This window comes from Podarcis raffonei, chromosome 5 (genome assembly GCF_027172205.1).
Source record: "Podarcis raffonei isolate rPodRaf1 chromosome 5, rPodRaf1.pri, whole genome shotgun sequence".
Taxonomy (NCBI): Eukaryota; Metazoa; Chordata; class Lepidosauria; order Squamata; family Lacertidae; genus Podarcis; species Podarcis raffonei.
The window spans coordinates 101994633-102136023 of record NC_070606.1 but is presented as its reverse complement, the minus strand read 5'-3'; the positions used below and the strand labels follow the sequence as shown (position 1 = coordinate 102136023).

The following is a 141391-nucleotide window of genomic DNA, read 5'->3' as shown; positions in this document are numbered from 1 at the left end:
CATGTCAGCTGGCCCATCTTGGCTTGGAGGTTTCTCACATTAGCATATAAACACATATTTCCACGTCCGTCTCCAAATGTCTTGGGCGCGAGCATTTTAGCCCAAGAAGCTTTGGCCTCTCTGAATTGCTATCAGTGTCCCTGCACTCTAAATGCCTCATTCTAGCCCTCCCCTATTTAAATCATCATGGATCTTTTCTCGCCTTCATCCTTATTACAGGAGAGGGGGAGATATGTTCCGAACCAGATCCTCCTTAGTTTCTTTTGGCTTTCCCTGCAAAAAATTGCTCTGCCACCTTTTAAGTGCCAACAGTCTGGTTCCACACTGGTTCAAGTGAAGCCCATCCCGCTTGTCCCAAAATGTTCCCTGGTGCCTAGAGTTAATCCAGACTTTTCCTCTCCACACCCATGTCTCATCCACGCATTGAAGCTCCACAGATGTGTCTTTCTAGCTGGCCCTGTACATGGACCTGGTAGCATTTCAGAGAAAAGTCACACATATAGCCAAAGTGCCTGTGGTCAGTGGCGTATTGGGGTCCCTAGAAGGCAGAGGCAGACGGAGGCCCTAGGACACACAGCTATGAGACAAGATGGCTATATTTTTGGCTGGAACAGAACAGAAGATGTTGGAAACTGAGAAGCAGGAACTGGGATGGATGGCATTTGGGGCACTTGGAAGTTGAAGAAAGGAAATGGGTTGCTTGGGGGGACACAGGACTGTGACACAGTGTTTGGTGGGTGAGGTGTATTGGGAGATTTCTACCAGCAAATGGGAGCTACAAAATGCACCTGGTCTATATAGGGCTGAGAATAACTAGGGTTGTTGTGGACTGCATGTTTGTGCGCCAAATGTTCTTTAGCTTCTTTGCTTAGCTCACCTTGATGCTAGATGCTCTTTTTATTTCTCTCCAGATACAGGATATGCAGTCCTAACTGGCTTCTCCACTTTTCACTAAGGAGAAAGGACATTTGTGGTGGGTCTTCCATCGTCAGATGTGGAAATATTACTGTCTCCTTCTTGACCAGTAACGGACATTGCTCTATTATGGTTCTGACGGTGCCTGGGATGATAACCAGCACCTGGCAAGTCATTTCCTTGCCCAGTTCTCTATTGACACAGGCAGGACCATTCACTATGGATCCCAGGATCTGGCAAAGGAAGCCTTTCTCGGCCCCAGCCATGTCGACAAGCTCCACCAGCGTGTTGCTCTTGTTAACATTAAGCAGAAACCTGGGAGGCATGTAGGTCCGAGCAAAGAGTAGTGTGTAGTGTGTGCGATGGCTCAGGGACTCTGGGGAATGGGTGAGCTGCTCCAAGTGGAAGAGGCAAGGGACTATGCCTCCCTGGTGGAAGCAGCCAAAGAAAAGGGCACCACAGAGATTGAACACAAGGTTGATGGATTTCCACTGCTGGGCCTGTCTATGCTGCGTGACCAAAAGGACCAGAGGCAAGATGAGAGGGATGAGGAAGCGAGGTTCTTGATGGCTGAATAAAGAAAGAAGTGCCAGAGGGATAAAATAGAAAGCCAGCAGTGCCAGCCTGCCTTCTGGGCATGTGATGGCTGAATGTGAGCTCCTCTTCAAGGCCTTCAACCACATAAATTGGCTGACGTGCACTTTCAGGAGCTTGATGCCATTGCTAACAGCTTCTACATGAAGGATCCCAAAAAGCAGGACCCCGTTAACTGCAAAATGTGTAAGATGTGGGTGAGTCCCGTGTTGTGCAAGGTTATCAGGGTTGAGGTTATAGGTGAGGAAGTTCAAGGGGGTCACAACGACACTCTGGCGCAGCCTGGCAAGGATGCTCAGTGGGCTGGCCTCATAAAAGCTATGCAGGCTAAGTCCTGACAGGGGAGAAGTGAAATACCAGGTGTCAGCAGCTATGAAGAAAACAGCAGTGAAGGCGGCACTTGGGGCAAGACAAAGAACATGGTGTATTGTTCTTCTAACGCTTTGCTGGCATGTAGCACCTGCACATACCCAATGCAACAGCGGCACCAAAGCAAATGCCAGAAACGTTGGCCTGTTAAAAAATCCAGCAACTATGATCATCCCAATAAGTCTGTGATTTAGAGGATTCTGCCACCGATAGGCTGAGGCCGAGGTTTTGCTGGCTGCTTTTGAAGACACTAGTAGAAGCAGCAAGGCAAAGAGAAGTCCTTCCACAGTGTTAGCAAAAGTCCTCGTGTAAAACACAAGTGTGACGTAGGAGCCAGCAAGCAGAGCCAGAGAGTTCCACGGATCCGCTCCCCACAGAGGAGCCAGCTGGTAAACACTGTAGTCAAGGATGAATGAAAAGATGGTGAGGAGAAGGCGGGGTGAGACGAGGAGGGTGTAGCTGGTGATGCAGCTGGTCGAGAGGCCCAGGTGCTGAAGGGCTTTGATGGCCCAGAAAGCAGCTCCAGATGTGATCAAGGGAAACACTACAGTCCTGCAAGGAGACTTGGGGAGGAATTCCCAGGGGTGATAAACCTTTAAGTCCAATATGCTGCCTGAGGAGGAGTGGGGAAAGGTTAACACAGTTAGCAGCTGGAGCCCTGTCAGCTAGAAACCTGCCCCCCACCCCAGTGACTTGCAATGTAAGATTAGAAAAGTTAAAAATAATTGAAGTCTTTGACTCACTAAAATAAAAACAAAGAAAGAATCTAATTAAAAGCAGAACCAACTGCAGAAGATCAATAATTCAGCAGCCTCAGAATTGCTCTTGTTGCTCTTTATAAACCAGGCTGCCTATATGTGGCCTGTTTGGAACAATGGAGGAAATGGAAAGCAGCTCACCTGCCATATGGTGGGGGCCCTAGAATTTAACTCGTCACCGACCCCCCCTGCTCCCAAAGACCTTTTTGAAACCAGGTACAAAGCACTGTCCACACTGGAGCTATCACAAAGACTAGGTTTTGTAAAAACACAAAACCTTTTCATACCACATACATAAGATGTCAACTTTACCTGCCATGACCTCTGGAGACTGGAAAAACTCATCTGGGTGCAGGTAGCCAGTCTGAGGAAGAAGACACCAGCCAACTCTAAGCATGCAAAGAACTCTCCAAAAGGTTTTGGGTGAAGCCATCACAGTTTCACCAGACCTGCCTGGATTGGAAGGTTGTCCACTGGAAACAGCAGCAGTCCTAGTTGTCAAAAGCCAGCCCTGAAAAGGACAAAATACTTAAAGCACAAAACCCGATTGAGCATTGCTGGTGACAGAAATAATGCCTAGTTAGACAAATATTGATACCTTTTTCAAGCCTCACCCCTTAAGATAAAAAGTAAAGGTCCAACAATAATTTACAGTCTTTCCTCTTCCCTCCCCTCTCAAGAGCAAAGAAGAAAAAAGCAAGTTATAACCGTATATCCTTTAAAATGTAGAAGAAGTGGCTACAGACAGTAAATCACCGGGGGGGGGGGGCATCTTAAAGATCAGTCACTTAAGCTTCTCAATTTGACAACCCCCTTCCTTTATTTCTGATGGCAGACTTTTTATTTGTACCTTTATGTTTTCCAACAGCTTATTCCCATGCAAGGCAGCAACCATTTCTGGAGTAGACTCCCTTTTCGTTTTCCAGTCAATACAACAAATAGTTCCAATAGGCTAAATAATTCACAATTAATCCTTTTGTTCCTTTGGTTAAAATTTTGGAAACTGACCACTCCTGAGACGGGGCAGCCTGCTGCTGGACTGTGTCAGAGCCCAGCAACCACGGCTCCACCACCGGGACGACCTGGCTCCTCGTGGGACCAAGCAGCCCCATTGGGAGCTTGTTTGGTCACCACAGGACGCCTCAACATCCTGGTCACCCCAGGACCTTCTTCAGGGTTCTTGTTGCCTCCGGGCTACTCCAAAACTCAAAAAAAGCAGCAGCTTCTTTAAAAGAGGCCTTACCATCTGAAATAACTCTGCTGGTTGGCTCCTAGAGGATGCCATGCAAGCTGCAAACTGAGCCTTCTTCGCAGCCCACACTACCACATGGTACACCTGATTATGTGCTTTGTTCAGTTGGCTTCAGAGCACGACTTGAATCATTTGCACACTAATCTTTGTCCAGCTTGTTTCATAGTCCAGAGTTCTCCAGGATGCCAAGGGGCCACTTGAGTTTTACTAAGCTGGACAGGATACTTGGGGGTAATTGTGTCATCGCATTGCATAGTGAGACCGGGGCTTTGACAGGATCACAGCTTTCCAAAACATATCAGTTCCATTAGCCTCTGAGGGCAGGCCATCTAAACAGGCCCACCAACATTTCAGCAGGGAGTTGACACTGGCATTCCAAGCTTTATTGGGCAATGATCCAACTATGAAAAGGGAGTGCATTTCACCCCAGCCCATCCTTTGTCCATTCCACATATCACTTTGGGCAAAGACTACAGCTCCTTGATGTAGACCAATGGCCACTTGAGAGAGTCGCATGAGCTGGCCTAGTGGGAGCCAACATAAGGATATTGAAGTCACCCAGAACTATCATCCTAGAGTCATCCATCAGTACCCCAGATATCACCTTGGCCAGCTCCATCAGAGAAGCTGCTGGGCAACAAGGTGGTCAGCAGACCATCAGCATTCCCAGTCTGTCTCTTTGGACCAATGCCAGGCGGAGATTCTCTGAACCTGTCTAAAATCAAGAGTGGCTTTTTGGTAAAGGAGATGGTGCTTTATCACAATAGCTACACACACACCCCTCAACCCTCCCCCATCGAGCCTTGTGCTGTACCAAGTACCCATATGGTCACAGCTGGGTATGGTCAAGCCCTCCCAGCTCACTCACCTAAGTCTCAGTAATGCAAGCCATGCCAGTCTCTTCATATATGATAAAGTTGTAGGTGATCATGGCCTTACTTTGCACCACTCTGAACAAGAAGAAGGAACACGTTGGCTAATAATATATCGACAATATTTTTATGACACTATACTGTTTCAAAGTATGCTCATGATGACAATTCCCCCTCCTTTATCAGCTGGCTTTATGATAATGTTAGTATCATTTGATAAGTCATTAAGGCAGGCATGTTGGGACTTGGTTAAATTGTCCTGGGTCCTAGGGCTCCTCTTTTCAAGTTTATCCAAATCGCAGATCACCAATTGATGAAACAAAGTGATGGAAGGATTAAAACTGGGCGGGATAAAAGTTGATGTAGGTCTAAATTGCTGTTGCTGTTGATCTCTGATACCAAACATGTCACGTAACTTAATCTTACACACAAATTTATGTAAATCTACCCTGGTGCAAAAAGCATTATAGTGAGGCTTAGGAGCAAAATCAAGTCCCAATTATAGGACCTGCTTTTCTTCTGTTGTTAAGGAATGTGAAGAACTGCTTATATTAGTATTTTGTTTCATCAATTGGTGATCCAACCTCCAATGACAATGGGTAGATCACTGCCAGGTGTTGTTGTTGTTTTTTACTGTGAGTAGATTGCAGTCTCTTGGAAGTTGGACGTGCCTGACATATCCCATATATATTTCATGCATTCACCTGTGGAGCCAAGCTGAGGAGCTTCATAGTCACATACATAGTAGAATTATATAGCTGATAAATCTCTTACTGATAAATTGTAGGGAAAACTAAGGGCACTCAAAATTAAAATCATTAAATCGTAGAGTTGGAAGGGTTCCCAAGGATCATTCAAGGATCATCCCAGGAAATTCAACTAAAGCATCCATGACAGATGGTTAAAAACTTCCAAGAAAGGAAAGTCCACCACCTCCCATTTCACTGTTGATCAGCTCTCACTATCAGAAATTTCTTCCCCTTGTTTAGTTGGAATCTCCTTTCCTGTAACTTGAAGTCACTGGTACCACTACTCCCCTCTGGAGTAGGAGAAATCAAGCTTGCTCCATCTTCCATGTGACAGCCATTAGATATTATTATATCTCCTCTCATTCCCATCTTTTCCAGGCCAAACATACCCTGTTAACATATTCAACCATTTCTCAAACGGCTTGGTTTCCAGACCCTTGACCATCTTGGTTGTCCTCATCTGCACATGCTCCAGCTTGTCAACATCCTCCTTAAACTGTGGAGCCCAGAACCAGACATGAGATTCCAGGTTTGGTCTGAACAAGGCAGACCACTTACTTCCTCACTCTGGATACTATACTTCTGTTGATATAGGAATATGGGTGGTGCTGTGGTCTAAACCACTGAGCCTCTTGGGCTTGCCAATCAGAAGATTGGTGGTTCAAATCCGTGCAACAGGGTGAGCTCCCATTGCTCTGTCCTAGCTCCTGCCAACCTAGCAGTTCGAAAGCACACCAGAGCAAGTAGATGAATAGTACTGCTGCAGTGGGAAGGTAAACGGCATTTCCATGCGCTCTGACTTCCATCACAGTGTCCTGTTGTGCCAGATGCAGTTTAGTCATGCTCGCCACATGGCTTGGTAAGCTGTCTGTGGACAAATACTGGCTCTCTCGACCTGAAGCAAGATGAGCGCCGCAGCCCCATAGTCGTCTTTGACTGGATTTAATCATCCCAAGATCTTTTACCTTTACCTTTTTTTACTTCTGTTGATGCAGCCTAGAATAGTAGTACCTTTTCTTGCTGCTGCATCACACTGTTGACTCATCATCATCATCATAATTTATTTCTACCCCGCCTCTCTGGCGGCTCCCAAGAGAATATTATTATTAATAATAAAGCAACAAAACATCAAACGTGGAAAACTTCCCTAAACAGGGCTGCCTTCAGATGTCTTCTAAAAGTCAGGTAGTGGTTTATTTCTTGACATCTGATGGGAGGGCATTCCACAGGGTGGGCGCCACTACTGAGAAAGCTCTCTGTCTGGTTCCCTGTTAAGCTTGTGGTCTACTAATATCCCTAGATCCTATTCACATGCATTACTGGTAAGCCCAGTGTCCCCCATTTTATATTTGTGCAGCTGGTTCTTCCTGCCTAAATGTGGAACCATACATTTGTCCCTATTGAAATTCACTTTGTTAGCTTGGACCCAGCTCTCAAATCTGTTAAAGTCATTAATGAACACATTAATGAACACTCTTGGTCAACTAGCTACAATCTACCTAAAAGTTACGTCATCCAGCCCCCACTTTACCCGCTTCTCCTCAAGAATACCATGGTGGCCTTTGTCAAAAACCTTACTGAAATCAAGATACACTATATCCACAGCATTCCCCTGATCCACCAAGCTTGTAACTCAATTTTTTTAAAAATGAGATTTATCTGGCACCATTTTTTTTAAAAAAAACCATGCTGGGTCTTAGTAATCACAGCATCCTTTCCTAAGTGCTCACAGACCTACTGTTGAATTATCTGTTCTACGAGCTTTTCTGGTATCGATGTCAAGCTCACCGGGTGGCAGTTACCTGGCTCTTCTTTCTTCCTCTTTTTGAAGATGGGGACATTTGCCCTCCTCCAGCCTGCAGGGACCTCACCCATTCTCCAAGAATTCTCAAAGATTTTAGACAGAGATTGCATTCGCAAGCTCCTTTAGTACCCTTTAGTACCAAGCTTGTTTCCTGCTGCTCCTTATCATAAGACTCAAACCAATGGAAGAGTCCCACTAAACATGTGAAGAACTTTCTAACAGTGAGCACAGTGGAATGGACTCCCTTGGAAGGTGGTGGTCTCTCCTTCATTGAGGATTTTTCAACAGAGGTTGGGTGGCCATCTATCAGGGATTCTTCAGCTGTGATTCCAGCATTGCAGGGAGTTGCAATTACATTTGTGGCTCTTTTCCAACTCTTCTATTTTAAGAGTTTATTGGTCTATGATGAAGGCTTTATACATCCAGCATCTTTCAGTGGGTATGGTGCATCCCACACATACATGTCTTCTGCCTTGGTGGTACCTGCATCCAACTGTCATTTAATTGAGATTTCCCTGATCCATAGATACTGCAGTAAGGTGGGGGAAATCTAACATAAAACCAAATGTTACCAAATGGTGAGCATATTGAAGTGCATTGTGTGGGCATGTATTTTTACCCCTGTGATGTGATGGTTTGCTAGGTGCCATTTGTCCCCACACCCCCTCTTTCTGTTGGTGAGATGCTTTAGGTGAGTTGCTGGTGGCAGCAGTCATGACACACCCTTAAAAAAACCAGTCTACTGTTTTGTGCATATTGGAAAACTTTGTATTTCCAAAATAAAGTTTTAAAAATGACTGCCAGCACAGGTAGTCAAATGCCCTCTCAACAAAGCTCAGGGAGAGTGGGCTGGAACCCACACTTTTCACAGAAAATATGTTCAACACACTGTTCTGTCAGAAAACTCACATCTATTTTTTAAAAGAAATTGGCCATGTACAAAGGCAAACAAATACCTCCATGTGTGCCCACAATGGACCTCAGATTTCTGGCACTCAGGGAGTGTGGGAAGTCCTGAGTGAGGGGACAATAGCCTCCAGGCAAGCACAACCTACTAGTGTGCTGGGAAACATTGAGGAGTTCAAGTGAAAGTGCTCATGTCAACAAATGTGAACAGAAGCCCACATGGAAAACATGGGATCTGTGTGACCCATGTGCATGTTATCACTCTGGTGTATCCACAGCCTAACACAAACTCCTGGATAGAGTTCTTCTGGGGCAGAGCAGGAGGGAATGAAGCCAGACCCACAGAGATGTCTGGGGGAGGGTTTTACAAAGGAAGCTGATGGATGAAGGGATTTTCATAAGGACAGTTCTCAATGAAGAATCTCTGGGTGCAAGATGTGGTACTGCATCAAAAGATTAGATTTCCTTATCTGGTCTGGAACAGCAAGGCAAGGAACTGAGTGAGTCACCACTGGGAAGCAAAGAGCCAGGAGCCAATCACAAAAACACACCCTGTGTTGGAAGAAGATAGGGGGGAAGGCAAAGGTGGAGCAGAAAGGAAGAGAAGCTGGAGGAAGGAGTTGTGGAAGTACAGGAGCGTGTGGTGGAACAGCGTGGGATAACCAAGGGAGCATAGAAGAGGTGCAAGAGATCACTCCATCCATCTGCTGTGACAGGACCATCTCATCAGACCTCTTCTCCCTCCATTGTCACTTGGGGGCAGCCATTCCAGCAAACAGTCTTCATGGGAGACGTGGGAAACACAAGGCTCCTTGCATCCACTTGGCTGGTGGTCCAGTGCCATTAGGCACTTACTGCCTCTGAGCTGTGCCACTGGCCAATAGAAATTGGTGCCCCAGTTCTGATTTTCCTCTTTCCTCCTTGTCCCTTTGTGTGTTGTTTTTCTTCCATTGTAAGCCTGAGTGGGGAGCATCTTCTGCGATTTTATGTAAGCTGCTCTGAGAACATTTATAATCTGTTCTTCAAATTCTCTAAATAAATAAATAAATACATTAACAAAGCACCTGGGTTTAGACCCAGGAGACACTCCGAATGCTTTATTCTTTTGTGTATGTTACTCTATTAATCCTGTTACACCTACAGCTGAATAAAACTTTTAAACTATTGGACCACTGCCTGTTCAGATGGTGGGGAGGCATCAATGGACTCCAGGTTCAACCTTCAAGCAGGGCAGCCAACCGTTGGAGGGGGTTGGGGTCACATTATAATATATCTCACTGGAAGTTCTACTCTTCTGGAGGCTGCCTAAGGGGACCCACACATCCATGTTACTTTGGTCACTGGGACGCATGTAAAGTTCTAAACTTAGGCAGAAATAACCAGCTGCACAAATATAAAATGGGGGACACCTGGGTTGCCAGTAGTACATGTGAAAAGGATCTAGGGATCTTAGCAGACCACAAGTTTAGCATGAGTCAATAATGTGATGCAGCTGCAGCAGCAAAAAAAAAGGGGGGGGGAGATAATGCTATTCTAGGCTGCATCAACAGTAGTATCCAGATTGGGGGAAGTACTGCTCTATTCTGCCTTGCTCAGACCACACCTGAAGTCTTGTGTCTGGTTCTGGGTGCCACAATTTAAGGAGGATATTGACAAGCTGGAATGTGTGCAGATGAGGGCAACCAAGATGGTCAAGGGTCTGGAAACCAAGCCATATGAGAAATGGTTAGGGGAACTGGATATGTTTAGCCTGGAGAAAGGGAGACTAAGAGAAATGCTAGCCACCTTCAAATATCTAAAGGGTGTCACATGGAAGATGGAACAAGTTTGTTTTCTCCTGGTCCAGAGGGTAGGGGTCAAACCAATGGTTTCAAGTTACAAGAAAGGAGATTCCGACTCAACATCAGGAAGAACTTTCTGACAGTAAGAGCTGTTTGACAGTGGAACAGACTCCTTCGAAAGGTGGTGGACTCTCCTTCCTTGGAGGTTTGAAAGCAGAGACTGAGCGCCCATCTGTCCTGGCTGCTTTGAGATTCCTGCATTTCAGGGGGGGGGTTAAATGATCCTTGGCATTCCTTCCAACTCTAGACATTTCTTCCAACCTCTGGGCATTTTTTTTACCTGAGAACCTGGGCACCGATTGTGAACCCCCCTGGAAAGAGGAAAGAAGGTGACCAGATGAGAGCTGAGCAGTGGACTATCCCCTGGTGGAGACAGTGTTGGGGCCAGAGGACTGACAGTTGAGGTGAGGATCCCTGCAAGTGGAAGGATGAGGCAGCACAGCGCAGTCACTTTCTTTTGCTCTAACCCAGTGCTTGCTGCTCTGTAGTCCTGTCTGTGTTATATTGCTCCACTATAGCAGATACAATATAGCCATTAGGCATATTTAAAATCAGAAGGGATAATCAGGGAAGGGAAGAAGGTACTCCAATTGCCAGCCCTGGCCATGATGATTTGGTGGGCAGGCCAAGAAAGTTCTCAGACCTGTAATACAGTCCTCCCCCCCTTTAGCTTCTCTCCATTTTAAAGACCTCGTTGCCACATGAACGTACCCGTGAGCATTGAAGTACTGCTGTTAAATGCCAGTCCTGTGCATGGTCGAACAGCAGCTGTTGAGGACATGGAGGAGGTTGCTGACTTGTCTTGCACTGACAAGATCTGGCTGGACCAGGCAAGCTGGATTCTTGGGACAGCATCTTCCACCTAGACTCCCTGACCAGGAAGCCATTTTTCCTGGAAGAGGCTATTGTAATGCCAATCTCCTTTGCGTCTCTGTCAATGTATTGCCCATGCCGCTGCCAAGTTAGGAGTCTGCCTGAATTGGCAGAGGTGGCTTCAGATTTGGTGTTTCAGGCTGTCAGGCATTTGGCTCTTGGGGGCTTTCAGCAACACCAAGCACCCCCGCACCCCCGGCATTGCTCTAACAACCACAAGGCGATCCCAAAGCATTGTGATCCCTATGCGTGTGGCAGATCCCATTGGACTTGGGGTTCTCTGCTGGGCAAAATGATGGCAATCCAAGAATGGGTGAAGCAGCTGTCTGTGAGATTCCGAGCCCCGGCCTGCAGGTCCAGCTGCTTGGCTTGGCGAGGCTGTCCGATCCTGGCTCTCAGGGCACTTGTGGTCTTTGGCTTTCCTGCCGGCACAGCTGGGGATTCTACCGAAGCTCTGCTCCCGCTCTGGAACACAGAGGTTTCCTGGGCAGTCGGGGGCTGGGACTAGTCCGAGACCCCCACCCTCCCTGCAAAGCGGCGCATGGAGCCTCCCAAGGACCCTTCGGGGCCGTCCAGCTTAGGAACAGACTTGGGGCCCGGCGGCAGGAGGGTCCTTCGGGTCGGGCCTCCTGCTCGCCCAGGGGAAGCCCCCCAGCAGCGCGGCTCTCCCCGCTCGGCGCTCATTCGGCCGGAGCGAGCGCGACCCCCTCCCGACGCCCGGCCCTCCCCGCCTCCCGGAGGCCGCCCGCCGGTTGGGCCCCCGCTTTCTCTCCCGGCCACGGCCACCATTCACACGTTCTGGAGAGGGACGCGCATCTCCCGGGAGATGAGCCCAGCCTCCGGGCGCCGCCCTCCCTCCCTCCCTCCCTCCCTCCTCGGGCCCGGGCGAGGGGCGGGGCCGGGGGCGGGGAGGAGGCTTACCTGGGCGCCAATGGGCGGGCGCCATGCAAATAGCCTGCTCTCCGGGACGCCCGCGGGAGCGCGCCGAGCCGGGAGGTCCCCCAGGGCAGCCGAGAAGAGCGCGCTAGAGCGGCGGCAGAGCTCCGGAAAGCCTAGAGGGGACCGCTCGGTGCTCTGGCCGGGCCACTTCCGGAGGGTCGGGAAAGACGGCGCGGCCTCGGGGAGCCCGGGCGCGGGAAGGCCAGGCCCCCCTTCCCCGCCGGGCAGACGACCCCTGGCCGCCCCCCTCCGCGAGCGGAGCCGGACTTCCTCGGCATTGTTGTCAGTCCACCTGTTATTCCCTGTGCTTCGCGCCCCGGTGGTCCCAGGTGGCGAGAGTTTCAAATCCAGAATTACAAAGAGTCCCCGGAAGAGGGCAGAGTCCGAGGGAAGGGTTCGAGGCCTCCTCAGAACAAGCTCCAGCAGCAGAAGAGGCATCGCTCTTGGCCCAGAATTCACCAGCACGAGGCGGCTTTCCTTGTCTGAGGCTCAGAGAAAAAGGCTGCTGCAGAATGCCACCTGCTCCGGTGGTGCTTCAATATTGACACTGTGTTGGGCAGATTACACAATTTGCAAAGCAACAAAGACCATCCTCTGCCAAGATGGAAAAGTTCCCGCAGAGCAGCTCAGGGAATTGCATGAATGCTGGGGGAAAGTCAGCCATTCCTCAACTGTAAGGTGCTGAAATACTGACAGGCACTGGTCTCCTCTCTCAGTAACCCCTAGCCCTACACTCACACACACACTTGATGTGACATCAGATGATGCCATCTATTTCCTTTGCATTGAATGACGTGTCCAGTGGGGAGGCCAAGCCTTCCATTTCCACCCCTCAAAACATGCTGGAGCACAGGTGCAATGGAGGCCTGTGCTGATCAGTAGAGAGAAGAAATTGTGATACAGGTGCCTATTCCCATCACACGGAGATGTTGGGTTGTGCAATTAGAGTCTGTGGCAGAAGGACAACCCTCTTTGATCCAGATTATCTGCACCTGCCCCAGACTGGAGGTTATGCTTTATTTCAACCTTTTCAGAGTTGGCTTTTGACAACTAGGGATTGTCGTCATTTCCAGTGGACAACTGCCCAATCGAGGCAGGTCTGGTGAAGCTGAGATGGCTTCATCCAAAGCATTGGGGAGGGTTCTCTGCATGCTTAGTGTTGGCTGGTATATTCTTTCTCAGACTGTTCATCTGCAACCAGGTGAGTTTTTCCAGCCCCAGAAACCATGGCAGGTATGGCTGACATCTCATGTTACTAAGGTTTGCTGTTTTGTTGTGGCAAAATCCTGGAAACTGCAGTTACTTAACTTTGTCTCCCTTCCCAATAGCTACTGCAGGCATTTACTAAGAGGTTTTGCCCTTTTGTTGCTTATGGGAGGGCTCTTTGGCGTTGGATTTCTAGGTGCTGCAACATATAGCCAAGATAGGCAGGGCTGGAAAATGCCTTCCTTGCCACCACCTCTGTCTCCTGTTTATTCTGTTTATAGCCTGCTTTTTTATTCATAGCGGGACTCTCAAGGGAGTTAATAAATACAGTAATTGTGTTAGTCTAGTTAGTATAAAAAGATGGACACAGTGACGCTCTTCAAGCAATCAGCAGGCAGAAATGCAGCTCCTTGCCTCCTCCCAGCACACCTGAGCCCAGGGCCATAACTGCAGGCAGACAAGGGGAGGGGGGGAGGCATTTCTGGATCTCTGGATGCAGAGCCAAGCCTTCCAAAAGGGGCAGACAACACAAGGAAGCCTGGCTAGTCTTGGAGGGGAGGAGACAAGTCCCCCCCCACCCCGCCAGCTCACCTACTCCAAGCTTGTGAGGAGCAAACTGGAAGCTTTTGCTCCTTTTACTTAAGCACAGTTAAGGATGTGGCTATTTTAAAATTTGCTTTGTTGAAACAAGTCTGCTTCATAAGCCATCGCTTGGAGTTAACTTGTTTCAAACACATCTCGGTTATGAATAACCAGTTTGTCAGTTCTGAACGACATGATAATTAACCAAAATGGTAAGCAAAAGCTTCTGAGCCCCCCCTCAGGACTGTGCCAGAGAAGGAGAAAGGAAGGCTAGTGCAGGAGCCCTGGAGAGGCCAGGCTTGTTCCCACCACAATGGAAATCGTTTATGGTCTGAGGAAAAAGGAAGGCCCAGCATGCTCCACTTCTTCCAGATGGATCAGGCCAGCTGATTTGATTGGTTTGTTGACTTTGTGGTGGTGGTCCATGTTGCAGCTGCCTTTTGCCTCCTGGCATGCTGGCATTCAGCCAATGGATCACGGACAGCAGAATCCAGCAAGACCAAGACTTGTCATCAGCAGCAGGAGGAAGACATTCACTGACAAAGCTGGAATGTAACATATGGACATAAGGATATTAGAAGGGCCTGCAGGACCAACAACCTGCTCTCACATTGGCCAACTGGAAGCTAGTAGGAAGCCCAGAAGCAGGACCTGCATGTAACAGCACTAGTTGCATTTGGGATTCCCGACAGCTGAGATTCAGAGGCAAACTGCTTCCCACAGTGGAGGTAGAGCAGCGCCATCAGGGCAAGGAGCCACTGACCCTCCAGGAATTTGTCGAATCCTCTTTTAAAACCATCCAGGTTGGTGGCCATCACTGCCTCCAGTGGGAGGGAGTTCCAGAGTTTAACTAAGCTGTGTGAAGGATTTTCTTTGTCCTGAATCTTCCAACACTCAGTTTCATTGGATGTCCACAAGTTTCAGTGTTGGGAGAGAGGGGAAAAAGCTTTCCTCTATCTACCTTCCCCATGCCATGCATAAGTTTATAAACTTCCAAGTCAATTGATAAAGTAAGTTATGGTTTATGGTAAAATTTGTAAAGTTTTTTTTCTTTGTGAAAAATTAATTAAAAATATTTTAAAAGCAAACCAACTTCTATGCTACACGGAAGGCGTGAGGATCACTGTGTTCCACAGAACCTTTGAGGCCCAGATATATGCAGGGACAAGGATGCCTGTCCTCCCCTCACTCCTTCCCCAGATTGGTGAGGGGGGAGCAGTCTCTTTCCTCTCAGCTCAGTGCTAGGACTGGGATATGGATTGCTCCCTCTCCCCTCACAGCCCAGGATCAGGGATCCCTCCCCTCCAGGGACCCTCAGGAGTAGCCAGACACATTCATTCACAAAAATTCACATAGGCTTTTAAAAGGACATTGTTTCAATGGTGTTTTTGCACCCCAGGCTCCTTTGGGAGAAGGGGTGGGATATAAGTTGAATGAAAGTAATGATACTATACTTAGAAATGGCAGAAATGGACAAATCAACTGAACTGATTCAATGGAGAGCAGGGAGGCTGTGACATATTCACGGTGTTGAGAGAGACAGGCCAGTTTTGTCGATTATTGGAATGACAGAAATGGAACTCATATAATAAACTAGTATGCTGCTGTGGGGGGGACCCACACAAAGACACTGGGCATGCTGGATATAGTCCATGGGTCACTTCTCCCTGCTGCAGGGACAGGAGAGGGCAGGGGGGGAGTCCATGGGGCTCCTCAGACTCACCTGCACCAGAGCACTGGGAAGCCCTCAGGCCCTGCAGGGCCTCCACAAATGGCTCCCCCAGCCAGGAGATGGCCGTCCTCCTCGCCCCAACTGGCACAATGGCAACGGTGGAGTCCCTGAAGATCAAATCTTCCCCTTTGAAGGCTGTAGAGTTGAACATTTGGAATCCATTTTCATTGTGGTCGCCAAAGAAGTCCTGAAAGCCAAGCAGAGGTCCCTGGTTACACCCAGGAGCACCTCTCCTTTTGGGGGGGGGCTGAGGAGCTGCTGCCTGCCAGAGTTTGCAGAGAGCAGGCAGGGGGGTTCCCAGCACCTTGTGATTCCCAGCACCAGAGTGGGGAGAAGCAAGAAGTTCGCTACACTGGGTTGCCTTGTTTGGCTCACTATTAACTTAATTCCAAAAGGTGAATATGCTTAGAAATTATGCTTCACAAGTAGATGGAGTAGAAGAAATTGGGGGAGCTCTGACCTTAAGCAAACACTGGCTGATTGCTCTGTCACTGCCATTGTAGTGCTAGGCTTACACCATTTTAAAATGATACTGTTCTAAAAAATACTATGCTGCATTGCTTTAAGTTGTTTTGTTTTCCTCTAACTTCAAAATACCATTATCTTCTGAGAAGATAACGTGCTTTCAGTGAAGCTTTGTACACCAATAAATCGCTTTCTATTATAATCTTGAGTGTGGTTTTTATCACTGGCCGTTTAGGGAACTTTTTAATGTTTGATTTTTTTATGGGGAAACCCAGCTGGGTGGGCGGGGCATAAATAAATCCTCCTCCTCCTCCTCCCCCTCCCCCCCCCCCAGTGAAAATTTGTGCGCCAACCAGGAACTGCTCAGGTAAGCAACTAACACTTTTAGTGGATTACAGGTAGGTAGCCGTGTTGGTCTGCCATAGTCAAAAAAAAATTAAAAAAAATTCCTTCCAGTAGCACCTTAGAGACCAACTAAGTGTTACTGGTATGGCCTTCGTGTGCATGCAAACAAAAGCCATACCAATAACAAACTAGTTGGTCTCTAAGGTGCTACTGGAAGGAATTTTTATTTTGTTTCGACTTTTAGTGGGATTCCTTTTTGTGATCTTATCAAGTGTTGTGTTCATTCCTTTTTGTTGTCTGCATTTTAAACTCTTTTGAAATTAATTTCATGTAAAAAAAACCCAGAGAGGTTCAGATCATATTCTTGGGATCATATTTTTGAATGAGACAATTTATACTTTTCAAACATTCCATAAGTGCTGGAAATATAAATGGATAGTTTTGCTAGCGTTTTGCTTTGTAGCATCACAGATGAACCTAATCTGTACTCCTGAATCACAGATTATTCCTCACTCGCCTGGAGGCTCCTGGGCCACCTCCAGACCAAGAATCCTTCCCACTCACAGCCTGCAGTGCTGCTATAAATATTTACCCAAGGAGGAGGCTGAGTCTGCTGGGCTGCCAGGGATGGGTGACGCTGCAGTGCTGTGATTCCTTGGATTTTTCCATGAAAGTTTAAACATAACCAGCAACTCCGCTCTACACCTTTCTGCAACAACCTTTGCATTGTTCCCCCCCCCCATCATTCATCTGCCCCTTCTCCTCCATTACTGAAACCTTTTCCTGATTTTATTTTATTTTCATTTCATGCTGACGGCACCTAGATGCCCATTTACTATTTCCACGCTTGAAGCTTATAAAAAAAATCTTAGCAAAAGCCAAGCCTGGCTACTGAGAAATGCTGCTGCTCGGCTGTTCCACAATCCTGCTGTGACCATGTTGATCCTATTCTAATTTCTTGTTCACTTGCATCCAGAAGTTAAGCACAGACTGGGATGGCCTACCTAGCAGGGATGATGTAGTCTTGGATTTCCTGCACTGCCAGGTGGTTGGACTAGATAACCCTTGAGGTCCCTTCCAACTCTATGGTGCCAAGTGGGGTGGGAGGGGTGGAGAGTTTCCTATGAGGGTACATTGTTGGAAACGGTTGAGAAAGTGCATCAAAACCAAGCCCACAAATCTCAGGAGCAGGAAGTGTGGATGGTAGAAGGGGGCTTCATTTACACCCTGCCTTTTTGTTTGATCCAGACCCACAAGGGGAGTGAGCAGAAACAGAGCAGCTCAACACAGCGACAACAGTAAGGGCTTTAACACTCCGTGTTGGAGCATTTATTTTGCCTCAGAACTTTCCCCACGAAAACCCACTCTTTAGTGCTCAGTCAGAGCAAATGTCAGTTGGGGTTTCCTTTGGATTGCCATTTGCTCCAATTGAGCTTTAAAGAGTGCGGTTGGAGGGGGGAGGCTGTACAGCAAAAAGGGTGTGTGTGTTTGGACACAGAGCATTAAATTGTGGGCCATGCCTGCAAAGAGCGGAGGAAAGGGAAGTGTGGATAAGCCCCAAATTCAAATAAACCAGCAGCAGAATAAACTACCTAAACCATGTGAAAACCAAGCAGGGATCCAAGAGCTAGCAGGGACCTCCGCTGTCTGACCTTGCATCCCCACCAAGGGTCAGAGTGCCAAGGTGGTGTCAGGGCCCCTCCTGAGAGCACCAGGCTCCTTGCTGCCAGCCTGACCTCTGAGGGCAGAATCACCAGAGCAAATGCAGACAGAAGGAGTGCCCGGCAGTGCGGGATCAGGCCAAGGGGGCCCACCTCCCACTGGCCACCCTGGTGCCCAACAGGAAGCAGTGAGAGAAAAGAGCACCCTCAGGAGGATGGAGATGGCGATGGTGCCCTCTTGTGTTGTCTCTCTTCTAAGCCATAAACCGGTACCTGTGCAATGTTCAGAAGTCCAAAAACAGCCAAAGCATTTGTGTCTGGGTGGACCATGATGGCGTGGGCGGGCACCTGTCCCCAATGACAGTGGGCAAACTGGCTAACTTCTGCACGGGCACCATTTGGGCACAAGAGCTGGAAATCCCCCGAGCGCAGCTGGGAGGCCCAGGAGCCCGTGTTGTTCCCTGGAAGGACAAGAGTGCTCAGAGAGTGGTTTCAAGGAAAGGGAGGGAGGGAGGGATCATAAAAGACAGGAGTGGGCAACATACCATCTGTGTTTTCAAAGACTGTGGAGTGCTTGACAAAGGCCACATCGCCTTTACCCTCAGCTAAACACCTGCAAAGAACACCAAGAGTTTGACGGCAAGTGGGAAGCAGGTGGCAGAAGGACCTCCAGCAGCAGCAAAGCAAGGCATGCGGACCCCCCCCCCCCCGGTGGAATGGCCAGCGGCAGCCAGGAGCTTTGGCTGATGTGAACAACTTCCATGGTTGGTTCTGTGGTTGTGGGCTGAGAGGAACCAAGTACATCCCCCCTTTTTCTGTACTGAAAACACCCTTCCCTGCTGCAATCAGTGCCATCTGACTTGGACAACACATGTGCCGCTCTGTCTCAGGGAATGCCCCATGCTCACACCCCAAGAGTCTCTCCCCAGAGCCTTCCGGGTGGCAAGCAAGAGGAAAGACCCCCTCCTCTCTCCTGCCAGGCACATGAGGCTCAGGCCAGCTGGCACCCCCTGCCAGTCCCCGTTACCTGAAAGCTCCAGCGTGGCCATAGTAACGTTCTTGGCTGCTGGCACTGCACTTGTATTTGCCACTGAGGTCCCCAATGCAGAGCTCACACAGGCTGTCCAGGTAGCCATCTCCTGGGGCCCCAGGAACGCAGCTGCCAGAGAAGAAGGTGCTCACCGCTGGAACGAGAGGAGGAGGGTGAAGCCGGGCATGAGCCCATGAGGGTGTGGTTCAGCAAGGCCAGGAGAGCCCCAAGAACAGCTGGGCACTCGGAACGAGGGACTTGGAAGGGGCCCGGCTGCCTGGATGCATGAGGCTTCATCAGGTCCCGGATGAACCAGGATGAGGGCAGAGCTTTGGGCCAAACTCTGACTCACCTGAGAGGCTGGTGGGCCACAGCTCAAGGGCAGAGTCCCTGCTAGGCATGCAGAAGGTCCCCGGCGCAACCCCAGGCAGCGCCAGAGAAGACTCCCTGCCTGAGACCAGGAGTGGACTAGATGACCCCGGGGCTCCCTTCCAACTCTACGATGCTGTGAGACTCCCGAGGGCGAGTTCTGTTCAGCACAGGCAAGACTGAGGGGGTGGAGATCACTGGCCTGCTTCAGTACCAGGCGGCTTCCTCTGTTGGGCCAGAGGGTGCCTCAGCACCTGCCTTACCTGGCCTGGTGGTGGTGATCCCATGACCCCCTGGGGGGGGCAGCCACATGCAGGAGCTGGGAGAAAGGCAGGGGGAGAAGGGGGTCAAGGGCCCCTCCAGCCTTTGCTCCCCCTTCTCTCTCTCTCTCCAGCAGAGGTCTGTGTATGCCCTCCATGTCTCCTTTGGCCCCAAAGGGTCAACCCAGAGTCCCAAACAGCAGCCCCCTCCTGCCCCCTACCTTTGGGGATGTTGCAGTCCTGAGGACGGATGAACCCCTTCTTCAGCAAGAGGCCAATGGGCATCTTCCACCCAGCCATTGTCCCATAACCTGCGTGGCAGGACTTCCTTCCTTGCAGCTCGTAGATGGTGAAGGCGTCATCAGCCACCCGCCGCACGAGGGCCACTGCGTAGTAGGTGCTGGTGGTGTCCTCGTCTGGGAGGGCGGGAAGCACAAAAGAAACCCTGAGCCCCCTCTGCCCCCTCCTTTATCTGTTTAAAAGAGGATCTCTAAAAAAGAGCAGCATTTTGGACAAGAGCTTGAAATGAAGGGGTCAGGAAAGACAAGGGGCACCATAGAGGCACAGGGATCATTTCTGTTTACACAGTGGAGGGTCGCCCCCCCCCCAGACACACATGCTTCCCTCCTTGGGTCCTCCTTGTTCAATGACTGTTGTCTTAGGGGAAAGAAGAAGAGCTGAGCAAAGAGTGGCAGCCAAAGTGCCCCTCCAAGGCACAGTACGAGACTGGCAAGGCAAGCCCCTGCCCCAGTCGGGGTTACAGGTGGGCAACGTGTGCCCCCCCCAGCTCTTGAAGGACTCCTTTCTTGTCCTCCCTGGCCAAACCTTCTGGGGCCAGCGTGACCCAGGAACCTGACAGGTTGCCCACAACTGTCCTCAGGGGAGCCCAGCCCCAGGAAGCCCTCGGCTTGTGAGCCCCACGGGGCAAGAGAGCAAGGGGGAAAGGAGTGTGGTGGGTCTCCTGTCTCCTTGAAGATCAGCACCTGAGCACAGTCTGAGCCAGAAATCTGAGGCCTCCAGACTCTTTGCGTCTTTGCTGCCAATCACCAATTGCCCCACGGACCTTTGCGCTTGGGGGCTCCTCCTGGAGGCCTGGAAAGGTCCTTAGAGAATCCCTTGGTTCAGCTCTGTGGTGCCCAGCTGGGCGGTGTCCACGTTTGTGGGCACTGAGTCGCCAGCCGGCCGGCCACAAAGCAGCTTGCACACAAGAGGCCTTCAGTCCTGCCAGCCTCCTCACCTGCATAATGCTCGCCAGCAGCTGGCACCAGGCCATATGTCTCCCCGGCCGTGTAAATATCCTCTCCGGCCAGAGACACAACGTCAATGTCTCTGTTCTGAAAGGAAATCAAAACATCCTTTTAAGACCCGGCTGAGTCACGTTGGGGGGGGGGAGCGGAGGTGCCTGCCTGCCCCAATGCCTGTCCCCAAATGGCCCCCTTCTGCACTGTCCTGTCTTGCTCACAGGTCACAGAAGGAAATGGATGCAGAGGGGCAGGCTGAGACCCAAAGGGGGTGGCAAGGAGAAGCCAGTGCAGCCAGCCCTCCTGTGGCCTGGTGGCCTGTTCCCCACCAGATACGTGACACCCATCCTGCCCTCTAACCCATCTGGGCATGGCTGCCTGATAGCTTTGCTTCGGCTTAGTCCATGCCCAGATGCTCACATCCCTCTGCTTCACTCCACCTCCCTTGGGCTAAGGAGGGCTCCCTGAGCGCAAGCCATGAATTCCAGAGTCCCAGTCTGAAATCACATGGCACATGCTGGGAAGAGCTTCAAGAGGGTAAAGAGCCATTCAACGATGGACAGTGGACTTCCTCAGAAGGTGGTGTTTTGAGCAGAGGTTGGATGGCCATCAGTTGTGGATGCTTTGAGCTGAGATTCCTGCACTGAAGGGGGGGGACTAGAGGTCCCTCAGGGGTCCCTACAATTCTAGGATTCTCAGTGCCCAAAGGACCACCTCAGTGCCCATGCACCTCTGCCAGGCTGTGAAGGCAAGACTAGCCAAAGGCTCTTCTCTGGACGCCAATGACCCCCCCCCCAGACCTCCACCCTGGGATTCACTGATGGTGATGCTCTGGGCTTCACCTGCTGTTTTGACCCAAAGTCTTTTCTTGGTTCTGACAGGTGCAGGTTTTGTGATTTTTTTAACGTTGTTATTTGCCTGCTGGTCATTATTCTGAATGAATAAGGCAAAGGGCCAGCATGGCTTCCTTTAGTAGCTCTGGTGCTCCTGGTGAGGTGAGAGGCATTTGCACCTGGAGGGATGTGCTTGGGAGGCTGTGCGTCCAAATGGCGCCAAACCCCCAATGGAAGAGGAGTGGGGAGAAGAAGAAAGGCCCCCACTGCCCCAACTGGCGCCCGGTGCTTCAGGGCCGCTGCACTGATTCTGCTGTGTCCAGGCGCCGATTTGGATGTGGAGAACAGGAAGGAGCAGCTGCCAGGAGCTGGCTCCCCCTGCCTGCCCCCCACGGCCAGAACAAACCCTTGGGCTCCCATGGCCAGTTGCCCTGGTCCTGGGGGAGGGGAGTTAAGCCCCATCCATCACCAAGGCAGGAAGAGGGGGCCGTTGCAGCTCCCCTGCCCAGCCAGGGCCACAGGGAGGGAAGATTAGAAGGATCCTGGCAGAGGATCCTGGGCAGCTGCCTCCCCTTCCCAGCACTGTCTGCCCTGACTGGCAGACATGGCTCTCCTGGGATTTGGGGCGAGGCCCTCCCACAGCCCCACCTGGAGTTGCCCTCCGGGATGGAAGCTGCGTGCAGAGCCCTGAGCTGCTGCCCGTCCCCTTCTGACCATTTCCCAGCCCCCTGCACCCCCACTTCTGCCTTTTCTCTCCTTGGGGCAGTGCCTCTCTCTTTTATTCCATCTGTCTGTCTCTCCACCCCCCTTTCAGTTGCCCTGAGCTGCTTTGGGAGACAATATTTGCCTCGAAAGCAGAATGAAAATAGAAAAAAGAGACACAATAGAACACTACCACCCCATGCCAGGTATCCTCATGCAGCCTAGTCAAACAGCCTGCTGCCTGCCTGGCAAGGACCCCTCCCCTTCTCCCTGATGGCCACCTGAGGTCTGCCCAGCTGCCCCTGGGCCCTGCCAGCAGAGGGCAGCAGCAGCAGCCCCCAGGCTAACCCATCACGCTGGGCACCACACCTGGATGCGCTCCATGCACTGCTCGGGACTCTCTGCCGAAACACACTGCAGCTCCGGCTTCAGCTGCTTCTCCTTGAAGGCCGTGGCCATCTGGCTGCATTTCCAGATCTCCTCTGTAGACAAGACGCACCAGCGCAGGAAGGGAGGCAGCCCTGTAGCCCCAGAAAAAAGAGCGGCTGAGAACTTGGCAGGCCCACGGCAGGCCCAGCTCCCAGGCAAGCAAGCGATGGGTCAGCAAATCCCACGCTGAGGGCGGCATGACTGAGATCCTGGGGGTCCTTGTGCAAAGACACTGAGAAGAAACTCGGTGCCTGCCACGAGGGGGAAAAGAACACCAAGCTGCAAGTGCACTCTTCTCAGAAAGGCTGCCATCAGGCAGGTGAGATGTTGTGGGACTCTAACACTCATCAGAAACACCTGGAGGGCCACAGGTTAAGGAGAGCAGAATGTGGGGGGTCAGAGCATCTGGAAACAGATCAAGGCCCTGAAGCACATGGACCAGGTGACACCTGGCTTGAGAGCACTACATGTGAAAAGGATCTAGGAGTCTTGGTTGACCACAAACTTGACATGAGCCAACAGTGTGACGCGGCAGCTAAAAAAGCCAATGCAATTCTGGGCTGCATCAATAGGAGTATAGCATCTAGATCAAGGGAAGTAATAGTGCCACTGTATTCTGCTCTGGTCAGACCTCACCTGGAGTACTGTGTCCAGTTCTGGGCACCACAGTTCAAGAAGGACATTGACAAACTGGAACGTGTCCAGAGGAGGGCAACCAAAATGGTCAAAGGCCTGGAAACGATGCCTTATGAGGAACGGCTAAGGGAGCTGGGCATGTTTAGCCTGGAGAAGAGGAGGTTAAGGGGTGATATGATAGCCATGTTCAAATATATAAAAGGATGTCACATAGAGGAGGGAGAAAGGTTGTTTTCTGCTGCTCCAGAGAAGCGGACACGGAGCAATGGATCCAAACTACAAGAAAGAAGATTCCACCTAAACATTAGGAAGAACTTCCTGACAGTAAGAGCTGTTCGACAGTGGAATTTGCTGCCAAGGAGTGTGGTGGAGTCTCCTTCTTTGGAGGTCTTTAAGCAGAGGCTTGACAACCATATGTCAGGAGTGCTCTGATGGTGTTTCCTGCTTGGCAGGGGGTTGGACTCGATGGCCCTTGTGGTCTCTTCCAACTCTATGATTCTATGATTCTATGATTCTATGATTCTATGACCTTGGGCGGGAAAGGTTCAGGAAAGCACCACCAAAACGGTCAGGGGATGCCGCCCCTCCCTTACGAGGGAAGATTGCAGTGCTGGGGACTTCTCTTTAAACTAAAAAGTCCCAGAGGCAAGGAAGAGACAGCATGATAGAAGTTTATAAAATTCTGCCTGGCATTGAGAAAGTGGAGAGAGAGAAAGTTTCCTCCCTCTCTTCTAACTCTACAACTGGTGGACCCCGCCTGAAGCTGAACATTGGAAGGCAGATGAGAGGAAGCCCTTCTTCACACAGCACAGAATTCCCCTGTGGAACTCCCTCCCACAGGAGGCAGCTCTCACCACGAAGCCTTCTTGACCACAGACACCCAGGCTAGTTTGCCTGCCCTGCCCATTGCTGACCCTCTGCCCAGCCCTTGTGGCTCTTTCTCTCCCACCCAACTCCCAGGGCGTCCCCTCCACCCAGGGGCTGATTCTGAGATAAAGGAGCCACCACTCTTCCCTAGAGAGACAACCCCCAGATGCCCCATACTTGTAGGGTCACAGTCCAGTCCCCGCACGACATGCATGTACTCTTCCCCCAGCCAGGCCTGGTAGGACTGGCCCACAATAGGAACCAGCTCCATGGTGGAGTCTTTGAAGAGAAGATTCTTTCCATCATAGGCTGAAGAGTCAAACATCTGGAAATCAGCACCTTCGGTGTTAAACCTTTGCTGCAACAATGACAGAAAAGGAAGTCCCGGTTAGGAAACGTGGCTCTTCTTAACACCACAATCTCCCCCAAGTCTGCAATTGAGGGAGAAGAGCCCAGAGAAGCTCAGCATCCCGCCTTCCTCTCCATCTCTGCAGAGCAGGGGACACTGGGAGATGCAGCAGGCCGTGGGGTGGGGTGGGCACCCCTCATCTCCAGTCAGGCCAGCAGCTGAAGCAGAGGCCGGGGAGGGGGCCGGGGAGCCAGAGGGACCCACCTGCCCCTGGTTGAGCAGCTGGAAGATGAGGCTGGCATTCGCGTCCTCCCTGGCCACCACGGCGTGCGCAGGGACACGGGCCAAGTGGCAGGACCTCCACTCCGTCACGGCCGCTCTGCTGCCATCCCGGCAAAGGAGCTGGAAGTCCGTGGCCTGAAGCCCCGGCGGGATCCACGAGGGGGGAGCTTGGCCTGGAAGGCAGAGCAGAGCACAGGCAGTGACGAAGAAGAAGAGTTTGGATTTGATATCCCGCCTTTCACTCCCCTTCAGGAGTCTCCAAGCGGCTCACAATCTCCTTTCCCTTCCTCCCCCACAACAAACACTCTGTGAGGTGAGTGGGGCTGAGAGACTTCAAAGAAGTGTGACTGGCCCAAGGTCACCCAGCAGCTGCAGGTGGAGGAGCGGAGACACGAACCCGGTTCCCCAGATTACGTGACTACCGCTCTTAACCACTACACCACACTGGCTCTGACCCACATAGGCTGGGGACAGCTCCCCTTCCTGCAAACCAGGACTCCCATGGGCACCACTGAAAGGGAGACCACAGGGAACTGTGCCAAGCTGAGCAGTTTTGTCACTGTTCTTGCTTCATGCCTTTGCGTTGCATTTATTTCAAAAACTGCCCCAGGAGAACCATTAGCAGAAAGGCCCTTGTGCCTTCCCCAGGTGAGGTTTCCCTTCTCACCTAGAGAAGCAGAGGGAATAACTCCCTCCTGACCCATAAATCCAATGTTGTTGCATGAAGAATTCAACTCCTGGAAAGGGAGATAGTACCCCCTCTTCGGTCCCTCTCCCAGCACCTGCACATGCCTAAATCTTCACCCAAGAGGCCACCGGCTCCCCCTGGGAGAAGCTGACTCACCCTCGGTGGCTTCGGCGACTGTGCTGTGCTTCACAAAGGCCACCTCCCCTGCTCCGTCCACCAGGCACCTGAGGGGAAACCGAGGCACAGTCAAGGCCCCACAATGGCTGCAGAAGCACAGCGTGGTGAGAAGCTTTTGGCCGCTGCTCCCAGAGAAGGCTCCCACTACCGAGAAGGCCCTCTGCCTGGTTCCCTGTAACTTGGCTTCTCGCAATGAGGGAACCGCCAGAAGGCCCTCGGCACTGGACCTCAGCGTCCGGGCAGAAGGATGGGGGTGGAGACGCTCCTCAGGGTTCAAATTTCCTCTTTCAACCTACAGTGGTACCTCGGGTTACATACGCTTCAGGTTACAGACTCTGCTAACCCATAAATAGTGCTTCAGGTTAAGAACTTTGCTTCAGGATGAGAACAGAAATTGTGCTCTGGAGGCGCAGCAGCAGGAGGAGGCCCTATAAGCTAAAGTGGTGCTTCAGGTTAAGAACAGTTTCAGGTTAAGTACGGACCTCCGGAACGAATTAAGCACTTAACCCGAGGTATCACTGTATTGCGCTATAAACTTTGGTCTACAGCTATTTGCTCTGGTTGGTGGCTGGAATCCTTCCTTCATCCCGCAGGGACCTGCGAGCTCTGCCCGACCAGCTGGGGGACTGAGCAGCCTCACACCTAGATTTTTCCGTAACAACCTGAATGATTGCCACTTTAGCGCAGGGTGTTGTAGGGTTTGCTGCCTGCTTCAATTGTAGTGTTGCTGCCTGAAGAAGCAGCATTGATATATTCTGTTACTTTCATGTCATATAATAAACCAAGCTTTCTTTATTCCTCAGCATTCATGGATTTCCAGGGGAACGGGCCCCACTCTATTGTCCCCCAAAGGTACCTGAAGGCGCCCATATAGTCGTAATAATCCTCGTTGGGGCTCAGCTCACATTTCCCCCGGCCAGCCCCGTCTCCTCTGCAGAGCTCACAGAGGTTAGCTGGGTAGCCGTTTCCACTGGCTCCAGGGACGCAGCTAGCACTGAAATAGTTGCCCACGGCTGGAAGAGAAGGAAGAGTGAGGGGCTGGACCCACAAGCCAGGCCAGAGCAGCCCCTGCTGCCACCCCTGGCCCCAGGGGAGAAAGCAGCTGGAGAAGCAGCCTTGCTGGGCTCCAGTCAAGGCTGGAAGGAGATCTGAACACAAGGAGGGACAGCCCTCCCTCTGGTCAAGAGAGCCCCCCTGGCCCAGCTCAAGGGACACACCTGTGCAGCTCACAGCCAGCCAAGGAGCCACAAAGCCCCACATGCACACACAACCCCCGTTTCCCTTTATGCTGAGCACAAACCAATGCTGGGGAGTGAGAGTCTTCTTCTGTGTGTGCAACTGAGTACATCAGGACCCAGCATGTTCAGGGCTCTGCAGGTGATGCTGTGCGCCTTCCCCAACCCCAACACACACACACACACACACAAACTGTGGGGTGGGAAGAGAACCCTCTCTCTCTGGGACTTTTGCAAAGCAAAGCAAGGCTCTGGACTTGGCAATTGCAGAGAACATGGTCAAATTCTGCACACAAAAACCTCCTTTGGCAGGACACGGGGGTGTTTCTGTGCCAGCTGCAACCCAACCACAATCCCAGTCCAGAATATTACATAAATGTATGGACACCTGTGCAACTGATCAGAGGAGCAGTTTGACTCTCTGCAACTCAGAAGCTGGTGGCACGTCCTCAACCAGCCCTTTGCAGGCAGGCCTCACCTGCAGCTACCTCGCAGCCCATCACTGGCATCCGGCCGCTGTCACGAAGAAAGCCAATGGGGACGTTCCAACCGGCTGTCCTGTTGATGCCCGTGTGGCACGACTTGGTCCTCAGCAAGCTGTCGATAGTCAAGCTGGATTTTGCTCTCACAACAGCCACTGCGTAGTAGGACGTGCCAACATCTGCACAGGGATAGTGGGAAGGGGGCCTGTCAGTCTGAGGAAGACCTTGCGCCTCCAGGGCCTCAGCAGGATGGCACCGTGGATGCCACTGGAGCCCTGTCCAGTCAGCATGGGTTTTCATGCACACAGTCACTTGGCTGTTCTGCACATTTGAACCGTGCTCAGTGCTTGACTTGGCCTGCTGGAATCAATTGCTGCTGCAAGTGGGAAGAGCCGTTGCCCAGGTGGGCAGTGAGTGAACTGGATTTGGCTCAGAGAGATCCTGCCTCCCAGTGCTGGCCTTGCTGGACTGAACTGGCCAAGTCACTTTCTCCACTGAGTTCCTCCATACAAAATGAAAATACCAGTGCTTCTCTTTCCACGTGGGCGTTGTGAGGCTGGATGCAAGGAAGATGGCTGGGCATACAGATTATGTGGCACTGATCTTCCCCCCAGCACCCATGTGTTATCAGCAGAAAAGGCATTTGTGGCACACAAGTGGAGCAGCTGCTGGGTCCTGCCTGAACAGAGGGACGGATGCTGGCAACAACTCACTTACCTTGGCCATAGGCTTCTCCCACCACTGGCTTCAGGTTGTATTCCTTCCCAGCCTGATAAATGGTGCCGCCATCCACGGCTGCCACATCTGCCACACTTGCCTGTCAAGGAAACGGGAGGGCATTTTAGGTACCTGCTTGGCAGCCCCTTAGGAGGGAAGGGAGTTGCAGGCTCATGCCAAGAGATCCCTCTGCCCAGCCCAGCCTCCCTCCTTCAAGATTTTGGTAAGCGAGTCGCCATTTCCACCAGGCTTCCTCAAAGTCACCAGCCCCCAAGTTTCCCTGGGGTCTCACTGAAGCCTCTGAAGGTAGTGTGAAGGTAGAGAGAGTGTTAAAAATAAGCTGAGACCACACAGTGGTCATGAAACAAGAAAATAGTTTACTAAAGTGGAAAAAATATGGATTTTTAAGAAAAAGAGGTGCAGCGTGTTTCCCTTTGGAGACAAATAGCAAAAGAGAACCAATGAAAATGCCCCCCACTTTCCCTGGGCTAAACATTCCCTCAACTCAGCAGGCTCTCTGGGGAATCCTGCTCTCGAGTAGCAACACTTGGTCTGCCAATCCTGCAGCTCACTAAGGTTTTCCTTCTCTCTCATGCAGAGTTCCACCTTGAACTGCCCATCTGCCAGGATGACGACATCTGGATGCAACCCCCCACCCCCGTAATAATGCTGTCAGTCACAGGCTCAGCCCAGTGGGATACAGAAAGCCAGAGAGCCTCTCAAACAGGAGACTGACCTTTCCCACATCCACAATGGGGTTTCACCGCCTTGACCTATAACCCCCAAGGAACCACCAAGGAAGGTACGTCACAGGCAGCAAGATATGTCTGCCCATATCTCACCCATCTGCACAACAGCCCTGGCTAGCAAAGTTCAGTTCCTGGCCAGAAGGAGCTGCCTTCCTCCTGGTGGCTGATCCCAGATCCTGCCCACCTCATAGCCATTTAACAACAGGGTGAATGCCACAGGAATGTTTCAGCACAGCCAAGCCACCAGCCTAGCCTGGCCTTGCTGATGTGCCTGAGGGAGGGAAGGAGGTGACCAAGGGGGAGCAGAAGAAACAAGGATTCAAAACATGAGACTGGAGGAAGAAACAGAGGCAAAGGCATCACCCTGTGCTCTGCACACCTGCCTGCCTGGCAATTAAGGGAAGCAGCAGGGAGGAAGAAGCCCGCCGCTTGCCACTTTCTCCTTCACAACGGCTGGGCAAGCCAATCTCCCAACCTCCCTGTCTCTCTGACAGCATCAGCAAAGTGCAGCCCAGCTGGCATCAGGTTGTCGGAAGGGGAAGCAGGGGCAGCTGCTGAGTGCTCAGGACACAAGCCCAGCAACACCTCTTGCTGTGGTCCCCAGCAATTCCTAACACATCCATAGGATGGTACTGCCTGAGACGCGGGTGGCGCTATGGTCTAAACCACTGAGCCTCTTGGGCTTGCCGATCGGAAGGTCGGCAGTTCGAATCCCTGTGACAGGGTGAGCTCCCGTTGCTCTGTCCCACCTCCTGCCAACCTAGCAGTTCGAAAGCACGCCAGTGCAAGTAGATAAATAGGTACTGCTGTGGTGGGAAGGTAAATGGCATTTCTGTGTGCTCTGGTTTCCATCATGGTGTCCCGTTGTGCCAGAAGTGGTATAGTTCGGCTGGCCACATGACCTGGAAAGCTGTCTGTGGACAAACACCGGATCCCTTGGCCTGAAAGTAAGATGAGTGCCACAACCCCGGTCACCTTTGACTGGAGTTAACCGTCCAGGGGACCTTTACCTTTTTACTGCCTGAGAAAGAAGAGACTCTACACCCGAGGGGACAGGCAGGGCCAGAACTTCCATCCAGTCATAGCCAGAAATGTTGCCTCCCCTCCCCAACCCCAGACCCAAGCAAGTTAGACTTACATTGATCATCGATATGCAGTCGCTGGCTGAGACACCTCTCATACAAGTCAGCAGGGGTCGAATGTTGGCCCTGAAGAAGGCTTTGCTCATGTCGCTGCACTTGGCAAGCTCTTTGTCAGAGACTGTGCACCAATTCAGCTGGTCCAAGGCAAAGACTGAAAAGCACACACGTGCCAAGTGAGACAGGGAGGAACTGCTGGGGATGAGCATCTGATCAGGGCCTGTTTGTGTCCCTGGGGAGGGTCCCAAAGTCCTGTAGGACCTGAGCGAAAGGGCAGTGCTCCAATAATAATAATAATAATAATAATAATAATAATAATAATAATAATAATAATAATTTACTCCGCCCGTCTTGCTGGGTTTCCCCAGCCACTCTGGGCGGCTTCCAACAGAATATTAAAACAGGATAAAACATCAAATGTTAAAAACTTCCCTAAACAAGGCTGCCCTCCTCTTGCTGTCTTCAGCAGCTGACATCCAATGGCACAAGGCCTCCCACAGGGAAGAGAGAACACAGCCATCGGGGTCAGAAGCCACGGACAGCCTTCTCCTCCAGGAATGCGCTTCTCTGTCTCGAAGGGTGTCATTTCCACTTGTCCATCTAGCCACGAGGGGCTGTGCTGGGCCTCCCCAGAAGGGATCTTTTATCCCAGACACAGGGACCCCGTGAGACAGGAGCCAAGCAGGGCCTATTGTTCAGCTTGGCCCATGTCACCTGGAGGCAGAGGGGTGGAGCAGGACCCTCAGGGGCCGTATCCTCTGGAGGGCTTTGCTGCTGCCGCCCAGGGGCACAGACCCACTCCCACCCTTTGCTTCTGAAATGGCTTCCTCAGTCAATTTCATGTGGTGAATATGGGTGGCAATTTACCACCCAAGGTCACTTGCTAAGCCTCCAACTTTCCTCCTGATGTGGCAAATCCCAGGTGCCATCATGTGAGGTCGTATTCAGTTGTCCAGCAAGAGAAAATGACCAGCAACATTTCTTCAGGTTCTCTTGATTATGGTAAAAATGATGATAGGAACTCGGCCAAAGTGGTGTTTGCAGGTTGCTCTGTTTCTGTATCTTTCTGTCCCATCTTTGCAGAGAAGACAAAAGCTGAGGCCACCAGGTCCTTGCACAAATGGACCAAAGCTGAGCAAAGCCAAATCATTTAGTTTCTACATACATACTATCTCCTGGCTTTTTCCCTGGCAAGATTCAAAGTGGCTCATTTCTCCCAACTCAGCATTGTGTGGAGAACTACAGCTCAGACTGCCGCCATATTTCCACAAACAACATTCCCATCAGCAGTATTAAAACTGGGGCCCCAGAGTTGCTGGAGAAGAGCTGGGTGGCCTGGGGCCTTTCTGCCATGGATGGGCAAAGAGGGGACAGAACTTCTTGCCTTTTCCCCTCCTGAAATATCAGTTTTTGCTGCTGCCTTCAGCAGGATGGCTGAACGCATGGCACCTCCTGGTCTCTGTCTATGGCCCAGCAGCCTCAAGTGCTTCTGAAACTCAAAGCTTGTAGCAGAATCTTGTAGTTCAGTACAATTCCCCAAACCTACAATTTGCTCTTGCAAGACTCTGCTGAATGAGGGGATGGTCAATATGGGTGGCCTTATGGAGGACTGGAACAGAGAACTGCACACAAGGCAATGGCAATCCACCCTCCTTGGACCTCAGCCTGCGTCTTACCCTCCCTAAGCTTGTTTTCCAGGCATCCTGGACGCCAGCTGCCTCTGTCCAAAGTGCATGGCAGCTGCCCAGAGCGACCAGTAGGATCAGCACTAAACGCCCTGCCTGGCCTTGCCCCGCAGGTGCCCTGCCCCACATTAGCCTGATTCTAGAAACATTTCTGAAGTCTTCAGGGGTCCACGCTGCACCCATTGTACGCCACTGTCCTGGGATTTGCTAGAGGGACAGCGGAGCTGGACCTGCGTGGCTGGTTGGAGGCCAAGTGGCTGACCTGGCAGGACTGAGCAGCTGCCCCAATCACGCTTCTTGGCCAGAGGGCCTCTCTTCCCTGGACACCTAGGGAAGGGCTCCTTTTGTCCAGCAGCATACAGAAAACAAAATGTCTCAGATCTGGGACTCCTCTTTGGGACGGTTTGCGTGAACCGTCCGTGTGGGCTCTGCCAGAATCCACATCCCCTTTGGACGCCTTCTCTCTTCTTCTTCACTCCTTCTTCACTCTTTCCTTTGATTACATGTCTGATCTCCTTAATGGTATTATGAATTCAGCTGCTGCTATTTTGTTTCTTAGCTCTTAGTGTTTGGGTTCATTATATGTATTGTTACAAAAATTATTGAAAGATCAACCAACTGTGCATAAAGCAACAAGAACAGGTTCCTGTCGGCGGCTTTGCAGCTGTAGGACTGGCTGGAACTGCAAAGGGCCTGTGGGGGTTTCTGGCCATCTCTGCCCACCCCCACCCCACCCCCCGGCCTGCCAAGAAAACGGGTGATGTGGGACGACCATTTCCTGAGAGAGCTGGTTTTAAACGGACAAGCTCCTGGAAGCCAAAGTCTACCCCAAAGCAGGAAGAACAGCAGCCACTGCCCTAGCAGGTCCTTTGCTCTTTGGACAGGCCCCGCTCCGAGACTCCCACGGCTGAGCCAGAAGGGGAAAGTAAGGCTCTTGACCCCGACAGGGTGCTCTGCCAAGGAAGAGTGGGATCGGGGCCTTGCTCACGAGAGAGTGCATGAGTTGGTATTCCTCTTGGTATCCCTGCCAAATGAACACTTGGGTCATCCTGTTTGGATCTGTGCATCAGCCAGAAGGGCCTGTTCCCTCGCTGGGGTCTGATCCTGCTGGGCCAGAATCTCTGGGGCTGCTCCCTCCCAACTGCCCTGTCATGGCTAGGAATTGGGCCATGCTTAAGCTAGAGAGAGGCTGTGGAAACCCCAGGAGTGGCAACCAGCCCTAAAAAGCCACAGGGTGTCTAAACCCACCACGAAAGGGGGGGGGGTCTTCTGGCCCAGGCCCTTCCCCCCACCTTGAGAATTCCCAAGAAGAAACTTCCTTCTCCATGGAATCTGACCCTCATCAGAGAAGAGAGTTTCAGCCTACCAGCTTGAAAGCAGAGCAGAAGGGCAGAAGGACGGGCGACGCTCTTCATGGTGGAGGAAGGGAGCTCTCTGGAAGCTGCTGCTCAGCCTTCTCTCTTGGATTCCTCTCTGGAAAAGGAGGCAGGCGATGCCACCCTGCATGTCCCCACCTCCAGGGGGAGGGGGGAAGACTTTGGATCTGGCAAGGTGAATGACTGCCTTCAAGGAACGCCCCCCCCCCCGGCAGTCAGGGGACAACAGAGCTTACCATTGCTTCACTACCACCTAGTGGCTTAGCCGATTAAGAGCCCGTGCAAAGGCATATCCTGGAAGCTGCTGCAGCCTAATGGACTAGCAAGGGCAGGAGGGGCTCCTGGGACCCCTGGGCAGCCTCCTCTTCTGCAGCAGATGCAGACAGAAAAGCAGCAGGCAGGAGAGGCAGCAGCTACCAACCACCAGATGAGCACCGGGGGTCCCAGATGGAAAGCCAGCCTCTGCTTGGAGGAAATTAAGGCAGGTACAGCAGGTGGGAAAGTGCGCAGAACAAGAGAAGAGGAAGGAAGTTCAACAGATGGTAGCAGGAATCTCCTCTACCACAAGATCCCAGATAGGTGGGGGACCCCCCCACCTCACCTCTGCTGCTTAAAAGCCTCCAATGAAGAAGTCCATCACCTTCTCAGACAGAGTCTGCCTCACAGCTGGCACCAGCATGAAGGTCTTTGTGATGCCTAATTCTGTTCCTTGTGGTGTGAACCTGATGGCCCATATCCTGCCCTCTGGGCAAAAGGAAACAAGCCCTTTGGGTGGCTTTCCTGGTGCTCTTAACCATCAGCCCCCCCCCCAATTCATCATAGGACATTCTTCAGAGGACACTTCTTGCCACACCTTCCAGACTGTTGATACTCTTCTTAAACTTCTGCATTCAGAATTAGACAATCTAGGTGAGGTCTAATCAAAATGAACAAATGGCACCATATGCCTTCTTACAGTCAGGAGACTACACATCCATTAATGCAACCTGGAACTGCATCAGACTTTTTTGCTGCAGCATTGCACTGCTGGCTCTACTCCTGGGTTGCTCATGCTGGGTTTGTGAATCTCACTCTTCCCACCTAAAAAGTAGAACTTTGACTTTCATCCTTGCTTTTAGTATTTTACTCTGAATTTGAATTGCTTTTAATTTTGGGTGGTTGGCAACCTTGGGGGTTATTCTGAAAACTGGAATGTGTATGGGATATTCTTAAAAGGTAAATACAATAGCAGCAGTCAGGGTGGCAGGGACAGGATATGTCCTGGCGAGCGACACATTCTTCAACAGGTTTCGGGTGGGGATGAGACAAGGGGGTTGAGCCAAGAGTGTGTGTGTGTGTGTGTGTGTGTGTGTTACAGAAGGGGGTGCAGATGGAGCTCCTGGGGGGAGCACCAGGTATGAAGGCAACAGGCAGAGAGAGGGGGGGCAGAGGGCACACACTGGCTATGCTGGGATACAAGGGCAGGGAGATAAAAGAGTAAGTAGCTCAAAAGTCCTCTGGGCAAGATGTAACTTCTGGACTTTCAGAATCCTGCCTGAGGGAGCAGTTGCTGAAGGCCAGGAGGGACCCTAGTCTACACTCTGGCACTGGGACCAAGTCGCATGGGCCTTTGTTTTTGGGAAAACTGCTGTGGGGAAAAGTTGTATGGGCCACTGTGCCCTGTGCAAGGGAGCAACAGAAGCAGGAGAGGACTGTTGTCCTCATGTGCTGCTTTTGGGCTTCCAGAAAGTGCGATGGTGGCCTAGAGGGGCCCCTTTGGGCAGATCAGGCTACAGAGATCTTCTCTTCACACAAATTTGCAAGTGCAATCTTGAGGCTGGAAGGGATGGCGTCTCCAAATCACCCAAGGGGAAAAGAGCGACTGAAAGGTTTACTTACTCCTTCTCTTTCAAAACCAAGCAGCTGCTGTGCCCAATCTCCAGTTAAAGGCATGGCTTTTGACATCACGGAAGCAATTTGCCCGATGGGTTTGGAGGTCCAATTGGGACATTCTGTAGATGTGATGGGCGAGGAAACAGGAGGGGAGTTTCTTCCTCTTGACTGCACTGCACTGATGAAGTCCTGCTCTAACAGGAACTCCTGCGACTTAAAATGAATTTCAATAGGGACAAATATAAGGTTCTGCACTTAGGCAGAAAGAACCAGATGCACAAATATAGGATGGGGGAGACCTGGCTTACTTGCAGTACATGCGAAAAGGATCTAGGGGTCTTGGTGGACCCCAAGCTTCACATGAGTTAACAATCTGATGTAGCAGCAAAAAAGTGATGCTATTCTAGGCTGCATCCACAGAAGTCTAGTGTCCCGATCAAGGGAAGTAATAGTCCCTCTCTCTTCTGCCTTGGTCAGACCACACCTGGAACACTGTGTCCACTTCTGGGCACCACAATTTAAGAAGGGCAGTGACAAGCTGAAAATGTGCAGAGGAGGGAGACGATGATGATCAAGGGTCTAGAAGCAAAGCATTATGAAGAGTGGTTGAAGGAGCTGGGTATGTTTAGCCTGGAAAAAAGGAGACTGAGAGGAGATATGATAGCCATCTTCAAATATCTCAAGAAATGTCACTTGGAAGAGGGAACTAGCTTGCTTCCTCCTGCTCTGGAGTGCAGGACTCAAACCAAGGGCTTCAAGTTACAAGAAAGGAGATTCCGATTAAACAATAGGAAAAACTTTCTGACAGTAAGAGGTGTTTTGACAGTGGAACAGTCTCCCTCGGAAGGTGGTGGACTCTCCTTCCTTGGAGGTTTTTAAGCAGAGGTTGGATGGCCAAATGTCAGGGATGATCTAGTTGGGATTCCTGCATTGCCGGGGGTTGGACTAGATGACCCTTGGTGTCCCTTCCAACTCTATGATTCTATGACTCGGGCAACATATGCTGACCTTTGGAATATGCATGTCTCCTGCTGCCTTTTTAAAGGTTTATTAAGAAAATTTATGTTCCGCTTTAGTGTTCAATCGGTCAACAGAGGAAATTTAAAACCAAACTGAGGGATTACAGAATCACAGAACTGTAGCACTGGGAGCGACTCCATGGGTCAGTATCATTCAGTATCATTCCTAGTTTCTTGCTATCTCCAACCATCCACTAAAAAGCTCAGCTCCCTCTCTCTCTCTCGGAGGATTTGAACAGCAGCAGCAGATGATGGAAGCTCTTTACGAAGGACTCAGGCTGCCGGCTGGGGCAACGGAAGGAAGGGGGCCAGAGCTGCGCCTGGCGAGGGGGAGAGGAAAGCTCCTCTTGCTCCCACTTCCACTGAGAAGCGGAGCGCCAGCGCAGGGGAACTGCCAGCTCTTCCGGGGCGAAGATGCACGTCCTCCTAGGAGCAAAGAGGAAACTTGAGAGTCAGGAGCTCCTGGTCCAGAAGTGGGGAGGGGAGGGAGCTCGGCAGCTCACAGGTGCCATCACCTTGGGCTCTGCAAACCCCCTCAAACGCGACGCTAAAGCAGTTCTCTGAGGGATCCTGCAACCAGCTGCAAGCAAAGGGGTTCTGTGTACAGCAACAGAAAGAAATTCCCACAGTACAACTTTAGTTAAAGAAAGTTTAATATATATATATATATTTGTATGTATATAATATGTTTTATTATAACAAAATAGGCAGTTATTGTGGGTAAAATATTCATTAAAATCTGACTTCTAAGAACATATTTATATTTCAGACTCTGAATCGTCTCTTATGATAATCTTTCAGAATATTTTCAGAACAAAATTCATCATTCCTATATGAAGTACAAGCTTTTAAAGCACCTAAACTGTATTTGGATTCAAAAATGTAATGACCGTTACCCATTGATGATATCAGTAAGACACTCCAAATAGTCTTGTGTGTGCTAGTTTAAAAACAGGAGATATTCTTGCCCCCAACAACGGCATCAGCAAAAAATGAAAAAATAGACTATAAAGAATATTCTTATGAAATTATGAAAATGGGTTTTCCCTTGTGAAATAATGGCAACTCCATTTACATTATCTTGGACATTTGAACAAAAATCTCCTATTTAACTGCCTGTAAAATAAATGTGTTGCCAACAACAGAAAACTACAGAACTACGGCCTGCAGCCACCCCGTGAATCAAATCATGCAGGTCAAGTCACGCGTGCAAAACTGCTCACCATTTACATCATTAAGACCACTTTTCTTTTGTTAGGAAATATTTAAAAGGGTGTATATAAAGATTTGTTTTCTCAAAATCTCTGAAGGATACTTTCCCTTAAACATTAAGGAGTTTTACCACAAAATTCTCCGTTTCGTATCCACACAAGCGGATCGAGCCACTGCCCTTTGACCCTTGAGAAAATGGCCGCCCGCCAGCAGCTTGTGAGAATCCACACCATCGGAACAAAAGGGGGCACTGGGAAAATGCTACGGGAGCCACGGGGGCCCATGCAGGACAAGGGCTGCCCCCAGGTGGGAAGCACGGGAGGGGGGAGGCACAGCGGCCCCCGCTGGGCGGCCTTCAAAGCTTCTCCTTGGCGGGGACCCAGATGTAGGGGCCGGAGTGCTCCTCAATGACTTGCTTGACTTGGTTGTAGATTTCTTCCAATGTGTCTCCTTGCACAATAGCTGTAGAGGAGAGAAGGAGGAGGAGGAGGCTCTTGAGGGCCTTGACCAGCACAGCTCTTGCACCACTCCCCCCAGCACTGAAACCCCCCAGCCGCTGCCTTGAAAGGAACACAGCTGAGCAACCAACCTGTGAAATGTTCGGTAAATTCTTGCTCCAGCTTCATGGCTCTCTCAAAGGTCTTCCGAGCTTGCTCATCCGTCAGCCGCTTATTCATTTCCCTGAAATTGCAGCACAAATCAAACCAAGATACTGATGGCGAGGCTCAGCCATTCGGATGTGATGTTTAAAATGAAGCACCTTCTTGCAACCCCTGGAGGGCACCACGTTGGCGACTCCTGAGCTACCCTCAAGCAGCAGAGTTGCTCCGCTCTTCTCCAGAAGGCATAGCCAAAAAGCAGAAGAAGGAAGGACATACATTTTGCTTTTAAAGTTTGGCCCTGGCTTCCTCCTGCAGAGGATTGGACCTTTGCTGGCTGCTTTTTTTCTCCTGCTGAAAACAGCAGGATATTATGGGTTGTGGAATACACCCAGCCCCCAGGGAAAGCTCCCTTCCCGGAGTCCGTGGTTGAGGACCTTCCTGGAAGAGGAGGCCACATGCCGCAAGGAGGGTCACCAGAACACGCGCAGAGAGGAAAAGGTCAGAGGGGCAGAAGAAGGCCAGCTTTCACTCACATGATGTTCTCCACTGATTTGGGCTTGATGAAAACGGAGACTGGGTGCAATTGGGCGATTTGGAGTCTCTTGATTGCGTTTCCGGAGACATCGAGAATGCAGTGCTTCCCCTGAGGCACGAAGGGAAGAGGCATCTCAGAGCAGAACATCCAAGGCATCGCTGCTGGCAGACAGCTCAGCCAAGCCCGGCGGCTGAGACTGAGCACCCTTCCCCCTTAGTTTAGCTATTTGCAGACATTCCCTGGAAAGCCATTTTCTTGGGGTTGAGAGGAGGCCTGTTTGGCAAACCTATGGGGATTGTCTTAGGCAGCAACTCTAGGCCCACTTCCTCTGCAGTGTAGCGGCACATTCAGAAAGGAAGGGTCCCATCCTGGCAGCCACACCCCTTCCAGATGAGCCAATAAACAGAGCTCTCCCTGGCCTTGCCCAAGCTCCTCCCTGTCAGAATCACCCTGGCGCACACAGAGCGGGAGACCCTGGCCAGCTTTCTCTTTGGTTCCCTTTGGTGGAATGTAGCAGAGCTGCCTTGGGCCCCCCAAACCTTTCTTTGCTGAGCTTCCCTTTGTGACTGCCGTCCTAAGACTCACAGTAGCTGCATCTGGGCAGAGTTGAGTTGGAGGAGGAAACCTAAGCAGGGGAACTCCTGATCCAACCTCTCGTATTGGTTGCCACACACCCCCCCAATCTCGGCCAACATGCTTCAAAGGGAAATGCAAAAGCAACACAGATCTCTTTTGTGTGTGCTGACCTGCCCCTTTCCCAGAGGGACCTACAAGGCAATCCTCAGTGGCCAGCTCTGCTCCTTTCACTTGGATGGACTCCAGGCAGCACAACGGGCATGGAAACATTTTCTCAGGGCTTAAAAGCTCTGCTTCGAGGCTGACAGGGTGCTGGGGCCAGGAGGGACTTTGGAGTTATGGTGTGATGGGGGCAGACTCAAAAACCATACATATCCCTTTAAAAATCACAATATTTTGGGATTTCTAAAAAGACCCAGGCAGTGCTGGGCACTAGCTTTGCTGTATAAGATCTTCAGATATTTCCCATGGCACAACCGAGGCAATGGACTGAGGGCACTGACTTCATGACATTTAGTTAATAGAGATCTTTGGGCTCAGGAGGCTCCTGAAGTGCTGAAGGTTTAGCGGAGGTCCCACAGCAAGACGCCCTTTCCTCCTTGTGACGCAAGGAGACCCTGGGGCAGACCAGGACCACTCCTCATCTCTCCCAAGCAGACTTTGGAAAGAGAGGAGCTCCTTTACCTTCTCTGCCACCTCCCGCACGGACTGGACACTCGTTCCATACAGGTGGTTGTTGTACTGGCCGGCTTCAATGAACCTGTGATCCTGGATATCTTTCTCCATTTGTTCTCTGGACGTAACAAAGTGGTAATCCCGACCGTCCACCTCGTAGTCTCGCTTTGGCCGGGTCGTATCTTTGTGGAAAGAGACAGGCAGCTTTCAGACAGGCAGGCACAACACACAGAAACCTCAACATTGACGCCAAATATTGGCATCAAGCACCTTCCACTTACTGTGCACATGTGGGAGGAAGCAGATCCAAGGTGGGACCCTGGCACCCTACAAGTGCGTTGACCTTCAAGTGCTAGACCAGAGCCTGACCTTCACATCTGGGGCTGACTGAAGCTTCCAGGCGGCCTTCAAAGGCAGCCCCATGTGGAACGCAGGGCAGCAATCCTGTCTGGATACAGGAATGAACCCGGCCTGCCTTCTCTAGATTGGCCAAAGTGGAGAGAAGGCACTGCTTCAGCCGCCTCCAGAACAGGCTGAGCCCCCCTCACCCAGCAGCCAGCTACCTGCCTTGTGTGGACCAAGCCCTAGCTTGCAAAGCCCTCTCTCCTCCTGCACCGAGTCCATTCCATTGCCTTCCTGGATTGACAGGAGCGAGAAGCACTGCTGGGTGTCGTCTGCACACTGGTGACGCTCCAGCAGGTTTGGAAAGGAAGAACCCAGGGATGCCAGCAGGCAGGGGGAATGAAGGGGCAAATGGGGACAGGGCAGAACGAGGCCAGGGCTGGGGAATCTCATGGCCTCCATGGGCCAGATCTTGATCAAGATGGGCCACGTGGGCCAGATCTGACAGGCAGGCAGTGGGGTGTGTGGGTGTGCACACCTAGCAGTCAAACGCCCCGCGGCAGCTCTGCAAAGTGCCCTTTGAGGCAGCCTCTTCCTTCCATTCACACGGCACCTGGCACCAAGAGCCTGAGGCCATCTCCATGATTGAAGAGGCAAAGTGCCCTTTGAGCCAGCTCCCAACCCCCGCCCCAATTAAAGGACAGCCCTTTGCTCTGTTGCACCCTTAAAAGGGAAGGAAAAGGGCTACAATCTTTGCTTATCAGCTGATGAGCAGATTAAATCCTGCTGCCGAGGCTGCATGATCCTGTTCCCTGTGCAGGATCAAAATCCTGCCCTCTGAAGGTGCCAGGCTGGTGTGGTTTGGGCAAGGGTCTAAGGCAGTGGCTTTCAACCCTGGGGTGCCTTGGGCAACACTGGCCTCTGTTCCTCTTTCCTTCCCTCCTTCCTCGGATGCCCTCGTGTCTCTGCCTCCCAAAGGCTGGTGCAGCTGTTTATTGCAGCAGCCTGGCTCTAGGCTCCCCGGGCGAATGGTGCCTCTGGGTGGGGCAGCTCAGAGACCAGGGGCCCAAGGAGAAGGGAGAGGAGGCCGAGGGTGTTCAAAAAAGGTGAGAAGCTGCCAGCTCTGCAGGCAAGGGGGGAAACCTAATTGAGCCCCTGAGCCCCACAGGGGAGCTGCAGAAAGAAGGTAGTTGGTCAAGGGAGCCGTGGACTCAAAAAGGTTGAAAGCCTCTGGTCTAAGGAGCCAAACTGGGACAGGGGCCAGAGGTGCCCCCCTCCCCACAAATGAGGCAATGAAAGTGTGCTTGGACAGGTTGGCCAGCCCATGAGGCCAAGGGGAAAGCATGTCCAATGCCAAAGATGATGATAATAATAATAATAATAATAATAATAATAATAATAATAATAGTAATTTTTTAAAAATATATTTATATCCCGCCCTCCCCAGCCGAAGCCGGGCTCAGAGCGGCTAACAACCGTAAAAGATAATACAACATTCTAAAATCATTTCATTATAAAATCAGTTCAAATCAAATTAATGGCAAGATGCTAGGAGGATGCTGTGCCCAGGAGCTCCTCATGGCTCCTGACTGAGAAAGGGTCTTCTCTCCCCCAAGGAAAGCACTTGCGGTTGTGCTTGGCTGGGGACTGCATGAAAGGGCTCTTGAGGGCAAGAGGCACTCTGCTTGCAGCCAGGCAATGCCCAGAGCTGTCCAAGGGAGGCCCTGGGGTGTCCCCATGCCAAGCAGGAGGACTCTGGCCCCCTGCACTCACTGCTGGCTCCAAGCCCAACAACATGCAACTGCAGCTCCTCGCACCCGTGCACTGTGACCCTGGCCTGCTCTTTCCCAAGCTGAAACACACTTTCTGTGCTGCTTGCCTGTGTGACAAAACCTTCCCTGGTAGGCCTTTGCCATACATACGTGGAACGCAGGATCCGAACTCGTCAGGGAATTCGGAGATGAGGTCGTCATTGATCCGGTCTTTCATCGGTCCCAGAACAATCACAGGCCGCGTGTAGTTGACTGAAGGGGGAACAGACCCAGGAGTCAGAGAGGAAGGAAAACAACCAACAACCTCCTGTCCCTTCCCCAAGTTCCTGGGGGTCCCTCGTTGGGACAGCACATGCCCCCATTCCCCCCCCCCCACTTAAGGTCCAAAGGAAGCAACTCCAGAGCAACGGCTGGGAGCTTGAAGGGAGCCCCCCCCCGTACTTCCTTGGCAGAAGGTCCTAGTGCAGCCAAGGGCACTGGGTGCCAACCAGCCTGGTGGTGCTGAACGCGAGCCCTTGGGAGGTGTGCTTGCAAAGGAGAGCCAAAGGCCTCTGTGGCCTCCAGGGCTTTTGGTTTTATATGCAACACGCTACAAACCTTCCTGCTGAGTAACAGGCTCGTAAGACAGGACGTATTCCTCTTGGCCACCTGCAAATTCAGATACACCAGTTTAGAGCTGGAATGTAGTGTCTGCGTAAAATAATACAGATGTACACACATATCTCTCATATATAAGACTTTTCAGGATAAAAAAAACTGGTATAGAAGCCAGATAGGAAATTAATAAGCACCACTTTCTGTATAGATATGGTGAGCCACAATCTACTCTTAATTATATTTTGATTAAGGTAAGGTGAGTTTATTGTGGTGATCTTAATAGGTATGCCTCAGTTTTAAGTATCATATAGCTAAAGAAGCGACTGGGGGACGCTGCTTGCCACGCACTCAACATTTCACATGTGGCCACAGGCCCAGAAATTATGAGTGACCCCTCCTGCCACATTTCTAGAATCTTATTGAGGCTAGAAGACACAGGACTCTATGGTGAGGCGGCTTGAGAGTGCTCAGGGAGTGGAAGACTTTGGATATGATGCCTTAAGCCAAAAACTACATAAGGAAAGAGAAAAATAAAAAAAAACACAAGAACAAGGGATACGTTAACAGACTGTCACTGAAATTAAACAACAGAACAACGGAGTAAATTAAGCACAAGTTTAGGCCAGCAGTGCAGCAATGCAGCTAAAAGAGAGCCGGTCTCTTGCCTGGAGTGGAGCTTCCTGAGAGCCGAGGGGTCTGTGAGGATCAGCTGCTGATCCGACCCTCTCACACTCCCAGCAACTGGCCTATCCAGCGGAGTGGAGGCACCATGGAAGGAGGGGGTCCGTTGCTCAGGTGCCCGGCCCAGGTAAGCTGGACTGGGGAAGAGCCCCATCGCAAGAGCCAAAGCTTGACCCCCCAGCGGAGTTCAGGTACGCTCTGCTGCCGAATGGGCGCCTTGAGAGATGCTTCTAGCTGCAAACACAGGGAAAGCCAAGCAAGCCTTCCTAGCCAGCCCCAAAGGGAGATGTGGGGAAGGCCCCAAGACACTCACGGTAGCTGCTTTCGCTGTCACTGGCGTTGGAGGTCACGTGCTCTGAAACGGGAACAGGAAGGAGAAAATGAGGAGCTGCACCAGACCAGAAAGAATTCCCAAAGAAAAGCAAGACAAGGACAAGTGCCAGACGGGGCTGCCATGACTTGCACTCTGCAGGGAAGAAGGCTCTCTCTCCACATTCAATGAACGTGGCAGGGCTGGGGCTGGGGTGAGTGCACTCTTGGTGCCTTTTGGTAAAGGCAAGAGGACGTCTGGATGCAGACACAGAACAAGGTGGCCCAAACCCCAGAGGAGTTTCTGCGACTTCCCAACTCCGCCTGGAGCTCAGAGGCAGAGGGAGAAGCACAGGGCACAGAGGGAGCCTCCGTTCACATCCAGGCCATTGGTGCCTCCTTGGGGATCTGCCAAACCTGCAGCACGTGTCATGGCCAGAGGGGTTGCCACCACGAGGGTCAGATGGAGCCGGGAAAACCGGTGGAGCTCAGTGGGTCAGGCCAGAAAGGCCACTGGGAGGCTGAAAGCGCTGCTCTGCCTCTCCCCACTGATGGTCTAAACTGCTCACACACCACCTGCAGCGACGCACCAGATCACCTGGCAAAGGCACACAGCAGGATCTGGGAGGGGGCAAGAGGAGTTAGAAAGGGGTTCAGCGGTCTATAGCTGCGGAAGAACCTGCTGAAGCCCACGTCTTCTGAATGCAGCTTTGGCGAAGGCACAAGCATTTAACTTGTCAAATAAACGTATTTGAAGAAGCATCCCCAGGGAAGGCCGCCAAGTCACGGGGCAGGAGACAGGTGACTCTTTGCTTCATGGGCTGGAAAGCTGTGAGCTGCCAGCAATTACAAGCATGCAAACATCTTTTTGAGCTTCCAGAGCACTCCTGCCACACCAAGAGGTATTCCAAAGAAGGACAGATAAGGATACTCTGGAGGCACAAGGACCCACCAGGAACCCTCTTGTGTGGAGACAAGGCCAAATGGCAACAGTCAGAACTGGAAGTGGTTACGGCTGTAGGGGAACCTCAGGACCTCTCTGTGCTGAAGGTGATTTGGTATGTGGAGGTAAGCCTCTTCTAGGTCTACAGAGGCATGAAAATTCAGACTGCAGAGCGCCCTGCCAATAAAAAGTGACTCTATCCTGAATTTTTGATGGTGGATGAATTGTTTGAGGAATTTTAGGTCTAAGACTTGTTGCATTTGGGTACCATTAAAAAAGATAAAGTCAGTCCCCAAGAAACAGTCTTTGGGTGTCACTGCCTCAACAACCTGAACTCTGAAAAGATGAAGAATGGTTAGATTACTGCAACACGTTATCAATAGGGCTGCCTCTGAAGGCAGCTCGGAAACTTCAGCTGGTGCAGAATTTAGTGGCCAAGCTGCTCACAGGGGCAAGACCATCTGAGCATATTGCACCTATCCTGGCCTGACTGCACTGGTGGAGTGCCTTCTGTCACTTCAGTTGGGGCTCAGGACCTCAACACCTTAAGAACCGCCTCTCCCAATACAAACGGACCCAGATCCACACTTGTCACCTGTTACCTGAGAGGTTTGGAGGGTGACAGCATGAGAACAGGACTTTCTGTGGTGACTCCCTGATTGTGGAACGCCCTCACCAGAGAAGCTCGCCTGGTACCATCATTACATGTCTTTAGTCGCCAGGCCAAAACATTCCTTTTTACCCAAGCCTCTGGCCATTAAATTATTAAGCTTATTTTATCATTATGATTTTAATTCTGCGTTCTTAGTGTTGTACATCACCCTGGAATCTTTTGATAAAGGGCAGCAAATTAATAATAAGAATAAGAATAAGAATAAGAATAAGAAGAATAATAATCTATTTAGGCACCTTGTGAAACCATTTCTCTATAACCAGGCGTTTGGCTGATTAACATTCTATAGCCTTTTAAATTGTGGGAGGATGGTTATTGGTCTATTTTTGTTTGATCATGTATTTTGTGTTCTCATTTTGCATTTTTATGTTGTGTACTTCCATGTGATCTTTGGATGAAGAATAGCATACAAATTTATTAAATAATAGTAAAATAATAATGATAATGATGATGTTTTCTTCAGGATCAGTAAGCACCTCTTTTAAAACATCCCCACCAAAAAGCTCAAGTCCCTCATAAAGACTTGTTGAAAGGGCCCCCCTGGCCACTGTATCTGCTGAGCCAACACCAGGGGACCCGTGGAGAACGGAGGAGAACCCCAGGTGAGATCTACGGCAGACCTGCATCTGGCTAGAGGAAACAGATCAAGCAAGCTCTTTGACAGAGGCACAGACTCCCTCAGAAGGTGTTGGGCTCTCCTTCCTTGGAGGTTTCCAAGCAGAGGCTGGCCAAATGTCTAGTTGGGATTCCTGCACTGCAGGGGGTTGGACTAGATGACCCTTGGTGTCCCTTCCAGCTCTACGATTCAATGACTTTTGTGCTTGCAAAACAGGGGAAGGTTTCCCAGCCTCCCAACCAAAAAGTAAATGGAAGTGGCATGACTTGGAGGAGGAGATGGCAAACAAGTGTGGAGGAAGAGAAGGCATTTCCTTCTGTCTCAGTGAGCGGAGGGCTCAGGGGCCTCTGGGAAGAGGGTCACTTACTCAGGCCTTTTGATCCCATGTCTTCAGGGATCTCCTGCAGAGAAGTTCCCAGAGGGCAAGCAATAAAGAGACAATCACAAAGAAAATAACCGTCAGTAGCATATCAATAAGGGGCTACGGCAAGGTGGTCCCAAGGGCATCCACAGGGGTCCAGGGGGTGCCCAAAGCTCAGCCAGAAACCCATTTAAGGGCAGCACTTAAACCTCCTGTCCCTCAAACCCACCTCTGAAAGCCAGAGGCCGCCTGCCTTTTAGCTGCAGCCAACAGAACTCGCTGCCCCCCCCCCAATCAGCTGCGGAAGGAGAGCTGGGCCAGCCCCTCCCTGCCCCTGTGGCAGCTCTTGGGACCCCTTCAAGGCAAGGCCACGTCTGGCACGCAAGGCAGGCCCCCCGGCACATCCGCAGCTGGCGCTTGCCCTGCCCCCACCCACATACTTACGGTCCACATCACTGGTTTCTTGCTCACTCTGGTCCTTGTTCTTGTAGAAGGGAAATTTTCGGGAAAAGAGGTTCTTTTTACGCTTGTCATTGAATGACTGCTGAAGAAGAGAAGGAAGGAGGGGCAAAACAAAGGAGGTCGAATGTCCAGTGTGTCACAGAGGCCCAGTCCAGCAGCTTGGCAGAGGCCGACTTCTAGGACCACAACATGCAGCAGTTCGAGGCTGGCTGGATCCACAGCCCTCCCTTAGGAGGGCAGGGGCCAGCTCCCAGGTGGCGGCTGGAGCCAGGGCTGGGGCCTGGAGGGAGAAGGGCCTGGGGAGCAAGCGGCCGGCTCCATTCTGAGGAAGCCCTGGCTGCGGGAAGGGGCTCTCTCTCTAGCCCAGGCCGCCAGATGCTGCTGGCAGGAGTGGGAAACAGCCCCCCTTCAACTGCTCCTGAGGAAGAAGCAGGGAGCAGCTACAGGGACCTCTTGCAACACAGACTTTCTCAGAACAAGTTGTGGGGTGGCTGTACTCTGCAGAGGGCTTCGTGGTAGAGCATCTGCTCTGAATGCAGAAGGGCCCAGGTGCTACCCCCAGGGTTTCCAGGTAGGGCGGGAAAAGGATCCCTGCCTAGTACCCTGGAGATCCTCTGTCAGCCAGTGCAGACAATGCTGAGCTGGGTGGACCACTGGTCTGACTGGGCATAAGGCCGTCTCCCTGCACTCTCTGAAACTCTGGCTGAAAGGCAGTCTATGCAACTGAGACAAATAAAAGGGAGCCAATGTAGCCTGAGTCGTGATATCTGATCCGGAGAGCAGTGCCTGGAGGGAACATCCACGTGGCTCATAATCCAAGCACCACAAGCACAAGGGGTCAGCCACCTGACCCCACACAATGCATGAATATCCAGAGGGACCAGGGACCCTCAGGGGCTACAGCACAAAGAGGATGTCAGAAGCAGCCCGGCCATCTGGATCCCAACCGCTGGCAGCTCAAGCCAGCATGGTCTCTTAGCTGCCACTGAAGTCCACAGACCCACATGCCGTGGGACCTGCCTGGCCGCGTCTGATCTCCTCTTCCTGCTGCGTGTCCCTGGTGGCAGCAGAGGAATGGGCAGGGCAGAAGAGCCACAGCTGAATCTCGGGGTTCTTCCACCGGAGCCCCCCTTGGGAAGAAGCGGCTCAGCCTCAAGGCGAGCCAAGCCCTCTCCCCAACACCTAGAGAATCATGGAACTGTCAGGTTGGAAGGGACCCCGAGGGTCATCTAGTCCAACCCCCTGCAATGCCAGCAAACTGCTGCAGGAGCTCAGTTTAGTCAAGCAGAGCACACCGTGAACAGCGTGCGCCTTTGCCTGCTCTGTTTTTAAACCATTTGGACTGGAAGGCCCAGGGCGCAGCTCCCCACGCAAATTCACCTCCCTGGTAGGAGCTGCCCAAGCCTCTACCTCTGGGAGATCACGGTGCTACAAGGCTCCTTCTGGCTAAGAGGGACACATTGGCGCTCTCCTGTCTCCCAGACAACAGCCATTTCCTGTTGTGCAGAGTCTGGAGAGCAACAGCCTCACCTACTGCATGCTGAGTGGTTAGAAGTCGGCTCCAATAGCAAAAAAACAAAACATGGTTAGAAGTAATTATGTTTTGATTTGCAGAAAATATCAGCCATGTGTTTTTAAGGCTCTTACAGGCAGGAGAGTCTTGTTTTTAGTACTAAGAGTGTATTAACTTTATTAAGCTCTCACAGCCTCTTTGCAGAATTGCATCATTAGTACAAATGGGTTAGAAAAGGAAGCAGAAAAAAACCCACAGGCCACTCGACATTCTCCTCTTACGCCGGGTGCTCAACGCGGCATAAGCTGATTTTGCCCAGGCAAAAGGACAAGCAGGTCAGTGGCTGGTGCCTGGCATAAAAGGGGGGTGGGGTGGGGGTGGTCCTTGGCAGGACTGTTTGAAAGAAGAAGAGACAAGCACAGCAGCTTCAGTTTTCAACACCATCAGTTTTGCCTCCTTCTGCTTTGCCATGTTAGGTGTTAGAATTAAGGCCAGGCTGCCACATTCCCGAGGCAAAGTAGCCCCTGCCAACAGCAAGCATGCACAGAGTTCCCAGGAAGGTACCAACAAAGAGGAGGAAAGGGGAGGAGAAAGACAGAAAAAGAGAAAGAGAACTGGCAGGACAAGAGGAAGGCAGCCCTCTCGAGAGGGCCATGTTAAGAGGAGGGAAGACAGACAAGACGGGCAGTTCTCTCTCAATGGCAAGCGTAGTTTGGTTTCCACTCAGGGGCTCATGCATGGGTCTGGTGCAGTGTTAGGACATGGGAGCCGTGTGCAAACTTGGCAACAGTCAACATACAAGGCTGTGACTCCAACACAACCAGTTTTCAAAACGGCACGGGACCAGGGCTGTGTGTGCAGGCTGCACGGAAACAAATGCAACACCCAAACTCTGTGAGCTGCCCCAAAGGCCCATTTCCACAAAGTGGTATTTGGCTGCACCAGGTGACTAAATGTGTTCTGCTCTTTCTTGCCATAGGGTTAGGGCATCCCCCCCCCCCCGCCCAGGGCCTGAGGCTTCCCCAGGCACAAGGGCTGAAATGTGGCTCTGGAAAGGAGACCAGGGAGACCCCTCGGCTCTAGCCCCACATCCTGCAGCTTCCCTGCCCTCCTGCACACACAGCCCAGCCTGGGACCAGCCCCGTTCCAGCACCAGTCTGCTTAAACCCATCCCAGTGCATTCCCAACAGTTCCTTTTCACACAAAGTGTTCAGTGCATACATTTCACGGGGGCGTCTGTAACAGATGTCTGTTAGCACAAGTCACGGAAATATTTTTTTAAAATAAAGTTGCTGGTGTGTTAATTTGGAACTGTAACAATCTGTTCTACCCTTAAGATTATGGTATTTCACACAGCTTTGTGAAAAGATAAACATGGCTGATGGTCCACCGAGTCCCCTCAGCTGCTCTTCCTCTCTGGTCGGCTGGCCTGCTCCACCCTCTCCTGACTCTGCTCTCCCCTTCCCTGCTGCCTCCCAGCTGCCCACAAGCATGTGGTTACGTACCTTCAAGGCTGTCTCTGGGCACCCAGGGGCGTCAAGGAGGGAGCCAGGAAGCCACAGCCCTCACCTTCCCTCATGATGCCCCTTCAAGGGACAGAAGCCAGGTGGTCCCACAAAGGAAACAAAACAGCCAAGTGCACAACATTCCATGGAACATCTACCCATCCATCCATCTCATGCGCTTTCACTCCAAAAGTCTTTTGACTTGAGTTTTCTTGGGTGGCCCCTGGGTGACCAGACTCTCCTGAGTCTAAAGCTGTTTTTAAAGGAGGATTTTCCAGAGAGGAACAGACCAGGAATCCTCCCTTATTCTCTTGTTCCCCAGTAGCCAGTCCCGTACCCCGACAGCAGGCCTGCAAGCGGGGGCCGAAGGCAACACCCCCGCCTTCAGAAGCAGGTTCTAGTGGTTCCCTTGTCCCCACTGCCAGCCACCGAGAGGCCTCTCCTGCTCTACCCTGGATTTCTCTAGTCCTGTCTCCACCTAGGAGATGCCAGACTCCTCACAGGGCGCTGAATCGCTTTCCTGGCCAGTCACCCCACCAGCCTGTAGGTGAAGTGAGCATGCAAGGCTTTCATTATGACAGAGTTTACAGTAGCAACAGCGTAAAGAGTCCAAACTCACCCCTTTGTCACCTCTTGCTTTAGAGTTGAATTTCACTGTCTTTAAACGAGCTCGTTCCTTCTTCTCAACCCTGCCAGAAAAGCACAAAAAGATTAGTGCATCTGCAGCACCTGCGCTCTGCGCTAAATCCCGCTGCACCCCATGGCAGAAGCTGGTGGGGGGGCAATCTGGCCTTGGAGGGAGGCCACGGGAGGCATTGGCTGGCTTTAGCCTGAGTGTCAGGGCAAAGGGGCCTAGAGTCGATGGCCTTCTTTGGATAGCAGAACTGAATGGCTGCTGGAGGGGTCAAGCCACCTGTTGGGGGGAGAGCCCTAGCCCTCCTGCCAAAAGTGGCTGCAGCAGGGGAGCAGCAGCAGGGAATCATTCCTGCAACCTCTGTTGTCTTCTCCAAGTCTCATCAGGGACGGGAAGGTCTTGGTGGCAAGCGCCAAGAGTGGCAGCCTCAGACACCAGGCCAATATAGGCTGGCTGCTGGAGTCAAGGAACATGGCCACTTCCAACCAAGCAGCGGTGCTCCTGGTGACCTCTGCTCTTCCTGCCAGGGGGCAGTGGAGGTTTCTTCCCAGCGCACACTGCAGCTTTAGAGGAGAGGCTTTGCTCAGGACAGTGAGAGGGGAGGAAAATGCTGGTTTGTTTTGTTTTCAACCTGCATGTTAAAGGCTAAGACCCACTTGGCTCTAATGCACGCTAACCTAGAGTGAGTATTTTGGCTGCTGGAGGCCCATGTGAGTTACCGTAGTGGTCCCTGGAGCAAACCAAACATGCCCTCTTGCTGGCACAAGCCCAACTGCCAAATTATGCAGCCGCCAGAATGTGGAACTGGGAGGGGCACACCTCTGTGCTACACCTGAGAAACATTTTAAAACACTTAAACATGTCTGCAATAGGGAATTTGGTTTGGATGCTGTCAGGGAACTGACATCGGAGCGAGAGGCGAAGGGGAGGCTCCCAGGTGATGCTGGCGAAGGACCCAGCACCAGGAGGAGAAGCAGCTCAGGAGAGGGGGAAGGAAATCAGCGCAACACCAGGGATAAGGAGATAGGGGAAGCGGAGAGAGGGCTCCAGGACTCTTCACTGGACATCAGTGAGGAGAGCACAGGTCCCCCGCTACCCACGCCCTCCCTGCGTAGAAGACTCCCGCGCAGTGAGAGGAGGAGGAGGAGACTGGGAGTCAAACAGCTTCTATGCTGGAAGAGGTTTAAGAAACGCCCACTGACGGATTCTGCCAGCGACTGAGGCAGCCACGTTGAGATGGGCTGTGCAGTCAGAACGGTTTAACAAGGCAATTTAGCCTAGAGAGGCAGCAGTTTACGCACGAGTAACTCATACCCATTACAGATGCATAGGACAGAAATTAAGAGTCTTCAAGGCCAGAATCACAGGAAATGGTTTCTTGACATCTTATGTCATATTTGTCAACTGTAGGTAGAACTGTTTGATTATAGGGGCCTGACAAGGTAGCTATGGGAGTTGCAGTGAAGAACAATTCCTGCTACTCCCCAGAGGAGGAAGAGGAGTGTGGTGGTGACACAGGACTCCTTACGGGGGGGGGGGGCAGAGGCAACAAGTTGCCCAGGGAGGTGTCCTGTCTTCCAAGATTCACGACAGAGAAGTTGCCGTGTCTCAAAAAGCCCGCTGACCACCCCCCCTTCCTTCTGATTCATGGAGGTACAAAAGATACTGCCAGGCACCGCAAGGCTCTATGAGACTGTGGGCAGGAAGGGGTCGGGTCTTGGGGCACACTCCCTCTTGTTGAAGGCTGTGGCCCAGGAAGAGAGGAAAACCCCAGCAGGAAAGAGAGGGCTACCTGCGCTTGCTGGGGATGACGCCAACCTCGTCTCTCTCGCCATCTGGCATCACCGGCCGGGCCTGCCACCACTCATCATCAGAAGCGTTGATGACATGGAGGATGTCGCCAAATCGGAAATTCAGTCCCTGGCTTGGGAGGCCACTGTCTTTTGTCTTGTCGTAGTCAAAGAGGGCTCTGGAGGCACAAGGGGAGCGCATTTGATGAGTAAGGAAACAAAGGCCCCACTGGCAAGCTGTCATCACTTGCCTCCCTTGGAACTGCCTTGCAGTCAAACTGGGCGGTGGCAGAAGAGGAGCCCAGTCCTTCTCCTCAAGCAGCTCCGCCTTGATGCCGGCTGTGTGTGAGCAAGCACCTCCCTCTCCCCAGGCACAAGGTCTCTAGTGCTGAGCCCCCTTGTGCTCCTGGCTCTCTCTCTGCTCTGTCGGAAGGGGTCTATGAGTCGCCCAGGAAATAACTTACAATTCTCCTCCTAATGCACTCAAGTGTTTAACAAGCCTCGTGGCTCCTCCTAGACCAACACACTCACTGCAGCATCAGTGCTCATAGACCGGACAGAACTCTAGTCTGTGGCAGCTTATGCCATGATACATTTGCTCAGGACCCTTTGTTATTGCTGCAAAGGACAAATCTGGCTATTCCACCTTAGTCATGAGACCTTGTTGTGGTTTGACATTGCTACTTTTAAGTCTATTAACAGCTGCAAAGATGGAAAACCCAAGAGAGAAGAAACCATTTATTCAAAAGCTCAAGGAGTTTCAGAGAAATTTGTCAAGGCGTCATTATGAATTAACATGGTCTAGTCCTCCTCTTGCTGATCAAAACCTCAGTCTTATGGACATGAAGCACAGGGTTTAATTTGCACCCTACCCGCACCAGCAGGACAAATAGGCCTGTCCACAAAGATTTGACTTGAGCCTCCTGTCCTTGCCTGGAGACTTTCACCCCGTCACCCATGGAGGGAAGGACACTCAAGACCCAGCAGACCAAACAAAGGAGCCAGCAGTCAAGGCAACTGTTCAGCCACTCTGAGAAGAGGGTGCTGTACTAGCTGGGCCAGATTCAGCAGGCTCTTCTGGTGTTCTGGGTGTTAGCATTTTCATTCTCCCATTGCTGGATATGTGATTGTTACATCACATGTCTGTGTTTATTTTCCAGGCTTGGAAAGTGTACTTTTGTACTTACTTACTTACTTACTTACTTACTTACTTACTTACTTACTTACTTTCTCTCTCTCTCGGAGAAGATGTGTGAGGATGCCATGATTGCTTTGTTCTGTACATATTGCTTAATAAATTACTTAGAATGCCACACCTAAGCTCCACATCGTTTCTGCTCTACTCTGCTGATTGAGTGTGCACATATCTTTGGATACGTGTCGCTGGTGCACACCGGGACTGAAGATTTATGGACGTCCGGGGCTGCGCTTCATCAGGAAGACGCCTGGAGAGGTTTGTCTTGGTCCGTGGTCCCCTCTTTATGTACCAGGCAATGAGAGAATGGGGCAGTTGAGCTTACAGAGGTTTCTGGCAGGCAGGTGGCCTCCCGCATCTGCAGCTACTCTGACTGTTCAACAACATCAGCCGCCACCCACCCACCGCCTCTCCTTCTCCTCAAGAGGAAGGCAGAACGCCCCCCCTCACCCTCTTGCAGTCAGCTGCCCTTTTGACAAGCCTCCCGACTTCAGCAATGGAGGCACAGGCTGCCTGCCAGTGGCCCCTCCTCAGCAAGCGCTCTGCCTCGGAACCGCTAGGCTGCAAGGCAACTAACCAGGAAGCCCTCCAGTCGGTCAGCTCACCCTCCTCCACCGCCGTCCATCATGGAATCCCTTTGGCCACTGCTAGCTCTCCATAAGCCAGCTTGCCATTCTGGGTGACAGACAAAGGTGCAACCCTGGTCAGCAATTCTGCCCCTTGGGGAGGTCACAGTGCAACACATGCCTGCAGAGCCAGAATTCTGGGAGACCCCTGCTGCCCTCCTAGGTGCATGCCAGCAAACCTTGGCAACTTCCTCTGGGATATTCTTGATCTTGAAAATTGCATTCAAGCAAGAAAGCCAATTTTCCCAAGACCATTTGATTGCTCCAAGGTGACTGAGCCAACCACAAAGAAAGCACCCAGCAAAGCTGCATCCTGTGCAGCCGCCACAGTCTCCGCGTCCTCTGAGGAGCAAGCCCAGTCACCAAAGAGCAGCTCCTGGGCAAGTCCCACCAACTGGCTCAGAAGGCAACTTACCTGACATAGAGAGACCGTTTCTGGCTTGTCCGCAGGGACCCCGACCCCGAACTGATGCTGCTGCTCATCATCTGCTCTCGCAAGTCGTGTATTTTAGCTTCAAAACGGCTGTATTCTGACAAACAGAAATGAAAAGGGAGAATGCTGCTAGCTCAAAATAAGTCAGCATCTTGGAACCCTACAACAACTGCTGCTGCTGCAAAGTCTGCTCCCTCCAAAGGCTTCAAGTTCTGTTGTGTTTCCCACAGTCTAGATTTTGTAACAAACGGTGAAGTCTCTCCAGCACTCTCTCTCTCCCTGGCATAAAACCAGAATTTTAACTCTCTGAAAATGTGCACACCACATTTCAATTGAAGTGGCTCAAAACAAAATGGTTTAAACCCACAGTATATATAAAACAAAATATTAAAAATAAGCACACACCCAAGTCCCCAGAGCCATGGAGAATTACAATATGGAATTCCAAGACAGGACCCAGCACTGCCCAGAATGGGCAGACTTCAAGCTTGCTGAATCTACTCTGCCCTTTGCCAGAAGAGCCGTCTGCACAAGGCAGGAGAACTAGAGCACAAAAGGGCATTTTGAGCCTAGGACTGAACTGAGCTCATCGCCACAGTCCGTTCTGGGTTGGCTTTATTCATTTCAGTAGCCTAACGTAGCCTGAGAAAGTTGTTTGTTGTTGCTATTGGTTAACCAGCTGGGAGTCAGAAACCCTCCTTGCCGATCTACTACAAATGAGCCAGAGATCTACTGGCAGATCCCAATTACCTTCTGCCAACCACCAACTCAACAAGCCATCCCTACCCCCCAGGTATGCCTGCAGGGAACATGCCTGGCAAACGTCCGGGGGAGAAAATTCCCCCCTCTGGATACCAACCGCCAGACCACTGTCTGTGGCAACAAGACAACACCAGAAGCACCATGGCTGCTTCTAAGCAAGGAGAATCCTTTGCACAGCGTAGCACCAGGGGGTTCTGTGAACACTTCCTGGCCAGCCAGCCAGAGCAAAGAGCCGGCAAAGGGCCCCTGCAGGGGCAATTCTGGCGGAGACTTTTTGTAACGACTTGGTTGCCACCTGCAAGAAAACACTCCAGCTGCATCTCCCTCCTTCCTCCCACTCTAATCTGCACTAACTAGATTGCCTTCTCCAGCAAGACAAAGCCCCGACCAGGGGCCCCTGCTAACCCTGGCAGTGCTGCGTTTGCTTGTCTGATCTCATGGCGCTCTCTACTCACATGCCTCTCTCCAGCTAACGGGTCCAGCCAAAGCAAGCCAAGCACCTTTCACTAAAGCAGCCAGGAAGCAGCAGAACTCACGGCAGCTCTGCTTCTCAGTCCTCCTGGGCAGAAGCCGCACCTCCGCCGTCTCTGCCTGCTGCCCACGTGACTCGGATTAAAGCCAGTCCACGCTGGGAGCACAAGCAGAGCAAGGGAAGGGGAGCCCATCAGGACCATCACCTGCTCCGGAAGGTGCAGAGAGGGTTGTGCCAACGGCAGCCTTGGCAATCCTGACTTCCTCCCCCACCCTCCACACAATTGGCTGCAGAGTCCAGATCACGATCCCATCAAAGAGAAACTGGACATCTCTTGAAAGGACACAGTGGTCTCTTTCATACAACGGCCAGAAGGAGAAATCGGCAGTGAAGGTCGTAGGCTTGGATGAAGAAACACAAAGCACCTCTGGGAAAAAGGCAGCCTGGTGCCGGGAGGGGCTTCCATGCCCAACTCACCCAGCCGCCTGCCTGCTGCTTCTGCCCATTATGGAAACGGCACACATCCAACTTGGGCGCATGGCGACAAGCAGCTCCTTCCTTCGCCAGCAGCGCCACCTGCTCTGCTGACAGTGGCTGGACTCCCAGCAGCGCCGGACCAAGGGGCCAGGGGCTTGGCAGCCTCCTGCAGGGCGGAGCTTTGGAGATCAGCAAGTGGTAGGATCCTGGCTGGCTCAGACCCTCCTTTTTATGGCACAAGCCTATTTCTCAGGCTCCTGCCTGAAGTGCTATTTGAAAGCAACACTATAAGTGACTTAACTTAGTGCACAGAAAGTTGAATTTTACCTGGGAACTAAAGCTTCCCACCTCCAACTGGCACAGATAACCAGAGTGTGATGGGAGAGCTGGTGCTGTGATGTTTTCACTGTAATTATCAGTATGTTCTTAATAGACCTTTTATATTTATATCAATATATAGTTTTAATTCTATGTTTGTTTTCCAATGATAGCTTCATTCTCTCTGTGTGTTTTTAGCCGTTCCTATTTTATCTGTAAGCTGCCTTGAGCCCATCAGGGGAAAAGGCAGGGTATATGTCAGGGAAGAGTTACAAGTTTCCAGTTTCTCAGAGGGAGAAAGCATTCCCCAAGGCGGGGAGGAGAGCAGTGAATCTAATAGAAGAGAGGCGCTGCCCAATTTCTGTTCTCATCCTGAAGCAAAATTCTTAACCAGAGGTACTATTTCTGGGTTAGTGGAGTCTGTAACCCGAAGCACCTGTAACCCGAGGTACCACTGTACTTTAACTTCCGATTCACCGCATTGTACCTTTTACACCTTATTTATCTATATGAACTTTCTTATTTTTTCCGTTACTTATCAAGAGTAATTTTTACTTTTATGGTTTCCTTGTAATTCAAGATTCAATCTAAATCTGTCAGGAGATTTGCATTATCACAGTACTTTTTGAGATATTCTTGGAATATTGTCCAATCTTTACTTGTTTTGAACAGTCAACTCTCTGCCTCTGGAAGAGAAGATGTTGGGAGCAAAGGTGTTTCTGTCCCTCTTCAAACGTAGCTCAGTGCAGATTCTGGGAGCTCATGACCAGGGCCTGCAAACTGGCCTTGCAAACAGGGGGAAGGATTGCTGGAGGAGACTGAAGAGAGTGAAGCCTGTGTCTTTGGGAGCCTGAGGGTGTGGCTGATTGCTCTGCTGGAGCACAAGATCAGATGGGGAGGAGTGACAGCTGAGAGGAAGCCAGCCTGAGGGAGCAGCTAGCAGCCAGCAGCAGGCAACCTTCACTCAGTGCAGATGCTGGGAGCTTGCCAACAGGGATGTTTGCAAGGGTGTTTAATGGGAGAGTTCAAGGGGGAGGCCCAGAGCGCTGTCTCTCACTGTGCATAGGACCAAGAGACATGGAGGGTGAGGGAGCTGCTGCAGTGACCTGCAACACCTGCGCTATGTTTGTCTTAAAACCAGATCTTGAGGGGGAGGGAGAAAACACAAGACAAACGTCAAAAGGACACCTGATAAGAGCTTCATTGATGCACAGGAGACTGAGGTGGTGCTCTAGAAACCTGCTAAAGGGCAGGAAGGAAATAGCTGCAGGGAATGTCTCATGGTTTCAGTTGTCTCTACACAAATGCGCAGAATATGGGAAACAAGCAAGATGAACAGGAGCTTCTAGTACAGGATGGCAAATATGGCCTGGTAGGCATTACTGAAACCTGGTGGGATGAGACTCATGACTAGAATGTAGGAATTGAGGGGTATAACCTGTTCAAAAGGAAGACCGAACAGGAAGGGAGGAGTAGCAGCATTATATATAAAGGATGCGTACATTTGAAGAAACCCATGACCTGGAGCATGAAAAGCAGATTGAGAGTATATGGGTAAAAATTGTAGGAGAAACAGTGACCTTACTGTCTGTGTCTGCTATAGACCGCCAAGCCGGACTGAAGACTTGGATGGTGCCTTATTAGAGCAGATTAGTATATCTCTTATTTTTGAATGTTTGGTAATCCTGGGGGACTTCAACTTCCCCAATAACTGTTGGGACTCACGACTCTGCCGAGAATGACAAATTCCTCTGTTGCCTCACTGGCAATTTTATTTCCCAGAAGGTGGAAGAAGCAACAAGCAGATTATCTATCTCGCTCCTCACCAATAGGGAGGAACTGATCAACAAAGTGGAAGTACTTGGAAACTTGGGAGAAAGTGATCATGTTCTCCTGGGTTTCAGGATACAGAGGTAAGGGAAAACTGGGTGTACTGTAGTCAGACACACACTCTGGACTTTAAGAAGGCCAATTTCAAAAAGCTGAAGGAGCTACTGGGTGAGATCCCAGGGTCAGAAATACTCAGAGAGAAGGGAGTCCAAGAAGGATGTGAGTTTATAAAAGGAGAAATATTGAAGGCCCAAATGCAGACAATACCAACAAGAAAGAAAAGTGAGGGGCATCGAAGGAAACCAATGTGGCTGCATAAGGAGCTTACGGATGAGCTGTGAGTTAAAAAGGGCATGTATAAGAAATGGAAGAAAGGGAGCATGCATGAGGAGGAGTATACATGAGTAGCCAACAGTTGCAGGGGGGAAGTCAGGCTGGCGAATCCCTTTAGGTTAGTCATTGGCACAGGAACAGGATTCCGCTGCCGATTCCAGGAGCAAGACACATCCCTTGGCCACTTGCAATGTCGACCTCACCTGCCCTGAGCAACTGGCATTGTTCCAGCACGTGTGGGGAGGGGGTTGCAGTGTCCTTCTCTGAAACACTAACCCATGGTGGGAAACCAACCAACTGGGGGCTTCATGTGGGCACATTCTGCTCAGGTTCAGAGATGTTCTTTCTGCCTGCTGTTGCCGGTACCCTAGCCCCCTTCCCCTCCCCCCACGCCTTAATCAACGCAGCTTTCCCCTGCAGGACAGGTGGATTAACTCAGTAATTCACTTGCCTTCTGGACGGTATTGAGCCACTATGGTGACAGCTTGGCCGGCGTTTTTCAAGGCAGCAGCTGCTTCTTCGTGAGTTGCAGCTTTGAGGTCTACACCATTTACCTGCAAAACAAATGTAAACACAGAATATTTAGGAAAGCAAGGAGGGACATTGCGCAGAACGTGAAGGCTGGGATCTTTGAGCAGGGGCAGGATGCTGCAGACTCCGGCACCTTCTGCTGACCTATCCTAGACCCTCAAAATTATGTAAACTGCACAGAGAACTTGGTTGGTGGGTGGTTTATAAATATCACAGATAAATGTTGTTGTTGTTTAGTCGTTTAGTCGTGTCCGACTCTTCGTGACCCCATGGACCAGAGAACGCCAGGCACCTCTGTCCTCCACTGCCTCCTGCAGTTTGGTCAAACTCATGCTGGTAACCTCGAAAACACTATCCAACCATCTCTTCCTCTGTCGTCCCCTTCTCCTTGGGCCCTCCATCATTCCCAACATCAGGGTCTTTTCCAGGGAGTCTTCTCTTCTCATGAGGTGGCCAAAGTCTTGGAGCCTCAGCTTCAGGATCTGTCCTTCCAGTGAGCACTCAGGGCTGATTTCCTTCAGAATGGAGAGGTTTGATCTTCTTGCAGTCCATGGGACTCTCAAGAGTCTCCTCCAGCACCATAATTCAAAAGCATCAATTCTTCGGCGATCAGCCTTCTTTATGGTCCAGCTCTCACTTCCATACATCACTACTGGGAAAACCATAGCTTTAACTATACGAACCTTTGTTGGCAAGGTGATGTCTCTATTTCTCAAGATGCTGTCTAGGCCTGTCATTGCCCTTCTCCCAAGAAGCAGGCGTCTTTTAATTTCGAGACTGCTGTCACCATCTGCAGTGATCATGGAGCCCAAGAAAGTAAAATCTCTCACTGCCTCCATTTCTTCCCCTTCTATTTGCCAGGAGGTGATGGGACCAGTGGCCATGATCTTCGTTTTTTTGATGTTGAGCTTCAGACCATATTTTGCGCTCTCCTTTTTCACCCTCATTAAAAGGTTCTTTAATTCCTCCTCACTTTCTGCCATCAAGGTTGTGTCATCTGCATATCTCAGGTTGTTGATATTTCTTCCGGCAATCTTAATTCCGGCTAGGGATTCATCCAGCCCAGCCTTTCGCATGATGAATTCTGCATATAAGTTAAATAAGCAGGGAGACAAAATACAGCCTTGTCGTACTCCTTTTCCAATTTTGAACCAATCAGTTGTTCCATATCCAGTTCTAACTGTAGCTTCTTGTCCCACATAGAGATTTCTCAGGAGACAGATGAGGTGATCAGGCACTCCCATTTCTTTAAGAACTTGCCATAGTTTGCTGTGGTCGACACAGTCAAAGGCTTTTGCATAGTCAATGAAGCAGAAGTAGATGTCTTTCTGGAACTCTCTAGCTTTCTCCATAATCCAGCGCATGTTTGCAATTTGGTCTCTGGTTCCTCTGCCTCTTCTAAATCCAGCTTGCACTTCTGGGAGTTCTCGGTCCACATACTGCTTGAGCCTTCCTTGTAGAAGTTTAAGCATAACCTTCCTAGCGTGTGAAATGAGTGCAATTGTGTGGTAGTTGGAGCACTCTTTGGCAGTGCCCTTCTTTGGGACTGGATGTAGACTGATCTTCTCCAATCTTCTGGCCACTGCTGAGTTTTCCAAACTTGCTGGCATATTGAGTGTAGCACCTTAACAGCATCATCTTTTAAAATTTTAAATAGTTCAGCTGGAATACCATCACTTCCACTGGCCTTGTTATTTGCAGTGCTTTCTAAGGCCCATTTGACTTCATTCTCCAGGATGTCTGGCTCAAGGTCAGCAACTACACTACCTGGGGTATACGAGACATCCATTTCTTTCTGGTATAATTCCTCTGTGTATTCTTGCCACCTCTTCTTGATGTCTTCTGCTTCTGTTAGGTCCTTTCCACTTTTGTCCTTTATTATGGAAATCTTTGTACGAAATGTTCCTTTCATATCTCCAATTTTCTTGAACAGATCTCTGGTTCTTCCCATTCTATTGCTTTCCTCTATTTCTTTGCATTGCTCGTTTAAGAAGGCCTTCTTGTCTCTCCTTGCTATTCTTTGGAAATCTGCATTCAATTTTCTGTATCTATCACTATCTCCCTCGCATTTTGCTTGCCTTCTCTCCCCCGCTATTTGTAAGGCCTCGTTGGACAGCCACTTTGCTTTCTTGTATTTCCTTTTCATTGGGGTGGTTTTCGTTGCTGCCTCCTGTATAATGTTGCGAGCCTCCATCCATAGTTCTTCAGGCACTCTGTCCACCAAATCTAAATCCTTAAACCTGTTCCTCACTTCCACTGTGTATTCATAAGGGATTTGACTTAGATTGTATCTTACCGGCCCAGTGGTTTTTCCTACTTTCTTCAGTTTAAGCTTGAATTTTGCTATAAGAAGCTGATGATCTGAGCCACAGTCAGCTCAGATAAATACATAAGTAATAAAAGGGCAGTGTGGTGTAGATTGTAGAGCGCTGGATTCTAGGACTTGGGAGACCAGGCTCAAATCCCTACCTGGCCATGAAGCTCGTTGGGTGTGGCCCATCACTGCCTCTCAGGCTAACCTACCTCACAGGGTTGTTGTGGGGAATAAATGAGAAGGGGCAGAACCATGTAGGCCACCTTGAGCTCCTTGGAGAAATGATTGGATACAATGCAATGAATAAATAAAGCAAGACCTTCCAAGGGATAACCTGTGGACTGAGATGCTGGTGAGACCCAGAACTGTCCCCCTGGTGGTTCCAAGAAGCACACTGCCCCACACTCAGTGCCCCACATGGGCTGGCTACATGCTGCCCACCTTCCTCAAGGGTCAAAAAAACAAGCAGAGTCAGAAAAAGGGAGAGTCCTGCTCTTCCCCTTTCAGTCATCTTACTGAAATTATACGGTCTCCTTTCCTGAGCTCGCCACTTAGATCTGCAGGTCCCCCTGCAAGGATGAAGGAGACAAAGATGCCTTCGCCGTCTTCTCCTCCCACTATGTTGAAGCCAAGCCCTGTGGATCCTCGATGGAGCACCAGCTTCCGTGGCTCCCTGAAAGATGGAGAGAATTCCCGCCATTAGCCTGCCAATATTAGGGCTAGAACTCAAAACACCTTTTTCAATTAGATTTCAGTCAGTTAACAACAACAACAATGGTAATAATAATAGTAGTAATAATTGTTGTTTTATTTGTACCCCGTCCATCAGACTGGGTTGCCTCAGCCCCTCTGGGCTGCTTCCAACATATATAAAAACATAATAAAGAAAAGAATAAAGAACCTGCCAGTCATGAAACTGCGAGGCTGGTCAGAGTCAGAAGCCAAGGCTGTCTTGGCCAGACAGGGCCTTTGAGGAATACGGTTACCCTTCTTCTTCCACCTGCCTGTGTCTTGCCCACTCCTCTGTCTGGAGCCAATCCGCCTCCACCAGGTGGACTAGGTCCCTGAGCGGTTCTGCCGGGTGAAGCCTTGGAAGCAAAGAGGAGAGTTCCCACAACTTCCACCATAGAGCTTCAATATGCTGATGACAACATAGTGTGCGCGCACTTTGGTTTTTGGGATACTGAGCGATAGGCCAAGTTTCCTGTAAGCTTCTGTGAATACATTTAGTACCGCTCAATATCCCAAAAACCAAAGTGAAGCACCAACAAGCACAAAACAACCCTTCCGCAGTGCCACAAATCCAACTTAATGGTGTAACGTTGGAAAGTGTCAGTTACTTCTCCTGCCTGGGCAGTTATATTTCCACACATTGATGCCAAAATCCAGCATTGCCTGAGCTTTAGGGAAACCTAAATGCTTGTTTACAAAGCTATTCTACTACCAACTTTACTACATGCTTGTGAAACATGGACCACTTATAAACACCATCTCCAACTCCTCAAAAGATTCGATCAATGGTGTCTCTGAAAAATTTTACATATCACTTGGGAAGACAGGTGAACTAATGTCAGTGTAGTGGAAGGAGCAAAGATCACCCATGTCAAAGCAATGATTCTTCAGCATCAACTTCATTGGACTGGTTGTGTTGAGTTGTTCCAGGAGCTCTGCTAGAACCAGCTGAATACTCAAAATAAACTCACAATTGGTGGCAGCTGTAACACTAAGCCTTCATGCAACACACTTGGGAAGCAGGTTAACTGACCAGCTCAAGAAAGGGAGTTGTCGTCATCCATGGGAATGGGATACTAGGCTCCAGGCCTAATTAGAGCAATACCAGCCACCTGTGGGGAACCTTGGCTGTGGTGGAGATCATGGCCACCTGTGGGCTGCTCTACTGTATCAAGTACATTTGCTCCAGTGCCTGGGGGCAGACAAGCCATCTTCTTGCTGGGAAGTCCGCCCCACAGAGTGCTGGAAACAGGGGCAAGGAGGGAGCCTTCAGACCTTTCGTGGTGATTTTGTTTTTTCCTTTAAATAATAATAATAATAATAATAATAATAATAATAATAATAGTTTATACCCCGCCCATCTGGCTGGGTTTCCCCAGCCACTCTGGGCAGCTTCCAATAAAATATTAAAATACAATAGTCCTTCAGATATTAAAAGCTTCCCTAAACAGGGCTGCCTTCAGATGTCTCCTAAAAGTCTGGTAGTTGTTTTTTCCTTTGACATCTAGTGGGAGGGTGTTCCACAGGGCGGGTGCCACTCCCAAGAAGGCCCTGATCTGTAATAAACCACTGATCAACCTGGTAGTGTGGGAAGCCTTCTTTGGGAATCTGAGTTTCTGGATCCCTGTGAGCCCACCTCTGGCTCTGCGGGATAGAGCAACTGGTCATGTTGTTTCGATGCCCGATTATCATCTTCCAAAGCAACTACTCTATTCCCCACTTAAGAATGGAAAATGAAATACCAGTGGACAACAAAAGATGTTTAAAGACGCTCTCAAGGCAAATCTAAAAAAAAGTAGTATAAACACTGACAACTGGGAATCACTGGCTTGCGAGTGCTCCAACTGGAGAACAGCCTTTACCAAAGGTGTCATAAAGGCGTCAAGGACTTTGAAGAAGCACAAACTCAGGATGAAAGGGAGATACGTGCTAAGAGGAAGGAATGTTTGGCAAACCCTCGCCATGATCAACTCCTGCCTGGAAACCTATGTCCCCACTGCAGCAGGATGTGTGGATCCAGAAGAGGAAGAGGAGGTGCAGGAGCCTTGAGGGACATTCTGCAAGGGACCCAGCAGCTCCCTACCTGGTGATCTCATCGTCTCCGAGCATCCCTTTGGGGATAGGGGAGTATCTCCCTGGCGACGCTGGCGGAAGGGTCTGCCCCAAGTAGGTTGATGAGCTAATGTGGTTGTCGGCAGGCTGAGAATAAGCTGGGAAGGAGAGAAATGTAGGTGGTGAACTCTGTGCAAGTGTCATATGTGGGAACTTAACTTATTGGCACATCAGAAAAAACTGTGCAAACCATTTGCGCTGAAGCCAAATCTTTTGCTTTCAACTCTGCCAGTGCCTCCTTCCCCCACAAGCTGCTTCCTAATGTCTGGGCCAAGCCGCCTCCTGCGCTCACGGGGAGAGAGAGGGAAACGGACCTTCCCAGCAGCTGGCTGGGGGGAGGGCTTCTTTGGATGGTCATTTAGGTGGGCTAAAGTTCTGCACAGGATCCAGCATTCCTTCAGCTGGACCACAGCTTCCTTGGAAATGCCTGCTGAGTTTTAAGTTATAGCATGCCTCAGTGTGTACCTACAGATGCATCTATCTTAATTTCAAGGAGACAGCAGGGGATGTTGCCACTGGGTGGAGCCTGGGATCTCCTGCATGCAAAGCTACAGCCCTCCTGGCCCCATCCTAAGAAAAACAACTCTCTGCACAGATACAATGAATTTGGGAGTTGTATCCAATTAAGTCCTTCCTACTCAGAGTAGGCCCATTGAAAATAATAGCCCTAAGTTAGTCATAGCCACTGTTTCAACCGATTTAAGCCTTGTTTTCTCTTAAAAACTAATGAGATGAACACATTTTCCCATATACAGGCCACCTTGAGATTTTGTAATAATTAAGTTACTATTTCTTGAAAATTATTGCTTATGTCATCTTTTACATAACCGAAAAAAAGGAAACGGACCAGCAGGCATAGAATCTGAAAATCTCCTTTTACAAGCACACCGTACAAGGTATGAATGCCTCCGTCAAAGGAAGGAGCCGAAGTGCAGTAATTGCTGGTTGCCAGAGAACAACTCACCGTTGGTGATGTCTGGCGGGGCGTAGCTGTCGTTCATGAACATGCTGGTGGGTTTTGCCACTTTCAGGTAAACAAAGTCGGAGGTGTTTTTTAAGGCAGTCACTGCTTCTTCATGTGTCACTTCCTCTAAGCAAACGCTGTTGACCTAGAGAGAGGGGCGGGGGGGGGGAGACCAAATGAACTCATCCCTAAGAAGCCTCTGACCCCACATGTACAACAGTAGGGAAGGAGCCTGCGCTTTGCTCAGAATTCAACCTCCCTGTGTCTAGAAGGGTCTCAGCTGTCCACTTCGACTGGAAACAGCTTTCACTGGCCTCAACCGACATGGTCTTAAAAAAAAAAGCCAATTTGGGACGTCCAGGAGCAGTGCGTTCTAGGGTGGTCCTCTGTTCCAACAAGCCCCCACTCTGGATGACTGTCGGATGAGGGACCCTTCCTCCAAAGGTGCTCTCAGAGGAAGACAGGGCATTTATCTTGCAGGACCTTGTGCAGGTGGGGTCCCGTGGGGTGCCCCCTCACAAAGTCCTCCTGACAGCTTCTCAGGCTCCCTTCCTGTGGAAGTGAGTTCTGGCACTGGGATCCGGCCTGTTTCTTCTGCTGTGAAGACAGGAGCAAGAGATTCATTCAGATTCCCCACAATCTCCTTATCCTCCTCTGACGTGCTTGCCATTCAACTTATACTACAATCTATGGCCTTTTAAACTATGGTGGGGTATTGTTTTTCTTTGTTATTATGATGCTATTTTTCTGTTTCTTCAGATGAAAGGTGGTATAGAAATTTAATACCAACCATCCTAATCTAAGGGTCCATCTTCCGCCCCAACAGTATCCTGCTACTAATACCTTTAAAAGACTTCTTGTTGTTGGTCTTAATGCTTTTAGCAATGTGCTCCTTAATTATTATTTTTTTAAGCATCTTACCATCCACTTGCACTTTTTTGGCAAAAGCTTGTGTTCCTTCTTGTTGCAGGATGTGCCTACAAAGTCCAGCAGGGAGCTCAACGTGAGCCCCCAATTCTATTCTCTGCCCACTGCCTGGTGGAAACCACCATCGGGTGGAATCCTGCTTCTAAGCTGCCTGGTTGACCACAGCAGGACGCTGGCCCAGATGGCTCTCCTTTGGCCTGATCCAGCACAGAGCGGCTCTGCTCTTGTTCTCACTGTACTTTTTCATAAAGGCATTACAATGGGGGCAGCTTTATTTTATTGGCTGAAGGGCTTCCTTTGGGGTTTGGCTTCATTTTCATTATTCCTTATCAAGAGCTGTCTTCTTAGCTGTCTTTAACTATGCTGCTATATTATGTAATCCTAATCTCTTAAATCTCCTGTCATTTAATTATCAGGACTGCTTCCATTTCCACATTTCCTCTCAGTTATGATGCTCAAAACCATAATCCAAAACAAAGTCCCTTGTTTACAAGCCCAGTTCCAGGCCAGGCCCTGGACAGCCTGATTAAATGGCACTGGCTGGATTCTCCCAGGAATGGCTGAGAGCAGCACAAGGGGCCAGCACATGGGCCCTAGTGCACAGACCTCGGGGTTTTCTATAGTCAAGCATATCTTGTTTTCAGTTCTCTACTGCTGTCTTTGTACATTAGAGCCTCTTTTGTGGACTGACAGTGGCCTCTTAAGGACTGTCCAGCCCCCCATCTTTGTCTTCCCATATTACAGTGCCATTTAGAGGATTTTCTTAGCTGTGCAAGGTGTTCTGAGTCCAGGGCTCGTTTCCCAGCAAAGAAAACTGGATACATCTGGCTCTGATAAGCCAGAGGCAGTCAAGTGAGCTTTGCAGTCTTCTCCATGATAAACCACTGACCTGCCAAGACACAGCAGGCAACACTGCAGAGACTCAGGGAGACCCCCAAGGCAGCTTTGTAGCTTAGAAATGACTCACTGGCTCCCAACAAAGAGTCCTGCATGAAAGGAGGGCAACCCCTGGCTTTGAGGACAGCCTCTGTGGAGCTGTGCCCAAAACAGAGGGATGCTGCAACTTCAACTCACAGCCATCAGTTTGTCTCCAATCTGGAGCTTGCCATCCTTGTGTGCTGCGCCTCCTTCAATGATCTTGGTGACATAGATGCTGTTGTCTCCAGGAATGTGCTGGTTTCCAACACCCCCAGCGATGCTAAACCCAAGACCTGCTTCAAGAGAGCAAAGACCGTCATCAGCACAACTTCCGCAGACTGTCTGCAACTGTACAACCAGCTTGCATGTCAAAGTATCTGACCACAGTCCAGAGGAATGGTAGAATGGTAGAGCTGGAAGGGACCCCTTCGGTCATCTAGTCCAGCCCCCTGCAATGCAGGAATCTTGGCTAAAGCACTCCTGACAGGGGGCCATTCAACTTCTGCTTAGAAACCTCCAAGGAAGGAGAATCCCCAGCCTCCTGAGGGAGACCGTTCCACTGTTGAGCCGGGGACTCTGGAGCAGGGAATGGTCTGGTGAGAATCAGGCAAGGGCAGGGACACCCCCACCCCCCAGTCCATGTGCTGGAAGGCTCACAGTCACCCACCAGTGATAACTTGGGGGTGAAGGCTGCCCACAGGAAGGCATGGGCTCTCTTCCAGCTTCTACAGGAGCGGCTGGAATTTCCCACCAAAACCACGCACTGCTGTGTGCAGTCCAAATGCCACCCCCTGCTCAGGCCTTTGAGAAGTGCAGGCAGGCTAACCACCACAAAGAGGAGCTGCAGCCACCCCCACCCCATCCCTAAACTAAGCCTGGCTTGCTCCCTTCCGCCACAAACCTTTGGGGCCTTTCACAAGCTTGATCTCCATGATTTTTTCCGTTACTTGCTTTCTTCTCTTGACATGCAGCCGGACTACGGAGCCTGCCTCCTTCAAGGCTTCTACGGCTTTGCTATGCGTCACATCACGGACATCCACCTCGTTGACGCGCAAAATGCAGTCGTTCACCCTGCAGGTGGAGAGCAAAGGTGGCCCTGAATGGCATCCAGGTACACGTACACGTACACACAGACGTGTGCTTTTGTCCTCTCAGAATGCTAAATCCATGGGCTCATTGAATGGAACTCAATGATGGAAGATGGAAGGTAAGACGAAAGTACTTCTTACACAGCACACACACACAAACTAAGATTCAGTGCCATAAGATGGTCACAAACTTGGATGGCTTCAAAAGAGGAAGAGACAAATTCATGAAGGAGAGGGTTATCAATGGTTATCCTCTTTCTCCACCGTCAGAGGCATCAATGCTTCCAAAAACCATTTCCTGGAAACCACAAGCAGAGAGGAGCTGTTGCTGCACTCAGGTCTTGCTTGTGGGCTGCCCATAATGGACACCTGGATGGCCACTGCTAACAAGATGCTGGGCTAGAAGGGCGCCCTTTGGTCTCGGAAGGCCTCCACTGCCACTGGCCTAGAGCTCCCCCCTCCCCGCGGCTGATGGGAACACCTGGAGGGGCACAGGTTCCCCAGTTCTGCCTTATGGCCAACCCTGGAGAGACGGCTAATGCTGAAGGCTCCAGGCTGCTGCAAGCATCCTCCTAAGAGCCAGGAATCAGGACTGGATGAATCCCACACCAGCTCTGCTTGCTCTCTGCAGGAACAGCAGCCATGCTGCCTCTTTTCCCGGACTGTTGCGAAGATGGACATTAGATGGAGCCAAAGCCTGGAACACAGAAGGAACTGACGTACCGCAATCTTCCATCTTGCGCAGCAGCTCCTCCCGGGATGATCTTTGTAATGAAGATACTTGAGTCGTCCCCTATGTGGGGGTTGTCCGTACCTCCTGCAATGCTGAAGCCAAGTCCTGAATTGCCCTGGGGGAAGAGAACCAAAGCACCTGTGATCGACCAAGAGGGACACCGACTTCAAAGTATACTATTGGATGAGCCAAGAGGGGTTGTCAGCGTGTGGAAGGAAGCAGGAAATGCCGTATGGTGCCAACATTTCCATTTCACAGGGAAAACTGTCAGCTCCACAGGAAAATTAACAGTAAAAGGAATGAATTTAAACTTATTTCATTATGATTGTTGAAACAGCACATGAAGGTCTTGGCACTAGCGAACTCTCCCCGCATCACCTTCCTGATGCTTGATGATAGCCCAGGAATCTGTCTGGCAGAAAAGCTTGCAGCTGGAACTTTCCATCTCATACATTTGCCACAAGGATCAGTACCTGGCTTATAGCCCCCACCCAATGCAATGGCAGCTGGACTTTGAGCAAGGATTTGAGCTGTGGCCCTTCCAACAGGCTCTACTCCAGGAGCCACGTGTGTGAGGAACGGCAGCTCCAAAAAGCCACGGCAGCAGCAGGATGGGTGCCATGAGGCCAGGCAGACCTGCCTCTCCTGCCTGCTTTGGCCAGAGCATCATGAACCACGCCAGGCAACAGAGCTCCTCTGGCAAATGGGCATTAAGAAGCCAGCAGCCAGATGCAACCGCAGCAGCCAAGAGAGGGAAGCAGAAGCAACCCCTCCCAAATAAGAGAGAAAAAACAAACCCCTTGGGAAATCAAAGGTTGTAGGAGCTCCTCCTTACCCTTTCCAGTGTAATTTCTTCATATTCAAAATCTGCATCTGTGCCATTGACCTACATGAAGACAAAAGCATGGAAAGTTTGTGGATTCTTCAGAGGACGCGTGTGCAGCACGGCCCTGGCTGCTGGCTGCTGACACCATGTTTGATGGTTCACTCTGCTTGGCGCAACGGCCGCGGGGACCATGCAGGTGGAGGAGAGATGGCAAAAATATTAAGAACTCCTGTTTCCTGCTGGTGTGTGCATGCGCACTAGAGACAGAAATAAATACCAGAAGCCCCCTCCCCCCATTCCAGAAAGAGAACATTTTGTTGCTCAAGGAACAGAAAAACACAGCAGAGCAACAGGTGCTGACAGACCCAGGGACTGACTGGCGAACTTGGAAAACACCAAATAGTTTGCCATCTGACTTGTCCACCTTCTTCAGAGACTGACTCTTCCTAACACTCCCTTTGGATAGATGAGGAAAGGAAGCAGTCACCTGCTTAAGACTAGTGGTGTGGGTTTTCTGGGGAAATGTGATTGGATAAACTGTGAAGAAAACTTTCTGCTGCCTAAATTTGACTTACTGTGTTTATTTGACATATTTAATAAACAAAACTTGAAAAGTTTGCCATGCTAGTTCTATGTGCTACCGAAATATCTGGATAGTTTGTGTTTTAACAATAGCTGCAAAGTAGCTGAGGACTTCAATAAAAGTGCTGTCAAATGGAATTCAAACAAATCCAAAGTTTTACACAATTGGGTTCCTTCATTACAAATCTTTAGGCACCAGGCAAAAACTTCCCTCTTCTCCCAGGCCTTGGGCTGATTCAATACTCTATGGCCTTATAAACTGGGAGGGGTGGTGGTTTTTGCTTGCTATTATGGTGTGTAGTTTTGTGTTTTTATACTGTAAACTGCCCTGTGATCCTCTGATGACTTATCAATCTCCTTGTTCTGGAGGTAAAACCAATGCAAAAGAGATCCATCTGAAGGCGCAATCCTGAGCTCCTTGGAGAAAGGGTGGCATGACTAGATTAAATCAAAATCTTCACACAGCCCTCAGCAGCCAGTCCTGGGCATCCCTGCAGCTTGTTCAAAATGCAACTGCTCAGACCTTTAGGTGCCTAAACAGCTGCTTGTAGGACCACTCCTGTTCAAGCCACCAATCAAGCAAAATGCCACGTTTTGCTCCTTCCCGCTGGAAGCAGACTCTGCGCCCAACATGTGATCCTGCTTCCAGGGAAAGAGGCTGCCAGCCCAAAGTCATTAACATGTGGAACCTGATCTCCTCCAGGCTGGCTCCAGACAAAGCAAAGGCTCTCAAAGGAGTCCTTGGTGTTGCATTACTCCGCTGGCGAGGGCGACAGGTCGGGAACAAACAGCCCTCCGCCGAAGGTGCTGCTGCTGCGCTTCTGCACTATCTGAACACAGGAAGCAGAAAGAGCTGGCCAGAAAATGGGTCAGCCGACTGAGGGGTGGGAGGCCACTTTTAAGTGCACCTGACGCTTCTGGAGTGTGGCAGCTGCAAAGACCACTGTGCATTGCACTGGGCTCTGGCCCTGCCGGCAATGGAGGGTTGGAAATGGCCCTGTGCCAAAACAGAGAACACCTCCGTCATGTGAGAAGCCATCCTGGGACTTGTGAGGAACGATTCTCCTCCACTGTCTCAAGATGAGTGGGGTCATCCAGGGATTTGGAATGTGCCATTAGCAACGTGCAGATGGCACGTAACTCTGCTTCTCATTCACACAGGCACCAACAGGCCCCACATTCATCACCGGAGGCCCTTCTTTGTGTGCCTCCTTTGAGCGGTGGATGGCAGCATGGGATCAGGCCTTCTCAGTGGTGGCTCCCCAACTGTGGGACGCTTTCCCTAGACAGATGCGCCTTTAGGCACAGTGAAGATGTGCTTCTTTACCCCGGGCTCATCTTTTAGATGAGTGGAATGGGAGCTGTGCTATGTTATTGCAGGATGGGCACTTTATTAAAAAAAATATTAATTCTTTGAAATCGTTTGGTGTGTTTTACATTTGGTATGCTTTTTTTAAAAAAAAACTGTAAGTCACTTTGAGACATTTTTTCCTGTGGTAAGCAATTAATTTTATTTTATTTTTAAATAGTTATTAGCCAGCATGTCTTGCTTGTGAGTTTCCAAAGACATCTGTCAGGCTACTGTTGTCAACAGAATGTTGGTCTAGGGCAGGTGTGGGGAACTGTCCTCTCCCGGTGTTGCTAAACTACAACTCCCATCATGCCTGGCAATTGGCTATGCTTGCTAAGCCAATGGTAGTTGTAAGTTCAGCAACCTCTCAAAAGCTCCCCAATTCTAATCTAGTGTAAACTTTGGGTTGAACCAGCAAGACACTTTGTATGCTGCCTTTGAGCCTGGAGTTCCATTTGGCTTCCTCCCACAAAACTCCGTGGCAGAGCCCTCTTCCCCTTACACCCCGGTCTGGGCATCTGTCTCAGCTGAGCTAGGAGCTGATGGCAGATGCCACCCCATCGCGGGGCAACCAATGCCCAGTGCTAGCTCTGCATTGCAGATGCCTCAAACCTATCAAGTGTAACTGGTTCACCCCCAACTTCTAACATGGCAAGAGATTTTCTCTCTTTCCCCACCAGAGAGAGCTTTCTTATTTCCCTGCAGATAGATAGATATGGGAAGCTAAAGCATAACTGCCTAAATGTGGATTCACCACTTTTTTTAATAAAAAAAATTAGCACAGCACAGAGCATAGGTTTTCACTGAGCTTCATTGGAAAGACATACAAGGCAATTAAATATCAATTGACACTTACGTAGGTTGGAGTCTCCGAAGTTTCGGTGTTCACCACCACTGGAGGAGGATTTGCCTTTGGAATAAAAAGATAACGGCTGTGCATTAGAAGGAATGCCCAAAGGGAAGCCACAGAGCCTTGTTTCTTTCTGGGCAGATGACTGCCGCTCCCTTTAAGGATGCCCACTCTGCAGTGCAACAGGGTCAAGCTGCTTGCTCCTGACAGCAAATACCAGGGGACACCCAGAGGAAGAGGCCAGTTGCAGCTGAAAGAGCAAAACAGATCCCTACCAAAGCGGTTAATAAACTGCAGCCCATTTTGAAGCCAGAGTGCAACAGGCATGCTTTGCTGACGCAATCCCATAAACCTCCTCAACCCATATATTTCTCTGCTCTTGTGAGAAGACAAATGTTATGTGCTAGAGCAAGAGCTGGCATCCCTTACTGCCAGGCTTGCACTCCCCAACCCACCTTTGAGTTCTCTTCATTTGGACATGACTTCTTCTTTGACTCTTCTCAAAAACTACTAATGTTAGACTGTAAGCTCCTTGGGACAGGGACCTGTCATCTTATTCACTATAAAGCACCAGGACACTGGTGGTGCCATACAATAAACATTAACAATTATTTTTCCAGGCTTGCAATCTGCTTTGCCTCTGCTATAGTCACTGCTCTGTTATATATTGCTGCCTTTAGTATGTACAGATGTTTGAAGCGCAGAGTAGAAATCTATATAATAAATTCTACTATTTTATTTTATGATTTCTAGGTCAGCCAGTGTCAAAGGGTCTAGCGCCATCTGCCTGGGCGCCGGTCAAGCCTACAAACTGTTCACCTTCACATTCCAGAACAGGAAGCAGTTCTGATGCAACTGCTCCAGACCAACAACTTAGAGAGTGCTTTGCCGAGCCAAATATAAGGAGGCATCTTTTATGTATGTGGAGAATGACTCAGCTGAGAAAAGAATTAGCCTGGATTAGCCAGCCTACCCTCTGCCTTTTACAGCAAGGCGCGCCGTGAGTGCCAAGGCCCACTTCCCCTCCTCTCAGTCGGACCATGAAGTCAGTGGGCATCTTCCTAGAAGAGCCTGGCCTCTGAGAAGATGTAGCAGTGGGAGCAGGTCCCCCAGCACCGCTGTGCAGCAGGAGTCCTGAGAGGTCAACAGGCCAGCGTCTTCATGGCAGGGGCCACAGCAGTTGAGCCAGGCTCCTGGGCAGCAGCTCTCCACATGGTCAGGCGGTGCTCAGCTCCTGCCTGGCCTGGGGCCTTCTGCAGGAAAAGCCTTCCCCTGCCACTGAGATGCACATGCAGTCAACCCAAGGAGGCAATGAAACCACTCCATTCTGCAGCATGCCCAAAGGGGAAGAAAAAGCTACGCTGAGTTCCAAGGACCCCCAGGACCAAACGGGCATGCAATCACAGAGACAACCATAGCAAGACAGGCCCTGGCATGCCAGGGGGGTGGGGTGAGGAATAAAAACCTGTGAGATGGAAGATGGGATGAGTGTGGTCTCAGCAGGGACTGGCAGGACAGAGACAACGGGAAGAGAAAGAGGAACAGCTTCTGGTATCTAAAAGCATGAATGGAGAGAAGTCAGGAGTTGAATCTAAAGGTTGCGGGTGGAAGAGGCACCCCCCCCGGCTCTCACGGATGGAACTGGCCGCAGCGCAGACATTCCCCAAATGCTGAAGGATCACCTAAGACCCCAGCGCATGTGGCTCACATTTGGGGCCGTTGTAGGCAAAAGTCCAGCAGGGGCTGCTCCGAAGACAAACTTGCAACCCCAGCATATTTTGGAAAATACAAACATACACACACATTCCCCTTTTCTTCTCACCAGCAAGGCACAACACAACGGCTCATCAAGTGATTCTGAGGGTCAAGGCTTCCTCATAAAAGGGGCTGGACTAGCTGACCCCTGGGGTCCCTCCCAACTCTACAATTCTAAGTTGGCTCAAGCTCCACAAATTCAGGAAACTGGAAGCGAAGGCTGATGCTGTGACATTTGTGCCCCTTTACCAATGAAGATGCTGTGCAGTGTTGAAAATCACAACGGCTTGTCAGTTACTTTCCATGTGCCCCTTCCTTGGGCTTTCAGACCCCAATCCATAGGAGGAGGCTGGAGTGCCTGGGTGGAAGCGGCAAAGATGCCCCACCTTTTCCTGCGTGGAGTCCTCCTGGGAGAGGGCCCAGGCCAGTATGCAGACTGCGCTAGACCGTGGCAGAGGGAGGTCTCCCTCGGAGAGGCACTGCTGCAAAGGACCCCAGGAGTCGGGTCTGCAGCTGTGTTTCAGAGACCCAGGACAACATGGAGCATTTTTGCCAGTCCCAGGCTCTCCTGGATTTGGCACTGCAAGGCGTAAGCAAGCACAACTTGTGGCACGTCTGTTCTAGTCTTCCTGGCTTCCAATCAGCTGGATTTGTAGAGCTGAGGACAAGATGAGGTAGACTTAACTGTGGCCTTAAACCAGCAGGCCTCTCCCCCTCCCCCTCTGCACAGCCCCCAGCCCCCTTGGCACTGGGGGGGGGGAGCTGGAGTCCAGCAACCAGTGGAGAGCCACAGGTTCCCGATCCCTGTGCACCCCCAATATTTTTTTTACTTTTGGGGGGTTTTTTGTTAAAAGGAAAAGAAAAAATACAGATACAAACAATGGTTTTCCTATCAGATAATATCTTATAACCTAGTTCATATGTTAACACACACACATATATGTATATATATATATATGCATACATACATACATACACACACACACACACACACACACAAGACAATCAAACTCCAGTGTCCATCGCTGTACAGAGGCTATATGAACTGACATCTTTTTTATCACTGAATTTCTCTGGTTTTGAAAAGGGAAATTGTCATTACAATGTTAGCAATTGCCGCTGCATGATCCCTGGCAGGTGGCCAACCAGCTGCTGCTTCAAAACTTCCACGGAAGGAAAGGCCACCCCCTGGAGAGGCTGTCCGTTCTGCTGCTGAACAGCTCTCATTGTCAGAAAGCTCTTCACCTGCTTAGTGAGACTCTGCCACTGGTTCGAGTCCTACCTTCAGGAGCAGCAGGAGGCAAGCTGGCTCTTACTGTGTGCTTGCCTGGAAAAGCCTCAGGGGGCCAAAGGTGGGCCAGGCAGACATCACTATCCTGCTTGCTCAGAAGAGCACAGCACCACCACTCTAAATTCTGACTTTCCTGGAAACCTTCTGGTACCAACGCGTCTAGGCCTAGTTTAAAATGTCCCTCGAGTAGCCTGTCATTCTAATGAATGCTTCACGCTGCTTTTAAATGTTTTTATGGTGTTATGCTATGCACTGCCCTGAGGATTTGCAATAGGGTGGTATATAAACACTTGAATAAATATATAATAAATGACCCCCCAAAATGGGAGGGGGAGTTATCAGGATGCTCCCTCACCCCCGAGTCTTCACATCCTTAATTCCACCCCTTGACAGGATCACTGGCCACTAAAAAGTAATTTTTGCACAGCCAGCAGTCTGTAAAGCCTGGCTGCACACACATCTATCAGCAGCAACAAAGCAGCACTTGAAGAAGCATTCGAGTATCTCTTCTTCCTGCTCCCCCACCCCTAATCACCAGAGCCCATAAGCTGCTCACGCGGCACACTCTAAACCGGGAAGACAAGAGATACCAAGCGGGCTGACAAAAGTGGAGCAGCAGGTCATATTTTTGCATCCGCAAAGTCAAACCCTCAGACGTTGGGGGCAGCCTGGGCTTGCTGGGAGCCAGAGCAGAACTGTGGCTGAGTGCCCCTTCCTCCCCTTGCCAGGGGGGGAATCGGGGGGTGGGGGGTGGACCACAATGCTATTAAGACATCTCCACCTACCCAGAGGCATCCAGCACACACAAGGCTGAATCCACCATCACTCAAAAGAATAATGCACCTGCCATTTTTACTTCACTGGTCCTATTAGGCACTTCCACAGAGCAAGGAAGAGTGAGCAGCAAGTACTGTAACAGAAGGAGGGGAGACCTTTGGGTGCCTTCCTCCCACAACGGCCAGTCCAGGTAGGCCTCTCAAGGGGCTGCCACCCCTGAGGTCCCCTCTAGCCACAGGCAGGGGAGACTCTTTCTGGGAATACAAGGCAAACCTTTAGAAGGAAAGCAGAGAGACCACCCAACTTACCTAGCTTTCCACTGCCCAAGCCCTCTCACACTCTCCTTTTGAGTCTTGCAGAAATGCACCCAACCCCAACATCAATTTCAGGGAGTTTATTAAGACTAAAGACCAAAGGAGAAAGGAGCAGGACAGACAGCCGTCACAGAACGTTGAAGGCCGAGTCCATCTATCCTATCCATCCAGGGAGACTCACCTGGAGCCTTCATTATACACCTTTGGGTGCCAGGAGAAAATGTTCCTCTATAACCAGGCCTTTTGCTGATTACACACTCAAACGGCCTTGGAAATGTGTTTGTGGGACGGAGATTATTAGTTTACTTTTGTTTTCCCCTATGTTCTTTGTGTTCTTCTTTTGTAAGCTTATGTTGTGAACTGCCCTGTGATCTTCAGATGAAGAGCAGTATAAAAAAGTTAATAAATAAATGGTTGTTGCTGGCATCCATCTGCCTCGAGAGACAACGGTGTGTCCCTCCGGGAGTCAAGTCAAACCGCTGCCAAAGTGACTCCCCAGGGCACAAGCCTGGCCAGGGTGTGAAGCAGAAACAGCTCCCTTGGGCATTATGTAAATGTTCAGCACATGTAAATTAATACTACTAACGATGCAAGCAAGTGCCCTAAAGACCTCTCAAGCCCGGCCACCCTTTAGAAGCAAAGGACAAGCAAGCCGGCCTCTAAATTGGGGCCACAGGCAAATTATTTGGCCTAATTTTACGGAGCCCTCAACCAAATGCCAATGGCCCCCTAGTGAGGCAGTGTGGCCTGGGCCAAAAGGGAGAGAAGAGGGGGTCAGAGAAAGAGGGGCAGGATCCTGGCCAGCACCCACTCTGTTCCTTCTCCCGGTCAGCAGATAAGCGTGAGAGAAAAGGCTGCCAGGCCCTGGTCCAACTCAATCCTCTACAAGCACACAGCATGTGACCTGCTTTATAAATAGGTTATTGGAATTGGACAGAATCAATATGGTCACTGGAGAGCCCTGCTCATCATGTGCTGCCCCCACAAACACTCAGACGCCAAAGAATCAGGCACCCCCCTCAGTGCCCCCCACTCATCCAAATACCTTTTAAAGTGTTTAAAAAACCACTCCTGCTGCTGAAGCCCCCTCCAAAGGGTGGGCTCTGGGGGTTGCACAATTTTACAGTTCCATTCACAGAAAACCAACCTGAGGTTTCCTGCACACTCACTCACAACCAACATGTGAGGAAACCACCTTCCTTGGCCTGACATCGTGGCAACTCAAGGGAGCAGGCAAGCACTTCAAGAGCACGCCAGCCCCCTTCCAGCTGACGCCTTGCGCTGGAGTCCTGCACGGAGGGAGAAGGAGCTGGGGCAGAGCCGGGGGGGGGCTTACCTTCTCCGAGGAGCAATTGGACCACGAGCTGTCGGAGCCCCACCCGCTGGCAGCCCTCACCTTGGCGGTGCTCTTGGTGGGGCTCTTCTTCACACTGTCGCGCAGGTTGGTGAACCTGCCCCTGTGTTTGGAGGCCACAGGCAACGTGGCTGAAACACAAGGCGGCTGCCCGGCTGCATCGAGGGGCTGGAGCCCCGGAGGTGCCTCTGCCCAGGCCTTGGCAGCAGAGCCAGCATGCCTCAGAGGCCCCACTTCACAGCCGTCAGGAGCCCCACAGCAGCACTTGCGTGGGGGGGAACAGGCGGCCATCCGGGAGCCCAGCTAAGCTGCTCGGCCAGCTAAAAGGGAGCCCAGGCAGAAGTGGAGAGGCAGTGGCACATTTCCTCCGGACAGCTGAGCAAAATGCTCTCCTGGCCAGTCCAGCAGAAGCCCGGCTTTGCACGCCCTCTCCAGAGACAGAAGGCGTCCCATTGGGCAACACGCTGTCGGCCCCTTTGCCAGGCAAACAGAATCAATGCTCTGCAGAGGGAAGAGAAGCTGCGCCAAAGGTCACCTGGCACGTACACAGTGCCTTTATGCTGCAAACTCCAACACGGCAAGGAAGCCTGAGACCCTGCGCCACGACTGAGCATGAGGGCAAATGCTCATCAGTACATCACATGGCTGCAGGTGTGCTGGGGAGGGCCAGCTCTGCTTGCCAAGGCCAGGCCAGCCCTTCTGCACTCAAGTGGAATGCTGCCTCCAGGCCCTGCAAAGGAGGCAACCAAGATACCCAAAAGCTGTAACCCCGCCCCCCCCAGCACTGCTGGAAACACACTGCCTCTCTCCAAAGGAAAGGGAAAGCCCCCCTCAGAGAGGGCGGAGGAGGCGGAGGAGGCAGCGTCCCTGCTGGAGGAGCTACCAAGTGAGGAAGGGTGTGGTGTGGTGGGCTCCAGTTGCTAGGTGAGGAGGACTCCAGAGACCTTCCAAACCATCCTGCCCCCAAGCTAATCTTGTGGATTGCAGCTGCTGAAGACAAAGAGTGGTAGAGTACGAGAAGGCCACAACTCTGATCCCCCACCTCCAAAGGCTGCTGTGCTTCTGTCTTGGAGGTGCAAGGGGCTGCCGGGTGGGAACTAGTCCTTAGAGATGGGCTCTGTGGATCAGCAAGAGGGTCTGCATCCACCTCACTCGACAGCTCAGAATTCAGGGGGCAGTGGATGCAGCAGAGAGGCGCAGGGGCCCACCTCTGTTGAGACACTCTGGGGCTCTTTCCCTGGGTTTACCAGCTCTTGGACTCCCTGGGGAGGAGACCATTTCTTCAGCCCCTTCCTGGGAAGCAGGGGTCATGTGTGACTTCCAAGACCTCCTCTGAGGCAAGCCAGAGCCACCACTGTGAGGGAACAGGAGAAAGAAAACTGGACACCAACGTCTGCGGAACAGCTCCTGACCTGAAGACTCTCCTTCCCCAAAGTTTTTAGGTCGCTGTTTCCTCCTGGCATTCTTAGGACACAGAATTCTTTTCGTCTGACCATTCTGGTGGATCTTAATGGAACTTTCCTCATCATGGTACAGTCTGTTCAACTTCTGAAAAGGTTTGACAACCAAGGCGCGGCTTCCAATTGGCTGCAGAAGCTTCCTGCACCCAATTGGAAGCCACGTCAAACGTTCGTGATCCAAAAAACATTTGCAAACCAGAACACTCACTTCCGGATTTGCTGCATTCGGGAGCCGAAATGTTTGAGTTGCAAGGCGTTTGGGATCCAAGGTACGACTGTATATGATCTTGTAAGGGCTATGCCCTAAAAGGGGACATATAAATCCTTGAGATACATGAATAAAAAGCTGGCAAAGCCCAGGTGCATCAAACACCTGGGCAGAACACAGCAAGGATTCATCACATGGCCCCAGGACAAGAGACCTGTCCCAAGTATCCCCTGCATGGGCCAAGCTGCTCACAGCCTGATGTGCCACAGGACATAACATGCGCCTTACAATGGAGGGAAGAGAGAGCAGGACATGATTTCACTCTGCCTCTTACTAGGGAGAAGAGGAAGGCCCACAGAAGGTCATCAACTGGCCCCAGATAAGGCACTTTCCCCCTTGATGAAAACTTAACTTAAGAGACAAGAGGAAAGTGAGCGCAGGAGGGTCTGATTCCAGCTGGTTTCACGTCAGCAGGAGCTAAAAGGAATTACTGGAGGTGGGGACCTAGGTGGGATATCACACAGTTGCTAGGTAACCAAGGAAGCATCTCTTATTGCTTCTTTTAAAACTGGAAGCAAAATATGATGCACCATCTCACCTAAAAACATGAACTGGCAACCTATATTATTATTATTCATCCAACATTACAGGGGAAGAAGAAGAAGAAGAAGAAGAAGAAGAAGAAGAAGAAGAAGAAGAAGTCTGGAGAAAGGAAGAGGGGCAATTTGGTGGCTCAGGATGACATCTGTGATATACTGTAAAAATGTGAAGGGAAACATCTGCTGGTGCTTCTGCATTTGGTTGTGTGTCTGCATGACAACGAATCCATCACTGGAGAATCCCCAAGCCATTTCCATACACAACTGCACACAAGAGGGCAGGATGCGACCCTCTCCAGACTCCAGGGCCTAAGTGTGGGGAGCAGAGGGCTGTCCTTTCGGCCTCACCTGGCACCGTAGAGCTGCCTCCACGTACACACCACCAAGAACCACATGCTGCACACAGCTGTGTGAGAAAGGAGCCCCGTTTGCAAGTGCCTGCTCGTGAGTAGGGGCTCCACATGGCTGAGGCACTCGACTGTGCAGGTGTCCCAGCGGCATGGAGCCTTTCACACACAGGCAGGCGCTTGCCCACGGGGCTTTCTTTTCACACAACCATCTGCAAGAAGCACTGGCTTGGGGAAAGCGCATGACCTCAGAGAGAGGGATAAAGCTGCAGCCCCACTCCTGGCCCTGGGAAACGGCCGACGAATTGAGGCACAATCTGGGCTCTTCAAATCTACTGACAGCTCACACAATCCCTGCCAAACAGACACCACTGGCAAGAAGCACTGCTCTAGTTCCCAGCAGCGAGTGGGAAGGCAGAAAAAATCTGAGAGATGCATAATAAAAACAACAGCCATGTCTTTAAATACATCAGAAGCAAGAGACCAGCCGGGGAGATGATGGAGCATTACACAAGGGAGAAAACAGAGTACTTGGGAAGGAGAGAAGCGAAATTTAATCTCTCTCTCTGTGTGTGTGTGTGTGTGTGTGTGTGTGTGAGAGAGAGAGAGAGAGAGAGAGAGAGAGAGAGAGAGAGAGAGAGACCCAAAAAATTGAGCCACATGCCAACAAGGGCTTATTGACATTAAAAGTTAACCAGTCACCAGGTCCCCACAGCATCCACCTGCGAGTTAAAGAATGTAAATGGGAATGCTGTTCTTCTAAGGAAATTACATAACTTGTCCCTAAAATCAGCCTACATTCTAGAGAACTGGAAAGTAGGCAAAGCAAGACTTGAGACTGAAGAAGTTATAGGCAGGTCAGCTTCAGGCCTGGTGATATATTGATATATTGAGGGGCTCACCGCAATGGGGTTTCACTCAGTGCTGTATGACGGGTGAAACCTCTGCCACTCCTCAGTCCCCGCCCCCCCAGCACTCAGCATGCCTAGGGAGAAACAAGCTGCAGCCGGGCTGGGCTGGAGGCAGAGGGACTCAGGAGCCACGCTGGTTTTACTAGCGATATACCACTGAGTGAAGCCGCCATCGTGGTCAGTCCCCGCCCCCCCGACCAGTACAGGAGTGCAGCTGTCCTCGCCTCAGCCAAGCAGTTTGACGGAGACCCAGACCCGCCACCAGTTCACCCGAGTCATCGGGGGGGGGGCGTAAATCTGCTCCTGCTCTCAAGCTGAGGAAACCCCAATAATTTTCCTGTTTGCACAAGAGCAGGAGGAGGATCCAGACCCACTCAGCTGGGGGGGGGGAGCAAGTGGCCTCTTTCTCCCTGGAGAAGGAGGTTGCTTGCCCCCCCTCCCCTCGCAGGCGAATTAGCCTTGCCAAGGGAGCCTGTCAGGGCTCCCTCCATCTTGGGGAGTGGTCTGGCCCATTCAGCTGTTGGACGCAAGCCTCCCCCCCCCAGCTGAGCAGGGGGCTTGGGCCCTGCAAGGCTCTGGGATGAAAGAGCCTCGGCTCCGCAGTGAGAGCTGTGGCAGTTTCACCCAGCACCTCAAGGGATGGGGCCAATGCAGCTTTTTTCAACATCATGGTATATCGGCAAACCGCGATGTCTGGCTGGCGACACACTGCGATGTTAAAACCTAATATTGCCCAGCCCTAGTTAGCTTAATATTTGTTCCAGACCGAAGGGTGGAAACTTGTGAGATAAAACTATTGAGTCTTGCTGAAGCTGGATCAACGTGGCTTCTGCAAAAGGAAATCCTTACTAACAGACTGTCATTTTAGAATGCCAACAAGCAAGTTAGTAGACAGATGAACTGGTAGACATCAAATTCTTGTACTTTCAAAAGGTTTCCACCAATTCCCTGATGAAGGTTTTGAGCAACCTTCACAGTCCTGGAATTAGCAGGTAAGTCCTCATTTGAATGGTTAAATGGTTAAAGAATACAAAACAGAGCATGAGATCTACAACAAGGTGTTGCCAAAGAGAATGCTCCTGTTTGGTGTGCAGGCAGCCAGTCTTGCTTTTCACCCACCTGCCAGTTTTCTATTCCCACCCCCCACAAGCCAACAGACCGTCGGGATTTCTAAGACACTGAGCATGTTCAATCGTCAGTAGGATGTGATGACACAGGTTGACACCAGCCCTCAGTTTGTGCTTCCCCCCCCTACTTTTGCAAACCTTTGTTTGCGGGGAGGGGGGATGCTGCACAGTCTGATACACCCCCCTCTTGTTTCTCCGTCATCTTGTTTGGGCTACACAGCTGCCAGAACTCGGCACCTAATGTGATATGATAGCAGAGTAGCTCTCACAATGAAGACAGATAAGAACGGGCGCTTTTCAAAGTTTTCACAAACAACATGGAGTTATGGGTGAGCTGAGAGGTGACCAAATTTGCAGGTGATTCCAAATTATTCACAATACAGTATTGAAAATCCAAGTGGCTTTCAGCGTTCTAAATAGAGCTCTGCTTACTAAGAAAATGTGATGCACACAGGAAGAATCTCAATCCCTCTCCTCCTCCAGCCACCCCTTCTAGGGACGTTCAGGGTTGGCGAGTTGAAATTAAACACACAGCAAGCCTTCCTGATTGCAATTTAGAAGCATTTAAGCTCAAGCAACACCTTGGAGAAAAATGCCAGACCAAATTGAGATTTAACTGCTCCACGTGCATAGATAAATAGTTTCCCAAGCTTTTTGCAATAGAATGTTTGTTTGTTATTCACCGAAATTTTGCATCTCTGCCTGTGGGACAGCAAGACACCTGCTGGCTCCTAACCATGCACCCCAGCTAACTCTGTCCCACCCAGCTAATCCTCCCCATTCATCCCTGGCTCAGGCTTTCCGTGGTGGGTCATTGCCAAAAACCTTCCCCTGAAAGCCACTGGAGTGCTTAAAGGCTTTCATACTCTGCAGTGGCAACCGCAGCTACTGGGCTGCAACTGCCCACAATGGATGCTGCAGGATTCCTGCCACAAATAATGGCATCAAGCTGCTGGGGGGCGTTTTTGTCCCTCGGTGTTTGGGCGCCTCTGAGTCGGGCGCTACTGGCGCCAGCATGGTGACTCCAGAGCAGCACCTGGCAGAGCTACCAAGCAGCAGCCACCAGTGCCCAGAGTACAGGGATTCCCGTGATCCCTGAACATTGGCCGAGCGGCTGGGGGCGATGTGAGTTCTTGCCCACAACATCTGGAGGGCACCGGGGGGGGGGGCTGCCCCCTGCACTGAAGCATCCAGACAGGCCTGTTCTTTCCATGTTTCATACACTAACCACCTTGTTTTACTAATTCAGACCTGGCTGCCAATTCATTTCCAAGCCCAGCCCCACAACTCTTGGAAACCTCCTGTGAATTTTGCTCTCGCAGGTGCCAGACAACGTGCTCCTATCACCCAAGCATCGGATCGCAAATATGACCATATCCAAGTCTTCATAGGTGTTCAAGAAGCATCTGTTCTTTTTACATTCTTGCAAGATTTTGGCTAATTAATGTTCCTGTATACATATACATGTGTGTGTGTGTGTCTTACATTTTATATTAGGAATGCCTTTACAATTAGACGTTGTTTTGAGCCAATTTTGTAGCAAGTGACAAATCAATGTAAAAAACAGTAATGATGATTATGTATACTATAGATGAGGAAAAGTGTCACCAAGGTCAGCAGGATACCTGTGTGGTCAGCAAGCAGTCAGGGAAGATGTGAGGAGGCCAGGAGGCTCCCTTTAAAAACCAGAAGGGCTGCTCACATGAGGGGAACAAAAAGGAACACAAACTTTGGCAAAAGGAAGACAAGCAGACAGTAAGGGGTACAAAAAAAGAATTCAAGCAGCAGATAGCCAAGACCATTAGAATCCACAATAAAAAATATTTCAACGAATCAGGGGAAGCAACTGGACCATTTGAGAACAAGGGAGTTAAAGGTGTGCTAAAGAGGTTGGAGCAATTGGACTATGAGAAAAGGCTGTGAGGGGCTTTTTGGTTTTGGGAAAAAAAACACCACTAAACTATTTTAAAAAACTAGTTTAGGTGTGGCATGATAGAAGCCTATGAAATCATGCCGGGTGTGGTAGAAATAAAGACAACTTTGTCTTCCTGTTACATAACACTAGAAGAACCCAGAGGTATCCAACAAAGCTAAATATTGGAGAATTAAGGATGGGCAAGTATTTCTTCACACAGCACAGACTTACAACTATAGAATTTACTCCCAGGGGTTGCAGCGATGGCCACCATCTTGAATGGACGGCTTTGAAAGGGTTTGGCCAAATTAGTGGAGGATTAAGCTCAACGGCTTCCAGATATGAGGTCTCGGAATAATAGCTGTTGGGGAACAACAGTGGGGAGAGCACTGATGTCCTGCTTGCAGGCTCCCCATAGGAGCATCGGGTTGGCCACTGTGAGAACAGGAACATGGACAGACAGGCACCAGCTGCCGTCTGGACCAACCTAAAGGCCAGCCCCACGTAGAGCCAACTGCAGTAATCCAAGCATGAGGACAACTGCACGGACAACTGTGGTCGAGGGATCCGAACTCAGGAGCAGCTATACTTGTCTTACCAGAGTAGATGAAAGCACCAAAGGATACCAAACTTACTGAATACATATGCCAAGATCAAACTAGAGCAGATCGGCATCAGATGGAGAAGAGATTTTTTTTTTAATATATTTATTAAGATTTTCGAATTTAATACAATAAAAAAAACAAAAAGTCAAAAAGAAAAACAAAGAAAAACAAAAAGCAAAAAAATAACATAAAAAACACATAAAGTTCACAAAATCTATTTTTCAATAACATATTTCCCTGACCTCCTCATACCCCCCTTTCTTGTATTCCAATTCAAATTGTTAATTCAGCAAATCCTTATCCATAATTTTTAACCTATTTCTTTAACATATTATTATTTTACTTTTTCTCTTTCATTCATTTCCTCAATTTATTTTTACTAACCTTATTTTCCTTTAATTTAGTCCGTTTTAAAACAAACCAATTTTACCTTATCCAAACTTCAACATCAACACTTGTACCTCAATACACATTCTTAAAACATTCTTTCTAAAGTCGACCCAGATTCCCTTCCACGGATTTCCCAAATTTCATACACATTACCAAAACAAAATGAAAACAAAACCACATTATAATTATATACCCTTTGGATTCCCAAGCCCCACATCCCCCTTTCCCGGTTTCAGTCCCCCACAAATATACACCAGTCTTAATCTAGTATTAGCCTGGAGACCTCACATCCGAGGCTCTTAATTCTCTCTCAATTCCTCTCTGGTGGTTTTTCTGATAGTCCTTCAAATTAAACACCAAATCTCGGAGAAGCTCTGGCCCTTCAGGATCCATATTTCTTCCAACCAGTCCTCCATACTTAAAGGTGGGGCCCAAATCTTGTTTCTTACTCCTTTCAAAACCAAATGTCCCCAAGGCTCCAACCCAGATGGAGAAGAGAAATTCAGCTGGTTCAAGGATTGTCAGCATCTTTGGAACAATTTGGCAGGAAGTCTAAGTCAACGCTCTTGCAGGAGCATCAGAATGGGATGATGCTCCTGGAGCATGAGAATGGGATGCTTGGTGGCCGAAATATTGGGAAATTTTGGAACAAGAAGGAGATAGACTGAAACTGCAGAGTTTTGAGAAATTAAAAGACAAACTGCGAGATTGGCTTCATTATTATCAGATAATGGAGGCTTACAATTCAGATAAGAAAGTCGGCTTCCAGGTGGAAAAATCTAAATTGGAAACAGAACTGTTAGAATCCAAAACTAAGATTTTGTCAAAAATGTATAACTTGCTGTTGAAATGGAACACTCAGGATGAGACGGTCAAATCTGCAATGATTAAATGGGCACAAGATGTTGGACATAACATTATGTTTGCAGACTGGGAACAGTTGTGGACCACCGGTATGAAATTTACGGCATGTAATGCCTTAAGAGAAAATGTTATGAAAATGATATATAGGTGGTACATGACCCCAGTCAAGCTTGCAAAAATTTATCATTTGCCCGATAATAAATGTTGGAAATGCAAAGAAAATGAAGGTACATTCTTTCACCTTTGGTGGACGTGCCCTAGGATTAAGGCTTTCTGGGAAATGATCTATAATGAATTGAAAAAGGTATTTAAATATACCTTTCTGAAGAAACCAAAGGCCTTTCTCCTGGGCATGGTCGGCCAATTGGTGTCAAAGAAGGATAGAACTTTCTTTATGTATGCTACAACAGCAGCAAGAATACTCATCGCAAAGTATTGGAAGACGCAAGATCTACCAACTCTGGAAGAATGGCAGATGAAGATGATTGACTGTATGGGATTGGCAGAAATGACTGGCAGAATCCGTGACCAGGGAGAAGAGTCGGCGGAAGAAGATTGGAAGAAATTCAAGGATTACTTACAGAAATATTGTAAAATTAATGAATGTTGAATGATGTCGGATAGAAATTAAGAGGTTTTTAGCTGCAATGTTGTGATTGATATGGGGAGGGGGAAAAAGGGTAAAGAAATAGGTTAATACTGACAAGGATTTGCTGAACTAACAACTTGAATTGGAATACAAGAAGGGGAGGTATGAGGAGGTCAGTGAAATATGTTATCGAAAAATAAGCATTGCGAACTTTATGTGTTTTTAAACTTTTTTGCTTTTTTCTTTTTGCTTTTTTTATTGTATTAAATTGGAAAATTTTAATAAATATCTTTTTTAAAAAAGAGAGAGAATGGGATGCTTGGGCAGCGAAGAGCAACAGAATGCTAGCAAAAAAGTGGTATGGACATCAAGGGCCTCAACATGTGCAAAGAAGGATGAGGCCAGAGAGCTCATGAGGTGCTGCAGCAGCACTAAGATTTAGCTGGCAACTAGAGGCCTGGAGGACACTGGGCCTCCACTGGGTTGCAGAGAAAAGAGAGACAGAGGGAGAGCTGGAAGCCAGGAAGCACCCAGGCTCAGCCCCAAACTCACTAGGACATTGCAACCCACCTGCCCCCTTCCCTCTCTGCCTATATCTGCAATGCAGGCCTGTCTTGTGGGCTTGTGGCTGGTATAAACCATGGAGGTGGGAGAACTCAAGTCGAAAAGGCAAGTCCTAAGTAAAGGCTGAGAAAAGGCCACAAGGGAGCATGTGGGTGTCAGATATTGACAAAGGTGCCAAAAAGAAGGAGAAAACTTGCCCTATCTATATCCACCCAGGAAGGAACATGAAAGTAACGTGCTTGAGTTACAGGAAGGAAGCAGCCCAACATTTTTTCATAGCTCTCAGAGCAGCCCAGCAGGAGCCAAGGCTGCCTTGCAAAGCTGTGGAAATTCACCCCTTGGAAACTTTTCAAACAAAGTTGGGCAAGTTACAATCCCAGGGATGCTCTGGGAATAAGAGTGCTCTCCTTTCCTGCCCTCAGGATGGGAAACTGAACTCACTGCCCTCCCGGCCTGGTCGTTTCTTGGGGCTCTGCAGAGAAAAGCCTCCCGGTCTTGGCTGCCAGCTCCTGTAAAGAGGCCCTTCCAACTCTGTTCTCTTCCTTTATCTCACCAGGCCTACCAGGACCCCGTTGGGGTCAGACATCTCAGCCATGGCGACCCAGAGCCCTCGGAACAGAGTCAGGACTCTTCACTCCAGGACAACGCTTGCCCACCCAACCAAACAAGGCCATGCAGCCTGCTACTTGTGCCCTAGGTGGCCCTCCTAGCCTCTCCCTGGAATCCAGCTGTTTGACTAAGTCTAATTTTGCAGCCTTATTCGTGTCAGACATTTGTGCCAAAATCCCCATTTATGTGGCAGGTCAGAAGAAATGTTAAGCCACCAAGCTGGTGTTCATGCAAGTTTTTAATATGCTCAAAGCCAAGTCCAGGCACCTATGAGGCTGACTGCAATATTCCTTCCTCTTCTAACCCTGCCCTAATCCTGGCAGCTGTGGAAGGAGATCCCATTGCCAGATCCAGCCCTTCTATCAATGGCTGCCCTCCCTCTCCTCCCCCCCCCCCCATTTCAACAAGTGACGCTTTACCTGGCTGGAGCTGGCAGCCACAGAGATGCAGTCAAAGAAGAAGAAGCGATGCCTGCGAGTGAAGAAGGCAGCAATCTGCTGCCAGCGCGAAGTCTCGGCCTCCTCGGAAGGCAGGGCATCCCCAGAGCCCTTCTTTGCCCACAGCTTCTGCTTGGGCCCTCCCGAGCTATGGCCGGATCCAATGTTGCCGCCCCGACTGGTGCGCGAGTAGAGCAGAGTGTTGTTTCCAAAAATGTAATTCATCTCTGCAGCCCAGCAGGTGGCTGGCTGGCTGGCTGGCAGGCAGGCAGGCAGGCAGGCAGGCAGGCAGGCAGGCAGGCAGGCAGGCGTGGGTCCCCGTCAGCTGCTGAGCCACAGTGAGTGATCAGCCAAACGGCAGGCAGGATTACAGCTGCATCACTCAGGGAAGGACAGCAGCCAGCCTCACTCACTCAGGCTCCTCTCCAGGCCAGCTCCCATCCATCGCACCCGTGGCCAGACTCTTGCCGCACCTGTTACTCCCCCGGGGGGTACTTCCACGGGTGGAAGGCAAAGGGGCAATCCTGCCACCTTCCAGGCTATTATCTGCTTCTGTGGTCTGCCAAGATCAAAAACCTCCTCTTTTTGTCAGCAGTGAGGCAGGCGGAGTGGAACACGGAGAGCGAGACCCATTAGCAGGTAGAGAGGGATGCTGCCGGCATCAGACAACAGATGCTCTCTGGGGACGCCTGACAAAGCACAGCGCTGGGCGGGTGGGAGGAACACCCGGAGCCAATCGCCACCAGCGCCTGTGCGAAAAAGCCAGAGGTGCCTTGCGGCTGCTTGCAGCCACTCCAGAAAAGGGGGAGCAGCACTGCCCACCCACCTCATGGCCAAACAGTTATTAATAATATGGAAGCATCTTTAAACACACACAGACCAGAAGCCCCTTTTAAGCCTCAGAACAAACCTCTGAAACTACACAAGTGGCAGTTTCGGCAAGCCCACCAAGCAGATTCCATTTCTCACCTATTAGGAACTAGCAGCAACAGTAATTGCTCATACTATTTCCTCCATTCCATAATAAACCAACAAGCAGCTGCTATATTGTGTATCGTTAGGTGTTCACAATCCCTGCCTGCAGGCGCACAAGGCAAGACTGAGGCACCCGCAAAACAGGACGCATCTCTCACAAAGGGGAGGAAGAAAACTGGAACCAGAGGTGGAGATTCATGTCACTGGGGGAAAACACCACGTCCAAATAATTCTCTTGAAGCAAAAGCCCCTACGCAGAAGCGCTCCTGCATCCCCATCAGGCCACATCCTCTCTTTTTAAGGTGATACAACAGCCCCGTGAATATCCAAAAATAAGGTGCCACAGCAGAAAATTAGAAAGACGGGGGTTCACAAACTGTACTTAATACAAAATACAGCTTCTAAGCTGCTCAGTGGGGCCCCCAGCTTTGCACACACCAAGCTCTCCACTAACTGCCTCTCAGCTACTGAGCCAAGTTCAGGGTCCAAGCCCTAAGCAACTTAGAAGCAGGGTCCCCGGACGCTGGTCACTTTGTGACACAGAACAGGGCTCTTCCTGTGGCAGCAGCACCCTTGGCTTGAGAGATGGAGACAACAAGCAAGGTTAAATGCCTCTTATAGACGTTTGTGTTTACCCAAACTTCCCTGGACTCCGATTCCTGGTTCTTAAGCTTTCTTTTAGTGTACTACTAAGTTATCTATGGTAAATAGTTTTATTGTCTTCTTGAGCTTCCTAAAGGAAAATGTCTTGTTTTTCTTTCTTTTGCTCCTGATTATATTTTAACTGCCTAAGAGATTTATGTTTATCTTAAGCAGCACATAAATTTCATACATAAATTAATGAATACAACCACCTAATGGAAAATCTGTATCTCCTTGAGCTGCTGACTCGCAAATAACAACAGAGGTTCTCCAGAGAGTCATTTTGCTTTGGCTGCTGCCCTTCACTCCGAGTCCTAGCACTTTCTATTCTGTTGCAAGCTTCCCTCTCCAGAGAAGGGGCCCAGCTCAGTGATGGAGCACAGGCGGCAGGTGCAAAAATCTCCAGGTAGGCAACTCCAGCCTGACATCACAACAGCCGCTGCCAGTTGGTACAGAGACAGGACCAGGCCAGGTGGCCTAAAGGTCTGGCTAGGTAATAAGGTTGCTCATTGTGCTCCTCCTGCTCTTCGTTTATCTGATACTGCAAGTTGCCCCACAGACTGACTGCATAATAATACAGTCATACCTCATGTTACGGCCGCTTCAGGTTATGTGTTTTCGGGTTGCGGACCGCAGGAAACCTGGAAGTACCGGAAGGGGTTACTTCCGTGTTTTGCTGCTCGCACAGAAGCGCCAAATCGTGCTTCACACATGTGCAGAAGCGCCAAATCGCACCAGCGCAGACGCGGCACTTCAGGATGCGAACTCTGCGGGTTGTGGACGTGCCTCCGTCATGGATTATGTCCGCAACCCAAGGTTCCACTGTATATACATGAATATTCAACAATGCTGGGTGAGTGGTTTCTGGAAGGAATTATTCAGATAATTTAGAATTATGGTACTGTATTCTGTAGGCACTTGAAAAAGTTCTAGATGGACTTTTGATCACCTCCCCTAAGTCATTAATGAGATAAAAATGCGAAGAGCTCCTTGGGACACCAGAAGAGTCTTCTGGACAAGGCCAACATTCGCTGCTCACCCTGGCCAACCAGATGCCTCTATGGGAAGTCCCCAAGCAGCTCCTTTCTTCTCCTGCAGTTCCTGGAACTGGTTTTCAGAACATGTGAGAGTGGGAGCCTTCGAGGACTCATGCTCAGTTCAGAGGTTGCTCAACAGACAAGTAAACATGGAAAAACCTTCAATAGTAGGAAGCTGGAAAATTATCAACTCAGAGCAGCAGCAAACCTCTAAAACCTCTTACTGGCTAACAGCAACATACAGTGATTTAATATCCTCCAACGTCTCAACAATATGCAATCAAAATTAATTTTAACTCAGTTTCTCCTTTAGTGACTGTCAGGAGAGAAAGGTGGTGCCCTGGGCATGTGTGTGTCTTCCTTACTTGAGCCTGCGGCTGAGTCAGCATCAAAGATAAGAACCTCTGCTCTAATTTGGGCCTGGCTTAATGTGCAAGATTTAATTTATTTTAGTTTAAAATTACATCCAGTCTTCACAGAAGCCAATGACATGTGAGGCTCCGACAAGGAGCCTTGAGAGGGAATGTAAATAAATGACTTTTGCTGCAATCTGAGAGGTGGGGGATTTTGCTTTCTTTTTACAGAATTTATTTACATGCAAAAGCTATACCGTAATAGGGACAATGTAATTAACAGATGGTTAACATTACTACATGAGCAATAATATCATGTTCCTCTTTGCAAAAGTATCGTGTTATTTCTCTCACGTATCACATGGGGACATCCCAAAGGAAACCAAGCTAAGATTACTTTAATGAACACTGTCAAAACAGAAACAGAAGCTATCACAGATAAAAGCTGTGGGGATTTTTTTTACTGGAATCCAACCCGGGGGGGGGGCTTAGCCTACTTAGAGCAATCCTAGGAGGGGTGGCTGAGGGGCCAGAGGATGCTGTGGGCCTCGCACTTCTCCACTGTGTGGGGGGGGGGTCCCTGCAGGTGGAGCAGGGGGGCTGCCTTTGGAGGCCACAATACAGCAGTTGCAGGAGAAGAAAGTTTGGCTTTTGCCAGTGAGGTTACAGTGACAGAGCAAACAGATTCAAAGCTTTACTAGGAAACTATTTTTATTGGAATACTTACTTGACAGCTTTGGGGGTTCAACTAGACGGCTCTTGGGGTCCCTTCCAGCCCTATGATTCAATGTCATACCCTTACCTTACCTTATTTAAAAGAAAATATATAGGCACTGAATACGGTCAACACGCTAACTGTAGCACGCTGGACAGCTGGCATTATGTTCATTTATTTATGTTCCTAATTTATTTCAGGAAACAGTGCATTTCTAAAAATTCAAAAATTTTTACCCCACATAACTGATGTTCTCCAAATGCTACTGAAATGGATGTGTGTTAAGCAAAGATGCTTTTTGCTGGGCTTCAGCCAGGGAGGCTAAACCAGTCAGGGAGCACAAGCACTTCAATGGGTCTGGCAAGCAGCGTGACCCACCAGCCACTGAAGCCACGTGCAAACTGGGATGACGCAGGGCTCACTCTTAACAGGGCTTTTAAATGGCCGGCACCTTCTTCATAGCTGCAATGGGCAGCACGGGTAGAAGGACAAAGACTTGAGACCAAGGAGGGGATGAAGTCCTGGGTGTGGTCTTTTCCAGTGCAACGTGAAGACCTTGTTTCCCCAAGGCTTCTAGTTTTCAAAACAGACATTTTGGCAGTGCTGTTTTTTTCTGCTGTGGTTTTCACTTTGGATTTATCTCTTTGTGTCAGCGCTGCCCAAGGTCCCAGCTCACACAAGACCAACGCTGCTTCTTGCTCAAGTTTAAAAGTCTTTATTGAAGTTCAGTCTCATTTCTAGACGCGCAGCGCGCAACGCTACATCTATCCGTCAGACCGTAGAACTCCCATCTGAGTCTCCTCCCCCCTGACACCAGCTTAAGATTCTAGCCTTACTCCACCTCTTCCTCTGTTCCTTCTTTCTCTGGGTCTTTCTGCTAGTCGGAGTCTCAGCCCTCCGAGATTCTTCTGACGCTGATTCTCCCGACTCCTCCCCCCCCCTCTTTCGGGCTTTAGGACCTGGCTCCCAATCCGGGTTTTCTGCTGTCCCGCGCTCCTCCACATTTGAACTTGGCGCGCGCGCGCAGCCTCCCACTTTCCTTCTGACCGTTACACTTGTGTCACTGCTCCCCCTTTCGGGGAGGCTAGCTGGACCTGGCCTTCCCTCCTTCTCCCCACTCCCCGATGGAGGAGAAGCTGGTCCTGACTCACGTGACTCTTCCCCCCCACTGTGCTCTGGTGGGGAAACTGGCCCTACTCCTCCGCTGCTCCTTTGGGACTCCCCTCTGGTTCCTTGTTTATGGATCGTCCCCTCTGGGATTCGCCTCGCCCTTACCATAGGCGCCCACTCCTGGGAATCTTCTGATTCGCTGGAGAAGCTCATGGAATCTCTCGGTCCACTGTCATATTCCCCTACGCTCCCCTCTGATTCCTCTCCTCCGCTCTCTATCTGCTCTCTCCCCTGTTCTTCTGCTCCTGAGCCTCTGACACTTTGGAGTTGTCTTCTGCATCTTGTCTGGAAGGGCTGGTTTTCTTTTTCTTTTTCTCCTGACCAGTGGATCACAGCAAGGAGAATGTGGGAGGGAGAAAGAGGGTTGGAGACAAGGAAGCAGCCCTTGGATGGAAGCACCACCACAACAGGGAACTCACAGGATGGGGACGGGAGATCCCATTGCATATCCTGCGAGTTTTGTGTTGTGCTCAGATCAAGCAAGTTGCCTGCCACTTGGCTTTATCAGATGACCCCCAATTCCTAGTAAAAGCTTCTATCTATCCCCTTGCCTGGGTCCACACTCAAATGAAGAGTGGAGGCATCAGGTATATGTACTTCAAGAGGGGAGAGGATACAAAGGCTAATAAATGTTCCAATCCTTGAATGGCAGAGATGTGGAACATTAAGCGCCATTCTTTCTTTTTCTTAAAAAACACACACACATTCAAAGCAAAAAAACAGCACCTCTGGGGGAAGATGTGGCTTGGTCCTAGGAGCAAACAGATTGAGCTCTGGAAGATTTGGCACCCCCACCAGAGAAGCCCAGCATCAGTCAAGCTCTGGATCCAGCTGCATCACCAAGCAACGAAGTGCACAAACATTACTGTACAAAAGCAAAGGACCATCTGAAGATGCCCAAAATCTTCCTGAATCTGACTCCAGAGATCTCCCCACCTCTGGTCTTGAAAACACCCCCGTAATAAGCGTGGTTTAAATATTTGTAAATTGCAGAATGCCAAAAGAAGATACACGTTTTCTATGTATCAGAAGTATCTCCCCTTGAATTAAGAACCAGACCATCATTAGGTTATGTTAGTTCACCTACCAAAATATGAAGATTGAAGTGCCTGGACTGCCGGACACTCTTTAGGATCCTCCTGCTCATCTTCTGAGCATGCCACATTGAAATGAACATGGTGGCCTTATTACAAGTTGCTCCAAAAACGTCTTGCAGTGGAGAAGCAAACAGCCCAGCTCAAAGCAGAATCACAAGCAGCAGCTGTGATGGATGGACAGACGGGCACTGCCTCCCCCCTCCCAACTGCCTTAGTGCCTCTTGATTAATCCAACTTCCGTCTGTTACACGTTCTGCCCACTTCAGATCCACAGATTATGCTGCTCCCAAGTGAAGAGTCTTTCTTGCTCAGTTATCCAGGTCAAGGAGCCACCCACTGAGCACCCTTCTGCTCCCACCTAGAGAGGAAAGATGCCTCACCTCCAGCCAACAAAAACACCTGGAACCTGTTCTTCATCAGTGCTTTGCAAACAGATCCCAAGCTGACCTTGGGTTTACATTGGGGAACATTTACTACCCAAAACAATGCTTGTAGTGCACGCACTTCATACCGGGGAGCTCATCATCATAGACATGACAGATCACCATAGATCAGCTGGTTCCCAATTAGCTAAGTATTGTAGACTCTCTGTTTTTCAAAGGTCAAGCCATGGACCCTCTACTTTTTTAAATTTTGATCTCTCTATGGTAGTTTTTGTTACGTGTATGGTGCCACACACCCCCGGGTGGGTTACGTGGACCAACAATTGGGAAGCACTGCCCTAGATCATAGTCTGCTTCTGGATCAGTTGTCTGTGTGGCCTGGGAGGCGCAGGGCAGCTGGTCTCAGAGTGGCACTGGGGGACATGTCTCCAGCCTCTGCCTCGCTAGACCTCCTCTGCCTACCCATTCATCTCTTACTAGCTCCAGACATAGGAATGGCTGCAACCAAGCCTCCAGCCGTGACGGCTCTGGAAGCAGCCCCAGGGCACATGGGTGCCCCTTCCAGGCAGATTCTCTCATTCCCAGGCCCAAGAACCACCCACCCACCCACAAGAGCACCTCCAGCCTAGTCAAAATCCCACTTCAGTTTGCCGGCCCTCATCCAGCCCACCACAGAGTCCAGGCGCGTCTCCCTGGCCACACCACAGATGTCACAGAAACTGTGCTGAGTATTATCAGCATACGGATGGCACCACTGCTGCCTGATGTTTATTGTATGTTTTAGTTTTATTATGTATCAAATCCTGGGACTACGTAGATGAAAGGTAGGAATGAAACTGAACAAACAAACAAGGCTGCATTCACCTGCCAGTTTACTTCGTTTTCATGACTTTTCCTTAACTGTTAAGTCCACATTATATTTCAGTTTTCACACAACGTAAAAGCCACTTCTCAAACTATCGTAGTGCAGTGCAAGCTTAGTGCTCACTTTTGCTTCCAGAAAAAAACTGTTTACAAATAATAGAGCAAGTTTAGCATTTGTTTCCTTATGTTCCACTATATTCCACTATAGTTCTGGAAGTGGCTGTTACATTGTGTGTAAACTCAAACCTAACATGGAAATCAACAGTTGGGGAAGGCCATGAGAATGGAATCAATGGTCATGTGAATGCAGCCAAAACAGTATTTGGATAACCTGAGAGGCCTGTGGCCAAGGTCTTCCTTTGCAACATCTCCACCTAGAGGCCATTACAAAAGCAAATGCACCGTCAAAGATTTCTGTTCAGAGGGACAACCACCACAGAGCAGAGTTTGAATTCCTCAGCCAGCCAGCCAGTCTCTGCAGGCCCACAGTCTACATTCCATTGCATTAAGCCGCTTCCAGGGTCCCTGAGGATTCTGCCCCTAGCAGAGGAAGGCAGGCAGGCAGGTGAGGCAGCTGCCCCCACCCTCCGAATCCCTGAGCAGGCTGCTTCTTCCTGTCTTTCTGGAGCTGGGAGACCTGCTCTGCCAATTCCCATCCTCCCCTGGGCTGGTCCAGGTAAGAAGAGGCTGGCATGAGGGTGTGTTTCAAGGCAGGGCTGGGGAGAAGGAAAGGCCAGGAGGCATCTGCCATTGACTGCTGTGGGCTACTTCCAAGTTCTGACACCAGCTTCCCGTCTTCCCTGCCTGACACTGCTATCTGCCTCAGTTCTTCAAGCCCCCTTCCTGTCAAAGTGAGTCCAGGCCCACCTATCTGCCATCTCACTGTGAGGATGGCAGAGGCAAATAACTCATTCAGCCTCTCCTTTAGCACACCTCAGGCCCCGATGTGTGCAGGGTTAGAAAGAGAGAGAGGAAAGCCAGGAGCTAAAGGGCACCTTAAACCAAGGTTATAGGCACAACACCGGAATGTCTAGTCACGCTTTTTTATAACAAGAATACAAAGCTGAAAATGAATGAACTGCAGCTAAAATATTATGTTCATTTTTCACATGGTCTAGTCCTTTGTGTGCCCCCCTCCTTAATATTCTTAAGAGGGTCTCTTCTCCAGTCTTCAGAGAGTAGCTGGAAGTGGGGAGGCAGAAAAGGGTCCTCCTTTCCTTCCATTCTACCGTTTTGAATTGAAATCTTAGGCACAGTATTTGCACCCAGAGCTCAGAAACTGCTCACCCTAATGAAATTCCCTGTCACAAAATGCACCTAGAACAACGGGAGTTTCAAACACTGGGTGTGTCCAAAGCCCACGAAGAATTTTGCATGATGCATCATTCAACATACTTCACATGCATTCTTATGAAGCAGCTTGACAGAAGCAACCCTATTCTGCAGGTGGTAGCAATAGGGATGGGGCTGAGGGTACAGCTGCTTTCCTAAGGCGGCCTTCCCCGACCCGGTTGGTGAACTACAACTCCCATCAGTCCCACCCACCACCGTCAATGTTCAGGGATGATGGGAGTTGCAGACCAGTTGCAGCTGGAGGGCAGCATGTTGGGGGAGGATGACCTGAGGAGTTCATGCCCAGCCTCCCAGCACACCATCTGGACTGTGCCAGCTGCACCACAACCTCCCACGGCAGCCTCCCCTCTCCTGAACTGCTTTTACACCATCCAACATCCACCTTTCTGTTGTTTAAACAAGGACTCTTCTTGTCCGGTTCATCATGGTCCTTCCATCCCAGCCCATGAGCCATTCCGCTTTTCAAAAACAGCCCACCAGCTGCTGCTCCCTAGTACTGAAAGAACTGCTTCAGGGTCCCACCCTTCTCACAGCTGTCCTCCAGCCCCACTGGCAGCTTCTCCACAGCCCTCTTGAACCCACTGCCCAGAACTCACCACCCAAGGCAACCTTGTGCTGAGCAGGAACTCCTGAATCTCAGAAACCCACGCCACTCCCACTGCTGCCACCATGATACAAAAGGTCAATGCCAGGTCAGTGCAGGCTCAAAATTTGCCAGCAGTCCAGTTCCTGTGTGTGTTGTTCTGAGCACCCCTCTTTTAAGGTCACATATTATTATCAGAGAAACTGTGGGGTGGGATAAGTGAAGGCAAGTGACAACAATAAGATGTAAGCCATTCACTGTTCCTGCTCAGGCTGCACAGAAAAAGCATTTTGCTTTCATTCTGATTGTGCAGATAAAAGATAACAAATGGATTTCTACAGGATGGGGTATTAGTATGTGAAAACAGTCCAGATCCACTGATCCCCAGGCATGAACCTTCAGATAGTGGAAATGTCAGGCGCCATCCTGGTACCCAGGCATCTTCACTTACTCGTAAGTAGCTGATAGCCAGTTGTAAAATGCCCCTGACACCTGGCTAATTTCGCACATTGTTGGGAAACCCTGCTCTCAACCCTAAACTCAACTGAATAAAAAATCTTACAACAGAGGAATACTCGGGTTTTCATACCATAACCTAGAAATAGACTAAGAATTTGCAGACAAAATCCTACACAGCCATCAAAACAATGATTTGTGAGAGAGTGAAACCTTAGATTCCTCAAACAGGAAGAACCGGTTACCTTGCTTCAGAGATGCAGTAGGAAATGAATGAATAACACGTCAGAACTTCATGTTATGATGAGAACCCACCAATTAGAAAGACATAAGGGTAGGACTTGGAATGAACATGAAATCTTGACAACAAGAAGAAGGCATGCAACTTTTCACCAGACACCTGACCCATCATACCCAAAGAGGCTCTGAAATATGTGCACGCCTCCTACCTTGACTGGCGAAATGTGAGAGTGGGACACAAATCCATGGACGCTCTCAACTTGAGAGAGGCTCTTCTCAGAAACATGCACAAGCTCTGGAGCTGCTGCCTCACTGGGAGTTTCCCGGGGGGAGCCGTGCTCTGGCGAAGGAGTGTCATCGTCATCTTGAGAACGGTATTTCTGGGGGAGGAAAAAGGTTCAAAAGGAGACCAATTTTACAAGGCAAACCTCAACAACACAACTTGCTTCCCCACCTTAAGAGGGGAAGAAGGCGGCAACAAGAGAGCGCTGGCTTCTCTGCAACGGTCCCAGCACAGGCTGCCCAAGTTGCGCATCAAGGTTGCGCCCCTCTGCTTGTGCAGCGGAGTCCCTGCCAGACTCCACCCCCCCCATGTAGAACCACCCGTTTTTACTTATTTATGACATTTAAATTCCATCTTTCTGCAGACCAGAATTCAAGACACCTTAAGTCAAAATGACACACATACTCATCCCAGAAAATGCCGTAAATAATTATTATTATTATTATTATTATTATTATTATTATTATTATTATTAATTTCATTTCTATGCCACTTCATGCTTTTAAAAAAGAAATCTCCAAGTGGCCTACAACCTACATTAAAACATCAAATAAAACAATCCAGAATAAAGCATCAATGAATAAAGTCAAATAAAAAGTATACATTCAAGCAAAATACAAAACAAAACAAAAAATAGCGAAATAAAGAAATAAATCCTGGCAGACACCAAAAGCCGCCAATAAACATTTTAGCCATTAGAAAACCAGTTCTATAACCTAAAGAGCTTGGACAAAAACAAACCATTAGCACATTAACAACCAAACGCCAAGAGAAACACAGATTTTACCTAGTGCCCACAGGCTAGTGAACAAGATGCCAGGAGAACTCCCCTGCCGGGGCGGGGAGAGGGGAAATACAAAGGAAGATACACAGAGAAAAAGAAGTTTTCTCCAGAAAAAGGCAACCCACAAGCGAAGGTCCCTGAAGACGCTGGGCAGGTTCACAGGCCAAGAGGAAGTCCTTTGACAACCCATCTGCGACCATTTCTAAAGCCACCATTTAGAACTGTGCCCAGAAATGAGCCAGGAGCCAACAGAGTCCCCTGGAAGAGCCAAGCAAACAGGCTCATAACCACAGGCCCCTGGTCAACAGCCTGGATGCCCTGCTTGACCCAGCACAAGCCCTGAGGAAAGTGAGTCAGGATGTGACTCACGTGGGACACCTGGCACGAGGCCATCCTGGAACCCAAGGGACCGCAGCTGATGCACCAAATGGTGCTGGGAAAAGGCATCCCGGTGGACCAGTCGCCAAGGCCATCTAGGCATAGCCAGCAGGCCCGGGCTTTCCATCGAATCATTGAGGAGGGGCGGGGTGCTTGCGTGTGTGTGTGTTGAGAGGCCAACCCATCCCACCTTACCCAGGGGGGCACTGGCTGAATGGGGTGCCAGTGGATATTTATTTATTTCATAAAATTTCATTTAAAAGTATATACTGCTTGGGTGTAGAAAAACTTCACAGCTTATCCCTACTGTGTGTTTCAGGTTGGAGACTGCCTGAGCACTCAAGCAAAAAGGCCACGCTCTGCCTTTTGTTCAGAGCCAGGCGCTGGGAATTCAAGTGCTCTCTCTGCCCTGCGGCTCCCAGTTCTCCCTCTGCAGACAGAGTGCTGCCAACTCCAGCATTCACCCACCCGTTTCAGTGCAGTGGGCAAATGGCAGTTTGCAGCCCTCCCGCCTCTTTGGCCCAGCAGTCTGAATCATTCTGAGAACAAAAGATGGCCAGGAGGAGGAAATCAGCCGTCACAGGGAAGAATCAGACCATGGAGCCAAGGGATTATTTAAAGAAGAAGACCAAGAGGAGGAGGAAGAAGAGACCTTTCTCCTCCTTGATGGAATAAATATCTGAAGTTCTGCACAAGAACTGTGAAAGGCACACAACCATTGGCACTCAAGAAACAGCAGCTGGAGCTAGGAGCCATGTGTCGGTCATTGTTTCATTAGGCCAGTAACAGAAGCCAAAGATGTGGTTCTTCCTTTCTACCAAGACAGAGGATACTGCAAATGTGAGTAACACTGAAGTTGGGCTGGCGTTGGTACAGGTCAGGCTATAATACTGCTCACATGTCCTAGGCATGTTATTTCTTAGCCCGCTTGTGCAAAAAGCATACCAGAAATAAGCACTTCTAAGTAAGCTTCTCCATTTTGGGTTTGGCTTGCCTGGTCCTTCAACCACCACCGTTAGCACCGTTAACAGAGCATTTTAATCATTTCCCATGGACTGGATATGCTTCAGGAGTAACAGCAATAAACAACTGGGGGAGGGGACCTACAAACATACCTGCAAGTACCACCGGGACTCCCCAGGCTTCACCGGCCTCTGGGACCAATAAGTTTAAAATGGTACTTTGGAAAAAGACACCCGCACACAGAGTGCTTGGGAGCATATGCAGAGACAAACCTTGTGGAAACCACAATGGAATGTGGAGATGCGCTGCACCTCACCCCAGGCCTATATGGGGAAGGGGAAACATCATGGAACCTCAACTTGTGCCCCCCGCAAAGTTATTGTTCCATCACTGGTGGGGAAGAGAAGGAAACACGAATCTGAAGTTGCAGGCAGCATCTATAACCTCTCCAGGGCAAGTTTTCTCCTGGCATATTAAACCTCCTCTGCTCACAACCAGCATGCAAAACACAGCCTGAGTCGTAGGGAAAGTCTTAGCTGCCATCCAGACACTCAGACACACTATTTATTCGTTTAAATTTCCACAAGGTCTCAGGGCAGGTAACAACTATTTTAAAACACAACATTAAAATCTGTTACAACAAATCATGGTCAAAAGCATAGGGTGGGTCCAAATATGTCTCAGGTGTCAAAAGCCAGGGTAAAGAGGTGCATCTTCAGCATATAACAAAAGTTACACAACAAAGGTGCCAGACACACCTCTCTGTGAAGGGACTGTCTATTCAGCCACTAAATTAAAGGGTCCGCCTAGCACTGGGTACTTGCAGGCCACACTGGAAGTTGGAAGAGCTAATCTACAAACTGCTGAGATTTCACATGAAACATGCACCCAACAAGAAGATATTTTAAAAATGGAGCTGAGCATTTTTGCCATTCCCCAAGAGGGGCAGCTGTGAGGCAGCTGCCTGAAAACTCTTTATTGCCTTCCTGCAACCCTCTCCCCCATTTCCCTCCCAGTGCCAACCCAGTCATTGCACTTTCCCTGCAACGTTTCAGTTGCAAGTCAGTCCTCAAGAACCCTGGCTGGGTCAACTGAACTTGCCTGAAGATCCTCTCAGAGGCAAAATGCATGCTTCAGCTCTTCTCTCTCTAAAGTATCTGCAACATGGGATGGAAACCAATTGCAGCCTGGGCTATCTCAACCCACATTGTTATGAGGAAACCCCCAAATACTGGGTAATAACATGCATTTCACTTTTTTAAAAAGGAGGGAAGAAAGAAAAGCCATCAAGTCAATCCAAATGGATGCTCTGCATTAAAGGTCGCTATGCCCCCTTCACTGCTCCATCACAGTTTGTCAACTCAGCCCCCAAAGCCCTCAGGTGTTCCCCCCAGGGACCTCAGGAGGCTTCCATTCCAACAGACAGAACCCTTGATAGCCACAGAATAAAGCAGGAGCAAAACATTTAAGATGGCAATTAATAGAGCTACTTCCTGCTGTAGAAACCTTTTTATTACTATAAGCCACCCCAGGAGCTCAATAAACAAAAGAACAGGGTATGAATATTACAAAGTAAAAACGGTAACTACAAAAACATGCCGTGCTTTGCCAGGGCAGTGCTTCAGCCTTCCCCCGAGGTTTTTCTACTCTGCCTTTTAATTGTTCTCCTGCAGAGGGTGCGTGTGCAATATCCCTCTTCCACAAGGCACACAGACCGAGCAGAGATCGCCGCTGCCTGCCTGCCCCCAGCACGTCACCAAAAGCATATGACTTAATCCCATCCCATGGCATAATTCTATTGCTACAGATCCCATTAACAAGGAGATGCTGCTAATTTATTTAGATGTGCCAGAGGTTTGCCAGAAACCCCGTTCGGACCCACCTTGCATCCAAACATTAAAGAGACAGTGTTGTTGCTGCATGCTACTTTGCAGTGGCACAGCACTGGAGAAAAGCAATCCACGTTTTTTGTGCTAGGAGACATCTTTTCAGACCCAGGACACCTCCATCATTCAGCAACCGAGATTCTAGAAGAATGCTTTTGGAAAGAAGGGCTTGCTGCCTGCCTTGGACGTGTGAGTCCATGATCCTCTCAACAGAAAGCTGAGACAGAAAAACAGCACGGAATTATTTCTCGTGGCAGAAGTCCCCACCGCCTGTGGGATCGAGCTGAAGAGGTCCATGTGTCCCTTTCCAAGAGGGTGGCTCCCTCTTCAGTTAGAGAAAAGGCATCAGCATGAAGAGAACTCTGCAAGGGCTCCCTTTTGGAATCCTCTTGGCCAAAACTCTCCAGGGAGGGGAGCAGGAAGGGAGGGAGAGAAGGGGATGAGGCAGTTCCACCTGCTGCAGGCAAAGTAAGCTCCGCTACCTCCTCCATAAGGATAAAAGCGGCTCATCTGGCTGCAGCCACTGCTCCGTTGATGCCAGATGCTGAGGGGGAGGGGCAAAACGCTGCAGCAACCGACCCATCATCGCAGGGGGCACACAAGCACACGCCAGAGAGAGAGAAGCTCCAGCAAGCACATTTCAGGATGTAGCAGGAACTTGGAAATCCAAGTAAATGCAGCCAACTTCAAAATATCCAGCCACTCGCTGCTCATTTCCTGGTCCTGTTACTTCTGTCTACCTGGAAGGCAGGGAGGGCTTGAACCTGGAACAGCCAACCAATATATGGGGCATCCTGAAGCTGTCTCTCTTGGAGCCCATTTCCATTGGTGAATGGAGACATCGGGTATCAGCAGAGGTTTCATTGCAATGGCAGGGCAACGGAGGGGCAGCCGTGTTAGTGGGTAGCAAAGAACAATGTTAATTATTGCAGCCTGCATATGTGGAATGCTTCACAGTGAATCAGCACCAGGAATGAAAAGCTGACATCAATGTGGGCAGCCATGAATCACCCAGACATTCCCATCAGAATAAAAGGGGCTTCCCTTCTCACCACTGTGCCTTCATTTCCAGCCCACAGACTGCAATAAGAGTTATTAGCACTGGAGGGTCCTGTTAAATCTATCCTGCCTTACAGCCAGTTTCGCAGGGCTGGACAATGGCTTTGGGGAGCAGGATTTATTGCTGAGACTAGATAAGGATTTGAAATAAAAGGGCAATCCAAAAGCAATATTCACTGCTGCCTTAAAGAAATTGCAGGAGAGAGGATTTATTGTTTCATCTGTCACCTCAAACAATAAGCTCTTGCACTTAGACCTGGAACTGGCAGAGCTGACCGTTCATCTGACCGTTATGCTGCCGCCTAAGGGGGGGCCATCTATCAGCACTTTTGATGCAGGCTCCCTGCTCGCACTGCTTTGGAACAAAAACAAAGGGAAGCAGCCAGTGCAAGGCAATGTGGTGCCCCCCCTGCCCCTCCGATCACCAAGTCTAGAAAACAGACACAACCCTCCCAAGGACGGTGTGGCCGTGGAAAGGGTAAAAACAGGCAGAAGTTCAATCCCACTACACTGCTAACTTCTCAGAATAGTTTGGGCCAGCTTTGAGGGGCTAGTTTAGTTCTTTTGCGCTCCTCCCCCAGGAGGCTTTTTTAGCCTAAAGTGCACTGGCAGCACTTATTTGGTCCAAGCATGGCTGTTTTATTTCAGGACCAGTTATTTTACTTGGGCTCAGGCAGCCCTCCTAGCCAGGTACACACACAGAAGAGGGGGGAGAGGACCAGGGGCTTACACCTGAACTGCATGTGATTCCTTCTCTCTCCGACAGGGAACCTCTTCAGCTTCAGGAACACCTTGGAAGCCAAGTGATGGACTGGAGGGCCACATCCAGTACACAACAACTGGCAGTTAATGTGCGTATCATTTTCACAAACACCGCAGGCGGATCATTCCACGTGGTTTCAGAATAAATGATTTAGACTAATTGCCCTCAAAATAGGAACACTGCAGATCTTTTTTCCAAATGCCTGGTGTGTTTCCATTTGAGTACATCCATACCTATTCTGCAAAGGCCTGCTTTCTAAAATAACATAACAGTCAGACAGGCTCTCCAAGATTTAGCCAACCTGGGCAAAGGGCATAAAAGGAGCAGGATGCGGTCCTTGGGTCCATACAGTGTTGGGGGTGGGGAATCACAAGCTCTCAGGCCATTTTCTTGGATGATGCCTCAGGACCCACCCCGCCAGGCACACCCAGAGAATGCATTTGAGGCACATTAAGAGGTTGTCTTGCCTAACAATACAAGGGGCAAAGACTCCCACTTCAGCAAGGCAAGTCAATGGCTGCCTTGCAAACATCCGCTTGTCCAAAGGACTTGCTCACAATCATTCAAACCAGTAGAATACCAATGCATAGATGATTTTGCCATCTTTTCTAATTGAAATCAAAGCAGCCAATACAGTGGTACCTCGGGTTAAGAACTTAATTCGTTCCGGAGGTCTGTTCTTAACCTCAGGTACCACTTTAACTAATGGGACCTCCTGCTGCCACTGCGTGATTTCTGTTCACATTCTGAAGCAAAGTTCTTAACCCGAGGTACTATTTCTGGGTTAATGGGGTCTGTAACCTGAAGTGTCTGTAACCTGAGGTACCACTGTACATGGAACTCTGCCGGACTGATATTGCCTATACTAGAAACATATACGGTTCACAGGAAACCATGGTCCACAATACATCTCTAAAGCCAGCTTTAGAAACAGAAAATGCATATACAAGTAGAATTTGTCTCACAGGAAAAGAGGCCCGTTTAATTCATGGAAAGTGAATAATAATCAACAGTGACAATATGCTAAAGCCCTGAAGTACACGTCTGATTCTGTGACATCTGGTTATAAGGAACTGGGGGCTTGTGCCGGATGGTTTAAGGTTGTCGGCTCCCTCCAGCAGGATCAGCCTCAAGGGGAGAGAAGATGCAGGCGGCAGCTGCAGCAGGAGAGGCTTTGGGGGGAGCGCCCCATTTTTGGAATTCCCTTCTTAAAAGAGGTTCAGTGGCGGCACCCTCTTCATTTTCTTCTCAGCATCAGCTGAAATCCAGGCCTTTTCATTCTATTTGGTTTTAATTCTGATTGTTCCATCTGTTGTAATTAGCTATTTGCTGTGTTTTTTTTAATATTATACTTTGTGAACAGCTGAGCGCTCCAGCTGAAGAGTGGCTAATATAGGTTTGAAATCAATAAAGCTGGAATAGGCTTACAAAAGATTATGGAAGCAATTCTGGGGCCAGCATGACACTTTAGGTCTCTCTAGGTACGTAGAAGAGACTCAAGATGAAAAAGGTTGCAAAGTCACAACAAAGGGCTACAAAGTTTTCAACATTACGAATACAAAAGTTTGGCATAAATAGAAGATGTTTATAAACCTGTGAAAGTTTTCGTCCTTATTTATTATATCTAGATGCTTTCCTGCCCTGATATTTCTGAGCACACATGAGAGAAAGTGATCATATTATTGCAATAATCTCATCCAGACACAGTGAGGATGCTCACAGCTCCTCTTCTGCCTTCCACAGACAATCAGCCACCTGCAAACTGCTATTGCAAAGGGCCCACAATTCCTTTCTTCCCATTGCTCAAAATGGATGCAACACATCCAACCCTTTCATTTTCCTCACAGTGGATGTCAGAACAAGAAATGACTTTGGCCAGCAGCAGAGGGCAGCATGTCTTCTCTGTTCCTGAACACACTCCAGAACCATAGAATCACAGAATCACAGGGTCAGGACTGGTCTCTTCCCTGACACACAGAATGGCAGAGGTGGGAGGAAGCCCCCCCCCCCCCAGGTCACATCGAGTCCACCTTTCTGCAATGCAGAAAACAAAACCATCTTAACCAAAGGTAGGCACTTTTCAGCATATTTACACAATAAATACACACTGTCCTTTGTTGTTGTTGTTGTTGGCAGGTCACAAATCCAGAGGCATATGCTCGGCATGTGAGCATGCTGTGCTTCATCCTCCAAGAGTTCCTTCTGAGGAATCATTCCCTTCCTTTCCTGAGAACCTCCATCTCTGTGACGGCAGAAGAGCTGTCATCCTGGGAGTGGCATGTTGCTACCACGTCCTTGGGGGCCTCATCCTCAAATCTGTCCAGCCCTTCTCAATTTCTCCAGCTGAAGAAACTTGTACCTGGAGGACCAAGAGCTCACTGCACTTGGCACATGCCCATGACTTCTGTTCAGCTGTCATGCATGCAACACTGTCATGCAAGACGCATAATGTGTTTTTGTGTCTCATTTTCACTAATATCAGCATTTGTCTTGTTGTTGTTTAGTCATTTAGTCGTGTCCGACTCTTCGTGACCCCATGGACCAGAGCACGCCAGGCACTTCTGTCCTCCACTGCCTCCCGCAGTTTGATCAAACTCATGCTGGTAGCTTCAAGAACACCACCCAACCATCTCATCCTCTGTCGTCCCCTTCTCCTTGTGCCCTCCATCTTTCCCAACATCAGGGTCTTCTCCAGGGAGTCTTCTCTTCTCATGAGGTGGCCAAAGTATTGGAGCCTCAGCTTCACGATCTGTCCTTCCAGTGAGCACTCAGGGCTGATTTCCTTAAGAATGGATACGTTTGATCTTCTTGCAGTCCATGGGACTCTCAAGAGTCTCCTCCAGCACCATAATTCAAAAGCATCAATTCTTCGGCGATCAGCCTTCTTTATGGTCCAGCGCTCACTTCCATACATCACTACTGGGAAAACCATAGCTTTAACTATACGGACCTTTGTTGGCAAGGTGATGTCTCTGCTTTTTAAGATGTTGTCTAGGTTTGCCATCGCCTTTCTCCCAAGGAGCAGGCGTCTTTTAATTTCGTGACTGCTGTCACCATCTGCAGTGATCATGGAGCCCAAGAAAGTAAAATCTCTCACTGCCTCCATTTCTTCCCCTTCTATTTGCCAGGAGGTGATGGGACCAGTGGCCATGATCTTCGTTTTTTTGATGTTGAGCTTCAGACCATATTTTGCGCTCTCCTCTTTCACCCTCAATAAAAGGTTCTTTAATTCCTCCTCACTTTCTGCCATCAAGGTTGTGTCATCTGCATATCTGAGGTGATTGATATTTCTTCCGGCAATCTTAATTCCAGTTTGGGATTCATCCAGCCCAGCCTTTCGCATGATGAATTCTGCATATAAGTTAAATAAACAGGGAGACAATATACAGCCTTGTCGTACTCCTTTCCCAATTTTGAACCAATCAGTTGTTTCATATCCAGTTCTAACTGTAGCTTCTTGTCCCACATAGAGATTTCTTAGGAGACAGATGAGGTGATCAGGCACTCCCATTTCTTTAAGAACTTGCCATAGTTTGCCGTGGTCGACACAGTCAAAGGCTTTTGCATAGTCAATGAAGCAGAAGTAGATGTCTTTCTGGAACTCTCTAGCTTTCTCCATAAGTCCTTTGTTAGGGTACCTTATAAATGAATAAAAACTTACATTGCAAAGTAAATAGAACAAAACTACAATAGTGGAAGAATGCAGACATTTTATCACAAATTTATGCCCTAAAACTCCTGAATTGGTGGGCTAGGCCTTTAAGCCGGTGGTGGATGGTGGCCATTGGACCTGGTGGGGCCTCAGGAGGCCACAGACAGTGCAGTGGTTGACTTGCTCTGGGTTTCTCCAAACCTCCTTCCATTGCAAAGATACTGTGCACACGTAAGCATTGCAATTGTACAAATGTGTAACCATTTAGAAGGAAACGATATATATAAAAAATAAGAATTCATTTCCACTGAATTTGGGGATCAAACCTGGGACTGTACCTGCAAAGCACATTCTCTTTCCCCAAAGGTCTAACAGATGGAATTTGACTTAAGCGTTAGTTATGCGGTTGGTATCCTACAGTCCCCAAGAAACCACCTCCCTTCTGTATTTGAGTTGTTTTAAGTATTATTTATATTAAACAATGGTGGCCAGGATCTAGTTATAAACTTTAGCTTCAAGATGTGTAAATGTTAGCAAAGGTATAAGATGTCATACTTCAGAAGTAGAGGTGTTGAAAACAATTATAAAATACTGACGGTATAGTAGGGGAGGGGAGGTGCTGTTTCTTGATCATCAAGATTTTGAAAGACGCTTCTGCTTTGGAGACTACCAGTCTTTATACCAGCTACAGTCATCGCGGCAAAAATGCAAGTTAATATTATATGGCAAAGAAACTGCCACAACTCACAATAAAAGGCATGTCTGACACCTACATTATTTGGCTTCTGAAGAATGCTGAAGACACACCTCTTTACCCTGGCATTCGACAAATGAAATGTCTATTACCCACCTTATTACTGTGATTGTTAAGTTGTGTAAAACTGTTTTGAATACTGTGTTTTAATGTTATAACCTGCCCTGGGACCTTACAGTGAAGGACAGGTAATAAGCAGTTATAATACTAATGATAACAGTAGCTCCCAACTGTTACATTAGGCCCGTTGTAATCAATAGACAAATTACTTTCCAGCGGGTTTTCTCTGTCTCAGGCTCACTATCGCTAAGACATCAGGAAGAGCTACAAAAATGCAAGGCTGCCCTATTACTAATCAAGGCTTTTCATTTGCTTCAGGTGTTTATAACAGAATGTGATAAAACATAGGGATATTGATAAGGGAAGGCAATCTGAACATTAGATTCCTTCTACATGATTATACTGGTATTATAATAGTGAGGTATCACTGACAGCTAAAAAAAAAATCTGCTCCTCACCAATATTAAAAATATCTAAATGGAAGATTCATGTTCCAAGAACAGGGTGCAATATGCTGAAAACCACAACACACACACACATGCGAGACAAAATAAGTTAAGGAAATGTAATTTTAAAACATACAGAATCCTTTTGTAGCATACTGAACAACTGATTACTTTGAGTAATACAGAGATTGAACTGATGTGATTAAACCACTTATTTGTAATCTTCTTAGAACAGATGGTATTTTTAGTGCCCCAGATGTTAAATTTATGGTTAATATTATGATTACCTGTGAAGTTTTGTTGTTTCAAAAGTGTGAAAATTAAAAAAGGAACACCATAATCTATTTTCAGTATATTTTATATGCTTTTCTTTTGCATGTTTTTAATTTTCTTGACTGTTTTGAAATGTTGCAATTTTATTAAACGATGGGTTATACATTTCTTAAAATAAATAATACATGACCTGAACGCTTCATTCTGCACGGCACCAGCTCACACTGCTTGAGACAAGTTGCTAAACCCCAGAACAGCACCCTGCTATACAGAATGAAGCCAAAACCTCTTGGAAGGTTCACTATTAAAGCTCAGAGCTTGGAAGGTCCAGAGAAGTTTTCCTACTCAGGGACTGACACTCTAAATGTGCAATGCCAGTTATCTTAATGACATCAAGCCTGGATCCAACACAAATGCAACACTCACTTAGACATTCCCTGAGCTCAAAACAGAACTCTAAGATAAAACTGTCAGGCAAAAGACGAGACTTCATCTGTTTCAGCCATCAAGGCAAAACCCTTTGAAGACGACATTTGCGCAAACAGAGAGTAGGTATCAAAGGCTGCATTCATTTTCCTACCATAAGAAAAATTCAGAGGCTTTCACATCTATTGCTCTAAAAGGCCATCACCTGTAAACTGCCAAGATACTCTCATTAAAAGTTGTCAGATTCTATTCTCACATGCAGACTTGATGAAGTAGTTTTCATTTCATTCCAATGACTGTGCTTGCTGAAGGCAGAATTACGGGGGTGGGGATGGGCTTTTAAGCGTCTCACAGGAAGAAAAAGGTCTTCAATAGTACAGAGCACGCCAGTCCTCTCTCAGCCCACCTTTTGCGGGACCCCCATTCCGCTTCCCCAAGTCAGGACGCTTGGCCATTTGCAAGAGATGAGGAAGACTGACCATTGTAAAGCACTGGCCAGCATCAGCACAGCCAAGATGCCCCTGGACAACATGGAACCTTTGTGTCACAGGACATTTAAAAATGGAATCCCAATAAAGCTTCCTCAGATTAAGATAACCATTAAAAAGGGAAGATTAAAGGTTATGTAAAACTAGCATATGAGTTCTATTCTGAGAGTTCAAGCAAAGCAGCAAGAAAATGCTAGCATTTGTATGCATTCAATACCATAAAGTATTAAGTTGAAGAGAAAATACATCCATTTACATGCACTCGTTTTGTGTCCTGCTAAGCAAGCTAAGATATCCCAGAGGAGGCTGAGTGACTGGCTTGAAATGAAATTCTCCCTACAAAAAGTTGCAAAGCATGGAAGTTAACATACAGCTTCCCACAAACATAGCCACCAGCCCTGCTGAAACTCCGTCTCTTACCTTGGTGGTTACAATGCAAAGGCAGTCCATTGCTCCACACAGCCAGTTAGCTTACTTTAAGTCCATTATTTGGCCTGTGGTTGTTTACTGAAAACTGGGGGGGGGGGAATAAGGGGGGAAGAGGGGGGAAGAAAGAAAGGGGGGTCAAAGCATCAAGACGTTTCGCAGGATGCAGCCAAGGAAGAAAGAAGCCAATAGGCAGAAACACGTTGGGAAATGAGAAAAGCTCCCTAGAAACAAACAACTGTAGAGGAAGGGGGCTTTTCCAACGTGCTCCAAATTATTCCTGAGGTTTACAATTAACCTGCTTCTTCATGCAGTTTGCTCCAGTGCTCCCTGTTCTAAAGATGGCTTGATGGATGAGATTCAAAGCTGTATTTAATTAAACATATTTTGAATAAACCGCTGAATAAAAAAAATTCTCTCCCTCCCCAACGAAGCATTCCAGCGAATGAAAGCTACAGTTACATGCAAAGGTTTCCCCCATTAAACAATTTCAGCATCTGGAGTCAATAAAATAACAGATGGAATATTCCATGTAGAATTTCTGAAGGGGTGGGAAGTGAAAACAGAGCTTAGGAAGACAAACAACAAAGCTTGATTTTAACTATTTTTAGCACTTGCCCGTCTTGAATGTACCAGATTTCACAGGGTGTGGCTCAAAGGCAGCACCTGCTGGCACACGAAAGACCCCTATTTCTTCCCAATCCAAAGGGTTCAGGCAGCAGGACTGAGAATCAGTATTGAGCAAGACCGACTAGCGGTTTGTCTCTGCCTAAGACAACTTCTGCCTATGTCCAAATGATTCCAGAATTATTATTATTATTATTATTATTATTATTATTAAGTAAACACTAGAGATCTGTTCAAGAAAATCGGAAATATGAAAGGAACATTTCGTACAAAGATTACCATAATAAAGGACAAAAGTGGTAAGGACCTAACAGAAGCAGAAGACATCAAGAAGAGGTGGCAAGAATACACAGAGGAATTATACCATAAAAAAATGGATGTCTCGTATACCCCAAGTAGTGTGGTTGCTGACCTTGAGCCAGACATCCTGGAAAGTGAAGTCAAATGGGCCTTAGAAAGCACTGCAAATAACAAGGCCAGTGTAAGTGATGGTATTCCAGCTGAACTATGTAAAATTTGAAAAGATGGTGCTGTTAAAGTGCTACACTCAATATGCCAGCAAGTTTGGAAAACTCAGCAGTGGCCAGAAGATTGGAGAAGATCAGTCTACATCCCAGTCCCAAAGAAGGGCAGTGCCAAAGAGTGCTCCAACTACCGCACAATTGCACTCATTTCACACGCTAGCAAGGTTATGCTTAAAATTCTACAAGGAAGGCTCAAGCAGTATGTGGACCGAGAACTCCCAGAAGTGCAAGCTGGATTTAGAAGAGGCAGAGGAACCAGAGACCAAATTGCAAACATGCGCTGGATTATGGAGGAAGCTAGAGAGTTCCAGAAAGACATCTACTTCTGCTTCATTGACTATGCAAAAGCCTTTGACTGTGTCGACCACGGCAAACTATGGCAAGTTCTTAAAGAAATGGGAGTGCCTGATCACCTCATCTGTCTCCTGAGAAATCTCTATGTGGGACAAGAAGCTACAGTTAGAACTGGATATGGAACAACTGATTGGTTCAAAATTGGGAAAGGAGTACGACAAGGCTGTATTTTGTCTCCCTGCTTATTTAACTTATATGCAGAATTCATCATGCGAAAGGCTGGGCTGGATGAATCCCAAGCCAGAATTAATATTGCCGGAAGAAATATCAACAACCTGAGATATGCAGATGACACAACCTTGATGGCAGAAAGTGAGGAGGAATTAAAGAACCTTTTATTGAGGGTGAAAGAGGAGAGCGCAAAATATGGTCTGAAGCTCAACATCAAAAAAACGAAGATCATGGCCACTGGTCCCATCACCTCCTGGCAAATAGAAGGGGAAGAAATGGAGGCAGTAAGAGATTTTACTTTCTTGGGCTCCATGATCACTGCAGATGGTGACAGCAGTCATGAAATTAAAAGACGCCTGCTTCTTGGGAGAAAAGCAATGACAAACCTAGGCAGCATCTTAAAAAGTAGAGACATCACCTTGCCAACAAAGGTCCGTATAGTTAAAGCTATGGTTTTCCCAGTAGTGATGTATGGAAGTGAGAGCTGGACCATAAAGAAGGCTGATCGCCGAAGAATTGATGCTTTTAAATTATGGTGCTGGAGGAGACTCTTGAGAGTCCCATGGACTGCAAGAAGATCAAACGTATCCATTCTTAAGGAAATCAGCCCTAAGTGCTCACTGGAAGGACAGATCGTGAAGCTGAGGCTCCAATACTTTGGCCACCTCATGAGAAGAGAAGACTTCCTGGAAAAGACCCTGATGTTGGGAAAGATGGAGGGCACAAGGAGAAGGGGACGACAGATCATGAGATAGTTGGGTGGTGTTCTTGAAGCTACCAGCATGAGTTTGATCAAACTGCGGGAGGCAGTGGAGGACAGAAATGCCTGGCGTGCTCTGGTCCATGGGGTCACGAAGAGTCGGACACGACCAAACGACTAAACAACAACAAGACAAATGCTGATATTAGTGAAAATGACGCACAAAAACACATTATGCGTCTTGCATGACAGAGTGTTGCATGCATGACAGCTGAACAGAAGTCATGGGCGTGTGCCAAGTGCAGTGAGCTCTTGGTCCTCCAGGTACAAGTTTCTTCAGCTGGAGAAATTGAGAAGGGCTGGACAGATTTGAGGATGAGGCCCCCAAGGACGTGGTAGCAACATGCCACTCCCAGGATGACAGCTCTTCTGCCGTCACAGAGATGGAGGTTCTCAGGAAAGGAAGGGAATGATTCCTCAGAAGGAACTCTTGGAGGATGAAGCACAGCATGCTCACATGCCGAGCATATGCCTCTGGATTTGTGACAGGCCAGCACTCAGGCCTGCAGCCGCAGTACATTAGGGATAGATAAGTCACGGTGTGGTCCTGGAAGCAAAATTTAGGTTGCTAGGTAGAACGTTGGAATATGGTACCTCCAAGGTATTTTGCATGTACAGCCAGAAGGATAAGCAGAGTTAAGGGATATCCATGTACCTTGGTTCTCTTTTTTTAAAAATAATATTTATTAGAGTTTCAAAAAAGTTACAAAAATGAGAAAAAGAAAAGGAAAGAGGAAAAAATAAAAATAAAAAAGAGAGCAGAAAATACAAAATACAGAAAAGTATAAACAATTAAAAACATTTCCATCTTTCCATGTCTTATCTTTCATTTACTTGTTTCCCTGACCTCCTCACACCTCCCTTTTTTGTATTCTAGTTCAATTAAGTATTTCAGAAAATCCTTTCCTGTACCTTGGGTTCTCAAACGCCTTGGTACCCAAACAACTTGGAACCCAAACACTCGGTAGTGGCGCCCGCCCTGTGGAACGCCCTCCCATCAGATGTCAAAGCAATAAACATCTACCTGACATTCAGAAGACATCTGAAGGCAGCCCTGTTCAGGGAAGTTTTTAATATGTGACATTTTAGTGTATCTTTCATCTTTGTTGGAAGCTACCCAGAGTGGCTGGGGAAACCCAGCCAGATGGGCGGGGTACAAATAATAAATTATTATTATTATTATTATTATTATTATTATTATTAACCCGGAAGTAAGTGTTCCAGGGCGCGAACTTTTATCGGAAGCCAAACATGCTCAGTTTTGAGTGTTACGCTTCTGTTTTGATTGTTACACTGAGGTCTGTCTGTTTTTGCAGCTCTTTTTGTTTTGTTTTTGTGACTGTGTGGAAGCTAGTTCAGCTGATTGATTGATTGATTGATTGACTGAAGTACATTGTTTATTGCTTTCATTTTATGGATCAGTGGTCTTGTTAGATAGCAAAATTCATGTTAAATTGCAGTTTTTGGGGTTGTTTTTAAAAGTCTGGAACGGATTAATCCATTTTGCATTACTTTCTATGTGAAAACGCGCCTTGGTTTTGGAATGCTTTGGTTTTGGAACGGACTTCCGGAACGGATTAAGTTTGAGAACCAAGGTCCCACTGTATGGATGCTGCAGTGGAGGAGGGAGGAGGTATCCTGGGTTCCTCTGTGCTGAGAAACATTTGGGGGCAAACCAGGATGTACAAAAGGGGATGATTTTACTTGAAATTGAAGTTAAAATCAAACTGGAAGTTAATATCAAAAACGTGGAAGAGCAGCTTTTAAGCTGACCCCTAGAAGAAAGCCACCAGGGGCTAGTTCAGGAGGAATCCTACATCCTAAAGGCAAAGCACACCTGACCATCCAAGCAGGGATAGGGTAGGACTAGGCGCAAGGAACGTGCAGCAGGAACCTCCTGGAGGTTCTTTTAAACATGATTAGAAGGGACCAAACGGTTAAAGGTATACAAGTTGGAGCTAAACAGTACAAACTGAAAGCATTTGCTGATGATTTGGTATTGACATTACAGGAGCCAGAATCTAGTACCAAAAGAGTACTGGAACTGATCCAAGAATTTGGACAAGTAGCAGGATTTAAGTTGAATAAGATGAAAACTAAGGTTTTAGAGAAAAATTTAACAGTGACGGAGAGAGAAAGGTTTCAGAAGGAGACAGGACTAACACTGGTTAAGAAAGTGAAATACCTAGGGGTTAACATGACTGCTAAGAATGTGAATTTATTTAAGGATAAAAATGTTGGAAGGAAGTGAAAAAGGATTTAGAAATATGGTCAAACCTGAAGCTATCATTGCTAGGCCGAATTGCTGCGATAAAGATGAATGTATTGCCAAGGATGCTGTTTTTGTTTCAAACATTGCAAATTTTGGATAAAATGGAGTGTTTCAAGAAGTGGCAGAGAGATATCTCTAGATTTGTCTGGCAGGGCAAGAAGCCTCGAATAAAATTCAAGATATTAACTGATGCTAAAGAAAGAGGTGGATTTGCCCTGCCAGACTTTAAACTTTATTATGAATCAGCCGCTTTTTGCTGACTGAGAGAATGGATGCTTCTTGAGAACACTGACGTGTTGGATCTAGAAGGCTTTAACAATGTTTTTGGGTGGCATGTATATTTGTGGTATGATAAGGTCAAAGCACATAAAGCGTTTAAAACCATATTGTCAGAAAAGCACTGTTTAGTGTTTGGATAAGATATAAGGACTTGCTTGAAAATAAAACCCCAAGGTGGTTGTCACCAATGGAAGCGAAGGCTCAGAAAAAGCTCAATATGGAGGCCAAATGGCCGAAATATTGGGAAATTTTGGAAAAAGAGGGAGACAGATTAAAATTGCAGAGTTTTGAAAAATTAAAAAATAGAGTGCGAGATTGGCTTCATTATTATCAGATAATGGAGGGATATAACTTGGACAAAAAAATTGGCTTCCAGGTGGAAAAATCAAAATTGGAAACAGAACTGCTAGATCCTAAAATTAAGAACTTGTCAAGAATGTATAACTTGCTGTTGAAATGGAATACTCAGGATTAAATGGTGAAATCTGCTATGATTAAATGGGCACAAGATGTTGGACACAATATTATGATGGCTGACTGGGAACAGTTATGGACCACAGGTATGAAGTTCACGGCATGTAATGCCTTAAGAGAGAATATAATGAAAATGATCTACAGGTGGTACATGACACCAGTCAAGCTTGCAGAAATCTACCATTTGCCCGATAATAAATGTTGGAAATGTAAAGAGACTGAAGGTACATTCTTTCACCTTTGGTGGACATGCCCAAGGATTAAGACTTTCTGGGAGATGATCTATAATGAAATGAAAAGGGTATTTAAATATACCTTTTTGAAAAAACCAGAGGCCTTTCTCCTGGGCATGGTCGGCCAATTGGTGTTAAAGAAGGATAGAACTTTCTTTATGTATGCTACAACAGCAGCAAGAATACTTATTGCAAAGTACTGGAAGACACAAGATCTACCCACCCGGGAAGAATGGCAGATGAAGGTGATGGACTACATGGAACTGGCGGAAATGACTGGCAGAATCCGAGAACAGGGAGAAGAGTCGGTGGAGGAAGATTGGAAGAAATTTAAAGACTATTTACAGAAACATTGTAAAATTAATGAATGTTAGAAGGATGTTGGAATGATGTTATGTGGCTTTAGCAGAAATGATACAAAGGATTTGGGAAAAACTGACTGTTAATTGGTGAAAGGAGGCAAAGTAAAGCTACATTATACTAAGATAAATTACAGGACTAAAATTTGAAAAGATGGAAAGGATTTGCTGAGATAGATAATCAAATTAGAATACAAAAAAGGGAGGTGTGAGGAGGTCAAGGAAATAAGCTAATGAAAGATAAGTAATGGGAAGATTTGTTGTATTTTTCTTTGTTTTTTTTGTTTAATGGATTTTATTTTTCTGTTTTCTCTTTTTTTGTATCTCATCCTTTTTTCTTTATTTATTGTGATGTGTGGTATTGTTTTTTGTTTAAAAGGATGTTTTTTACTTTTTCTTTTTGTAACCCTTAAAACTTTAATAAATATTATTTTTTTTAAAAAAAGAACGTGCAGCAGGAACCAGCTGCCTCTCTAAGAAGGTCTTGAAAGATCATGGGGGCTGTCACTTCCTACATCAAAGAGGAGACAGAATCAAACAAACTAGGCATCTCAGAAGGGGTAGACTCTCCCTTGGATCATTCTGAGGGGCAAAACAGAATGCTAAGCTGGAGAGACCCTCAGTTTGATCAATTTTATCACATATAACGTCAGGTGAATATCTCAACTTGAAGGTGTTAAACATTCTTAAGCATCATCTGAGAGTCAATCCTACTCCAATGTGAAACAGAAGCAGGCTGGATAATGAAGACATGCTGTTGCCCAAGAACAAAACTGAGAGAGACCGGATGGCACAGTAAGCCTTCACTGCAAACAATAAAATCCAAAAATGTATGTGCCTTTGTTTTACAACTTCTTTCCAGATTGCTCACTTCCACCTTTGGCAACACAGAGAACATTCCACATCCCTCCATAACCTCAGTGGAGCAACAGATGACAAGGTACTCTTGTGGACATTTCCACTGGAACAAACAACTATTACATACTGTTATCTCTTGATGCCACAAAAACTCAGAGAGTTTTGTAGGTTGATTAAACTGAAGGACAGCAACATTCCTCAAATTCCACCAACTAGCAAGCTTCATAAGCCTGGGTTCCCCACATATTTCTAGTCACTGAGACACAATTGTTCATTCTTCAATGACTTCTATATGGAGAAACAGGAAGACTGTACAACTTGGAAGAAGTGAGGGGGGGTGGGCACACCCTACCTGACCCCCATTTCCAACTCTGGTGTTTCCAGTTCATTGTCCAAACAGAAAAATACTGCAGATTCCCTGCCACACAAGGATACAAGCTGGCAACCATCACTCTTTGATTTACTGTCAAACTGACCACATGTCTGTACAGGAGATCTAGATCTAAGAATGGCCATCCCATTGGCTCAAGAGCCAGAGCAAACATTTTTAAGTCATACCTCTGTGGCTGGGCTAAGGCTGCTTGGCAGTGTTTCAGAAGTCACTGTTGTGCTTGGAAGGCTGGAGAAGTCCCATGTATTCACAGGCTGTACAAATTCAATCTGCTTTGAGCGATCAACACTTTTGGGATTGTCAAGTAAAGTCACTTCATAAAATTCTTGAATATCTGGAGAGTGAGAAAATATGGTTCAGCACTTGATTTTCAGAAGAGATACTGTATGCAGTTGTTGCTTTCTACTTGATCTTCCTTCCACCTTCAATTTATAATCAGATCTCCATCAGAATAAGGGAGCATCTTGTGAGCAAAAACACCAGCACCACATGGCACAGACATGCTAACTGTCAGTGGCAGAACTTACAAAGCCTGTAAAGAAAGCACAACTTTAGGATATACAGCCAATTATACAAGATGGGGGGGCAGTAAACTCTTAGAATGAGAAAACCATTCCAGGCTTTCTAGCATCTACCTGAGAGTTCCCATGGAAAAGAAATGTGAAATTGCTAAGCTTCTAACAGAAAAAATTAACTGAGATCAGCCTCCACACCTGAGGACTGGAAAGCAGCCAGTGTAACACGAATGACTGAAAACACAAGATAGGGGACACCTGGCTTATCAGTTGTCATGTGAAAAGGATCCAGGGGTAGACCACAAGCGTAACGTGAGTCAACAGTGTGATGCAACAGCAAAAAATGTTAACGCTATTCTAGGCTGCATCAACAGAAGTTGAGTGTCCAGATCAAGAGAAGTAATAGTCCCACTCTGTTCCACCTGGGTCAGACCCCACCTGGAGTCCAATGTCCAGTTCTGGGCACCACAATTTAAGAAGGATGCTGACAAGCTGGAATGTGTGCAGAGGAGGGCGACCAAGATGATCAAGGGTCTGGAAACCAAGCTTTATAGGGAGCAGTTGAAGGAGCTGGGTATGTTTAGCCTGGAAAAGAGGAGACTGAGAGGAAATATTTCAAGGGCTGTCATATGGAGGAGGGAACAAGATGGTTTTGTCTTGCTCTTGAGTGCAGGACTCAAACCAATGGTTTCAAGTTACAAGAAAGGAGATTCCAACTAAACATCAGGAAGAGCTTTCTGACACTTAACATTAATATTAATAATTATTTTATTATTATTTCTTGTCGCGCATCTGACTTGGTTGCCCCGGCCACTCTGAGCAGCTCCCAACGGAATATTAAAAACACGATAAAACATCAAACATTAAATCTTCCCTAAACAGGGTCAGATAGTTGTTTATTTCCTTCACATCTGATGGGAGGGCGTTCCACAGGGCGGGTGCTCTTTAACAATGGCAAGAGGTTGTGGACTCACCTTCCTTGGAGGTTTTTAAGCCGAGGTTGGGTGGCCAACTGTCATGGATGTTTTAGCTGAGATTCCTGCATTGCAGGAGGTGGGACTAGATGCCTCTGGGGGTCCCTTCCAACTCTACCATTCTATGATTCTATTCTATGAAGCAGAAGCAACAGGCTTCTGCAAGGAAAAAGTCTGTCTCACAAACTATGCTCTCCAAGAGCATCAACAGGGAGGCAGACAGAGGTGATCTGACTGACATTGTGTACTTTGACTTTTAATTTTTTTTTACAAGATACTTCTTCAAAGACCTTTGAGTAAACTTAGCAATCATGGATTAAGAGGAGAGGCCCTTTGTGGATTAGGAGTTGGCTAAATGGTAGTGAAAGTTTTCCAACTGGAGATACAGAAAGTGGAAAGTGTGCCTTTTAAACTTGCTCAGGGGCAAGTAGAGAGGTAGCCAAGTTTGTCTAGACACAGGAACTTGCCAAACTGAGTGAACGCGCTGCAGAAGAAGTAGGACAGCAAATGCAATTCCGTTTCAATGAGCGTCGAGCGCTGTATGGTGTCCCAGCGGGTCCAGGAGCCGCCTTCCCTCCCCAGCTGCCCGATACTCGCCTATGAGCGCCTGGAAGAGGCTGCTCTGGAAGATGCCGATGACTCTCTCCACGGAGCTCCGCAGCTGCCTCTCGTCCGCCCGGCTCAGCTTGGCGCGGTAGTCCTCCAGAAGGCGCAGGGCGCGCTGCGTGTCTGCAAAAGGGGGCATCGTGGCTGCACAGGGCGCCTCCTCCGCCCACCCGGCCCTCCCCGCCCAGCCGCCGCCCGGCGACTCCCTCGCTGCCGCCCGGGCGGACCGCGCTCTGCACGCGCTCAGAGGCTCCCGAGCGGCGGCTCCTCCTCGGCCGGGCCGGGGCTGCCCGCCGCCCTCCCGCCTCCGCCCGGCTGCCCCGGGCGCCGCCGAGGAAAACTTTCCCGGAGGAGGCGGAGGGGCTGCCGGGCGCGCGCTCCCGCCCTTCTTCCCCCGGCGCCTCACCTTGCTTGCGGACGGGCATGGCGGGGCCCGCCTGCGCCTCGCCCTCCACGCCGGCCCTGCTCCCCCGCCGGGCGGCCGCCCGGGCGCTGAGGGGGCTCCTCCGCCCGCCCGCCCTCCCTCCCGCGGCCCCGCTCCGCCGCCTTCGCCCCGCCGCCTCCGCGCTCCCTCCGGGGGGGCCGCTCCGAAATTCCAAACTTTCCAGGCAAGATGGCGTCGCGGGCCTGGCCGGCGGAGGCGGAGGGCGGGGCGGACACGCCCCCTCCCGCGCCCGCCCGCCAATCCGCGCCGCCGCCAGCTACCTACGGGCGGGGCGGGACAGGTGAGAGGCGGCCGGACGGAGCCCCGCCCACCCAGCCGCTCTCCGGAGAGAGGCGCCTCGTCCCGCCCAGGGAGGGCTTCCCAAGGCGCTAGTCCTCAGCGGGCGGAGGCTGGACGGGCCCCCGGGCCGAGGCAGCCAGCCCTTCGAGTGTCTTTGGGAAACCTCTTGGCCGCCAGCCCGTTCCGACTCTTCCCGCCTCGGGGCGCCCAAGGAGCAGCTGGAGGTCCCTTGTCCCGCCGAAGCTGCTGAGAGGGAAGAGTCCCTCCATTTCCCCAGTCCCCTCTTGTCCTCCCCGCCTGACGCCTTTGAAGCAGGCCGGGCCCAGGGGCGCCGAGCTGGAGCTGGGACTCGGAAAGGCCCGTCTCCGCCCCTGGTCAGCTCAGCCATGGGCCTCCCTCCGCCACATGGGGCAGAGAATGCTGCTGCTGCTGCTGCTGCTGCTGGAATAACGTAAGCGCACCTCACACTCTCAAGCAGCCCTGGGTCCCTGCCGTGCACTAGGATCACGCCCCCCCGACCCCCCTTGGACCAACACTTGGCTCATGGGGTGTGAAGGGCCATGAGATAGATGGGAGTGGGTTGCTGCCAGGCTGGGCCATCTCTGCCCAAAGGGAGAGGCGGCCTGCGTCACACGGGACACCCAGCAGTCCTGGTCAGGTGGTGGTGGGTCTTCAGGTGGCCAGAAACCGGCCAGAAGTCCAGCACTGGTGCAGCTGCTTCCCCCTCTCTGGGGGTGGGGAGGGGCATTTGGACCCAAAAGCATGAAAATCTTGCAGCCTACCAAATGCATACTCTGGGTTCCAGAATCTGGATCCTGCTGCTGCATTTCAGGAAAGAGAGAGCGCACGCCTCTCCTTCAGGGGAGATACCATCTCTTGGCACAGCCTTCTTCCTCACTTCAGGGCAAGGGCCATTGCTTGTTCTCTCCACAGATGGCTTCATGTGCCTTGGGAGAGATGCCCTTGATGGCTGGTGCATCTGGAGGCTGGCCAGACCGTTGGATGGGCTGCCATGAAGGCACCCACAAGGCTTGGGCTGCTGGGCAGGGAGCCAGTCCACAACAGTATCAAGGTGATACTGGGGTTAGCTGACAAAAATAAAAAATGTTGTTGTTGTTTAGTCATTTAGTCATGTCCGACTCTTTGTGACCCCCTGGACCAGAGCACGCCAGGCACTCCTGTCTTCCACTGCCTCCTGCAGTTTGGTCAGACTCATGTTTGTAGCTTCAAAAACACTGTCCAGCCATCTCGTCCTCTGTCGTCCCCTTCTCCTTGTGCCCTCCATCTTTCCCAACATCAGGGTCTTTTCCAGGGAGTTCTTCTCTTCTCATGAGGTGGCCAAAGTCTTGGAGCCTCAGCTTCACGAAATAAATAATATAATACAAAATAAAAAATATAATACGTTAATAGAAGCACAGTGCACTGAGCAAATGCAGTGGGGGGGGGGGCTTGAATTAAATTTAACAGGTGTTGGATCAGCCAGTGTCAACCCCAGGACTGGAGGGAAGGAGGAAGGATGGCGGAGGTCTTGGGGGATCCAGAAACAGGAATGGCCTCTTGCTTCTGTTTCCTGAGCCAGCCCAATTTTGCCAGCGGGTTGGTGGACCACTGGATGTGATCACATGTGCTGCCCCCACCTCCTCCCAATGCAAAGGTGAAAATCCAGCTTGGCCTGTAAGGGCTCACAAAGGAGAGGTTTCTGTGAGAGTGAGTGCGTGGAATAGCTGCTCCTGTAGTCGGCTGGTGGGGATGGCAGGGCTACGGCTTGGGGTGGGGCACCTGCTTGGCATGCAGAAGATCCCTGGCCCAGTCCCTGTGGCATCCCAGGTGGGCAAGGAGAAGCTCCTGTCCAGGGTTGCTGGAGAGCTGCTTCCAGCCAGGGCAGGTGATGCGGAGCTCAAAGGCTCAGTGACCTGGAGCTTCCGGAGTGTTCCCAGGGAAGGAGGCAGCCCTGCCTGTGCCAACTGCCATGCGGCAGTGTCCAGAGGAAGACCTTGCTCTCGTTCTTCTGCTTGGAGGCCAACGCTGAGCTGCCTCTAGAATGAGGCTGAAGTTGGGTCTGGCCAGGGAGGTGGCGGAGCTGATCATGAGCAAACCTTTCCACAGCCACATTTGGGCAATGACGTTTGAGATGTTTATTTCTCATGATTGCAAAGGAAAATTCTTCTGAACAGCCAAGCTTATTCTGTGGCTAAGAAGCTTTGGCGTTTGTGGAGCCAGCCCCACTGGAAAGTGTTGTGGGGCAGAGAGATCACATAGCCAAGTTCCCAGGCTCCAGGCCGGAGGACTTGGGCTCAGACTGGCTAAGCCTGGCATTGGCCCTTTGCAGGTGGAGTTTTGCCAGCAAAATGGACCCAGTAAAAATGTGCAAAGGGATATCCCTCAGTGTTTGCCCGCAAAGCAGTTCTGTGGGATGGACCAGCCACTCTCTGTCCCTTTTTACTGATGGGGAGGGAGGGCCACACAGAGGAGCCTGCTCCTCCAGAATCAGGCCCCCTGGAAGGGTGCAAAACGTCTGAGCCACAGGGGCAGCCTGGCTGAGGGGAGGGAAAGAGGGAGCAAAAACCAGAGATTGGCTATCCTTGCACTTACCAGGAGATTCTCCAGGAAAATGTTCAGGGCCGTTATTAGGGGAAAAATAGACATGGAAAAGCAGCACGCACTAGGAAGCACTGAAATCAGTGAAATGCCAGGACAAGGATGCCTGCTTGAATTCCTGCATTGCAGTGGGATGGACTAGATGACCCATGGGGTCCCTTCCAGTTCTATGATTCTGTATCCCCTTCTGGGGTCCTCCAGGCCACCTGTCTGTTGAGCCCCCTTCCTTCTTTGCTTGCACAAAGCTTCTCCCACAGAAATTAAGCAAGGTCCCTCCCCTTTGGGCATTTACGCTGACTTGTTTGCATGGAGGTTGTTTTCCCACACTTTCTAGCACACTTCACTATCACTTTCTGAACTTCAAAAAGTCTTTGCTGTTGTTTTTTAAGGGGATTTGTTCTGACTGAGTACTTTCACCCACTCCCATTGCACAAACCTAAATTTCCAGCATGAGACAGAATCCTTCCTGCAAAATGCTGGAGGTGACCATGATTCTATGACCATGGGCTGAAAAAGTTTTAGCTAACCTCAAAAGGTATTCGCCTTCCAGCCACTGGAATTCCAGCCAATGAGCAGGTTGGGCAAAGCAAGGCAAGGTAGGCTGTGACTTGTCAGCATCCATCCTAAAGCAAGGAGGGAGCCATCACCGGAAGGGCCCTGTCCAGTCACACAGTCACCCATATTCTCTGCAGCTCATAGAGCTGTCTCCATCTGTTCAAGGTCAAGTCAAGTAAAAGCACCCAATATTTGGTTTTCAGTGGGAATAACAAACACTCTTCACTTTCCAACAGAGATGTTACACCTGCTTTTCCTTCAGAATAGAAGAGCATTATAGAAGCACAAATAACCTGATGTGTCGTTTCCTGCAGAATTCTTTCTCAACAGTGGCTCATTCCCTTCCAGTGTGGCTGTTGGACTCTGTCCCTTCAGCACTGCCAGCCCCACCTCAGTTTTGGGCTGGGCAGAAGGCGCCCTTTGTGGCCGGCCAGAGGAGCTGAAAGAGCCTGAAGCCCTCACCCTCCTCCCTAACCACTACTCGTGCTGGCTGCCTGGGCTGATGATGGGAGCTGCCATCCCATAATACTAAGATTTGTGGCCCCTTCTATTTGTGCTGGGTGAGGGAATGGTGGTTGCTCAGAGGCCGTGCTGCACAGTGACCAGAAATTGGTCCTGGCTATCAATGCTGTGCATTGTGGCTTGTTGCTGATCTTCATCTAATGGCATCCAGGTAGACTTTGAAGCCCCCAAGGCTCCCTTTTGGGCCACTTCAGCATGTATTTTCTTCCCAAATTTGCTGAAGGTGCACTCCTTCCTGCCCCCCTCGCCATCACAACTGCTTCCTGCCATCCTGCAACTCTCTTGCATGAAGCACGTTTGCTGCTGTTCAAAGATTTATGGCACCGCTCTCAGCCACAGGTCTCCCTGGGTAAAGGATCCCTCCTGTTCTTGTCCTAGCTCCTGCCAACCTAGCAGGTCTCCCTAGCGCCACACCGACAGGCCTCCTTTCCGGCCTCTGCACCCTCAGCGCAGACCGGCTCCTCCAAGAACAGGACAGAGACACAGACCTCCAAGTGCCCTCATTTTCCAGGGACAGTCCTGGCTTCTGATTTGATCCCAGAATGTCCTGCTTTTCCTTAGGCTGCCCCTATTTTCATTGGTGAAATGTTGCAATGTATGGAGACACAGTCGGTTCTGGTATGTCATGGTGAACAATGGCACAGTCCTCGTGGAGCAAAGGGAAAGGGGCTTCTAGATCCGGGTGTTCACAGCCCCGTCTGCCAAACCTGAAAGGTTGGTTCCAAAAGACCACCAAGTGGGTCTGTGTGCCAACAGCAGCCAATGCAAGTGGAAATAAGGGAGGAACTGATCCCACAACAAGCCTTGAGCCTTCCAGTTCGTGCTCCCACTTTGCCAGGAGAGCAGCCACATGTCACTCAAGGCACAAGGTTTTGAGGGGGCCCCAAGCTCCATTTTTCAGGTGCACCCCCCACATGTTTTTTACATGATAGGGAAGGGGCACACTCAGCAAGATGGGGTGCAAATGCTTTAAACAAATGAATAATAACTAAATAAAGGCTAGTCGGTATCTTCAGCCTCATTCTGCCACTCAGGCAATGTTCAGGATCTTTCTTGCTGTGATGATGCCAGCCAGGATCACCCGGCAGCACTCAAAGCATTTGAAAGAAACCCCAAATCTCCACTTCCCGGCGCCTCAGGAGCAGTGAACCCTGAAAAGGCCAACCAGAGCCCAATGGGCAGCTTCACGTTGATCTAAGTAGAGAGCAAATTAATGTGGACTTGGCCAGAGGATTAATGGCAGGACTTGGCTGCCGCAGATTCAAACAACCTCTTTGGTGCCCTTTGAGTTGTGCTTCCAGCAGAGCCAGCAGAAGTTCCTTCACACCCCACCCTATCAGCAGTCTCTGCTGCGCCTAAAGACCTGTCCTCTTGAAATCAGGGGACGCAAAGCTCTTGTGTTCTCTTCCCCTTCACTGGAGAGGAGTGGAGGGAGGAAAGGGCACGGAGGCCGGACCCTGGCATGGCACCCGTCCCTCCCTCGGCCTCCCTTGGCCTTAAGGAGCTGGGCTGGGGAAGGGCAGCATCTGCAGAGGCCTCTGCCGCCACCAGGCAGGAGGAGGCTGCTGGCTGGCCTTGGAGCTCTCAAGAAGGGCTGTCACTCAGAGGAAGCAGAAGTGGTCATTTAGAAAGGGGCACCTGCCTTGCAGGAGCAACAAATGCCCTCATGTGCTGAGGAGATTCATCCAGTACAGAGAAGGACCCTCAGTCATAAGGAACGTAAATACTTGGGTACATGGAGGGCATGCAAATCTCAGGGTGAATTGTCCGCCTGGGGTGAAGGCTGCAAATGTTGCCTAGATAGCCTGATAGATTTCAGTCTGGATAACTCAGCTGGTTAGAGCACGGTGCTGATCATGCCGAGTTTGCAGGTTCAGTCCCCGAATGGGACAGCTGCAGATTCCTGCCTTGCAGGGGGTTAGACTAGATGGTTCTCGGGGTCCCTTCCACCTCTACAATTCTATGATTTTATGATCACACTAGGCACGAGATGATGGCCAGAAATGAGAAACTGGAAGCCGGATGTAGATTGCTAGGTAGGATTCTGAAAGTCAGAATCTCTATGGCAGCTTTCTGGTGAAGTGCTGCTGGTTCCACACAGGGCCAGCCAGCCAGGCTCCCCTTTGTGGTCTCAGTGAGTGGGAGAGACAATAGTCTCGGGAGGAAGGCTTGGATCTGTTAGGCACTAGGGAACATGCTGGGACAAGCCCGGTTTGAACAAAAGGGTCGGTCTTCTCTTTGGCGATCCCTCCTAGCCGAGTAAGTTTGTCTTCCATAAACACAGTCTTAACAGTGAGTCTGTAAGTGTCTGTGAAAGCCAATTCTGGATCCACACATCCTTCCACAGTGGGGACATAGGTTTTCATGTGGGAGTTCATCATGGTGAGGGTTTGCCAAGCGTGCCTTCCTCTTAGCTCGTTTCTCCCTTTCGTCTGAAGTTCGTGCTTCTTCAAAGTCCACAACACTTTTGTTAAAGGCTGTTCTCCAATTGGCGCGCTCACAGGCCAGTGTTTCCCAGGTATCAGTATCAGTGCTTATACTACATTTTTAAAGATTTGCCTTGAGAGCATCTTTAAACCTCTTTTGTTGTCCACCGGTATTACATTTTCCATTCTTGAGTTGGGAATAGAGTAGTTGCTTTAGAAGACGATAGTCAGGCGTCCGAACAACATGACCAGTCCAACGAAGTTGATGTTGAAGAATCATTGCTTTGACACTGGTGATCTTTGCTTCTTCCAGTACACTGGCATTAGTTCACCTGTCTTCCCAAATGATGTGTAAAAAATTTCAGAGACACCATTGATAGAATATTTCGAGGAGTTTATAAGTGGTCCATGTTTCACAAGTGTACAGTAAAGCTGGTAGTATGATAGCTTTGTAAACAAGCATTTTGGTTTCTCTGTGAATGTACCTTTATCTGGTTATAAGCTCTATAGGAAGGACAGAAAAGGACATACCAGAGATGGTGTCACTCTGTATGTCAAAGAAGGCATCAAGTCAAACAAACAAGAAATCCCCAAAAGGGCATGGTCATTGTGGGTGTAAATACTGGCCCCCAATAGTAGTTTGGTACTGGGATGCGCTTTTATCTGCCTGATCAAAATGCTCAAGGAGATCTTGAGATGAAGAAGAAAATCAAGGAAGCATCTAACAGGAGAGACCGTGTAGTAATGGGCAACTTCAACTCACATAGAATTGGCCACGTATGTGCTCCCATCATGACAGAGGCACTATTTCTAGATAGCCTAAATGACTGTAGCTCAGAGCAGTTGAAGTTGGAATTGACCAGAGGGGAGGTGACCCTGGACCTGGGGCAGATTGTATCTATCCAAGAGTCACCAAAGAACTCAAATGTGAGGATTGGAAAATAGCCAATGTTACACCAATTTTTAAAAATGGATCCAGGGAGAATCCTGGAAATTACAGGCTTCTTAGCTTAAGTCTGTCCCTGGAAAACTGGTGGAAAGTACCGTTAACAATAAAATAACCCAACATATAGAAGCATATAGAAGAACAAGCCTTACTGAAGCAGAGGCAACATGGTTTCTGTGACAGAAAGCCCTGTCCTATTAGATTGATTGATTGATTTCATTTGTTTTTTTATAAGATATTTATTAAAGTTTTCAATATTAATACAATAAGAAAAAAAATCAAAAATACAAAAATAACAAAAATACAAAAAATAAGAATAATTAAAAACACACAAAATTTCCATTACTTATTTTCCATTAACTTGTTTCCCAGACCTCCTCGTACCTCCCTTTTTTGTATTCCAATTCAAATTGTTAATTCAGCAAATCCTTATCGATAAATTTTAACCTGCTTCTAAACCTTTTTTTCCATATTCTCTTAAAACATTACAGCCAGAAACCACTTAATTTCTATCCGACATCATTCTAACATTCATTAATTTTACAGGGTTTCTGTAGATAGTCCTTAAATTTCCGCTGACTCTTCTCCCTGGTCTCGGATTCTGCCGGTCATTTCTGCCAGTCACATATAGTCTATCATCTTCATCTGCCATTCTTCCAGAGTGGGTAGATCCTGTGTCTTCCAGTACTTTGCGATGAGTATTCTTGCTGCTGTTGTAGCATACATAAATAAAGTTCTATCCTTCTTTGACACCAATTGACCGACCATGCCCAGGAGAAAGGCCTCTGGTTTCTTCAGGAAGGTATATTTAAATACCTTTTTCATTTCATTATATATCATTTCCCAGAAAGCCTTAATCCTTGGGCACGTCCACCAAAGGTGAAAGAATGTACCTTCATTTTCTTTGCATTTCCAACATTTATTATCGGGCAAATGATAAATTTTTGCAAGCTTGACTGGGGTCATGTACCACCTGTAAATCATTTTCATAATATTCTCTCTTAAGGCATTACATGGTGTAAACTTCATACCTGTGGTCCATAACTGTTCCCAGTCAGCAAACATAATGTTATGTCCAACATCTTGTGCCCATTTAATCATAGCAGATTTCACCGTTTCATCCTGAGTGTTCCATTTCAACAGCAAGTTATACATCTTTGACAAAATCTTAGTTTTAGGTTCTAACAGCTCTGTTTCTAATTTTGATTTTTCCACCTGGAAGCCAATTTTCTTGTCCAAATTATATGCCTCCATTATCTGATAATAATGAAGCCAGTCTCGCACTTTGTTTTTTAATTTCTCAAAACTCTGCAGTTTCAGTCTATCTCCCTCTTGTTCCAAAATTTCCCAATACTTCGGCCACTTGGCCTCCATATTAAGCTTTTTCTGAGCTTTTGCTTCCATTGGTGACAACCACTTTGGGGTTTTATTTTCCAGTAAATCCTTATATCTTATCCAAACATTAAACAATGCTTTCCTGACAATATGGTTTTTAAATGCTTTATGTGCTTTAACCTTGTCGTACCACAAATATGCATGCCACCCAAAAACATTGTTAAAACCTTCTAAGTCCAAAATGTCTGTGTTCTCGAGAAGTAGCCAGTCTTTCAACCAGCAGAATGCTGCTGATTCATAGTAAAGTTTAAAGTCTGGCAGGGCAAATCCACCCCTTTCCTTTGCATCAGTTAATATCTTAAATTTTATTCTAGGCTTCTTGCCCTGCCAGACAAATCTAGAAATGTCTTTCTGCCACTTCTTGAAACAGTCCATCTTGTCCACAATTTGCAATGTTTGAAACAAAAACAACATTCTAGGCAATACATTCATCTTTATAGCTGCAATTCTACCCAACAAGGAAAGCTTCAAATTCGACCAAATTTCTAAATCTTTTTTCACTTCTATCCAACATTTTTCATAATTGTCTTTAAATAAATTCCCATTTTTAGCTGTCATGTTAATCCCCAGATATTTCACTTTCTTAACCACAGTCAGACCTGTTTCATTCTGATACCTCTCTCTTTCAATCGATGTTAAATTTTTCTCTAAAACCTTAGTTTTTAACTTATTCAATTTAAATCCTGCCACTTGACCAAAATCTTGAATTAATTCCAAAACCCTTTTAGTACTAAATTCTGGCTCCTGTAACGTCAATACTAAGTCATCTGCAAATGCTCTGAGTTTGTACTGTTTGGCTCCGACCTGTATACCTTTAACCAACCGGTCCCTTCTAATCATTTTCAGCAGGACTTCCAGGACCGATATAAAAAGCAATGGGGAAATTGGGCACCCCTGTCGTGTCCCTTTTTCTATCTTAAATTCTTCCGTAACCACATTATTTACAATTAATTTGGCCTTTTGTTCAGAGTATATTGCACCTATACCATTTTCAAAACCTTGACCTACCCCCATACCCTGTAGATTCTTTTTCATAAAACTCCAAGAAATGTTGTCAAAGGCTTTCTCCGCATCCACAAATATCAGGACTGCTTTAGTGTTTATATTCACTTCTAACTTTTCCAAAATATCAATTATATTCCTCAGATTGTCAGACAAGTGTCTTCCCGGGAGAAAGCCCGCTTGGTCCTTATGAATTTCGTCCATCAATACTTTTTTCAATCTCTTGGCCAAAATGTCAGCAAAGATTTTGTAATCCACATTTAATAACGATATGGGACGGTAGTTCTTAAGTTGAGTCTTTTCAGTCTCAGTTTTTGGTATAAGTGTGATATACGTCTCTTTCCACGAATCTGGCGCCCTTTTCCCTTCCAAAATTTCATTGCAGACTTCCTTCAAGGGTTGTAATAACCACTCCTTCAATGATTTGTAGTATCTGGAAGTCAGCCCATCCGGTCCTGGAGACTTGCCTAGTTGCATATTTTGAATGGCACCTTCTACTTCCTGGTCAGATATTCTGTAATTCAACATTAATTTACTTTCCTGAGAGATTTGTTGTAATCCGTTTGTCTTCAAAAATCGGTCAATGTCCATTTCTTTCTGTGGCCCTTGTGAATATAACTGTTTGAAATACCTCTGGAAGCAATTTCTGATCTCAACTGGATTATGCATGTTCTTTCCTTCCACTTCTAGATTTGTGATAGTATTTAGTTTTTGTCTTTTTTTCATTTGCCAAGCCAACAGTTTCCCACATTTATTTGCTGATTCAAAAGTATTTTGCCTCATTTGTTTAATTTTCCATTCTATTTCCTGATTCATCAATTCCATATATTGTACTTGATGTAGTTTTATTTCTCTCAGGATCTCCTGCAACTTTGGCTTTGCTCTCAATTTTTTCTCCCCTTCTTTAATTTTCTCCAGTATTTTATCTTTTTTCTCATTTTGACTTCTCTTCTTTATTGCATTCTGTTGAATCAAAAACCCTCTTATAACAGCTTTGCTTGCGTCCCAGATTACTCTTTTTTCAACATTGGTCTTCATGTTTATTTCAAAATAGTCTCTCAAAGTTTTTTGGGCCTTTTTATAGATTTCTTCATCTCTAAGTAGGGTGTCATTCATCCTCCATCTAAAGGAACCAGTTGTTGTTTGCTTCATCTCCATCCTTACAGCATTATGGTCGGAGCAAGTTTTTGGGCAGATTTCCACTTTCTTTATCTTTGGTGCCATTCCTCTAGTAATCCATATTTGATCGATTCTAGTCCATGTCATCTTGGCTTCAGGGAAAAAGGTTCCCTCTCTCCCAAGGGGATTCTTTGTTCTCCAAATGTCAATCAGGTCCATATTGTCAGTCAATTCAAAGAAAGTTTTTGGTAGTCTACCATCTTTGGTGACTACCTGTTTTTGTGCCTTGTCTATATTAGTAGATACTACTCCATTCATATCCCCCATCAAAATTAAGTTATAGTCCATGTAATCCAGTAAAATCTCATGCAACTTCTTAAAGAATTCAGATTTCCCCGCATTTGGTGCATAAATTCCTACAATCAAAAATTTCTCTCCTTGAACTTGAATTTCAATTGCCAAAAATCTTCCTTGTTCGTCTTTAAAGATTAATTTCGGTAGCAATCTCTCCTTTGCATAAATCACTACCCCTCTTTTTTTGACTTTATCAGATGAAATGAATTCTTGTCCCAATCTCTTATTAATAAGTATTTTTCTATGTAACCTCATCACATGTGTTTCTTGTAAACAAATCAAGTCCAATTGTTCTTTTTTTAATATGTGAAAAACACTTTTTCTCTTCCGGGATAAATTCAAACCGTTACAATTCCAACTTAGAAGTTGCAGAGCCATTGTGATGGGGTTACTTCACTTTACCTCCAACTGCTCCAAGTAACTGTTCTTGTTCTGTCGGTGGTGTCTCTTTCCCTGGACTATCCAATCCAAAAGAAAGGTTTGCTATGTCAAGTATTCCTTTTTCCACCTTCTTAATGTCGAGATTTACATCTTTTAAAAAGTCTTTCAAAGTTTCAGAGTTTCCGCTTTGCAGTCTCTTTGCTTTGATCTGTTTACAAGTCGGGGAGGCAGACTTCCTGTTTATACCTTCCCCGTTTCGGCACCCAATTTAGTCCAAATTTCTCTAATCTTCCTCCAATTAGTTCAATAAACCTACTCACGGGTAGTTGCTTTTTGTATCCAAATGTCCCAGGAAAAAGTCAGCGCTCTCCGATAACGGCCGGGATGAAATTTACGGCATGTAATGCCTTAAGAGAAAATATTATGAAAATGATATATAGGTGGTACATAACCCCAGTCAAGCTTGCAAAGATTTACCATTCGCCTGATAATAAATGTTGGAAATGTAAAGAAAAGGAAGGTACATTTTTTCACCTTTGGTGGACGTGCCCGAAGATTAAGGCATTCTGGGAAATGATCTATAATGAACTTAAAAAGGTATTTAAATATACTTTCCCCAAGAAACCAGAGGCCTTTCTCTTGGGTATTGTCGGCCAGGGGGTGTTAAAGACAGATATAACTTTCTTTATGTATGCTACAACAGCAGCTAGAATACTCATTGCGAAGTACTGGAAGACGCAAGATTTACCCACACTGGAAGAATGGCAGATGAAGGTGATAGACTACATGGGCTTGGCAGAAATGACGAGCAGAATCCGAAACCAGGGAAGAGAAGCAGCGCAAGAAGAATGGAAAAAGTTCAAGGACTATTTAAAGAAATATTACAAAATTAATGAAAGTTAGAATGATGTTGGACTGGAAAGTAAATGGTTACTATCAGTAATGGTTAAGACAAGGAGAATAAGGAAGATTAGTTTAAATTATAATTAAAATAAGGGAAGATTTGCTGAGTAATTGATAAGAACTTGGAATACAGAAAAGGGAGGCATGAGGAAGTCGGGGAAGAAAGGTATAAGAAACTAAGATATGAAATGGTACATGTTTTTTGTTTTGTTTTTGTTTTTTGTTTGTTTATGTATTTGTTATATGTTTGTGTTGTTATAAAATCTGTAATAAAAAATCATAAAAAAAAAAAAAAAGATAACGGCTGTGCGGCTTCGCTCCGCGGGAGAAGCAGTCGACTCTCAGCACCGCGCCTCACCCCCTTTCTGCTCCAGAGCCCTTAGATGGGTTCCTTTGCAATTTAGGGGGGCACAAATGGTGCCCGCCGAGTCCCCACGCTCGCAGGCTTCCTCCGCCTGCGATTTTTGAAGGGTCCCCGCTTCGCCGCAGCGGCAAGACCCGATCCCACGAAGCTGGTCCCTCCGAGCTCAGAGGGAATCCGCCATTAATCGTTGGCGCTGACCCGGAAGCCCTGATTGATTTCATTTGTATCCCATCTTTTTTTCCAAGGAGCTCAAAGTGGCATACATGGTTCTTCCCCTCCTCGTTTAAACTCGTTTAAATTGAGCATCTCTCCAAGGGAGTTATGTACATACACACCTTTCTTTCAGGTGAAACACAGAATCAGAAGAAGCAATTTCTGGGCACATGCAAGTCACAATATGCTAGTTCTCAATTAGTTTCCCTGCTAGAAATAAACCACAGCACTCTTGAGAGTGTCAACAAGCAGATAATTCTGATCCAGTTGATCAGCTTTAATTAAATAACTAAATAAATAAATTGGTGTTGCTGACACTCTCCTTGCATGTCAGCTTAACCCTTCATCCACCGGGGCTCCCTCCAACTTGAGGAGCTGGGCCAAATGGACCATTGCTTTGATCCAGCAAGTTCTTCTTTTGTCCTTGGGTTTGGGTGACCTCTGGCCTCTGTAGGGTGGTGGGTTCATTAAGGTGGTCTGATCCCAGGAAACTTATGGGTCCAGGTGGTTTCCTGGTAGCTTAAGGGATCTTTCATTGATCTGGCCAGCTGCCCTGTAGAAATCCTAGCTGAATCCCTGAAAGCGGAGCTATTTTAGGCAGTTGACAGGAGACCTCTGGGGTGTCCTCTCCTGACTGGAGCGGGGGGGGGGGATGAGATCTGTATTGGCAGAGAATGTGCGCCAGTCACGTCCTTGCTGGGAAAAGAGACCCCAGGTGACCCTGCTAGGAGGCATGCCCTGCTGACCTCTTGACTGTGGTATTGCGCTGCACATGAAAGCTGCCAACACAGGAAAGTCCATCAGCCAGCCAGTTAGCCACCAGAGCCTCTTACTCCTGTCCTGGAGAGTTTCTGCTTGCTCCTGACCTAATTTAACAAGTTAGAAGAACATACATTTAAAGAAGATTGGAAAACGTTTATTGAATATATGTAAAATAATTGTGTACAGCTAAAAACGCTGGCAGCATTAAGATAAATACAACAGTGTAAAGAAGTTTTGATGGATGCAACAATGGAAAACCGATTGGTATAGTTTTAGTAAAATATGCAGGGATTTAAGATATATAAAAAGAACCATGGAAAGAGAAGAAGGGAAGTCATTGATATCTTAATGTGTATTTGAAATTGTAAAACAGAAAATTTAATAAAAATGATTTATTATTATTATTATTTCACAAGTCTCCTAGTTTCCTGAAGAGCCTCGATCCGGGATGCTCCAGAGAGCCAGCAGTGAGCTGGCCTTGGCAGTGGCTGCTTCCCTTCCTTCTGCCCTCCTCTTCCTTGTGCAAATGGGCAGAGCAGGGAAGCACTGGCAAAATGGCCTTTTGGAGGTGTCTCAGAAGCCTCTCCATGCCCCCCGTTCACACCAGCAGCCCCACCCAAAGGTCCTGCTGCACCACACCGGCCACTTTCCTGACGACTTGCTCAAGCACGGCAGCTCCCGCTCTGGCAGGCGCACCCAGCCTTGGCTGAGAAGGGGAAATGTCCTCTTCCAGGACCTCCCCGTTTCTAGGTGAGCCAGCACTGAGGCAAAGGGCTCTCCCCGAGGTCTGCTTCCTTCCCTGCCTGTGCTGACCCCCTGAAGGGGCTCAGGAGGAGGAACGCAGCCCCCCCCCCGGGCAGCAGCACCTTCCTACCCCAGAAACCTCCTTTCTGCCTGCCCTCCTGGTACCCTTTTCCCTCCCGCCAGAGCTCCTCTTTTAGGGGCTTTTCCCAAATCATGTCTTGACGGCAGCATCTCACCCCTGCTGGTGCTGCCCTGACTCTGTGTCCATGTAGGCATGGAGCAGCATCACTGAGATCCAGTGCAGATTCCCTCCTGGGCTGCCCATCCTCCTTTCCTCTGGGGCTGAGGGGGCTCTTGGCAGTCATCCCCCCCCGCCTGTGCCTGTGTCTTCATTGCTGCTTGAGAATGGCTGGATGCCAGAATGTGGCCCTTTCAGTGGGGCTCCTAAGCAAGACTTTCCCCTCCAAGTGGAACAGGCTTTGGGGCTGCATTCGCATTACTCACCCTGCAGTGAAAGTAATGCTGCTGATTTATTTACTTCATAAAAGTTTGTTTAAAAATGACTGTATTTTCTCCTCAGGGGTTTGAATGCATTTTGTTTGTCTTCACTTTGAAAGTTTGCTTCAGTTGAAAAGCAGGTAACTGGCCTGGCCTGGAGTGATGGCCTGAGCCACGCCAGGGAGGGGGAGCATGAGGGCTGTGCCCGACAGCGGAGCAGGTGCCGCCTCTCAGCTGGGCACAGCTCACTTTCCGCACAAAGCCCGATTCAGCCACTTTGGGAGGGCCCAAGTCCCATGGTGGTGCCAGCCTGCGCCAAGCAGGGAGACAGGGTGCCTTGGTACGTGACGCCTCTCTTGCAAACGCCCCGCCTGGCCCCTCCAGGAGCGCAGAAGGGAGTCAGCCTGGCATCTTGTGCACAGACGGATCCTGCCCCCCCTGCCCCACACCCCCGACGTTTCCAGGAGGAGCGCCAGCAGGGGCAGGGTCTGCCCCAGCCCCACCCCCTGGGTCTTCATCATGCCCCCTGGAGCACAAAGGCAGTTCACCCCAGATGAGCCACTTGCTCAGATCTGGGCATGCACACAACGCAGCGGCCATGTTTGTGCGTGTGCATGAGGGAGGGAGGGAGGGAGGGTGCATAGGAGGGGGGGAGTGCAGGACTCAATTGGGTGCCAGTGCAGGAGGCAGAGCAGCAGTGGAGGTGGCACAGGCGGGCATTGGTGGGCAGCTCCGTCTTCTCCTGGCTGCAGGTGGTGGGCAGCCCTTGGGATGTGAGGAGAGCCTTGCAGCTGGATCAGGCCAAGGTGTGTGGGGGGGGGGAGCCCTCTAGTTTCTCCCTCCCCCCCCCCAGCAGAGAGAAACTTGTCTTCCCAGGAGCTGATGGGGCTGCTTTCTGCAGCATCCTGAATACCTTTTGCTGCTGAGGCCACAAGAACCACATCTGGAGGAGGGTGAAGGCCTGGAGAAGGTCTCTCTTCTCCTCCTCCTCCCCCGCTTTCCGTGCCAGCATTTGCCCAGGCCAGACTCCTGGCTCTGCTGGGCTCCTGTAAGCTATGAATCCCGAAGGAGGACGACGACGACAATCAGGGTCTTGTCCTCTCCTGCTGCCCTGTGCCAGGCACAGCCTTTAGCTAAGCAGAGTCCAGAATGAGTGAGGGCTGCAGCTCAATGACAGAGTATAGAATCGTAGAGTTGGAAGGGACCCCAAGGGTCATCTAGTCCAACCCCGTCATTCCGGAATCTCAGCTAAAGCATCCATGACAGGTGGCCGCACAACCTCTGCTTAAAGACTTCCAAGGAAGGCATCTGCCTCGCCTGCTCAAGGCCCCAATCCTGTTTGCTGCCACCCAGTGCAGAGGCCGGCCCTGGCCAGCACTTTGAGACCTGAGACCTGCACTGCACTCAAAGGCTCGTTTGGGGATCCCTCTGTGCTTTTGTCTGCCGTTCTGTTCGCTGACCAGATCCAGGTGCTCTTGGAGCAGACTGGTTTTTTAGATCCATATATGATAATAATAATAATAATAATAAATTTTATTTATATCCCGCCCTCCCCAGCCGAAGTCGGGCTCAGGGCAGCTAACAACAATAAAACAATACAAAAGTACAACACAAACAACACTCTAAAATCATTCATTATAAAATTAATTAAATTCAAGCCACTGGCCACCATTGGGCCAGAGCTCCGCGAAGATTGCCGAGGGAGGGAGTCAGGCTGTGCCCTGGCCAAAGGCCTGGCGAAACAGCTCTGTCTTGCAGGCCCTGCGGAAAGATGTCAAGTCCCGCAGGGCCCTAGTCTCTTGTGACAGAGTGTTCCACCAGGTCGGAGCCACAGCCGAAAAAGCCCTGGCTCTAGTTGAGGCCAGCCTAACTTCTCTGTGGCCTGGGACCTTCAAGATATTTTTATTTGAAGACCGTAAGTTTCTCTGTGGGGCATACCAGGAGAGGCGGTCCCGTAGGTACGAGGGTCCTAGGCCGTATAGGGCTTTAAAGGTTAAAACCTTTAAATACGATGACCTCTGTTGAGAGAGACGGGCGATGTTAATCTTCCTCTCACAGGTTTCAATATCACCCCAGAATCCTCCTGGAGAGGCTGTCTGAGTTGGGGCAAGTGGCAGGGCTCTGCAGTGGTTCCAGTCCTCCTTGGATGGTTGTCTTCAGGAGCCCCAAGGAGCCTTCCATGGGGGGTCCCTCGGGGCTCCATTCCACCCCCATGAAGCCACTGAGTCATCCAGAGATTTGCAGTGTTGGCAGCAATATGCTGGTGATGCACAGCTCTTTTTCTCCTTTATATCCACAGGCCAGGCAGTAGATGGGCCAGAATGCTGTCTTTCCTCAGTAACAGACTGGATGAGAGCCCACCAACGGAAGCTCAATCGAGACAAGGCTCAGGACCTCAATGCCTTCGGAGCCGCCTCTCCCCATGCAAACCACCCTGGGCTCTGCCCTTGTCACCCGAGGCCCTTCTCTATGTTCCCCCTCCTGGAGAGGTGGAAGGTGACACCACCAGAAGGGCCTTTTCTGTGGCGGCTCCCCAGTTGTGGAGTCACCACAGGAGAGAAGCTCACCTGGCGCTGTCCTTATATGGTCTTTATGTGCCAGGCAAAAACATTTCTCTTTACCCAAGCCTCTGGCCATTAAATTATGGCCTTTTAAAAGTGAAGAGACTATTATGATTTTTTTCTAGATTCAGGTAGGTGGCCGTGTTGGTCTGACACAGTAGAAATATATATAAAAAAATGTCTAGTAGCACCTTAGAGACCAACTAAGTTTGTTCTTGGTATGAGTTTTCATGCATACATCTTCAGATACACATGATTTTTTCTCTGATTGTTTTTTTCCCCATTCTTATTCTTATGCTATATAAATTATGTTTTTGTGCTGTACACTGCTCTGGGATTTTTGGATAAAGAGCAGTATATAAACTGAATACATAATAAATAAATAATAAATACTATCGGTGCCCAGTGGCTGCTGCCGCTCTCCCCAGCAAGGTTAAGACTTCCCGTAAGGCTGGTCTTGGGGAGCAGAGGGGGCTCAGCTCCTCTGAGGCTGCTATCAGGACTGAGGCACAGGGCAAGGCTTCTCTGCCGGCCGGTCCTAGCTGCTGAAATATTTCTGGCCTCCTGGTGATGGGAGGCTGCTCTGGCAAAGTTGCCCTGTTTCGTGTCTAACTTTTCTCACCGATTTGGACAGGAATTGCGGGTTGTTGGGTGGCACAAAGCAGCTGTTTCCTGCGCATCCCTTTTCCCCACCAGGAAGGAACTTTCCACCAGGAAAATTTCCAAGAGCATTTTCCTGGCAAGCCATCCAGCGAAGGCAGACAAGGCCTGCCCTTCGTGAAACAGGCAAGGGATCGTTGCCTGCATGACATAGACTTGGACCAGACGACAATTGGCGACCCTTCCAGCCCTACAACTCTGATTCTACGGCACCCCCCACCCCCAGGGCCTGGTCCACCCAGAAGGATGACTTGGCCTTCAGTCTGGGGGGGGGGGAGGAGAGCAGACCTGAGAAACAGCTGGCCAGTGAAGAGCAGTGGGGGGCAAGAAGATGCATGGGGGGTTCCTGGCCTGAAGCTGGAGTGGGAGCTGGAAGAATGGCAGATGAAGGTGATTGACTACATGGGTCTAGCAGAAATGACGAGCAGAATCCAAAACCAGGGAAGAGAAGCAGCGGAAGAAGAATGGAAAAAATTTAAGGACTATTTAAAGAAATATTACAAAATTAATGAAAGTTAGAATGATGTTGGATTAGAAAATAAATGGTTACTATTAGTAATGGATAAGATAAGGAGAATAAGGAAGATTAAATTAAATTAAAATAAGGGAAGATTTGCTGAATAATTGATTAGAAATTGGAATACAGAAAAGGGAGGCATGAGGAAGTCGGAGAAGAAAGGTATAAGAAAATAAGATCTGAAATTATACTTGTTTTTTGTTTTTGTTTGTTTGTTTGTTGTGTTTATTGTGGTGTATTGTTATGTTTTTGTGGTTATAAAAAAATTCTTTAATAAAAATTATTATTTTTTAAAAAAAAATGAAGCTGGAGTGGGAGGTGCTGCCCTTCCATGCCATCCTGCCATGAGGCTGGGGGCTGTGCAGCTGGGAGGGGCAGCGGCAAGGATGAACTGGGGAGGCTTTTGCCTTTCACCTCGGGCTCTAGGGCTGCTAGCACCTCCTTGCCTTGCCCCCCCCGGGCCATTTCCCCCCTAAAAAGCTGCCCTTGGCCTGCGATGAAGGGGCAGCTTCTCTCATGGGCTCTTCTTGCACTCCTGGCCCAGCTTTGGCAGGCAGCCCCTGACCCAGCCAGGAGGAGGGAGGCGTTTGGCACCCGGCACAGCAAGCAGATGCCACAGCAGAGACCCTCCAGGGTCACCATGCCCAGGGGAATGCGGGGGAAAGGGAGGTGGGGAGCAGCTGCCGGCCAGCCCTGCCAGGCCTCACAAGAAAACACTTTCTTGAAAGGGGGTCCCTATCTCTGCTTCATACATTGGGAGGAGCCCCCTCCTGTGGCCTAAAGGACCCCCCCCCCAAGCACCAACCCTATTCTCCACCCCCCAAACCCGCCAGACAGGCTCCCCACAATGCCCTGTGGCAGCTCTGGCGAGGCATGGCCAAGAGAACCCCCTGGTGGCCCCCATTGCTGAAGAGACTGGCTGCCTAACATGGGGGGGGGGCCTCAGCCCCAGCCAGATGCTTCAACAGGCAGCACAGAGGGCGGTGATATAATAGCACAATGCGAAGTTACAGAAAAATATCTCACCACGGACAAGTGCTCCGCGATAAGGAGGACAGACAAGCAGACAAATCTAGACGTCGTCCTGTGCTTTACAATCTCCACTTCTCTTTCCCAAGGGAAGAACAGAGAGAGGCTCTTCATCATTCTATTTGTTAGCCTTCCTTCAAGGGAAATATTAATACAGGCACAGATTTGTCCTGTTTTCTAAGCGATTGCTTCTTTACTACTTCATTGTGCAGCTCAATGATTAAGTTCGTCTGTGGGAAGAAACGCCGAGTTTACCGGAACAAAGTTGATGTTACTTCTATCAAATACACGAGGGATTGTAAAGAAGACGACGTCTATATTTGCCTGCCACCCAGAAAGAGAGAGAGGAAGGAAGGAGTCTGGCAGCGTCTTCCTTGTCACTGTTGTTTAATGTTAATCAAGGCAGAGGATATTTGATCACAGACTCCCCCTCCCCCGTTACAGAAGTGCAGGCCCCCCCTGCCCCCCACTTTCACAAACACTTTTCATCAGCTTCCAGTGACAGTTTTGTTCGCCTCTGAAGCATCACAAAAATATCTCCACGTGGCTTTTTTGTACAAAAGTGTGTTCCTAAAACTGCAGTGGAGCAGAGACTCTGCCGTCCTGCTTTGCAGGGCTTGTTCCCTTTCCAGAGGCCCCCCCCCCAGTCCTCGCTCAGTGGCTGGGGGGGGGGCATGGCTAGCCTGTGGCTCCTTGGTGTGCGCTACCGACAGCGAGAGCCACTTATTGCTGCAGTGCCCTGTGAGCGCAGTTGGCCCTGGGGAGCAAAGGGGGCAGGCACCCCCCCCTCATGCCGGAAAGAGCTTGAACTTCTAAAAAGTCCTCTAAAAATTCCCTGCCCAGCCCAAGGGACCCTCCTTGCCCTTTAGGAGCACCTGGCTGCCCAAACTGAGGGGACGGGGGCTCCCCAGAAGCTCCCCCCAC

At 49.0% G+C, this 141391-nt stretch overlaps 3 protein-coding genes across 19 annotated transcripts in view; all 3 read right to left on the bottom strand.

Moving 5' to 3' along the window:
• Nucleotides 1-11271, bottom strand: part of PIGZ (phosphatidylinositol glycan anchor biosynthesis class Z) — an 11791-nt gene extending 520 nt beyond the window's left edge. Inside the window, exons 1-4 of one of the 3 annotated variants that reach the window (XM_053390935.1) lie at nucleotides 10772-10885; nucleotides 4757-4838; nucleotides 2949-3147; nucleotides 1-2491 (exon numbers count right to left, since the gene is read on the bottom strand). The exon at nucleotides 1-2491 is cut by the window's left edge and continues 520 nt beyond it. In XM_053390935.1, the coding sequence (XP_053246910.1) occupies nucleotides 885-2491; nucleotides 2949-3069 (1728 nt within the window). In that variant the 5' untranslated portion in view covers nucleotides 3070-3147; nucleotides 4757-4838; nucleotides 10772-10885 and the 3' untranslated portion in view covers nucleotides 1-884. Of the gene's footprint in view, nucleotides 2492-2948; nucleotides 3148-4492; nucleotides 4574-4756; nucleotides 4839-10771 lie in introns of those variants that run through there. The other 2 variants (XM_053390933.1, XM_053390934.1) reach the window with 2 other exon arrangements.
• A 2714-nt stretch (nucleotides 11272-13985) lies between these two features.
• Nucleotides 13986-33420, bottom strand: LOC128414934 (melanotransferrin-like). The gene is made up of 16 exons (XM_053390932.1): nucleotides 33100-33420; nucleotides 30048-30202; nucleotides 28161-28260; nucleotides 27440-27622; nucleotides 26583-26739; nucleotides 25706-25773; nucleotides 24844-25034; nucleotides 24408-24588; nucleotides 22668-22819; nucleotides 20760-20856; nucleotides 19744-19938; nucleotides 18891-19047; nucleotides 18409-18476; nucleotides 18137-18324; nucleotides 15384-15579; nucleotides 13986-14205 (listed from the first exon to the last, which is right to left on the bottom strand). The coding sequence occupies exons 1-16, from the start codon at nucleotides 33146-33148 to the stop codon at nucleotides 14135-14137; spliced, it is 2208 nt and encodes a 735-aa protein (XP_053246907.1). The 5' UTR covers nucleotides 33149-33420; the 3' UTR covers nucleotides 13986-14134.
• Nucleotides 33421-36635: 3215 nt separating this feature from the next.
• On the bottom strand, nucleotides 36636-120641 carry DLG1 (discs large MAGUK scaffold protein 1). Of its 15 annotated transcripts, none has more exons than XM_053390915.1 (25): nucleotides 120601-120641; nucleotides 120193-120317; nucleotides 118267-118440; nucleotides 98366-98536; nucleotides 73638-73727; nucleotides 72179-72232; nucleotides 69399-69449; nucleotides 68554-68678; nucleotides 67644-67813; nucleotides 66899-67038; nucleotides 64898-65042; nucleotides 63905-64031; nucleotides 61606-61762; nucleotides 58696-58798; nucleotides 54035-54149; nucleotides 51801-51977; nucleotides 49994-50063; nucleotides 46339-46438; nucleotides 43306-43347; nucleotides 42312-42362; nucleotides 41865-41966; nucleotides 39610-39782; nucleotides 38348-38457; nucleotides 37802-37893; nucleotides 36636-37674 (listed from the first exon to the last, which is right to left on the bottom strand). In XM_053390915.1, exons 1-25 carry the CDS (start codon nucleotides 120617-120619, stop codon nucleotides 37568-37570), a joined length of 2790 nt encoding a protein of 929 aa, XP_053246890.1. In that variant the 5' UTR covers nucleotides 120620-120641; the 3' UTR covers nucleotides 36636-37567. The 15 variants fall into 15 exon arrangements, with proteins under 15 accessions (XP_053246890.1, XP_053246892.1, XP_053246895.1 ...); XM_053390917.1 differs by having other exon boundaries at nucleotides 46339-46435; XM_053390920.1 differs by lacking the exon at nucleotides 46339-46438 and adding an exon at nucleotides 45901-45934.
• Between the last annotated feature and the right edge of the window lie 20750 nt (nucleotides 120642-141391).

Excerpts from the sequence above, each read along its gene's own strand:
- DLG1 (XM_053390915.1), bottom strand. Across the intron at positions 69,450-72,178 it reads CTTCGGAGACTCCAACCTAC|GTCAATGGCACAGATGCAGA; the intron begins GTAAGTGTCAAT and ends GTCTTCATGTAG. Across the intron at positions 37,675-37,801 it reads ATTTACCGAACATTTCACAG|CTATTGTGCAAGGAGACACA; the intron begins GTTGGTTGCTCA and ends TCTCCTCTACAG.
- LOC128414934 (XM_053390932.1), bottom strand. The coding sequence starts at position 33,148 with ATGAAGAGCGTCGCCCGTCCTTCTGCCCTTCTGCTCTGCTTTCAAGCT. Across the intron at positions 26,740-27,439 it reads GGGCTGCGAGGTAGCTGCAG|CCGTGGGCAACTATTTCAGT; the intron begins GTGAGGCCTGCC and ends CTTCTCTTCCAG. Across the intron at positions 14,206-15,383 it reads TTCCCAGTGCTCTGGTGCAG|CTTTGTCAGTGAATGTCTTC; the intron begins GTGAGTCTGAGG and ends GTTACATTCCAG.